Genomic DNA, 144,179 nt, shown 5'->3' with positions numbered 1-144,179 from the left:
GCAAATCCAGAAGAAAAATTTCTGTAAACTTAACTGTGTTTGGCCTCAGCACAAGTGTTAAATTTCCTTCCTCAGCTTTTCAGGAATTGTGAAAATAGTTTCCCCAATTCCCAAAGAAGTTATTCAAAACATCATAAGGTTGATTGTTCAACACATTCTCATGTTGAGGATTTATCACTATTTAAACAATAAGGAAACATCAAGAACAGTGATAAAATGTTTCCCTGGTGTCCTCTCCTCCCAGAGAGAAACAAAAATGGAAGATTTCCAAAGTAAATTAGTATATGAAGAATACCTGATAAGCTCTTCGTGACGTATTCAATATGCCAAACACAGTAACAAGTCTCACAACGGAGACGTTACTGGACCCGCTGGAGCAAAACGATGAACAACGGGGAGGACAGTGCTACAGTGCTTATATATATATGCAATGTAGCACTGTCCTCCCCGCTGTTCATCGATTTGCTCCAGTGGGCCCAGTAACGTCTCCGTGAGGCATTTGCCACATGCAAGGCAAACGCCCTACCACGGTGCTATTGCTCCAGCCCGCTCATTTATACATATGTATAAATGAGGAAAAAAATGTAAACCCACCACTTTGTCTTATTTGCATGAGTACAAATCGCTTTCAACTTAATGCTAGAGAAAAAGGCAACAGTCCTTGTGATGACTTGCTGAAAAGCTTACAGTATTTGTTTGATAATGGATTTTAGTTCATTGTCATGTACTTCACTCTTCATCAGCAGGAGCACTTCAGGGTAAAGAAACAGGCTTTTACCACACTGGAACAAAAGCTATATAAGAAAAAAAATCCTGAGCAGATGGAATATTATTTGCATTTGCACAAATAATGCTTTTTAGCACAATTCATATTACTCTATTGTGAGCTAAAGTAAGACAGATGTGTCTACAGCATGCTGCAGACGCGAATTGGCTTTTTGTTTGCTAGACTCAGAGGTCCCAACCTTAAGATATCTCTGTACTTGTATATCCATTAGTTTTATTTCAGTTACTTATCAGGAGGGAAAGAAAGAAAATGGCAGTAAATATATGAGGACCATTGCATAGAGGGCCAAATGAACTATTTTTTATTTTTGTGAATGAGGTTCAAATAGACTTCAGTTGGCATAATGTCCATCTAGAGGACTAGGTGATGATGTAAAATTAAAAAGCAAAAAGTACGGGTAATAACATTCAGTGTGCTGTGATTGCATTATATAATCACTTGCATTTTGTTTAAGTAACTCATGATCAACAAATTACTTGATATAATTAAAATAGAATTTTAGCTCCAAAAGGAATCCTTGACACCGGTCCAACTTCCTTGTTTTACAAATCAGGAAAGAAAGCTCCCAGAAAGAACGCGATTAATAGGTTGTTGTCCAGATGGGATGGGATCCTGGTTTTCTGATTTTGAATCCAATCCTCTTTCCATATATTAGCATTTTCTAAAATGCCTTACTTGAACTTCAGGCCTCCAGAGGTTTGATCATTCAGGCCTTAGCTAAGCTACCAAGTTTTTCTCATCTGTGTTGTACACCTTTCTAGGAAACAGAAAGAGTAAGCAGTATTTTCCAATTATTTTACTCAGGCTACTCTTACCCATGATTAGCAGTGTTATAGTGATCTCCAGTTCTTATCCCCCAGCGGTCAAAAGTGGAAGCAAGGAACCAGTGATAAAATGACCAAATTCAAAAGAGATTTTATTTAAGAATAGAAAAAGGTGTAGGAAAGCTCTCCATAGTATGAGAGAGTTCTATTCAGGGTTCTAGAGAAAAAGTGGTACTCATCTCCTTTTTATCTAAAAAGAATCAAAAGGTACTTTTAAATTTTTTTAAATTTTTTAAAATTAAATAACTGATTTACAAAGTTGAGTTTCAAGAATATAATAATTCAACATCAATCCACCACCAGTGTATACTTCCCTCCACCCATGTTCCCATATTCCCTCACCAATTCCTGCCCCATCCCTACCTATCAACTCGACAGGCACATTACAAGGATTCAGTGGTTTCCTCTTAGATCTCATATTTTCAGTATTGAGTCTGTGTTTTGAATATATGGCTATACCACTCACCCATATCATCAGTATGACTGAAGCCCTGGTGCCTATTCACTCATTACTTCTCATTCTCTTCTTACATGCTTGATTTCTTTCCTTCTTTGTCCTTCTCTAAACACTGGAGTCTAGGGTGATCTAGGTATATCTCCATTATTACAATACATTTCCTCATTCAGTATTCCATAGACCATTCCTAAGTGAGATCATCCTGTGTTTGTCTTTATTTTTCTGGCTTACTTCACTCAAAATATCTTCCAGTTCCAACTGTGTTGCAGCAAATTGCATGACTGAATCATTTCTCGCAGCTGCATAGTATTTCATTGTGTATACACATCTTCATAATCCATTCCTCTGTCATTGGACACTTATGTTAATCCCATCTCTTAGCTATTGTGTTGAGTGCAGCAATGAATAACAGTGTGTGTATGTCCAAAGAACACATTTCAGTGAATTTACAGTAGGCAGGCTGGTGATACAGGAACAGAATGTTTGAGGCGATGACAATCACTTCAGGTTATTTATTTGAGGCGATGACAATCACTTCAGGTTTTTTTTTTTTATGACATCTTATTGTCTTATTCATACTTTGGACAAACTTGCAGGCTATTAAATGTAGCCTGCCCACAGGGCAGAGTCTGGCAAACTCCCCGTGGCATACCAAATATGCCAAATACCAGTAACAATGATGGGTCTCATTCTCCTAAATAGCCTTGAATATAATCTCATGGCTAGGATGAAAGAGACGTTACTGGGGCCTGCTCGAGGCAATCGAATTTTATCTGTATGTACTGGTAATTCTTTTCTTTAGGGTCTTTCTTGTTTCCACTCTGCCTGTCCTGCTTTGTTCCTATGTTAATGACCAGTGCACTTGTTTTGCGGAATGCCTTTTAGGGATGCCAGCAATAGAGAACTACATCTCTACCATGAAAAGATAATGGACAGATTTAAATACATCACAGGAGGAAAGCAGATGAGTTCAACTTCTTCTAGAGATAAAGGTGTTCAGTTGAATTAAAACCAGTGTGTGAGTTTTTTTCAATAGCTGGAAACTATCATTTACTTATTCAAAAATTAGGAAAAGCGAAAACTGCTTTTGATAATTTTTGTTATGCTTTATGTAAAGGTATGTTCATTCACATTCTTTGTTTCCATTGTCTTTGGGTATTCATTATCCCGCTAGTACATTTCTTTACATCCCACATAGGAGAGAAATCATTCTTTGTCAGTCTCTCTTCTGGACTAACTTTCACTCAGCATGATACTCTCTAGGTCTCTCCATGTAACAGCAAATTGCATGAATGTATCTTTTCTCATGGTCAAGTAATATTCCATTGTGTTATATGTACCACAGTTTCTTTATCCAGTCATCTATTCTTGGATGCTTGGGTTGTTTTCAGGTTTTGGCTATGTTCCTTTAGCCTCCAGGAACGTAGGGCTGCAAATGTCTTTTTTGCATTTTTATTTTTATGCGCTTGGGGTATATTTCAAGAAGTGGAATTGCTGGATCAAATGGTAGCTCAATTCCTACAGTAAAACTGATACTCAGTAGGAAACAAGTAAAATATGCTAATCTATAACAAATACACCTCTACAGAGAATACTTATATATGTTGATGCTGGGGCAGTGTGAGCTCTCCACTTATGCTAACCCAAATTCTGGGGGTAAAATAAAATCCATTTTTATTTGAAAATGTGTTTGGCTCTGTCTATTTCATCATTTCATTATATCACTGGGCCCTACTATACACATATGAGTTACTATGCAAGGTTGTGAAACTATATAAGAGTAAACTTCCTCCAGGAGTTTAATTAAGAAGAGCAAAATAATAAATATAAATAAGCATGCAACAAAAAAGCAACGAATTATAAAAAATACTATATGCCTTACCATATCTTACTGTAGCATATATTATGATACTATAATATAAATGTCTCATTTCAGTTCCAATGTCTCTGAGGAGCAGCCTTCTTCCAGTTCCACCTGTCTTGCTGTGGTAAGCAGCTAATCAGTAACTTCCTTAAGGAAGTCTGCCCCGGTTTCATTACTGTCAGTTGCCCATCTCCCTTTGAACTTCAAAAAACAGAAGAGAAGGAATTGCCAAAAGGAACCAACTGGCACCTACTTCCTAGAAGTAAACTGGCCAAACATAGCGTAGCTGGAAACAAAAGGTTGTGAAAATATGTCCAGCCAGAAAAAAACATCTCAGGCATCCAGTTAGATTATTATTATCTTATTATCTCATTCCTACTTTGAACAAACTGGCAGGCTACCGAATGTAGCCTGCCCACACGGCGGAGTCTGGCAAACTCCCCGTGGCGTACCCAATATGCCAAATACCAGTAACAATGATGGGTCTCATTCTCCTAAAGAGCCTTGAATATAATCTCAGGGCTAGGATGAAGGAGACATTATTGGGGCCTGCTCGAGGCAATCGATGATTAACAGGATGATTTGTGATTTGTGATAATATAAATACTATTAATAAGATAGGAGTGGGCTGGAGCAATAGCACAGCGGGTAGGGTGTTTGCCTTGCATGCAGCCGGCCAGCCGAGCTGGGTTCTATTCCTCTGCCCCTTTTGGAGAGCTCGGCAAGCTACCGAGAGTATCTCGCCCACACGGCAAAGCCTGGCAAGCTACCCGTGACGTATTCAATATGCCAAACACAGTAACAAGTCTCACAATGTTACTGGGCCCGCTTGAGCAAAATCGATGAACAACAGGAGGACAGTGACAGTGAAGATAGGAGCAAGTGGCAAGGTATGTGATACAAATCCAGAGGAAAAGTAAGGCTTTCTGAAGGAAGAGCTGTGCAATTTAATACCTTGTACAAGAATAAGACTAGCTATTATTAGGCATAATGGGAAAGGGAAAAAGAATAAAACATCCTCTATGTTTTTGTTTTGGCAGGGGGGCACTACCTGTGGTGCTCGGGGTTTACTTCTAGCTGGGTGAGGGGAACATTATGTGGTGCTGGAAATTGAACCATCATTAGCAGTGTGCAGGTACCCTTTCCACTGTACTATCTCTTCAGCTTTAAAAGAAGAAGCATTCTAGGTATAAGAATAGAATAGACAAAGACCAAGCATGAGAATATAGTAACTAGAGAGATAGGACAATGGGTAGGGCTCTTGCCTTGCATGCAGCCAATCCCTGTGTTCAATCCCTGGAACCCCATATATTCCCCTAAACCCTGCAAGGAGTGATTACTGAGTGCAGAGCCAAGAGTAAGCCCTGAGCACCACTGAGTGTGGCCCTCCTCCCCCAAAATTATATTGTGACATAGAACAAATGTATATAACATAATGGCTGGAGCGATAGCACAGCGGTAGGGCGTTTGCCTTGCACGTAGCCAATGCTAATATGAAAAATTATTATCATAAAACATGAGGCAAGTTTTTAAATACACAAAAAGTTTGGAAAGAAATCCAAATACTTCATGCTATCGAAATTAAACTCAAAACCCTAAATTTAGATAATTAACATTTGTATGGGTAGCAATACCTGAGCGTGAAAATGTAAGAGTAGCTATTCTGAGTGGTTTAATGATAGATTCTTTTTTATTTCTACTGTCAGGTTGTGTCAGCTTGCTAAATTTAAATGCTTCTTTCATAATCAAAATGTCAGTAAAATAAGGCTGGAGAGGTAAAGCACTGGTATTGAATATGGCTGAACCTGGTTTGAACCACCACCAACAAATACATGCCCTCAAGCACCTTCAGGGTTAATTACTGAGCACAGAGAGAGGAATAACCCCTGAGCACAACCAGTGCATCCAAACCCCCCTTTCCCAAAGTTGATAAGCTATAGTATATTTATTTTTACAATAATAAAATATAAAAATATTTTTAATATAAAAATATTTTAATGTCAGTCCAAGGGAGTAAACAAGTATTCCTCTCTTTTTTTTAAGTGTTCCTCTTTATTCTTGTGACTTTATCTTTTTTTGCTGCCAGATGTTTAGGGAACAAATAATAATAACCTGATCCAAATACAACAAAGTGGTTATAGTAAACTACTAATGTTGTTAAATGTCTCTTCTTTCTTCTTCCCCACAAGTCATCCATCACTAAAAATTGTGTGTTGTATTCTTTTGTTATATTCTTTGATTTGTTATCTGTTCATTACCACCACTTCTATTCTTATGAATTCTTAGTCAACCCCATAACATGGTTCCACTTGTATCTCAAGTCTTGAACTTTTACCTGTTACGTGAGTTGGCCTGATGTCAGGAAAGGACTCTACCTGATGTGCTATCACTTTGGCCCCTATTTTTTAAAATCAAATACTTGATTCATTTTTCAATTCATTTTTCCTTTAGTTAAACACCATGGTTTATAAAATTGTCCACAGACAGTTATTTTGAGAATTCAATGTCCCAGCACCAATTCTACACCAGTGTAAACTTCTCTCCACCATTGTTCTCAATTTCTCACCCACCCACCAAACCTGCTCCATTAACAGAAACAAAATAAGTTTTAATATTGATGATTTATAACAAAATGGCTAATGGAATTATTAGAAAATACTTCAGTACAAGAAAATCTGTGAAAGTTGTTATATCTCACCATGGGATCATTAAAGTCATTGTCTGAGGTTTTACTAAGCTGTTTACTGCTACTTGAGCCTTCTGTGTAATTGTTTTTGTTTATTGAGCTTAGTTGGTTTCTAAGTAATTTTGAAATTAAAGATTTCTCCTTTAAGAAGTTACAGAAATTTCTGGCTGGAGCGATAGTAAAGTAGATAGGATGTTTGCCTTGCACCAGACATCCCCTGAGCACTGGCAGGAGTAATTTCTGAGTACAGAGACAGTAGTAGCCCTTGAGTATCACTGGGTGTGACCCAAAAAGAAAAAAGAAACCTAAACAAAACAGTAACAACAAAAATAAAAAGTACACATACATGAAAAAACTTGAAAGTCCTATTTCATCCAAAAAGAACTCTGAATCACTGTTTTGGCCCACTTCCAAATCTTTTTAAAATTTTTATTTTTATTAAAAACATTTTGATTTACAAAGTTGTTCATTATACAGTTATTTCTGGCATTTGGTGTTCCAATGGTACCAGTGTGACCTTCCCTCCACTAATGTCCCCATTTTCCCTTCCATCCCCAACCTGTCCCCTTAAGCATAAAATAAGTTTCCAAAATCTTGGGTGTTTCCAAATCTTGGGTGTTTTTCCTGACACAATCATGGTATTCTTTTTGGCTATAATCATTATAATTTTTTCCTGCTATAAAATAATTTTCTTTTTCTATTTCACTTTTAAATTACCATCATATTCCTTTTCTTCATTTTTCCAGTAAAAATCTTACAAAATTTGTTTAGATTTTCTAACTCCAAGTCCTCCCATCTTATCTATGCAACAATCACTGTACTTGTTGTTTGTAGGATAACACTATGTTGTCCTTCCTCAGGTAGCTTAAGGGGAGAAGATCAAGAGCGAGATCCAGAACCAGAGCCAGGAGAGGGGGGTTCCAGATCGAGCCTGAGAGAAAAGGAGACAGAGACAGGAGTAAATGGGGATGAGAATGGAATAAACCGTATCTGATCAATCCACCGCCTTGGCCCTCGTCTCCTCCGCCATCTGCCCCAGGGTCCGGGCCTCCCTGGCTGGGGGGCAGCCTGGGTCACCCAGAACCTGGGCGGCCAGGGGAAGAGCCGTTGGGGCCACCCCCTGGCTGCCCTTGGAGTTTTTTACAGCTGGCATCCCTGGAGCGAACATGAACTACCAACTAAAGGTAAGAATAGCATTTGGTTCACCCCCCCCCCCCCCCACTCTAGAAAGTGAGTGGGAGAATAGGATTTCTTAGTGTGCTGGGAGTTAGAATCCTAACAGCAATCCCCCACTAAGATGGAGCAGACTCTGGGCCTTCCCAAGATTTTTCATAGTTTCTCGAGCCAGACTGAACAGGCCAAGGCATTTATGGATTTGATTCAGTGTCTCTCCCGCAAGACAGGGAACCCAGAACTCTGCATTTCCAGAGACCAGTTCCGGTCCTGCTTTAAAGCAGTTTATGAGGTAAACACATGGTTCCCGGATGAAGGGACTCTAGAAACCAAGATTTGGAAAAAAGTCAAGAAAAATGTCTATAAGGCATCTAAGGAAGGGACAAAGATCCCCATGGAATTCTGAATTACATGGGAGATTGTTGATTCTGTTCTCCTGTTTTGGAAAAGCACATTTGAGGAGGAGGAGGATATTAGGGATAGTATGGCCTCAGCTCCTCCCTAAGTCTCAAAATGGTTTCCATAGTAAAAATATTTCTGAGGCTGGTGAATATAGCTCCACTTCCAGTGCATCAGATGAAAGTGATGCGGATTATGAGTCTGCTGGCACTCCCTCGAATTCTGAGTCCAAGAGTAGCTCAGCAAAGCGACCTCCAGACCACTCGGGACATGCTCCCAATTGCCCAGTTCAAGCAGAGAAGAAGCAGCCTCCATCTTATCGCAGGTTAAGAATGGATTCTCTCTCTCTCTCTCTTTTTTTTAAACTTTTATTAGTGAAACGCCATGAGGTACAGTTGTAGACTTACAAATTTTTGTGCTTGGGTTTCAATTGTAAAATGATCAAGTACCCATCCCTCCACCAGTGCCCATTTCCCACCACCACCACCATCCCAGTATCCCTCCCATCCCCCATCCCCCCCATCCCACCCTGCCTCTGTGGCAGGGCATTCCCCCTTGTTCTCTCCTTTTGGGTGCTGTGGTTTTCAAAAGAGGCACTGAGTGGCAACCATGTTCGGTCTATAGTCTAGTTTCAGCATGCTTCTCCCATCCTGGGAGAATCCTCCCAACACCCTTTATTTGGTGCTCCCTTCTCTGTCTGAGCTGCCTTTCCCCCTAGCATGTGTGGCAAAAAAAAAAAAAAGAATGGATTCTCTCAGTCGTTTCAAAAATGCCTGTGCCTCATATGGGCCTACATCTCCTACTGTAAGATACTGTAGGGAGTATATTACAGACTGACGTAAAAAGACTTACTGGGGACCTCAAGATTTTCACGTTTGCTAAGACGTGCTTAAGCAGTTCTCAGTACATGCAGTGGAGGATGTGGTTCAGTGATGAGGCCAAGGCAAAGCTTCAGGGCCTAGGCCGTGCTGGGTGAAAATTTTCAGGGATTAAATTGATTTATGAGATGTTAATAGGTGAAGGGAAATGGTGCGACCCCAAAAGGCAAGTCACCTTGCTTCATGCTGTTTTTGCTCTTGTTGGTGATGCAGCCCTTAGTGCGTGTGCATGGGAGAGGATTGAAGCAGATGCAGAATTTAAGGGAACTTTTACTAAGATTGTACAGAAGACCTCAGAACCTTATGCAGACTTCATAGGAAGGTTGATGGAACCCATTGAAATGCAGGCTAAGGTAAGGAACCTCAGGAGCTGTTGACTAAACAATTGGCCTTTGAAAATGCTAATGAGGGCTGCTAGGCCCTTCTGCAGGCTATCAAAGGGAAGGAAGATATAATGGGGTATTTGAAAGCATGCAGGAATGTTGATTCTGTTAAACTTAAGGGGCAGATGAAGGCTTTTGAGCCCTATACTGTACAGAGACAAGTTCAGAAAAGATGTTTTAATTGTGGAAATCCAGGCCACTTTCCTAAGGACTGCAGGGAACCTCCCAAACGTACTACTGTGAGAGCACCTCCTGGGCCCTGTCCCAGGTAAGAAGGGAAACCAATGGGCCAGAAACTGCAGAGTCAGACTTGCGCCTCCTGGGCCCTGTCCCAGGTGTAAGAGGGGAAATCATTGGGCCAGAGATTGTCGCTTCCATTTTGATGCAGCTGTTGACCCCAATTCGGGAAACCTGCAAGGGCACCAGCCCCAGGTCCTGCAATATCAGGGGATGTTTCAAGCTGCAGTCCTTCTCCCCGGTGTAGAGTTTCAGAGCTCCAATCGATATAATCGCTGCAGCCAGAGATGGCAGGAAGTGCAGCCTTGGATATTTCTTGCCCTGATATGGTTACTATAACCCCTGCCCAGTGTTGCTACAAATTAAATTCTGGTATAAAGGATCAATCCTACAAGGCACTGTAGGCGCTACTCTTAGGGAGAAGCAGTTTGGCTGTTCAGAGAACACCGCGGCTTTAAGCCTAGCACCTCTCCATATTCGGTGGATATATGACATGGTAAATCAAAAACAAAAAAGGAGGTATTTTCCCACTTGAATGTAGCAGGGAAACTCCTCATTTGAGAAAAAGGCTATGCTTTTGTTTCAACAGATGAAAACCCCAATGAGAAACTTTGGATCCCGTTAAGTCTCATCATGAATAGAATTCATCCACCTGAGTTTTTTACAGTTGTTTATTTTTGGGTTTGGAGGCCACAATTGGCTGTGCTCAGGGCTTACCTCCTGCTCTGCTCAGGGAATCAGGCTCAAGGCCAGAGCTCAAACGTGGGTCAGGCAAGGCAAGCAACTTACTCCTTTTACCAGATCTATTAAAATATTAGTAGCAAACACTGTAATATCCTTTGAGAATCAAGATTTCATAGATTGCTATTGCAAAAAATCCTCACGGTCCTATTTGCCCAAGCTCCTGCCATTCTGTAGACCATGTTTACTACATCGATCTCTTTAAAGCTTTCGGTCACAGTCACAGTCACGGTCCTCCTGTTGTTCATTGATTTGCTAAAGCGGGCCCAGTAACGTCTCCATCGTGAGACTTGTTGTTACTGTGTTTGGCATATTATGCACTATTAATTACGTCACCTAATTTGTTGAAATACTGTTCTCCTTTTTCCATATCTTTCTTTTCTGAGTATCCTCTTACATTTCTAACTTCTTATCTACTCATGATTTCAACAGCACACATTTCCTGAATGGGGGGGCAGATACTTTTTTGGGTGACGTAGTCCAAAGATGCATAAGACTCAAAGAAGGCTGGGAAATAGAAACAGATTTATAAACAAATGACATGTAATATTTGTTTAATGTTTTTTGTGGGTTACCATCATACTAAGAACTTTACATATATATATTTTAATTTTCAAAGTAATCGTGTGAGGGAAATATTTCACTTCCTTTTTTACATATGAGAAAATTATGATTCTAAAGGATGATAAAAATTTTCCATAAGTCACAAAAATAATTATATAGTGGAGATTTATATAGTGGAAATTTCACTAGGTTATCTAAAGTTCGAATACTGTGCTGTTGTTCCCAGTAATAATGTTGTTGTTACCATTAATAAAAACAATAATAAGACTATCACTGCATAAAGTACAAAGGGGCTAGCACAAAGGTTGAAGCAGTCAGTTCTACTAGAGAATGATAGAAATATCTAGTAAAATCTCAAAAGATGTAGTATGACTGCAGCATGGATGAATATACATGTACAAGGATGACAAAAAAGAGTGCCCTAAGTGTTGGGGTAGGAACATAAAGTCTTATTTTTTCAATGCTGATGATATTTTGAAATCTAGAGAGTTCATTTACCATTTTTTATATTGGAATGTATTGGCTTTGTGTGAATATGTTCATTCATTTTTTTGAGACTGAAAATACTGGTTATTTAAACATTTATAATAAATTTATAATACATGTGTCTCAAATATATATGCATGTATATATATATATATGTAATATATACTCCTTGACTACTAGATAACTTCTCAACTCACCAGATAATTCCAGTTGGGTGTTGAGCAAATACTTTCAATGAAGCAGGAATTTTTCTCATTCAACAAGATTTTCCTTACACATATTAATTAGTCTGATTTCAAAATCTTAGATTTCTTACTGTTCTCAGCATTTGAAGTTCTTTGATAAAACAGAACTAGGAGAATGGTGGGAGAGGGAGATGTTTCAAGTTACAGAACACATACCTAGCATGTTCAATGCCCTGAGTTTTAACTCTGGTCCCTCATGACCTAACCAGCATGCTGGGTGGACCTTAGTGGTCTCTGAGCATCCCGGGATGCTCCATTGTTTGTGGGTCTAGGTTTTTTTTTTTTGTGGGCCACACCCTGCAGTGTTCAGGGCTTACTCCCGGGTCTGTGCTCAGGGACTACTTCTGGTGATCATCAGGGGTCCATGTGGGGTACCAGTAATAGAACCCAGGTTGACCATGTGCAAGGCAAATGCCCAACCCCCTGTTCCAGCCTATCTCCAATATTGCTCTTCTTTCTTAACTATCTCATGAATTTGTCTTTTCCTCCTAATCTCACTGCTATACCTTTAAAAAAAATTCACTAGGTTTTTATTATTTTTTCCATCCAATGAATTGTTTTCTAATGTGCTTACCATACTTGTGGAAAAGTGGAAAAAGTAGGTTTACTAGTTGAATATAATTTCTAACTCTCAATGACTAGCTAAAGCTGTGGAAGTTACCTGAGTCATCTTTTTCCCTCGGTAAGGTAAAGGTAAAGGCCCTCCCGTTGATCGTCGATTTGCTCGAGCGGGCCCAGTAACGTCTCCATTGGAGACTTTGTTGTTACTGTGTCTGGCATATCGAATACTCTCAGTAGCTTGCCAGGCTCTCCGAGAGGGGCGGAGGAATCGAACTCGGGTCGGCCATGTTGGCCGCTTGTAAGGCGAACGCCCTACCCGCTGTGCTATCGCTCCAGCCCGGTAAAGTGGGAAATCATAATACCCACTTCCTAGGATTGTTGTAAAGGTTTGATAAAATAATGTGTATAAAATACTCAACACCCATGCTTGGCATGTAATAGGTGTTTGATAAACTACAGCTACCTTTTTATTCAGTTCTTAAGTTAAATAAATGGAATTGAGATGAGCTTGAATGAAAGAATAATGATAGGACATATGTAAGTCGGAATTTCAAAACTCTGTCAACCCAGAGCAGACACTATACCCACATTCCTCTCCTTCATGTAAAATAAAAGACTTGGAAATTCTGACAGATTTTTAATAGAGACTGACAATAGAACATATTTCAACTGATACTTAAAATTAAATACAATCTAAAATTTAAAAAAGCTTATAGAGCTTAATTGTATTTGATAAAATTATGCAATAATTATCTCAAAACTCAAATAATTTTTGGAAGGTTGGAACTATACCCAGTGGTGCTCAGGGGCTAGTCCAGGCTTGGTGCATGGGAATTGCAGTTGGATGCATGCAAAACAAGTACCTTCATCTTTGTACTACCTCTCTGGATCCACAAAAGTGAAATAAACTTAAGAGTACTAAAGGTCAGTTTAAATAATTTTTAATCCTTGAATGTTATGCCAGTCACTGTAGTGTTCTGACTTTGTCTACATTACTCAGGCCAGACAAATCATGCTTTAGGGTCAAAATGATTCAAGGATGAACAAGTCATCCAAACTGGGCCAATTTATTTTCCAGTTAACTCCCAACCACCAGCCACCACCCCAACACACACACATTGATCAGCATAGAATTGGGAGTAGGCACTAAGCATCCCAGGGAGTGGCCTCCAAAGTAAATCAACCACCATGATCAACAGCAACAAAAAAAGTCACCTACAAACAAATTGAACCAATTAGAGTCCCTTATAGATGGGGGGTAGGCAAGAATCTGTCTTTCTTTCTGAGTCATTAATTTGAAATGGTATTTATATATTTGTTTGCTTGCTTTTATCAAATCACTGTGAGATGCAGTGTTGCAAAGTTGTTCACAATTGGATTTCAGTCATACAATGTTCCAACACCTATTTCATCACAGTGTATGTTTCCAGTCACCAGTGTTCCTAGTTTCTCTCCCTTCAACTTCCATCCTCCTCTGCTTCTATGGCCCGCACTTTTCCTCTCTGTCTCTGTCTCTGTCTCTCTGTCTCTGTCTGTCTCTCTTCCTCTTTTGCTCACTCGTTCTCACTCTTGCTCTCACTCTCTCTCCTTGAAGAATATTTAGTTCAACGCTGCCAACCACTATGTTTCCTAATACATGGAGTAATACCATGTGCAATGGGAGACATGAGACCATCTTGCAGAGACTTAGGTAAGAGGAAGTAAACAAAGAAACCCCTGTTACAATCCTTGTTTAATAATTTCCAATATAAACCTCCAACTTTTCCCCTAAATTGCTTTGAATTTAGTCTCTATCACTTAAACAAAATAGTTTTACAGAGCTAGATTTAATATTTATTTTTATTTGGTGGGTTGTTTTTATTTTTTTTTTTTTTGATTTTTGGGTCACACCCAGCAATGCACAGGGGTTACTCCTGGCTCATGCACTCAGGAATTACTCCTGGCAGTGCTCAGGGGGACCATATGGGATGCTGGGAATCAAACCCGGGTCGGCTGCATGCAAGGCAAACGCCCTACCCGCTGTGCTATTGCTCCAGCCTCTAATGTTTATTTTTAACATTTCTTTTTTCTGGTAGTCATTTAAGATTTTGATTACAGCCTGTTCTTTTTTTTGATGATATACTTAAATATTTCCATATTTCATAATGTTAATTTTTTCAGTAACGTTGACCAGGTATTACTGTCCAGATGGGGAACTTGACAACTATCCCACTTAGTATAGAACCTGATATACAACACTGTTTCCAAAATGTTCATAAACTTTAGTCAGCAAAGATCATTGAAAGAAGGGATTTCTTCTCATTGTGTCTGATAACATGTAACTCTCTCCATTTAAAGTTCTGTACTGAAAATAGAAACACAAATATTCTAGATATTTCACTAAATATGTAATTTTTTATAAATACGTGAGCAGCTGAAGAATATTGAGCTATATTCAAAGCAGAAAAACGTTATGTTTTCAAATAATGAGCTCAAGCCATTTTAATGTCTTACCTCTAAATAGCAGGTACAAATTGGTTTATTTGCATTTTCTTGGTTAATTACACATTTTGGAATGATCTTTCCATGTGGAAGTCATTGATAACAGGATCTAATTCCAGAGACCAAAGTGCCATTAGTTTCATTGAATTGAAGCATTTTCAGAGGTTGGAGTCAAAGCCTGGGAATTAGAAATTGTGGGTCTTAATTACATCTTGGTCACAGATTGGTTGTTTTCCTGGAAGCATGCACCTCAAAAAATTTAAGTGCCCATAAAATGAACATGAGAATCTATGCCTCTTTAATACCAGACTTTTATGTGATTTAATAAAAATAACCTATAAATACCTTTGAATTTTTATGATGGTGAGCATTTCTTTCCTGAGTCCTGAAATAGAGTGACTACTTAGCATCATTGATAAATAGGTGAATTAGGTATCTGGTCCAATGGAAAGCAAAATGTAGTTGTTTGTATAGCAAGTACAGAAATGAGAACTAGGAAAAAAGCTGATTTAAATTGAGTGTGTTCTGTTGTTCTGTACACCAACTGGACACTGGGTAAGGTCTTCACTTACTGTTAATGTTGAAAAATTTTTAGAGAAATAATATAGATTTTATCCATAATGAAATTTAACCTCAGATGCCTTAAATAATTTTCTTCAAAGCTACAAACAGCAAATGGCTAATAGTTTGTATGCTAATTTTTTATAGAATTAATTATAATGTTAAAAGTTTATACATTTGCTTCTGACAAACTAAACTGGAGACTTACGATATATAATAAAATCTAGATAACCCATTATGGCTATATTTTTAAAAGCCAACTTGTACATTTTATTATTAACTGTTGTCAGAAATAAGGGGAAAACTGAATTTCAGGGTATTTTCCCCCTATAGAACAACTTATAAAATAAAAAATGTTAGCTCTTGAGTTCTGTAGTTGGGATTATATAGAAAGCTAAAGGCAGTCACTCTTCTCTCTAATCTCCCAACTCATGTTTACTTATTTTCCTTTATTTATTTTTAACTAAATTTTTTTAATTTGGGCTGAATCGATAGCACAGTAGGTGGGGCATTTGCCTTGCATGTGGCCAACCTGGCCAACCCAAGTTCAATTCCTCCTCCCCTCTCGGAGATCCCGGCAAGCTACCAAGAGTATCTCGCCCACATGGCAAAGGATGGCAAGCTACCTGTGATGTATTCGATACATTTATCAATGATGCTAAGTAGTCACTCTATTTCAGGACTCAGGAAAGAAATGCTCACCATCATAAAAATTCAAAGGTATTTATAGGTTATTTTTATTAAATCACATAAAAGTCTGGTATTAAAGGAGGCATAGATTCTCATATTCATTTCATGGGCACTTAAACACAGTAACAATAAGTCTCACAATCGAGACGTTACTGGGCCTGCTTGAGCAAATCGATGAACAATGGTAGGACAGTGCTACCGTGCTTTTTAATTTAGGCACTATTATTTACAGTATTTGGTTCTTGGGCCACAACTGGAAATGATAAGAAGTTACTCCTGGGTTTGGGGGACCATATGGGATGCTGGTGATCAAACTGGGTTGGCTGTGTGCAAGGCAAGAACCTTACTTGCTGTACCATCTCTCCAGCCCCAAGTTACAACACAGTTAATAGTAATATTTCAAGCATACAGTGTACCAATACCATACCCACCAACAGAGTGTCAGCATCTACTACTGACTCTAATTTCTCCCCCTCTCCATCCCCGCTTACAAATTCACTTCTGTAGGTTGACTTTCAATGACACAATATCATTGGTCATTTTCCTAGTCTCTTACTTTCTTTATACTTCACAAATGAAAGATGATTCCGTATTTGTTCTTCTCTCTTTGACTCCCTTTACTCAGTATGATACTCTCAAGTTCTATCTCTGTAGCAGAGAGCAGTAAGATTTCATCTTTTCTCTTAGTTAAGTAGCATTCCGCTCTGTATATAAAGCACAATTTCCTTAGCCACACCTATTTTGGTTTGTTCTGGGGCCATTCTGCCATGCTGAAGGGCTGACACCTGGCTCTGTGCTCCTGATAGACTCGGGGGATCATCTGTAGTGCCAGTAATTCAACTGGGGTTGCCTATGGCCAAGTCAAAAAACCTACCCACTGTACTGAAAGCTCAAATTTTGATTTTTGAAAAGTTTCCATAATGTTTTCTATAGATGCTAAACCAGATGACATTCTCACAAACTGTGAATGAAGGTTCCTTTTATGTTGTATCGGACCTAGCATTGGTTGTTTCTACTCATCTTTTTTTGGACTTGAATTTTTGTTGTTGTTGTTTTGGGCTGGAGCAATAGCACAGCAGTAGGGCGTTTGCCTTGTGGGCAGCCAGGCCGGCCGAACTGGGTTCGATTCCTCCGCCCCTCTCAGAAAGCCTGGCAAGCTACCGAGAGTATCTTGCCCACACAGCAAAGCTTGGCATTCTACCCATGACGTATTCGATAGGCCAAACACAGTAACAAGTCTCAAAATGGAGACGTTACTGGGTCCGCTTGAGAAAATAGATGAATAACGGGAGGACAATGTTTGTTTGTTTTTGTTGTTTTGTGATTACTTGATAAATGTTGGACATTAGCCTTTTGTCAGATGTGTGGTGAATGAATATCTTCTCCCGCTAATTGAGGTGTCTTTGTATTTCAGTCATTGTCTCTTTCACAGTGCAGAAACTTCTTGATTTGATGTAGTCACATTTATTCATTTTTGCTTATGTTTTGTGGGCTAATGGCATCTCGTTATTGAAGATGCTTCTAGAGTTAATATCACAGAGAATTCTTGCAAATGCATTTTTTCAAAAAATTTTTTATTGAATCACAGTGAGATACACAATTACAAAGTTGTTCATGATTGGGTTTCAGTTATATAATGTTTCCAACACCCATCCCTGCACCAGTGTACATTTCTCATTACCAACTCCCCATTGTCCCCCCACCCTCATACCGGCCTCTGTGGCAGCAGTTTTCCTTTTTCTTTCTCTCATTTCCTTTTAGGTGGACATGCATTCTTTTCTTTCTTTCTTTCTTTCTTTCTTTCTTTCTTTCTTTCTTTCTTTCTTTCTTTCTTGCGTTTTTTGGTCACATCCCGTGATACTCAGGGGTTACTCCTGGCTTTGCACTCAGGAATCACTCCTGGCACTATATGGAATGCTGGGAATCAAACTCAATGCAAGGCAAACACCCTACCCGCTTTGCTCTGGTTCCAGCCCCTGGACATGCAATCTTAAGCTACAGACTTGGCATTAGATTAACATTGTGAAATTTGTTAAAAACAAAACAAAAACCACTAAAGCCTTGATTCAGATTCACTTCATGTGAACACTGACTCTGGCCCACGCACATGCGCTCTTCTGTTTCCACTTTACTCTCTGAGAAGGGAAGACAACAGTCTAAAGACAGATTCCCTACACCAAAACTCAAGTTCACCCTGAGGACATGCTTAATGCGGGGAACCCCTGTGAAGTCTAGGCTCCCTTTAAGGTAACCCAGTGTCTGGGACTAATTGCTCTGTTCTTCCTATAACCGTTTGACAGAGATGTTACCTGCTCTGACAAGTCTTCTTCCCTCATTCTGGAGCAGTTTGGAGTCAAAACAGCTAGGCTAAGTAAGAGGAGACAGCACTCTGGGTGAACATGAGAAGCAATTAAACTGAGAATTCCTTTGACAACAAGTCAGAATGCTTATTATGAAGGAGGCGACACCCTTTCAAGCACCAGATAAGTCGGGATAATACTTTCCATGTTTTACTTGGCCAGTTCCTAATGTGCCCCTGGGAAGGATGCACGTCTGTGTCTGAGTTTGTGTCTGCATTATCTGATCACGCTCACAGTGCCTCTGCTGTCCCCCATTGTATCAGAAGTGCATGACTTGCTGGAGCAGCGAGGCTCAACCAGTGTCGAGTGTGGGACTGGGAGGATTCTGGGGAAGAGCAGTGAGGCTCAACTGATGTGTTGAGGGCAGGGAGCTGGATGACAGACAGCACAGCCCTGCTTCCACTCGCACAACCAAAGCCAGCTGAGAAATCACTTAAGGTTTGGGTGTCGCGACTCTACAGGCGGAAGAGAACAATATTTTTCCAAAGCTGTGTTGTGTTAAGAGGAAACCATGTTAAGTAGAAGTGTACAACATCTACTTAATTTTTTTCTTTACTTGAATTAGGGTTGAGTTTCTCTTTCTGTGGATATATATACACATTTATTCATTCATCTCCACACTAGCATGGACATATGGAAGAAGTCTCTCTTGAAAATTGTCATCGGTGGGGAGATTGGTGGAGGAAAATATGTACTGGTGGAGGGATGGGTGTTTGAACATTGTGTTATTGAACCCAAACATGAAACTATCTCACGGTGATTCAATAAAATTTTTTAAAAAAGAAAGAAAGAAAGAAAGAAAGAAAGAAAGAAAGAAAGAAAGAAGAAAGAAAATTGTCACTGGGGCTATGGGATAAAAATAAAAGATGCTTTTCATGTCCATAGGAGAGAATTTCAGATGCCATTTATTTCTCATGGAGACCTGGCACTGGTTAAATAAAAAGCATAAATATCTAATGAAGATTAGGGTTCATATCTTGATTTGAAACTGTTTCTATATGCAAAAACTATTTGTGCCATAGTTAGAATAGCCTATATGGACTTACTATAAATTCTACATAGTTTATACATGTCATTATTAACTAATGTAGGTGTTGAAATCCTGATTATCAAAAATATTTTTAGATTGAGTATTTTGGCTCTTGGGGTGAAAGTGGAGAAGCAGAATTGCTGGGTCATAAGGAAGCTCAATTACTGATATTTGAAAAGTTTCCATAATGTTTTCCATAGATACTTTGGGATACCACTGGAATCATTTTAAACATTGACAATTTAATGTTTAAATAGATTAATCATAGTTGAGGACATGATTTTTCTTCTAAAGAAAATTGAAATTCTTGAGATTTTTCCTACTTAGAAAGGGAACAGTAACTTTTAATGGAAACCCTCATATGTACTTTTAAAACAGTAGATATTAACAATAAAACTGACAACCATTTACTGGATATCACTATGTACTTAATATAGTTATTTAATGCACATTATTTCAGCTAAGTTTCAACAATCCAGTACTGGGGGCTGGAGCGATAGCACAGCAGGTAGGGCGTTTGCCTTGGATGCTGCTCACTCGGTTTCGATTCCCAGCATCCCATATGGTCCCTTGAGCACCGCCAGGGGTAATTCCTGAGTGCAGAGCCAGGAGTAACCCCATGTGCATCGCCGGGTGTGACCCAAAAAGCAAAAAAAAAAAAATCCAATACTTTTAGCCTTATTGTCTTTCTGTTATTAGTTAACCCCATTTTACTAATGAGAAAAATTAATTCTAGAGAGTTCAAGGGGATTGAGCTAATGTAGCTCCTATAAAATCTTCATTGTAACAAATCGAATACTCATTCTTGCTTACTGGCCCAATATCAATAAAGGGTGGACAAGGGAGATTGCACATTAAAAATTTTTCAGACACACTTATATAGTAAACACCACCCCACTATAAAAGAGACCTCAAGGACACTCTAGAACAATTTTATTAGATTAATTTTAATTAAAGAATTGCTCTTTAGGGGCTGGAGTGGTAGTACAGCAGATAGAGTGTTTGTCTTGCATGAACCTGACCTGGGTTTGATTCCTGGCATCCCATATGGTCCCACAAGCACCGCCAGGAGCAATTCCTTAGTGTAAAGCCAGCAGTAACCCCTGAGCATTGCTGGTATGGCCCAAAACTCCTATTTAGAAGAGAAATACATATTGGTTATTTATTTTTACTTTCCTATTAAGTCACCACAATTTACAACATTATTCATTGTTGAGTTTTTTTAATTTAAAATTTTTTATTAGTGAATCACCGTGAGGTACAGTTACAGACTTACAAACTTTCGTGCTTGCATTTCAGTGGTCGAGTACCTATCCCTCCACCAGTGCCCGTGCAGATCATTGTTGAGTTTTAGATATACGATGTTCCAGCACCAATCTCACCACCAGTGTCAACTTCCCTTCACCAATGTTCCCAGGTTCTTTCTCATCCTCATTCTGCCTCCTTGATGGAAATATTTTAAAGTTTAACTATTAAATTTTTTAGTTTTTGATTTTTATTTTTGGCTCTTTGGGTCACGCCCAGTGATGCTCAGGGGCTACGCATGACTCTGCACTCAAGAATTACTCCTAGTGGTTCTGGAGGTATGGGATGTTGGGGATTGAACCCGGCTTGGATGCATCCAAGGCAAATGTCCTTACCCACTGTACTATTACTCCACCCCTGAGTGATGAATTTTTGAATCTCATGCTTAAAGTGTTGTTGGCTCTGTCTCTACATATATCTTAGTAATTCTTCTAAAGGAAAATGGAAGTATATTGAAGAAAAATCATAAATATATAATTTTAACACTGTAGCACTGTCCTATTGTTCATCGATTTGCTCGAGTGGGCACCAGTAAAGTCTACATTGTGAGACTTGTTGTTACTGTTTTTGGCATAGTGAATATACCACGGGTGCTTGCCAGGCTCTGCTGTGTGGGCAGGATACTCTCGGTAGCTTGCCGGGCTCTCCGAGAGGGACGGAGGAATCGAACCCGGGTCGACCGTGTGCAAGGCAAATGCCCTACCTGCTGTGCTATCACTCCAGCCCATATATAATTGTATCATATAATAAATATATCAAGTATATTAAAGAAAAATCACATATGCAATCATATCTATCTATCTATCTATATACTTTAATCAACTGTTTTCTTTTTGTTGTTCTTATAGTCTCCTCATATATTTTTTGGAGGGGATTACACCCAGCAATGCTTAGAGGTTACTCCTGGTTCTACACTCAGGAACTACTTCTGCTGTGCTCAGGGCACCATATGGGATGCCAGCCAAATCCAGGTTGGCTGCATGCAAGACACATGCCCTACCCGCTGTACTATTGCTCCGGCCTCCATCTCCTGCTATTTTTGCACACACACACATACTCTTATTTTTAAATAAAAATTATATATACCATAATATTTTATTCACTGTTTTTTCTTATCAATATTTTAGTATATGACTCTGCAGCAACAAAAAATCCACAGCTCATAAAGGTTTATGAGCTGTGAAATTTTTGAAAAATTACTTGGTTTTTAAGTTTGCTTCATTTTACAAAACAGAGGTATTAATGCTTTACTCAGAGATATGCCTGGCATAGATGTTTGTTAAATGAAAAAAACAAACACTGGAGCAAAGGATATGAAAGAACACTGAAGGAAAGAATTCTGATATAACACCAAGAAAAGATTCTATGAATCTACACTTTTTCTAATAGCATAGAAGCAGTATACCCAGTTTCCTGTTGCCATGGCATTGTGATTAAGAGTATGGGAAGCCGGACCACCGCATTTCAAAATACAAACTATTGGCCATATTATTTTGTGCCTGGCTGGCCTACATGAACATCTTTTCAAAAATAATTCCAAAATGCCTTCCTGTTGTGTAGTGACCAGAAACTGAGCTGGTATTTGCATCAAGCCTACCACTGTAAGGACTTGTGTGAGTAGACTTCATCTTTAAAGAAAGAATTGAAGAATTATGATTTTGTAAGGAAAACTGACATTTGTGTACTTGATAATCAGTTGCCCAAGGAGGGGAATACATGATTTTTCTCTAAAGAGCATCAAAGTTTGCTTTAGCATGTCTGTCTCCTTAAACACACACACACACACACACACACACACACACACACACACATGCTAACTTACTATGAGTGACTCTACAAATTAAATTAATTTAGGAAAAGAGGAGATAGACTGAATACAGGACAGGGGGTGACCCACATATTTCATGCAGTCAATCTTCAGTATATCTTTTGAGTTAGCACCACATCATCAGGCTCACTAATTAGAGATAGTCTTGCTACGTGGAGGAATCACTAAAGGAGATCAAGAATACAAATAGCTGGAACGATGAAAGAAACTCGCATTATTCACTTTGAGGAATCCAATACAGACAGTTTTCTTTCCCACTACAGGTAAGAGAGGAAATATGTATGGTTGTTTATTTCCACTGAGAGTAGAACTATTGGAAATGAGTTTCAAACTGCAGAAAAAAAATTTAAGTTAGAATTATTGAAAAAATATCATTAAGGTTAGCTGTAAAACATTGCAAATATGGTATGTAATCTATTCAAAATTATTTAAAATAGGACTTTTTTGTGTGGGTTTAAAATTGTTTTAGTGGGTCTTAACTAGAGGTAAGAGAATGAACTGGCTTGATTATCAAGTTTTCTTTCTATGACTTGGTGATTAAAAAAAAATTGATCTCATAGAGATTCCTTTAGCATCTTTCCTCTTGCAGAGACCCAAGGAATAGCTGTTGCCTTGACAACAAAGGACATTCTTAGGTTCCTTATATTATAAGGGAAAATGACCAGTTTATTCATAAAAGAAAACTGTTGGCTAATGTGTGCGTCCCTTCCCTTTCTCTTGCTCTCTTTTCCCTTCCCTTCTTTCCTTCTCTCTCCTACTCTTATTAGCCACCCATAATGAACCTTAGTGAGGTTAGTATTCAGAGGAGATAGGAAAAAGAGTGTAGAATTCCTTGTGTCTTCAGAAATTCTCACTGAAACTTCAACTTACAAAGGAGTTTGGAGTAACATGATATGGAAATAGCAAGGGAAAAATCTGCATTCGATATGTAGAGAAAACAAAAATTAATAGCACAAAATTTATGACTCACAGTGTAATATGGGCAGATACACTGAACAGATTCTAAGAGGAAAGAGCCAATATAGATGTTTCAGCATGGCACAGCATCTGTAAGACAGTTTTTCAACCAGCCAATTCCAATGATCAAGGTTCATGTATGCAGACATGATTCAATTTTAACTAAACTTATTTTATATCAATCTAATCATACATAGGAGTTATGTAAGCATAATGGATAGACAGCAATTTCTTCACAAATCCCACTAACTGGGCAAACACTAGTTCCACTGGACAAAAACCATGGCATAATCTTGGCTTTTTCCTTTGCTAGCTGACAGAGCCAAATATGGGCAAGATACAGATTGACAGTTGATTAAAAAAATGTTGTGAGTTCACTCACACATGTGCAGAGATTATTTAATAAAAGCAGGGTTCCTTTCTGCAGTATGCCCTTCAAAATATAAAATATAATGAAACTATTTCTTTGCTTAGCAGGATGGTACCTTTCCCAAATAGCAGCGTAGAAGTTTGAAGTTGTAGCCTCTTACTAGCATAGTTTATTTATTTATTCATTTGTTTGTTTTTGCTGTGCAAAATGATGTTCTATGTGATATCATGATAAATACAATATTTCATTGTGTTTTGATCCTACATTTGTGCGTATATAAGCATATATATGTATATATACATCATGGTCCACGGTCCTCCTGTTATTTATCGATTTGCTCTAGCGGGCCATCGTGAGACTTGTTGTTACTGTGTTTGGCATATTGAATACTTCACGGGTAGCTTGCCAGGCTTTGCCAGTATATATATACATATATATATGTGTGTGTGTGTGTGTGTGTGTGTGTGTGTGTGTGTGTGTGTGTAGTGGGTATGACTCCTTTGTTTGCTATACTTTTATTCCAGATTACCTCTTAAGGATATTAAGGTGGGTAAAATTGTTCATTTAAAAAAAGTATTTTTCTCTTGTCAGTAGAAAATATTTCACACTCAGTGAAAAAATTCTTTAACAAACACAAAGGAGGAAATAAAGAAATTTGCATTATTTTAAAAGGAAATATAGATGGCCATTTCAAATATGTTCATTCTAGCTCAGGACGGTATGTGACATCAAATCTATTCTTGCTTCACATTTTTTTTCTCTAGTTTTTGTGTCTGTCACAAAGCTTGGAGAATCAGAATACTCTGGTAGCTTATGTAAACAACACAGCTACCCATAAGTGTTATTCTCTGATGATTTAAAAAGATCAGGATTGTGAAGCTGATGAGTTGGAAAGGCTAGTTAAGATGCATTTACACGTAGTGTTTTTGTTGATTGTTTTATTTTAGGGCCACTCCCGGTATTGATCAGGGATTGCTCCTGGCTCTGTGCTCCGTCATCATATCTAACAGTGCTCAGAGGCCCATATGTGGTGTTGGTGATGGACCCAGGCCTTGCACAGGGCAAGGGCCTTGACTTCTATCATACATCTGTGGTCCCTGATAAGAAAAACCTTAAAAGTTGAAAACATTTTAATTTATGGCACAATATTGCTGAGGTATTTGGGGATTTGCTTTTCTTCCTTTCTTACCCCAAATGTCCTGGTCCCCATTATTTCCCACAGAATAAAATCATACTCTGGCTGTTCCCATTTAAAAATTAAGCCTTACCTGTTGCCTCTTTTTTTTTTTCTTCCTGGGGTACATTTTATCTTTCTCTGGCCCATATCAGGTAGTAGTCAGTCAATGCTGCCCTATAAAGGTTCCCCCATTCCTTGCAGTATTGAACTACATGTAATTTCCCTACCGCCCCTCCCCCCGTCCCTCAGTCCCGTCGTACTGTTTCTTCCATATTCTTCACTTTGGTATTGAGGTACTAACTTTAGCTTTTCACTACAATCTTCTGTATCCTGGCCTTTTAGGCAAAAGCCCATTCAGTGACTCCTGCCACCCACATTCTCTCTGCCTTAGAGACAGATAAACCTTCTTCGAGGTGCTTTACTAGTTTTGCTGTAGCACGTAGGCTTAGACTGTTTTGTTAACTTAATGGAAGTTTTTGAAGGCAGCGTCCTGATTTGTTTTTTTTTTTCCACTGATACATGTCGTATTACCTGCCATAGAATACATGGCAGATTAGGTGCTACGTTACTATTCATAGAACGAAATAATAAATAAATCAATGTTTCTTGTTCACAAAGCATTGGATGGCCAGTGTTAAATAAGCTAGACCCGACTAGGTTGCTTACAATAGAATGGGGGCTTCAGAGAAGTTAAAGTGTCACAATAATGAAAATATACTAGGGGAACTCATGCAGATCAAGGCTGTGGGGGAGATCAAGATTAGCTGAGCAGATAGAGAAGGGAGCACAAAATAAAGGGTATTGGGAGGAACCTCCCTGGATGGGAGATGCATGCTGAAAGTAGACTATAGACCGAACATGATTGCCACTCAATGCCTCTTTTGCAAAGCACTGTACCCAAAAGGAGAGAGAAAACAAAAGGGAGTGCCCTGCCACAGAGGCAGGGTGGGATGGGTGGATGGGGGTTGGAGGGATACTGGGACCCGTGGTAGTGGAGAGTGGGCATGGGTGGAGGGATGGGTACTCAATCACTCTATAACTGAAACCCAAGCACAAACATTTGTAAGTCTGCAACTGTACCTCAAGGTGTTTCACTAATAAAAATTTAAAAAAAAGACTAGCTGAGCAAGTATGCAAAGAAAGTCCAGCATCTACCCCTTCCTCCCACCGCCCCTCCCAAACCAAAGAAAAACAAGCAAACATACAAAACCCTTAAGCAGATTTTGGGGTGTAGTGGTGGAGACCGTAATGAAAGGGCTAGAATTTCCAGTAAAGGTGAAGTAGAGTGAGAGGGGAAATTGGGTACTGGGGACAAAGAAGAACTAGTTTAAGATCTTATCAGACACATCTGGGAGGCCATGGAAAACCATGGAGGGGTTTCCTGGGAAGGGATGGTTGGCTGAGACTGAAGTTGACAATCATTTTGGTAGCAAAGAGATCAGGCAAAGAAGTAGTTATGTTACTAGGTATTTCTGCTGTCAGTTTCTCTGCTTGATGATAAACTCTTTAAAGGAAAGAATAGTTATTTCTAGGGCTGGAGCAATAGCACAGCGGTAGGGCGTTTGTCTTGCACGCAGCTGACCTAGGTTCGATTCCTAGCATCCCATATGGTCCCCCGAGCACCGCCAAGAGTAATTCCTGAGTGCATGAACCAGGTATAACTCCTGTGCATCACCGGGTATGACCCAAAAACCAAATAAATAAATAATAGTTATTTCTATAGTATTTCGTACCTCAAAGATTTTACTCAATGTTCAAACAAGTGCAGTGGGGATTTTTAGGATCAAAGAAATCTACAGATGACATTTATTATACCTTATGAAAAAGAAAAGTGCTACATTTTAAAAAAGTTGTATTTATTGTTGCTCATCTAGTGGTTGGGTCAGTGTGCAACCTCCAGGGAATTAAGTTAGTAGTGAGTACTCTACTCTGATATTACTCCCATTTTCATAGGGTTATTTGTAGTTCTGTATCTTGCCTTCATTATAATTTAGCATGTGATTTTCTTTTGTAATTTTATACCAAGATGTCATTCTTCAATGAATGCCACCACTCTTCCTGTTGCATAACCTACATAGGCATAACCTTTCAATTCCTCACCCTTAAATTTGTTCAAGGAGTGACAGAAGAGTGAATGAAGAAAAGAATAAATGAAAAAATAGTCCCCTGAACGGTGACTTCAATCCCTTGTATTTATACTAAATTTACCGATGAAAGTGATACATTTCATTTTCAATTGAATAAAACAGTTTTATTAAGTCTATAGTTAGCAGATGATTAATACCTATATTGTGTATAGATATCACCTAGAATTAGTGTCTATAGCTCATTTTTCCTTTGATACAATGAAAAAAGTAAAATAGTTTTCAAAAACTGTGAATTTTATGGAATGTCATAATAATTAACTAAGTAAAAACAATACAAAAATAATATAGCAATAAAAATGTTCTAATTTTTTATTAGTAGTTGAGGTCTCCTTATTTTTGATTTATAGTATAATAATACTTCCAAAGTACTTTTTATTAGTGAGCTACAAACAGATAAAGACCTGCAGTGAACAAAGGACACAAAAATCAATTTCTGGAATCTTATACTAAGCTCCTCCACACTTGGGGAGCTCCTTTTCTTATTTCTTCTACTTTGAATAAACTTTTCTACTTTCCTCACAAAAATAAATTTCTGATGCATCTTACATATTCATTTTTTGTGTGTTTATAATAAACATGTGACATAAACTTATTTTAACTACTGGGTAAAATGAATAATTAGTTCTAATGTCTAATATCTACTTTTTTAATGCTTTCTGCCTGATGAATCACAAAGAAAAATTAATTTTTATAGTTAATCATTGATTCAACAACTATGTTTATAAAATTTTATTATCTAAGTCTTTCAGTGTATGTTTTCTTCATAAATAATTGATTTGCATGTTTGCTGCATATTATAATCCTAAACTTAAACTTCATTGTTAATTATTATATCACTATGATTGCTTCACAATAATAGCAACTAGCAGCATTTATAAGAGAGAAACACTATGATTTTGCATCTGAGTACTTTCAATGGTACTATACAGATTTCTGTGTGAAATTGAAGATTTTGTCATTTTGGAGTGAGAATGAGCTAAGGGAAAAAAAAACTGTTAATAGATTGTTAGGTTGGTATTTGGTCCACAATTATTTTCTGAGGGGTTTGCTCCTAAGTACATCTTTAATGCTGCACCCAGAGATTTGGCTCAGATGTCTGGAATAATGAGCTTCATTATAATAGTAGACCTTGAGAGTTCTGGCTAAAAAAGAAAAAAGATAAAGAAAAAAAGGGGGGGGGAGGGCATTTGAGTTATTTTACTTATACAGACATGTAGCACCATCTACTGGATTAAAGTAAATTAATAAAATATATAAAATAGGTATTTTCACAAGCATATCACCAACAAAGCTTTCAGTTATATTGAATTAGCCAGTTGTTTTGACTTTCAGAACTACTGCTTGTAGATTAAAATACTTTTATATAAGGAGCCTTTCTTTTTTCTTTGTCTTTGCATCTAGGAAATAGTCCCAGAAAAAAACTGTTAGCTGCTATTTAAAGTTGTCCACCTAGAGCAATTTATTAAACAAGCACGTGCGCACGCACACACATACACACACACACACACACACATACACACACACACTGAGAGTCATGTAAATATAATTTCCTAATAATTTTATTATTATTATTTTTTTCTCTAATAATTTCTCTAAGAATTATTTATTCTTAGAGAAATAAAAAAAGCACTATTTATTCTTAGAGAAATGGCTTGTTTTCAGGCTGGGTCAGTGAAAATGCAAGATGAGCTTGGAGTAAAAACAAAAGGAGGAAGGCATGTGAGACAGACACAAGAGCCATTTGCCAAAGCTGGAGTGAACACAGCAACAAAATAAGTGTATTTTGCATTATAAGCAAAAGTATAAAATATGTAAGTCCATTCTGATATGAAGAAATGATTATATCAATAAATAAATGTAGCTGAGACCATCTTAGAGAAAAAAATGAAACTTTTTATTATTCTACTGTATAATACAATACTTTCCTTTAGGAAGAAGACTGTAAATGCCCTCCCTGCAAACATCATTTGGTGAATTATTTCCAAAGAATAAAGTATGACAAGGGAAATACAGTTGTTACACAGTGGAGAAAACTGGAAAGGAAAATATTGACAATATGATCAAGGTTAGAAACCACCAGTGATGAGAATATCACATGCCCTCTAGATGAGAAAGGTACTTTAAGTCAATGGTTTCTTCCCTAACTTATAATTTCATCCTAATTATGAAATAATCATCAGAAAAAAGAGACATCCTACAAAACACCTAACCTTAATACTGTCCAGGTCATAAAACAAAACAAGAAAAATAAGAAAATCAGTATTTGTCACAAGCAAGGGGAAAGTAAGGAGATACGACAATGAATGTAAAGAGACATGACAATAAAATGCATGCTAGATTAGATCCAGAAAAGAAAAGAGAGCATTTACAGAAGGACCAATGCCTAAGGATGCACAATGTTGGTACCCGTGTTTAGTCAAATGGACTCTGATTATGTATAATGATAAAAATAGGGGCACCTAAAACTGAGTGATGGGGTATACAGAAACTCTGTTATATCTGCAACTATTTTTTTGAAAATCCAAACAAAATTATTCTAAAATAAGCAGTGCATTAAAAAGAGTTGTACAGGGACCAGAGCCATAGTACAGCAGGTAGGGACTTTGCCTTGCATGTGATCTGGGTCTGACAGTGCCCAATGTGATCCCTCCAGCCCTCCAGGAGTTATCCCTGGGCAGAAGTAATCCCTGAGTACCACCAGTGTGGCCCCCAAAACAAAATGAAATACAAAATAAGGGAGACAAGGGGCAACCATGGGCTGAGTATATGCTTTGAATCTGGGAGTCTGAGCACCTTTAGGATCAATCTTGAGAATCAAGCATAGTGGCCCCTGGCAACTGCCAGATATGGCCCCCAAATGTGGCCAACAAATAAAAAGCTACCTTGTACAAGAATGCTAATCGTAGTTTTATTCACAAATACCTCAAATTAAACAAATCCTCAGGCTAATCATTTTAAAGAAATGGATAAAGTATGAAGTCCTCATATGAGAATACTTCTCAGGAAAATAAATTAAAACAAATATGGTATTGATACATATTCTATGTGGATGAATATAAAAATCACAATGTTTAGAGAAGAAGCTTATATCAAAAGCACATACTTATAACAGCTTGGGCACAATTAAAAAATAAGCAATAATTTACTAGGGAATGTTTAATATAAAGTTGTTAACTATAATAGAATATTGAGGTAACAAGAGATTAGCTGTTAAGCAAAGAAATATCTAAAGAATCTAGAAACAATAGATAAAAAGAGCGATCGCTTTCCTTAACGCAGAGTTAGCGTGTGCACGCAGAAACTGCTGTAGGGCTCACTAAATGACTAGGAAGCCCCTATGCTACCAGCTGAATATTTTGTTCTCTGTTATGCAGAGAAATCTATAAAGGGAGAGATGTCTCCCTAAACGGAGTTTACTGCAAAACTCTTTAAGCAAGGCTGGGGTGTGTGTGTGTGTGTGTGTGTGTGTGTGTGTGTGTGTGTGTGTGTTTTGGGGGGGGGTATGGGGAAGGAGGTGTGCGCACTAATGGGAGTAATTGTCTGCTGTGCACTACAGGAACTGGGGGCTAGGGAGGCCACAAGAACCTGATATATTTGAGCTGGGGGAGTCTAATTGCCTCCTCGTGATGCAGAAACCAGATGCTGGAGAAGCTGAAGGCAGGCCTAGAAAACTGAACACACTGCAGCACCTGCCAAGTGAGTCCACTCGAACCAGAAGGAAAAGACACTCCTGCAATGTCTTCCCCCTGCTGTCTGTTGATAAAGCTTGATGTTGTGCCAACTGTCAAGGAGAAGTATACAACGTCCCTCCCACTGTCGGTTTTCACAGAACAAGTGAAATGGGTGGGATCAGAACTGAAAGGCAGTAAATTGTAAAGTGGTACAATATTATGCCTTGTCCTTAATTTCAAGTTTTTTTGTTTTATTGTCATTATTATTATTAATATTATTATTATTATTATTTTGGTTTGGGGCTGACTGTGCTTAGGATTTACTTATGACTCTGCACTCACACATCGCTCCTGGTGGTTCTCAGGGAACCGTATGTGGTGGTGGGGTTCGAACCCAGATAAACTACATGGGTCAACTTCATTTGAAGTTTTGCTCGAGCGGGCCCAGTAACGTCTCCATTGGAGACTTTTGTTGTTACTGTGTCTGGCGTATCGAATACTCTCGGTAGCTTGCCGGGCTCTCCGAGAGGGGCGGAGGAATCTGCCTTACACGCGGCCAACATGACTGACCCGAGTTCGATTCCTCCGCCCCTCTCGGAGAGCCCGGCAAGCTACCGAGAGTATTCGATACGCCAGACACAGTAACAACAAAAGTCTCCAATGGAGACGTTACTGGGCCCGCTCGAGCAAATTTGAAGTTTTAAGAGAGAAATATAATTAAATATGGAGAAAATATACAAACAGAGGACTGTGAGATTGAGGACTGGCAGGAAAGTGGGAATGAGGAACTTTTTGGAGAAGTGGTATGTTTCGCATCTTAAGAACTTTTAGGTTATCCAGACGAACACATTTGTTAAAACTCAAGATTTGTGTATTTCCTTGTAAGCAAGTTTTTGTTTTTGTTTTGCACCCACACCTGGCAGTGCTCAGGGCTTACTCCTGACTCTGATCTCAGGTCGACTGAGTGCAATGCACACACTCTACTTGCTGTACCATTGCTCTAGACCCTTTAAGCAAAGTTCACCTATAAAAGAAAAATACTTTTAAAAATAAAGACACGGTGAAGTATTTAGGAGAGAAGTGCACTAATTCTTGCAATTTACTTTAAAATGTCCTAGTAAATAATAGAGACTGATTAATGCAAGAATAGACAGATTTATCAGATATCACACAGATATCACAAGACTAGTCACAGTACGATCTCACATGTGGTAAACAGAATAATTGGATGAGGAGATGCAATGTATTAAAGAAGAACTGCCTAGGTCATCCTTGACATTAGGATACAGAGAGAAGGACAGTGAAATAAAGAAACCAAGGGGAGAAGTGAAAAGAGACAGATGGGAAGCAAAAGGGGGCAGAGGTCAAGGATATTCTGGTATACTGGTGGTGCAGAGGAGTTGTATAGCTATATATCCAAACCACAGAGACAACAACACTGAAATAATGAGTTTATTATTTTCAAGTTTCAACAGCCAAACTTTAAAATAGACCTCTTAAGGTGGCAGACTGGTTGGGGTGGGATACAAAATGGGTACCATGGTAGAGGGAAGTTGACACGGGTGGTAGAATTGGCCCTGGACCATTGTATGTCTAAAACTCAACTATGAATAACTTAATAAATTGCACTGTCCTCCCATTGTTCATCAATTTGCTGGAGCAGGAACCAGTAACATCTCCAGCGTGAGACTTATTGTTACTGTTTTTGGCATATTGAATACGACACAGGGAGCTTGTTGGGCTGTGCCGTGTGGGTGGGATACTCTTGGTTTCTTGTCAGGCTCTCCGAGAGGGACAGAGGAATCAAACCTGGGTCAGCCACATACAAGGCAAATATTCTTCTTGCTGTGCTATTACTCCAGCCAACTTACCATTCTTTAATTAAAAAATAATCAAATGTTAATGATAGTATCTGAGAACCACAAATCAAGGGAATATTGGTACTCATTGTAAAGTTTTCATCTTTTGTGAGAAATATTTGAAAAGTAGATATTGGAAATAAAAGATAATCTTAGTTGGAGATTATTGAAGAAGGGGATTGCAATGTGTCATTAAGAGATGACAATCCAAACTGGAGTGACCTTAGGGAAGAATAAGTAAAAGTAGAATCAATATAGATTAGGGGAGAAATGGGATGTAATAGCGATACATTGGAAGTGAGAGAGAGTAAAAGGAAGGAAGCAGCAATGAAACCAGAATTTGACTTTGCACAACTATATATATGGTTATGGTAGTGGTTTCTTTTACAGTAGGGAAAACAAATAAAAAGGGTTGGAATATATGTAGAATAAAATCAAGGATTCTACTTTAGACTTGTGTATCACATTTGAAATATATAACATATATATGTATTCCAATAAGAAAAACCTTATTGTAACTGTCATGTAGACAATTGCATATGTACTGAAGTTTAAAAAAGAGATTTGGGCTGGAGATATATTAATGGGAGCCATCGAAAAATGCACAAAAGAGGCTTTTATCTCTTAGAAAGAAAGTGTAAGAAGAGCAGGATATCAGGTGAATCTTAAGGAATACCAATAGGGGAGGGCCAAACAGGACAAGATAATGAAACAAAGGAGATTAAAAAAAAATTAACAAGCAACAGAGAGAGGAAGAGAGATACAGAGAGACAGAAGATAATGTTCTAGTAGGGAAGAAATAGCTAAGCTGAATGCTGATATAGATTTTCTTCAGTTGATAATTATCATTATTGGATGATGAAGCCTTCTAATGACAAAAGCAATAAGCTATGGCAAGATACACTAAAGACAAAGTTAAAAAACAAAGTTAAAAGCTTTTGGAAGAAAAATATTACTTACACAACCCAAATATATAAAGACTATGCTATAACATATAAAACACCTCTAAAATTCAACAAGATAGATTAATGGAATAAGTGTGAAAAAGAAATGATACATTCTCCACAAAAGAAATACAATACTCAACATTACTCACAGTCATAGAATTGTCAATAAACAAAAGTTTTAAAATAATTAATAACCCATAATTTCTAGATAATAAAAGCAAGCATATTATCATACTCTACTGGTATGTTAAATCATTTTGAAATATTATTTAGTGACAAAAGCAAAAACTTACTTTTACTTTTTTTCCATTAACTTCACTCTAAGAATATCTTACACAGAAATTTTATTCACCAAATCTAAGACTTCATGGAATAAAGGATAGATTCCAGTTTCAGAGATATAAAAATGTGGAAATAAGTGAACTTTAGGATTTATAAAATGTAGTATAATAAATATGTTCATTGCTGTATTGTTTGAAAAATTATAATTGATTGACAATATACATTTTATTTTCTTTTTAAAGACCAAAGATCTACTACACTGACATGAAAACATAGCCACACATATTAGATGAAAAAGTAAATTTACAGAATATTTATAAATGATTTTATTTCTATATAAAGTATATATAGTGCTTATATAACGTATAGCTTCATTAAAATGATTGCAGAATAGCGCTGTAGCACTGTCCTCCTATTGTTCATCAATTTGTTTGAGCAGGCCCGTAATGCCCCCATCATGAGACTTGTTGTTACTGTTTTTGGTGTATTGAATACCTCACGGGTAGCTTGCCAGGCTTTGCAGTGCAGGCGAGATACTTTTGGTAGTTTGCCAGGCTGTCCGAGAGGGGCGGAGAAATCAAATTCCGGGTCGGCCGCGTGGGCTGTATGCAAGGCAAACTCCCTACCCGCTGTGCTATCACTCCAGCCCGATTGCAAAATAAATCATCTAATAACAATCTCTTGAGACTAGCATGGAGCCGGAAGATATCTTCTTGTTTATTTATCTATTTATTTTTGGTGTTTTTGGTTCACACACGGCCATAGGCAGGGGTTCCTCCTGGCTCATGCACTCAGGAATTACTCCTGGTGGTGCTTGGGGGACCATACGGGATGCTGGGAATTGATCACAGGTTGGCCAAGCAAGGCAACCGCCCTATCTGCTGTGCTATCCCTCCAGCCCCTATCTTCTTGTTTTCATATGTATATATTTTAATTTATTTTTGTAAAGGTCATGTTGTTATTACTATCATCATCATCATCATTATTTAATAAGGCCAGTCCTGGTCATGTGCATCTGACGGTTTGGTGCTTGGGCGTCGCTAGGGCTACTGCCACTAGCTGGAGTGTTAGGCAAGGAGAGGGAGGCAAAGCAGTGTCAGGAGCTGGAGTCAGTATACATATGGTAGGCATATACTATTGCCACTTAAGCATCTCCTTTGCTCCACATTTTGGCAAAACAAAAAAGTCTCTTTGCATTTTTTTCGGGGGGGGGGTGAAGTTTGGGTCACACCTGGCAATGCTCAGGTGTTTCTCCTGGCTCTACACTCCTAGTGGTGCTCAGGGGATGCTGGGTATCAAATCCAGGTCAGTCCGCATGCAAGGCAAGTGCCCGGACCCACCCTACTATCACTCGGCCTCCCACCCCAAACATCTCTTTTTATATTTTTCCTGAGCAACCAGGTTTAGATGCAGTTGTCTACTTGGAAATGAGATAGTAAAAGGATATCATCTATCTTAGCATTTTTAGATTAAATCGAGTATTTCAAGTCTTGTTAGATTAGGGATTTTCTTTCAAAATCTAGACTTGAACAAATTGGCATGGAGTTATTAACTAGAAGTTGAAGAATAATAGAAGTGGAAATTGTGTCAATGGGGGAGGTGCTTAAAATGAAGCACGGCTATCATTTTAAGGCAGAAACAAAGACTTTGGAGAAAGCATGGCTATTTTGTCCAAAATTCAACATTCTTCACCCTAAAATTCAGTGAACGGAATCCTTGCAATATGGATATGGGTCTTTTCAGAGCTTTGCCTTCCAAACTTCTCACATCTCTGCACTAATCATTTGGCAGCTGCAGCTGATGCAGAGAGTAGCAGAAAATAGATGGGCCAAGGTTGCTGCCTCAGTCTTCACATTAGGAACTGGGAGGGTGGGGTGTGGAAAACAGAAAGGAAATATTTCAGTCATGTAGACAGCAATAACACTAATAGCTTTAAAAGCAGCATTTCCACACACATGAAATACACAATACAAATAACTACATGCTATTTTAATGTAAACTGGTACTAACATTTTTATAGTAGCACTGTACTGTAGCACTGCCGTCCCATTGTTCACCAGTTTGCTTGAGCGGGCACCAGTAACGTCTCCATTGTGAGACTTCTTGTTACTGTTTTTGGCATATCGAATATGCCACTGGGAGCCTGCCAGGCTCTGCCGTGCGGGCGGGATACTCTCAGCAGCTTGCTGGGCTCTCCGAGAGGGACGGAGGAATTGAACCCGGGTGGGCTGCGTAAGGAGGACATTAATTAAAAGATGATTTTCCCCCATAAGGTTTTTGAACTCTAAAATTCCATTTTCCCATCCAGGCAAAAATTCCCTCTATCAGTTTAATCTTTCTCTTCTACAGCCATGGAAACTGAGGCATTGCGGGAGTGGGGCAGAGAAGGAATGAAATCGAGGGAGGAAGTAAGAAGATGAGGAAGGGAAATACTGGAGAAAGCAGGGGTCAAAAGCTTTGGTACAACAGTGATTTGGGAATAGGATAGCTCTGTAGTTCAGAGCCAACAAGATTGGAAATGTGATATTCAAACTACAAGTACCAAAATTTATCATGTGACTGTCAAGGTGACAGGCTGAGGGAAAGAGGAGGACTGGGCTGGGAGGTAACTTGGGAATGCTTGGTGGAGGGAAACTGACACTTGTCATGGGATTGGTGATAGAACATTAGTGGCTAAAACTCAATGATCAATAACTTTGCAAAGCACAGTCCTTTAATAAAATAATAAAAAAAAACTTTAAAAAGAAGTGGAAAATAGAATGTGTTGCTAATTCTAGTTATGGAAACACTATTTCTAAGTCCATAAGGTTAAATATATATGCAAACCCCAGATAAATGCAAAAGAGACAATGCCACATTGAGTGAGAATGTCAAAAGTATTCAAGTCATTTACATGGAGAAAATAGCCCAATTTGTCTGAAGGAAAAGCTTTATGCCTTTTGTGCATTTAAGTAATACATTGGAACTTTTTAGTAGTTCTCATTTAAAAAAATTTGCTCCAAATGTGTAGTAAAATTCTGTTTCAAGAAGGAAATCTGCTTCCTGCTACAGTTTATGCCTTGTTTCTGTTTAGTTAGAAATTACCCTGGGTGGGTGGGGACTGCAGTGATGTCACATTGGGTAAGGGGCTTGCCTTTCACACAATGCCTACCAGCATTCCATATGGTCATCCAAGACCCCCAGTGTAAAAAACTATGCACGCAGAAGGTTGTGTGTTCGCGGGGTCTCTGGACGGCTCTATCTCACCGCCTGCGTTCGGTGCCCTAGAGCCGCTGTGTGTGGCCTGCATCGGGACGGCTATTGGCCAAGGGCAGATGAAGGAAGAGACGAGGGCCAGGCCGGTTGATCTTAGTGGCAGTTTATTACAAGTTTGGGCTCTCGGTGACGAGACACGAGGGGCCTCATGGGATGGGGGTGGAGTCGGCCCTTTCCTCCCAGTCTCAACAAGACCCTGAGTCGCCGCCCGTGAACGGCCTTTCTGGCTCCTGATCAAGCTGCTTAACAGCCATGATCCCAGAGACTCAGGAGCAAATCTCAGAACCCAGCAGGTTTTGGTAGAAATCCCTCCAGATTTAATTGTTAAAATTTCGGAATTTCAAAATCGCGTGGCCACTACTGCAGTCATGCGGCGTCATATGTTATTCATAGCCAGCAATAGAAAATAAATTGTCTACCATTGCCTTTTCAGTAGATCTGAGTGTTGGGGAAAAATCCCAAATAATAATGTTGGGTCTGGTGTCAAAATAATGAATGTAATCAAAGTAGAGAGAGAGTAATGTGGAAATCATCTGCTCCACAGGTAGGGGGAGGGTGTGGGTTGGGGGTATACTAGGGTTTTTGGTGGTGGAGAATGGGCGCTGGTGAAGGTACCGGTGTTTCTTTGTACGACGGAGATTTAAACCCGAAGACTTTGTAACTGTTCTCACGTTGATTCAATAAATAAAATTGTAAAGAATGAAAAAAAGGTAAGGTGGAGTTCATGCCCAATTCAATCAGCTAATCAGTGGCTGAATAAATAGCAGTACTCCTACATTAAAAAAAAGTTTCAATATAAAAAAAGTATTCAAGTCAGAACCATTGAGAAATATATAATAAATGCATATTCACTGTATCACTGTATCACTGTCCTCCCATTGTTCATCGATTTGCTCGAGCGGGCCCAGTAACGTCTCCATTGGAGATTTTGTTGTTACTGTGTTTGGCATATTGAATACATCACGGGTAGATTGCCAATGCATATTAGACAATGAATTATTAATTTTGTTAGGTGTGATAATATTAGGTTACAAAACATTAAATGTTAAAACAGTAATGTGTATTTAGGTAAGTCGCAATGAAATACGTTTGTGATTTTCTTTAAAATGCTTTCGGGTCTGGAGAGATAGAACGGCAGGCAGGGCCCTTGCCTTGCACCCACAGTACTCCCTGTGATTACCCAGAACTGCTAGGTATGATTACTGAACAGAGCCAGGAATAAGTGTGAGCACCAATGGGTGTAGCACTCCAAACCCTTTCGTCTAATCACACTAAAAACCAAAAAACCTTCAGCAGAAGATGTAAATAAAGCTAAGAAAAAGAAGAATGGCAAGTCAAGGTGGTGAACAGGAGATTCTTACTCTCAGAGGGTGGGGGGCAGAGAAAGGCTATTGACGACTTGCCTACTTTATTCATTTGACCTCAGCTAGCGTCAGTTTATCTGGAAAATGAAAGGATTAAACTAGTTGTTTTGTCCTTTCCAGTTCTGACATGATGTACAACAAAAAGTTATAACCTCAAATGACTACCATACCCAAGCAGGTCATTCAAATGAATAAATTTTCTGTTTAAAGGGGGAGAATTGAAGAGATAGTACATCGGACAGTGGGAAAGGCACTTGGTTATTTGTTCCCCAGCACTTTTTGTTTGTTTTTGTTTTTGGGTCACACCCGGTGATGCACCGGGGTTACTCCTGGCTCATATACTCAGGAATTACTCCTGGCGGTGCTCTGGGAACCATATGGGATGCTGGGAATTGAACCCAGGTTGGCTGCGTGCAAGGCAAACGCCCTAGCTGTTGTGCTATGGCTCCAGCCCTCCCCAGCACTCTTATGGTACCCAGCGTCCTCCAGGAGTGATGCCTGAGCTCAGAGCCAAGAGTAAGTCTCATCACCACATCTATCTATCTATCTATGCATCTATCAATGCATCTATCTGTCTATGCATCTATCTTTCTATCTATAGAGAGAATCTTTATTTTTTTTTCCCCTTTATTTTATTTTATTTTTTTTTAAAGTTGTAGATTTACAATTTTTTGTGCTTTGGTTTCAATTATACAATGATCAGATACCCATCCCTCCACCAGTGCCCATTTTCCACCACCATGGATAATATCCCTCCCACCCCCATCCCCCCATCCCCCCGTCTCTGTGGCAGGGCAATCCCCTGTGTTCTCTCTCTCCTTTTGAGTGTTGTGGTCTGCAAAAGAGGCATTGAGTGGCAAACATGTTCAGTCCATAGTCTACTTTCGACATGCATCTCCCCTCCTGGGAGGATCCTCCAAACATCCTTTATTTGGTGCTCCCTTCTCTATCTGAATAGCCCTTTCCTCTAGGATACCCGGCTGGCCTCTAAGTTATGGAGTAATCCTCCTGGTGCTGATCTCAGCTATTCTTGGGTATTAATCTCATACTTTGTTACTTTATATCCCCCAGATGAATGCAATCTTTCTATGTCTATCCCTCTCTTTCTGACTCATTTCGCTTAGCATGATACTTTCCATATTGTACCACTTGTATGTAAATTTCATGACTTCATCTTTTCTAAGAGCTACATAGTACTCCATTGTGTAGATGTACCAAAGTTTCTTTAACCAGTCATCTGTTCTTGGGCATTCAGGTTTCTTCCAGTTTCTGGCTATTGTAAAGAGGGCTGCAATCAACAAACAAGTGCAGATGTCACTTCGACTATACATTTTTGCCTCTCTGGGATATATTCCCAGGAGTGGTATTGCTGGGTCAAATGGGAGCTCAATTTCTAATTTTTTGAGAATCGTCCATACTGTTTTCCAGAAGGGCTGAACCAGTGGACATTCCCACCAACAGTGAAGGAGTGTCCCTTTCTCGCCACATCCACGCCAGCATCGGTTGCTTTTGTTCTTTTGAATGTGGGCCAGTCTCTGAGGTGTGAGATGGTATCTCATTGTGGTTTTGATCTGCATCTCCCTGATGATTAATGATGTAGAGCATTTTCTCATGTGCTTTTTTGCCATTCGGATTTCTTCTTTGAGAAAGTTTCTGTTCATTTCATTGCCCCATTTTTGGATGGGGTTGGATGTTTTCTTCTTGTGGAGTTTAACCAGTATTTTGTATATCCTGGATATCAACCCCTTGTCAGATGTGTATTCGGTGAATATCCTTTCCCATTCTGTAGACTGTCTTTGTACTTTGGTCACTGTTTCTTTGGAGGTGCAGAAGCTTCTTAGTTTAAGATAGTCCCATTTATCTATCTCTGTTTTCACTTGCTCGGCCAGTGGCGTGGCATCTTTGAAGATACCATTAGCTTCAATGTCATGGAGGGTTTTGCCAACTTTATCTTCAATGTACCTTATGGTTTCTGGTCTGATGTTGAGGTCTTTAATCCATTTTGATCTTACTTTTGTACATGGTGTTAGGCAGAGTTCTGAGCCTATTTTTTTGCATGTAGCCGTCCAGTGATGCCAACACAATTTATTAAAGAGGCTTTCCTTACTCCACTTCACATTACTTGCACCTTTATCAAAGATTAGATGAGCATATGATTGAGGAGAGATGTCAGTGTATTCAACCCTGTTCCATTGGTCTGCAGTTCTGCCTTTGTTCCAGTACCATGCTGTTTTAATTATTACTGCTTTGTAGTACAGTTTGAAGTTCGGGAGGTTGATTCCTCCCATTTTCTTTTTCCCAAGAATTGCTTTAGCTATTCGTGGGGGCTTATTGTTCCATATAAATTTCAAGAGTGTTTGCTCCATTTCTTTGAAGAATGTCATGGGTATCCTTATAGGGATTGCATTGAATTTATACAATGCTTTCGGTAGTATTGCCATTTTGACAATGTTAAGTCTCCCGACCCATGAGCAGGGGATATCTTTCCATTTCCTCATGTCCTCTTTTATTTCCTGAAGTAGCGTTTTGTAGTTTTCTTTGTACAGGTCCTTTACTTCCTTAGTTAAGCTGATTCCTAGGTACTTGATTTTCTGGGGCACAATTATGAATGGGATTGTTTTTTTCATGTTGCTTTAGAGAGAATCTTTAGCCCAAGAATGCCATTTGATTTGGACTCAGCATTTCCGAGCTTTATATTTAGTTTGTAGATTAGGAAGAAATAGAGCTCCCCATGACATATTTGATGTGCCAAACACAGTAACAACAAGTCTCAAAATGGAGACGTTACTGGACCCGCTGGGGCAAATTGATGAACAATGGGAGGACAGTGTTTGTTTGTTTTCATAGTAAAATAAAATAAATTAAGTGTAGCACTGTTCTCCCGTTGTTCATCGATTAGGTCTAGAGAGCCCAGTAACGTTTCCATTGTGAAACTTATTTTGTTACTATGTTTGGCATATTGAATACACCACAGGGAGCTTGCCAGGCTTTGCCATACAGGCGAAATACTCTCAGTAGCTTGCCAGGGTCTCGGAGAGGGGCAGAGGAATTAACCCCGTATGGTCTGCAGGGTTGGGTTGGCCGCGTGCAAGGCAAACACCCTACCCGCTGTGCTATCGCTCCAGCCAGCAAATTGTTAATGAATAAAAATGCAAAGAAAACTTTTTTTTTTAAACAAACAAAAAGACATTTCTTGACTTAAGGACCAGGAGGGCCCACTAAACGGCGCGCTGCAGTTCAGGAGCACTGGGCATGGATCCTGCTTCAAAATAGCGTCTGTTTCATCTGGAGAGTCCGTCTTCACAACTCCACAAACACCACTTGGAGAAGAAAAAAAAAAGATTTGTTTTCTTGGTCCGCTCTCCCCTGCCGCGGGCGCTCAGGAGGTGGCGGCCACCTGGACACGGTCGCATCCCGCGGCCACCAGCAGGCACGACCGACTCCACCCCCCCCACACACCCCCCCCCCTTGCAGAGCCCGACGAGCAGCTAGGCGGGTGCAGTCTCAAGGAAGCCCGGGAAGTGGGGGGGCGGGGTGGTGGTGGCTAAAACTATTAGCTTTCCCAACTGCTTGCGAGGGCCAAGCATTCCCCGCAAATCCGGCATTCCAGGCAGGAAGCCTGGGCCCGGGCGCTGCGCTTCCGGCTTGGTAACTAAGGACGCGGACGGTTGCTAGGGCCGCGGTGGAGCCTGCTGCGCGGCTTTTCCCCGGGGCTCCGCTGCTCTATTCCGGCGCGAGGTGAAAGCGGATTTTTTTTTTTAAAGATTTTCCCTTCTTTGTTTTGTCTGCCTGTCTGGACTTTGCGAGCATTTTGCCAGCATGACCAGCAGGTTCTTGGAGGAGCTGAAGTGGGAGGATGGGCTCTCCATCCCGGTGGCGAACGAGGAAAACAAGGAACTGGAAGACCAGGTAAAGAGCGCGGGGGAGAGGAGGGAGGCTTTGGGGGGCGCTTTCTAGTTTGCCGCGATCCTCCCACCCCTTTGCCTCGTTTCCCCCCTTAATCCCATCTGTGTCCGGAGCGCCCCACTCCTCCCTCTCTCCCCACTCCAGTGCCTGCGCTTATAAAAGATACTGAAACGGAAACTGTGAAATGTGCGGAAACGGATGATCCTGACACTCAGGGTCCTGAAGGCAGAATCTTTAGAAAGACTCTCATTTCACTTCTCTTTTCCACCTGCTGGTTTTCAGCCCCCTGGGCAGGACACAAGGACCATGCTTCCAGAGCCCACTTGGTAGGCGCGAGGCAGCGTTTTGCTAAGGGACCTGGAGGTAGCAAGCGATTTGCGGAAGCAAACAGGCTTTGGTTAACTTTTAACTTTTCTTTGAGTGTCTGCACACAGTTTAAGGTTGAAAGCGATTTTAAAAGTTTGAAGGCCGATGTTTTGTTAATAATGTAAAAATGTACTTTCACAACTTCTCCAAGTAAGCATTAAATTGTCCTGGGGTATTTTCACATTGTAAGGCATTGTAAAGACTCCTGCTAACCTACTTGCGACCAATTCACAGTAGTTCTGAAAAATTCAATTATAAACATCTCAGCAGACTTTTGAAAATCTTAACAGGTCAGTTTAAAGTTCCAACGCATAGCAATTTGTTGTGTAGAAGAGGGTGCAAGAACAGATAATGTTTGTGCTATAGGATAGAGTGTACTGTTTCCCTTCTAAAATGAAAAGAAACTTTTTTTCCCCTTCTTCTTGGTTCATACCCAGCTATGCATAGGGATTACTCCTGACTCTGCACTCAGGAATTACTCCTGGTGGTGCTCGGGGTACCATATGGGATGCTGGGAATCTATCCCGGGTCAGTCTCCTGTAAGACAAACGCTTTACCCACTGTACTATAGCTCCAGCTCCATGAAAAAACTTTTTTTTTTTAAATGTAAACTACTGTAAAGTTTTCTAAAGTATTTGCTCCTGTCTACTTAGTTCTGCCTTATTTACTCAAGGCTGTAGTTTCTTTTTTTTTTTTTCAGTCTTTATTTTGGGGCTACACCTGGCGATGCTCAGGGGTTGCTCCTGGATCTTCACTCAAGTATTTCTCCTGGTGCGTGGAATCCTACCTGGGTGGGTCACATGCAGGGCAAGTGCCCTCAGGTCAGGTCAGCACTGTCTCTCTAGCCTGAAGGCTGTAGTTTCTGTTTTGTGTTTTCAATGGTGTAACATTAGGAAGTACAGGACATTTAGCACCGAGTACTGAGGAATGAAGTGAAGAACTATCCAGCCCTGGGTTCAGATTCTACTTAGGAGTACCGAGCCTGTTTCTTTTCCTGTAATGGACATATAATGACTATCCCACTGTGTTGTAATTAGAACACTAAGTTGACATTCTACTCACACAATGGATTTTAGTCCAAAACAAACACTGTCCTCCCGTTGTTCATTGATTTGCTTGAGCGGGCCCAGTAATGTCTCCATTTTGAGACTTCTTGTTACTGTGTTTGGCATATCAAATACGTCATGGGTAGCTTGCCAGGCTTTGCTGTGCGGGCAAGATACTCTCGGTAGCTTGCTGGACTCTCTGAGAGGGGCGGAGGAATCGGCCCGGCTCAGCCGGGCTGGCTGCACACAAGGCAGTAGACCTACCGCTGTGCTATCGCTCCAGCCTAACTATTTTAAGACATTACAGAATATTAAAAGGAATAATGAGGTCCATTATCACTTGACCTGATTAAGTGCAAATCATTAAAATCTTGAAAGTTTAAGATATTCAAACCTAAAAAAGGGGATAAAAATATTAGATATTATCCTCTCCCCCCCAAAGGTGCCCTTTGAGAGAAATGACAATAACTAAAAAGTTATTGGTAGAAAGGACTGTAGCTATAAAGACACCAAATCCAAAGAGAATTACTATAACAATGAAAATCTGCTGTCTGCTGATTTTGACAAAAATCTAATTTACTTAAAGGAGAATAAAAAAAATGCTGTCTTTCAGGTGTTCCTTGATCACAAGAGTTTTGAAAAATTTGAGTTTTTGTTTGTTGGGGGTCATACCTGGCAAATCTCAGGGCTTACTCCTGGCCCTGCACTCAGGAATCACTCCATGCCATGCTTCGCCTGCCATATGAGATGCCAGGGATCGAACCTGGGTTGACTGCAAGCAAAGCAAATGCCTTACCCACTGTACTATGGCTCTAGACCTGATCACAAGAGATATTGACTACTAAAATTGTCTAACATTAAAAACCTGTACATAAAAGATAAAAAAGAAAGGTTTATACTACTGTTTTAAAAGTTATTTGTGTCTAATATCTTCTGTATCAGTGCATTCTCTGCTCTTTTATCTTTCAAAGAAAAAAAGAGAAAAGGTCACTTCCACCTTCTTTTATCTCATTAGAAATTAATTTTATAATTTTCATACTTTGAATGTTTGCTTTCATTTTCATTCTATTGAGTACCCTTACTTTTTAAAAAAATTTTTATTAGTGAAACACCATGAGGTACAGTTGTAGACTTACAAATTTTTGTGCTTGGGTTTAAACTATACAATGATTGAGTACCCATCCCTCCACCAGTGCCCATTCTCCACCACCACTAGTCCCAGGATCCCTCCCACCCCTCACCCCCCCATCCCACCCTGCCTCTGGTAGGGCAGTCCCTTTTGTTCTCTCTCTCCTCTTGAGTGCTGTGGTTTGCAAAAGAGGCAGTGAGTGGGTATCGTGTTTGGTCTATAGTCTACTTTCAGCATGCATCTCCCATCCTGGGGGGATCTTCCCAACACCCTTTATTTGGTGCTCCCTTCTCTATCTGAGCTGCCTTTACCCCTAGAGTGTGCGGCTGGCCTCCGAACCATGGAGCAAACCTCCTGGTACTTATCTCGGCTATTCTTGGTTGTTAGTCTCCTATTTTGTTACTTTATGTTCCCCAGATGGATGCAATCTTTCTATGTCTGTCCCTCTCTTTCTGACTCATCTCACTTAGCATGGTACTTTCCATGTAGTACCCTTGTATGTAAATTTCATGAGTTCAACCTTTCTAACAGCTACATAGTACTCCATTGTGTAGATGTACCAAAGTTTCTTTAACCAGTCATCTGTTCTCGGGCACTCAGGTTTTTTCCAGATTCTAGCTATTGTAAACAGTGCTGCAATGAACAAAAAAGTGCAGATGTCACTTCGACTATACTTTTTTGCCTCTCTGGGATATATTCCCAGGAGTGGTATTGCCAGGTCAAATGGGAGCTCAATTTCTAATTTTTTGAGAATCGTCCATACTGTTTTCCAAAAGGGCTGAACCAGTCGACATTCCCACCAGCAGTGAAGGAGGGTCCCTTTCTCGCCACATCTGCACCAACACTGGTTGCTTTTGTTCTTTTGGATGTGGGCCAGTCTCTGTGGTATGAAATGATATCTCATTGTGGTTTTGATCTGCATCTCCCTGATGATTAATGATGTGGAGAATTTTCTCATGTGCCTTTTAGCCATTCGGATTTCTTCTTTGAGAAAGTTTCTGCTCATTTCGTCGCCCCATTTTTTGATGGGGTTGGATGTTTTCTTCTTGTGGAGTTCAACCAGTTTAAGCATGTGATCATCTAATCTTTGATAAGGGGGAAAGAAAAGTGAAGTGGAGCAAGGAAAGCCACTTTAACAAACTATGCTGGCAAAACTGGACGGCTATATGAAAAAAAGTGGGCTCAGATCTCTGCCTAACATATACTTGTATTTCCTTGATATCAAACCCTTGTCAGATGTGTATTCGGCGAATATCCTTTCCCATTCTGTAGACTGTCTTTGTATTTTGGTCACTGTTTCTTTAGAGGTACAGAAGTTTTGTAGTTTAAGATAGTCCTATTTGTCTATTTCTGTTTTCACTTGCTTGGCCAGTGGCGTGACATCTTTGAAGATACCATTAGCTTCAATGTCATGGAGGGTTTTGCCAACTTTGTCTTCAATGTACCTTATGGATTCCTGTCTGATGTTGAGGTCTTTAATCCATTTTGATATTACTTTTGTACATGGTGTTAGGCAGAGATCTGAGCCCACTTTTTTTCATGTAGCCGTCCAGTTTTGCCAGCACAATTTGTTAAAGAGGCTTTCCTTGGTCCACTTCACTTTTCTTGCCCCCTTATCAAAGATTAGATGATCATATGCTTGGGGGAGATGTCAGTATATTCAACCCTGTTCCATTGTCAGTACTCTTGCTTTTTATTAATTTTTAAATATTTAATATTTTGATTGTTCTTAAATGTAGGCAGTTCAGGTTGTTGGGTTCTTTCCTCAAATGTCTGTGTTATTACAGGTTCACATAATTGTGTTTTTAACTCCTTTTATCCGAGGTTGTCTGATTCCTCGATTTGCCTGACCTGAGAGGGAGGGAGGGAGTGAGAGAGGAAGAGAGGGAGAGAGGGAGAGGAGAGAGGAATGGAGGGAGAGAAAGAAGAGAGCAAGAGAGAGAGAGAGAGAGAGAGAGAGAGAGAGAGGAGAACTCTTGTCTTTTTCTCTTCCTCTACTGGCGTGAACTAATTCCAGTAGGAGATTTCCACCCTCATATCCACCTAATTTAAGCCTAATTTACCTCCAAGAGATGCCCCCCCCCCTCATTTAATTGGGGCATTAGGGGATCCAGCATTTCGGGCTACATAAATATTTAGTTTAAAACAACTAGTCAAAAAAATAAAGAGCTCCGAGTAGTGCTTAGAAGGCTCAGGGCTTCACGCGCTAGTCTCAGCCAACCTGGCCATGGTTTAATATGAGGCCCTGAGGATTCAATGTTGCTCTGACCTTGCAATGCCAGGGGATTACTCATGCCACCCAGTAGTGCTAAGGGCCTTCAGGGCTATCCACAGGATTGCTTGGGAGACTTTGTGTTGCCAGGGATCAAACTTGGGAGGGCATTTGCCAACTATGCATTTTGCATCAGAATTTACTCTCTATTGTCTCCTATTCTGCTAACAATTAACATCTCCTTCCAAACTCCCAATAAATTATGAGCTGGAGAGACAGCTCAAAAGGTTGAAATATATGTTTTGCATGCAGGAAACCTGGGTTGTTCCCTGGTGGTGCCTCATGGGTCCCTGAATGTCACCAGGAGTGAATCCAGCATATATTTGGGAATGGAGCCCCCAATCCCCCAACAAATTAAAAAAACCTGAAATTAGCAAAAATTAATAATGCACACTAGATATAAAATCAATGTAAGGATATATGTATTATTATTATTAACTTTAGAATATAGGATATGACAAATAAGCTATTTCCTTTCTTCCTTAGCTGAAAATTTGCATTTTTGTTTTCTTTCTTTGCACGTAATTGAACTGTGCTGTGCAAATTCTTCGTTGTAGCCCCACCGAGGGCGTCAGCTCAAGAATTCAGGGAGACACTGTTCAGTTATGTTGGGCTTTCACATTGTTTTGAAAGTTGATTTATTCTGATGGTCCCAAGAATTTATAACTTCCTACAATGTTGTGCTTTATATTTATGTAATTTGGCCTTGATTTCAGATTCTAGTCAAATAGCTCAGGCTTTATGTTTTTGTTATACCTTTTGTATGTTTTTCTTTGCCTTAGAGATTTTCTGATTTAGTTATGAAATACACTCATTTTTCCTTTCATAACATAGTTTTACTGTATAAAAATACACTTTCATAGTTTATTCTATTAATGCTGCAAGTGTCAAAGTTTTATTGATTTATTCTATAATTTTGTGCTAATTTATGTTATGCTCTTTGGAGGACATCCCTGGCAGTGCTCAAGGGTACTACTGAGTCAGTGCTTGGGGATTCCTTAAGGTGGTGTTTAAGGGACCATGTATACCAGGAATCAAACCCAGGCCATCTGCATACAAAATGTGTGCTCCAGCTACTGAATTATCTCTCAACCCTATGATGCTAATTTTCTCACAGTAATCTGATATTAATTTTAGCACTCTTTAACAATACTTTAAAAATCAGCCACTTTTAGAATCTCCCATGGATAAAGATGCAGAGTAATTGCGGACTTAATTTTGGATTGGCTTATGATCTATTAACATGACAAATACTTAGCAGGACCTTAATCTTAGCATTTATGTTTTATCATTTATAAATAAGTGTGAAGATAAACCCTTAACACTCCAGAATATTGTAAATCTCTAAAATATACTAAAAATAAATTAAAATAATTCTTACTTTTTTTATAAAAGTAAATGCATTTTAAAAATTAGTTTGATATAAAGTTTGTAAAATCTTCATAACTGATTGGTGAAGCTTAATAAATAATTTATTAAATTAATAATTTTATCAATAAATTTAGCATGTATTATTTATTTATTTACAGTTATCCAAGCTGCAAAATGAAAAATCACGCCTTCAACATCAGTTACAAGACTATGAAGATCGAATTAATGCAATGTCTTCTCACTTCAAAAATGTTAAGCAAGAATTCAGCTTTACTCAGGTATGTAAATATTGAAATTTATGTTTATTATATCAAGTGTGACCATGGAACATTTCACATTACATTTTTCTCTGTGAATTTTAGATATATAAATTTTTAGCATTCATAAAATGAATCATTGTGAACATAGACTTGAGCCAGAAAATAGGTAGAATGAAAGACTGAGAAACTTACTGCTGCTTCAAAGTACAAATAGTAATTCATTTGAAAAAATGTTTATTACCATTCAATTAAGTATAACTTTAAACAGATAATATGAGACAAAAATAATGATGGTTCTGAGAACGATGGCATTAAGTAGAAAGTATATAATATATATTAGAATTTTTGTTATACTTTTTAATTTTTATTAGTGAAACAGTATGAGGTACAGTTGTAGACTTACAAAGTTTTGTGCTTGGGTTTCAGTTATACAATGATCGAGTACCCATCCCTCCACCAGTGCCCATTTCCAACCATTACGGATCCCAGTATCCCTCCCAGCCCCCATTCACCCCTCCCACCCTGCCTCTGTGGCAGGGCATTCCCCTTTGTTCTCTCTCTCCTTTTGGGTGCTGTGGTTTGCAAAGGAGGCATTGAGTGGCAATCATGTTCAGTCTATAGTCTACTTTCAGCATGCATCTCCCATCCTGGGAGGATCCTCCCAACTCCCTTTATTTGGTGCTCCCTTCTCTATCTGAGCTGCCTTTTCCCCTAGCATGTGTAGCTGGCCTCCAAGCTATGGAGCAAAATTCCTGGTACTAATCTCGGCCATTCTTAGGTGTTAGTCTCCTATTTTGTTACTTTAGCATATGGCCTATTTTGGAAAATGTTCCGTGTGCACTGGAGAAGAATGTGTATTCTTTCCTTTTGGGGCGTAAAGCCCTGTATAGGTCCATAAGCCCTCTCTCTTTTATTTCTTCTTTCAAAGCCAATGTTTCCTTGCTGAGTTTTGTTCTTGTTGATCTATCTAATGGTGATAAGGCGATGTTGAAGTCTCCAGCTACTATTGTGTTGCTAGCAATGGCCTCCTTAAATTTTGTTAGCAATTGTTTAAAATATTTAGCTGTTCCCTCATTAGGTGCATATACATTTATGAGTGTGATTTCTTCCTGCTCTATGTATCCCTTGATGAATAGAAAATTGTCTTTACTGTCCCTTCTAATTATTTTCAACCTGAAATTGATATTGCCAGATACTAGTATGGCCATCCCCGCTTTTTTGAGGGAGCTGTTTGCTTGCAGGATTGTTTTCCATCCTTTAACTTTGAGTCTGTGTTTACTCTGACTGTTGAGATGAGTTACTTGTAGGTAGCAGAATGTTGGGTTCTGTCTCTGAATCCATTTTGCCACTCTGTGTGTCTTAATTGAATTTAGACTGTTTACGTTGACAGAGATTATTGTTATGGGGTTTTGTGTCATCTTTATGTAAGGATCTGTTGTGCTTGTAGGGTTTGTCTTATCTTATAGTAGCCCCTTTAGCCCTTCTTTTAGGTTTGGTTTTGAGTCTATGAAGTTCTTGAGCTGCTGTTTATCCAGAAAATAGTGTACTGTTCCTTCGAGTTTGAGTGAGAGTTTAACCGGATAGAGAATTCTTGGTGCATCGTTCATTTCAGTGAGTTTTTTCACTATATCCCACCATTGTCTTCGGACTTGGAGGGTTTCCTCTGATTGGTCTGCTGTGAATCTAAGGAGTGCTCCTTTGTATGTGATTTCCTTCTTTGCCCTTGCTGCATGCAGTATTGTGTCTCTATCCGCGGCATCCATCATTCTAACTATGGTATGTCTTGGAGTGTTTTTGTTAGGGTCTCTTTTAGCTGGCACCCTTCAGGCTCCTTGAATCTGAATGGCTGCAATGTCCAGTTCTGGGAATTTTTCAACAATGATTTGATTAATAGCGCAGTGGTAAGGCGTTTGCCTTGCGTGCAGCCGGCTCGGCCTAGCCGGGTTCGATTCCTCTGCCCCTTTCAGAGAGCCCGGCAAGCTACCGAGAGTATCTCGCCTGCACAGCAAAGCCTGGAAAGCTACTCATGATGTATTCAATATGCCAAACACAGAACAACAAGTCTCACGATGGAGACATTACTGGGCCCACTCGAGCAAACTGATGAACAACGGGAGGACGGGACCATGACCGATTTGTTTAACCGTGGCTTTTTCATTGGGATTGTTTTTCTGACCTTCTGATACTCCAATGATTATAATGCTGTTCCTCTTGGAATCATCTACCACGATTCTGATTCACTCTAGAGCTATTTTGAGGTCTGTTGCCATTGTTTGTTGTTGCCTGTAGGCTTTGTGCAGCTCATCTTCCAGTTCATTGATTCTGTCTTCCCCTCTGGTCATTCTACTGTTGATGCCACACTCGTCCCCCCCCCCCCCCCACGTGATGGGGATTTGCGTTGTTTCTTTATGTTGGTGTGGAGGTATGGGGACTGAGATGTTACACTAGATTGCTTGGTATGACTAAACTCCTGTGGCTGCCTGAGTGTTGGCCGCCAGCCCCAAATTAGGCCACGCCCACTTCTACAGAAGCCACGCCCACTTCTGAAGAGGCCACGCCTTCATGGGTACCTGGTATGTGGGCAGGGTATCAGCTGGGAGGTGAAGAAGACCAGCACAGCCCTTGGGATCGAAGAGGAAGAGACTCAGGGTTGCTGGGCATTCCAGAGTCCTAGAGGATGCTTGGGGCGTGTGCATGGAGAAAGCCAAGTCCTGGTTTCAAATATTGGTGGGTTAACTGACCTGGGGAGGGGGGGCAGAGGGAAGAAGCCTACTTTTTGGTATGTCTATTTTTAATTTTTAAATAAACAATCCACTAAGTCAATTTTGAATGGAGGAAAATTTTCCATATATTTAACTGGCTCTTTGAGGTACATGGTATTTTAATCTTTAAGAAATGAAATGTTTGTCTCTTATGTGGCCAACTGGGTTCAATCCCTGGCACCATATATGGTGTCCCAAGCAACACCACCAGTGATTCTTATCACAGTGCCAGAAGTAAGCCCTGAGCACTGCTGGGTGTGACCAAGAAAAAAAAGAGAATTGAAATATACAAAGAAAATTATGCTAAATAGTATTCAGAATTCTTTTATCAATATGTAGGATATGTTAGAATAGTAACATAGTAATTAAAATTTTAAAAGCTACGGTGACGAAGGAAGCATCCATTTTTATAGAAAATCTATTTGTGTGTGGATCCTCATTCATGATGATGCTCAGAAAGCTTCCCCAATCAGAATGGAGATTTTACAAACTTTATATAAAAATTTTAAAATGTATTTACTTTTATGAATAAAGCAACAAGTATGTGACTAATTTTCTTTTTAACAGATTTTATTGATTTACAATCTTCTGGGGTTTTAAGGGTTTATCTTCACACTTTTTGTATATGTGATCATACTTATCCAGAGTTCCAATGTCTATTATGAATAGCACTGTAGCACTGTCCTCCCGTTGTTCATCAATTTGCTCGAGCGGGCCCAGTAATGTCTCCATCGTGAGACTTGTTGTTACTGTGTTTGGCATATTGAATACGTCATGGGTAGCTTGCCAGGCTATTTGCTGTGCGGGTGAGATACTCTCAGTAGTTTGCTGGGCTCTCCAAAAGGGGCGGAGGAATCAAACCTGAACCAACTGGGTTGGCCCCGTGCAAGGCAAAATGCTTCTATAAATGTATATAGTGCAAATAGCCTTTCTAAGTAGTATTTTCTTATCCTTGTATACTGCCTTAGAATGGTACTGCTGACTCAGTTATGAATTTTCATATCATTTTGCATAGAAGTTGCACAAAGGGGCTGGAGCAATACTACAGCAGATAGGGCATTTGTCTTGCATGTGACTGACCCAGATTTGATCCCTGGTTCAATATGGTTCCCTGAGCCTGTCAGAAGTAATTCCTGAGTGCAGAGCCAGGAGTCAACCTTGAGCACTGCCAGATGTGACCCAAAACACAAACAAGAAACACACACAAAAAGAAGTTGCACCAATTTACAGTCCCAACACTTGTGTCTTTTGTATATATGCTATTTTCTTTGGTGATTAATGAGGTTATATCTTTTCTTTTTCTGTTTGTTTTGTTCAGCAAAGCCTGGCAAGCTACCTGTGGCATATTCAATATGCCAAACACAGTGACGATGAGTCTCGAAATGGAGACATTACTGGGCCCGCTCAAGCAAATCGATGAACAAAGGGAGGACAGTGTGTGTTTTTGTTTTGTTTGTTTGTTTGTTTTGGGGTCAAACCTGTGATGCTCAGGGCTTACTCCTATCTTTGCCCTCAGAGATCATACCTGTGGAGAGTGGGGAACTATATTGGGTGCTGGGAATCAAATCTGGGTAGGTTACATGCAAGGTAAGCACCTTCCTTGCTATACTATCTCTCTACTATTCCCTCACTCCCCATCTCATTTATATATTTTTGGTTTGATTCCCTTGCCACTGGGGTTGAGTTTCCAAATGCATCTAGGTTTTGAGGTCCTGGGGAATATAATGTTTTCTTCAATATATCTTATAGTTTGGAGTTCAATATCTAAGTCCATTTTGCATTACTTTTTCATGTAAGATTGTTACATAGTGATTTAATTTTATTTATTTCTATGTGGTTGTTGAGTTCTCTCAATATTTGTTGAAGAGATTATCTTACTGGTCTTGTCTCTTTGTTCTAAATTACAAATTTGTATACATGTGGGTTCATTTTTGGACCTTAATTTAAGTCTATTGGTCTGTAAGCCTGATTTTGTTCCAGTACCATATCGTTTGAGCACTATTTCTTTGTAGTATACTTTGAAATCAGCGCTTATGATGTTTACAGTTTTCTTTATTTTGTTTAATTATTTTGACTATTCTGGCCTTCAGTGGTTGCATACAAATTTTAAAGCTGGTGGTTTATTTCCTTTAAGAATGTTATTAGTTTATTGATAGAATTGCTTTGAATATGTGATTGATTTAGGTAAGATTGATTTTTAATTTTTTTCCAGTTTATAACCATAGAATTTTTTTGTTTCTTTTTCTATTTTGTTTAATAATACCACATAGTTTTCAATGCATAGTTCTTTCACCTACACTTTTAGGTTTTCTTTCCAGTGTTTTATGATATTTTATGTTTTTATTTATAAGGTTTTTGATATAATCATGACTAGTAATATTTTCTTTATTTCCTGTTTTTCCATATAGTTTTTATATAGAAACGTAGCAGATTTATGTGAATTGGTTTTGTAGCTTGCGACTTTACTAGACTTGTTAATTATTTCTATAGTTTTTTTGTGTAGTATTTAGAGTTTTATATGTGTATTCTGTCATTTGAAAGTAGTGATGGTTTTACTCTTTTAATCTGTATTCCATTTATGTTTTCCCTGTTTAATTATGCTGACAGGACATCCGTAACTAAGTTGAAAGGCAGTGGCAAAAGTGAACATTGCCTTTTTCCAGATCATTTTTTTGTTTTGGCCACACCTGGTGATGCACAGGGTTTACTCCTGGCTTTGCACTTAGGAATTACTCCTGGCGGTGCTCAGGGGACCATATGGGATGTTGGGAATCGAACCCGAGTCGGCCACGTGCAAGGCAAACACCCTACCCGCTATACTATCGCTTCAGCCCTGTCTTGTTTCGATCTTAAGTAAAAGTTTTAATTTTTCAATTTAGTTGTGCTTGCCATTATGTTGCAGTATATTCTTTTTTGTCTGTTTTTGAGCCACACCTAGTGAGTGCTTACGGCTTATTCTTGGCTCTGCACTCTGGCCGTATTCAGAGACCATAAACAACCATCTGCAAGTTGTCTGCAAGCCCTGCTAGCTATATTTGCTCTTCAGTCCCAACATATGTAAGAACATATGTAAGAAAGATCTATCTTAACTTTCAATTTACTATTGTGTAAGGTGTAAGATATGACTCCAGCTTCATTTTTTTTCTTGTGATAATTACGTTTTCCCGATGCCATTTGTTGAAGAAGCTGTCTTTACTTACTCAGCTCCTTTGTTGAAAATTAGTTTTCCTTAGATCTGGGGGTTGTCTTTAGGATTTCAAATCTAATCCATTGGTCAGAATCTCTCCTTCTGCTAGTTCTATGTTGTTTTGAATACTATAGTTTATAGTATAGTTTCAAGTAAGGTAGCGTGATATCTCCCCATTTATTAATTTATTAGTAAGACTTTGACTCTTTGAGGTGTTTCATGATTCCAGAACAAGCTTTGTGTCCATTTGAAGTTCTTGAAAAATCTCATCAGAATTTTGATGGTTGACCATGTGCAAGGCAAGTGCCCTACCCATTGTAATATCTCTCCAGTCCTACCATTACTATCTTGAAGAATTCTTTTATCTCTATTTTGTTTTTTTTAATCATGCATGGATTTTGGATTTTGTCAACAGCTTTCTCTGTGTTGATTTATTCATTATGATTTTATCTTTCCTTTTTACTAATATGGTATGTTACATTAATTTATTTGCATATGTTGACCCATCTTTGAATCCTGGGGTAAATCACACTTGATTATAATCTTTTTGATATATTCTTGGAATTGGCTCCCTAAGATATTGTTAAGGATTTTTTGCATCAGTGTTTACAAAGGAAATTGGTCTAAAGTTTCTTTTTTTTTTTTAGTATATTTGCTTTGAGTATTCTTGTAATGTTGGTTTCATAGAAGCTATTAGGAAGGATTCTTATTTCTTGTATATGTTGGAAGTGCTTGAGAGTAGAGTAGTATATCTTTAGAATTTTGATAGACCTTATCAATGAACCCATCTAGACCAGGGCTTTTGTTCTTGGGGAGAGTTTTGATTACTGTTTCAATTTCCTAGCTTTGTGGTTGACCTCTTCAGACTTTCTATTTCCCTCTTGTTCAGTTTTAAAGTTTACTCGTTCTAAGAATCTGTCCATTTTTTCTCATTTCTCCAGTTTAACAGCATAAAGTTGTTTATTGTAACCTCTCATAAAATTTTGAATTTCTGAGGGATCTATTGTAATTTCTCTTCTTTCATCTCTGATCTCATTTATTTGGACAGTTAAAATTGTTATTCTTGTGAGTATCACCAAGAAGGAGTTTGTCTATCTTATTCACGTGAAGAATCAGCTCTGATTTTATTGACTCTATTGTTTGTTGTTTTCTTGATTTCTTTTTCATTGACTTCTACTCTAGGTTTTTTTAAATTTTTCATTTTATTTTTTTATTTTTTCCATCTCCTAATTTTGGAATTCATTTGTTGATCCTTTCTAGGTACTTAAGGTGTGTGTTTAGGTTGTTGATTTGAGCTTTTTCTTCTTTCCTGCTGTATGCCTATTTTGCTATCAAAGTCTTTTAGTGCTGTTTTTGCTGTGACCTGTAGATTGTTTCTTCATTTTCCTTTGTTTTGAGAAATCCTTTTACTTTTTCTTGAGGCCTTTTTTAAATTCAGTTACTTTAATCTATGTACCTTCTTCAGATTGATTATTATTTGGTATGGAATGAGTATAGCTGTCTCATGCTTTTTTTCCCCCTATTTGGTCCATTATTATCTTACATGATTGTTTTCATCCTTTCACCCTGAACATTTTCATGGGAGAATTTAGTCATGAGTGTTCAGAAAAAATATTGACACAAATTAATTTAGCCTCATTTTCCTATGGAGACTTTTGGTTATTTTTCCCTGAGACGTTAATTTTTTGTGTGTGGGAAAATTTAGTTTGTAGTTTTAATCATTGTCGGATGGATTAGATGAGTTCTTGTTAGTCTGAGAATGTTTTTATCCCTTCTTCAGATCTGAATGATAGCCGTTCAGGGCAGAGGATCCGAGGGTCATGATTTTTCTCATTCTGTGTTCTGAGTAAAGAGTCCTAGGTTTAATTAAGATCTTTCTTAAGCTGTGTTGTAAATATAACATTCCATTCTTTTATTGCTAGTGTGATTTCAGATGAGAAATCTGTAGTGAGCTTTTTGTTGTTTCCCTTATATTTTAGATTTTGGTTTCGTCTTGCTGTTTTATGTAAACTCTCTCTCTCTCTCTCTCTCTTTCTGGTTCTTGCCATTTTGATTTTACTGTGTCTTAGTGTCACTCTATTTGAATATATATATATATATATTTTTATTTTTTTTAATTTTTATTAGTGAAACATCATGAGGTACAGTTGTAGACTTGCAAATTTTTGTGCTTGGGTTTCAATTATACAATTATCAAATACCCATCCCTCCACCAGTGCCCATTTCCCATCACTATGGATTCCAGTATCCCTCCACCCCCAATCCCCCCCCCATCCCACCCTGCCTCTGTGGCAGGGCATTCCCTTTTGTTCTCACTCTCTTATTGGGTGTTGTGGTTTTCAAAAGAGGCATTGAATTTGAATATATTTTTAAGGTGCTCTTTGCACCTATTGGATCTGTTCATAAGACTCCCTCGAATGATTGGGGAGGGGGGCATTTTTGAGCTATAGTCTTTCTTCTGTTTCTTTCATTTCTCTCTCTTTCACATATTCACATAATTCAGAGATTATTCCTCCTTCAGTTATCCATTAAATAGTTTATATTTTCTTCTGTTTTTAAAAGTTACTTTTCTAAATTCCTCCTTCTGAGTCTGGCTTGTGTTTTGTCTTTCTCTGATACAAGTTTTGACATCCTGAGTTCTGTTGATATGACTTTACTGCTGTAAAATACCTCTTTCAATTCCATAGCAATGAAAATGCTTTAACATTTCACATAAACTTTTCTTTGTTGATTGAATTTCCTTCTAGAGCTTCTCTCATTTCCTCTCCTGTGGTGTTCTGAGCTTCTTCTTGAATGACATCAAGGTTCTTGGTGAGCATGAGCACTCCCTGATACTTCTGGCCCCTGTGTTTCAGAAACTCGTTTCCATGGATTTTTTTAATTATTATTTTTGCATTCTGTGGATGGTGAGAATAGAATTTGAGATGTAAGATGATGTCTGTGGACTATTTTGCCTTTTCTTGCCTTCAGTCATTTCTAGTCAGTGACTGCAGCACCAGAAGGGTAGAATGAGGCTGAGTAAGGAGTTAAACTGCTCATGTGGCTGTACAGTCTGGATTGGCATGGGGGTTGGCAGTGGACTGAGAACGCTTGTCAGCAATCTTACGGGCCTGTGGGGGTGAGGGTTTGAGGGTTGCTGAGTCCCAGGGCCCATGGCTGAAGCTTCCTGCAAGCATCAAAGGCAATTTGACACTTCTGATGTAAACAATTCGGTGCAACTGCTCTATGTCTTCTTTGATGATGTGTCTATTTCCAATTTATTTCCAATTTATTTATTATTTCCAATTTATTTCCAATGTTTGTTTTTTGGGGGGGGGGGCATTAGGAAGGCTTTTCTATTTTCTGTAATTTTTCCAGACCAACATGAGTAGCTGACAACAATATTCTTTGCCTTGTATACTTGTGGACTAACTCTCAGCAACATGAAATACTCTGAATCATAGTCTAATGTGGTGCAATTCTCAGAGTGGTGGAATGAGTGGTAGTCAATATAAGTATTTGGTGGAACACTGTTGCTTTTCTGTGCAATGCCTTCTTTAAAGTATTTTATAACAAGTAAGATTTTAAAAGTATTTCTATTTTGTATCCTGTAGTGTCTTTGTAAAGCCAGGGAGAATGAGATTAAAAGTGAAGAACATTTTAAGGCCATTGCTGAGAGAGAACTGGGACGAGTGAAAGAGGAAATCCAACGCCTGGAAAATGAGACTGCTTCAGTCAGGGAAAAGAAAATTGATAAGGAGGTATGTGTTGGAATGTTGCTTAGACTTTTGTGCCATTGGTCTTCTTCTCTCACCAAATATGCATTGTTATTTTCTAAATTGGAAAGGTATTTATTCGTTTCCTAAAATTTGCTTATATTGTTTTTTTGACAGTAAAAGGCACATTAGATTGTGACTAGAATAAAATTAGGATTGAATCTTACTTTTATTTTCCTAGTATTCATTTAGTAATCAAATACTCATTCAACTACCTGTTCTGAAGTACCTGTCATAATTCATTTATAAGTGCTAAATTTTAATACATATTAATTTCACTTTTAATTTTGAAAATCATTTATAAGTGGTAGCACAGTGGTAGGACGTTTTCCTTGCGCACAGCCAGCCCGGCCCAGCCGGGTTTGATTCCTCCGCCCCTCTCGGAGAGCCCAGCAAGCTACCGAGAGTATCTCGCCCGCACGGCAAAGCCTGGCAAGCTACCCGTGATGTATTCGATATGCCAAACACAGTAACAACAAGTCTCAAAATGGAGACGTTACTGGGCCTGCTCGAGCAAATCGATGAACAATGGGAGGACAGTGATAGTGACAGATCTTTCATATTTATCACATGTGATTCTAATGATTACTATACCTTATTTTTCTCTGCTTTAATTTTCAGTTATGTATTTGAAACTCTTTTCATAGTCTAATTCTTTTCTTTCCATATATATGAGGAAATCTCTCTATATGATGTCTACATCTAATTATATATTTTTCTATATAAATCTACATATCTAAATGTATAATATATACATATATAACATCCATTACATTAATCTGTTTTAGCATATTGATCTCTTTTCTGTTGTGAATCTATATTTGTTAAAGGGATAAATTTATTGGGGCTGGAAAATAGTAGACAGATTAAGACACTTGTCTTTCATGTGGCCAACTCCAGTTTGATCTCTGGCACCACATGTGACCCCCAGAACATCACTAGAAATAATCTCTGAGCACAGGGCCCGAAATAAGGCCTGAGCACAGCAAGATGTGGCATGAAATCCAAAATGAAAAAAAAAATGCAATTACAAAAATATTTTATATCTTTAACTATTGTATTTAAAATGGAAGTATTTTTAAAATTTCTTTTTTCCCTCACTTCATTTAAACTCTGTGGTTTACCCAGTTGTTCATGATGATTTGTTAGGCATTCAGTATTCCAACACCAATCCCACCACCATGGTCACCTTCCCTCCACCACTGTCTCCGTTTTCTCAACTATCCCTCAAGTGTGGCCCTGTAGCAGGCCCACAATAATTTATTTTATATTGCGTGGTACCACTTAGTGGCTAATGGAATGATTAAAAAAATACTTCTATAAAGAAAGTTTGTGAAAATTGTTGGATCTTACCATAGGAACATTTAAGTCCTTGTTCGAAGATTTACCAGGATGTTGTTGCTAGTTGAGCCTTTCTGTGTTAATGTTTTTGTCTGTCGAGATTAGCTGACTTCTATGTTACATTCCCGTCCAATCTGCTGTGCTTGGCCTCCCCATCCACCTCTCGAGATTGTCTCAGTGGTCTCAGCCAGGGTCCCGTGTATCTGAGAACTGTTTGCAGCCAGTTTATCTCTTTTGAGATTTAATTATGAGTCTCTGAAACTGAACTGGTAAATGAGTTTACATGACCATGGTAGTGGGACATGAGTGTGGCTGCTGGGTCTTTCAGAAGTATGAGGAGATGGGTATTTCTTTATAAAAGGCAGCAGAATGATCAGAAGTGGGATTGAAAGAGACTTGTCTGCAAGAGAGCATAAAACGACACATGGCATAGCTGTGTCGTGGGCCCCGCACCAGGCTGTTTCATTTGGGGTATACCCCGGATAAGGGCAGGTGAGGCCCCTCCCCACCCCCAGGGACCCAGCCCGGGCAGCTGAAAACCTCCAGAACCTAACCACTGTCATGCTCACGGCCGCTCTCCACGTCCTCTGACCACTCTCCACATTCTCTGACCGAGTTCACCCACGAGTGAACTTTCTCTTGGATCGCACGACATCTCATACCTTGCATCACTAATATTCCAAGATATTTGGTGGGGTTTAAAATAGAAGGCAATCAATCTAGGAGGGAAATATATATATATATATATATATATATATATATATATATATATATACACACACACACACACACACACACACACACACACACACAAGGCTCAATCTTCAACAACATCTTAGTAATCTCTTATAGAAGGACTTAATGGCCCCTGTGTGAAATACAACCATGTTTACATACTTTCCTCTAAGGAAACTTTTTTGGGTCACTTTCAGCAGTTGATTATTAACAAACAATACAAAATGAATTTTTGTTCTGCTTTGGGGCTAGGGGTTGGGGATCAGGATGAAAAAATCCTAAATATGGTGGTGGAAAGGTGTAATGGTGGTGGAATTGGCCTTCAAATATTAAATCCACTGTCTTGTCCTCCCATTATTCATAGATTTGCTCTAGCGGGCACCAGTAACGTCTCCATTGTGAGACTTGTTGTTACTGTTTTGGCATATCGAATACGTCACAGGGAGCTTGCCAGGCTTTGCTGTGTGGACAGGATACTCTCGGTAGCTTGCCAGGCTCTCTGAGAGGGACAGAAGAATTGAACCCAGGTCGGCCGTGTGCAAGGCAAACATCCTACCCACTATGCTATGTTAACTACTTTATAAAAATAAAAATATTTTTAAAAAGTAAGAGACTTGTCTTTGTCTTAAGTTAGCATGTCAAGCACATTATTTTTGTTAAGTATGTTCTGGGTGGAGTGACTAAGGAGATTTCTCTGGGATAGCTACCCTTATAAAGGAAAGCTCTCTTTAAGCAAACTTGCTTTAACTGTGGTTCTCCACTTTATATAATTATATCCTTTCTATTTCACAACTCAAGTATTTAAATGCTTTAAATATGATAATTATGCAATTAAATATATTATATACAGCAGGAGGGTAAGGCCAGGAACAGAAGCCCTTGTTTATTTTTTATATAGTGTGTTGCATATTTGATTATAGTGTGTCATAAATGCTGTTTTGTGATCTCTTCTTTCCCTTTCTCTTGGGAAATTAGAATGCAATATTTAAAGCTACTCAAAAATTGGATAACTTGAAGTGTCAAATGAATTGGAACCAACAAGCATTGGATGCTTGGTTAGAAGAATCAGCTCATAAAGATAGTGATGCTTTTACTATTCAGAAGTATGCTCAACAGGATGACAACAAAATTAGGGTAAGAGATTATAATATGAGTTTTTTCACTACTCTGGTAGTATGTCAAACTTTTTACAAAAATTGGACTCAGAATCTTAAATGGTATTTCATAAACAATTCTGAGTCAGGAACTTATTTTAGAGTCCAATAAAGTATCCTTTCACTAGAAAAATGACTTTACTGAAATACAAACAGAATTTTCTTGAAAGCCTAAAAGTTCTTGTCTCTCAAAAAACAAGTTTTGTTCTAGTACTACGTATAAGTATTTTAATTTGGGGGGGTCCAGTAATACTTTTAGTGTTATAATATGTGTTTGTTTCCTGATTTGAGACTATAATGTTATTGATTATTTAATATATCATTTTAAATTTAAAAAACATTATTTAAAATATATCCATAATTAAATCTGGTAACACTATGTTATGAACATATATTATGAGTATGCTATTTTCTTGTATATGTAATATAAAAATGCATTAAATAATTCTAAATAGTAGTTACTACTTAACCTCTTTCCGACATTAAAATGTTTTTTTCAGTAAAAAGTGGTGTTTAATGTGGACTCAGGGTAGACTCAATAGATTAATCTTTTGGTGTTTAAAGATAATGAAAATTGACATTATCAAATACATGTATTTTTATAGTGCAACAATACTATGAGATATGCTACACTAAGTATTAATAAAATAATTATTAATTTTTATGTGATTATATCACAGGCGCTGACACTGCAGTTAGAAAGACTGAATTCAGAATTTAGTCACAAAAGAAAGTTACTCAATGATGAACTTACAGAGACTCTAAGTGCACAGGTTGGTTTAGAGATTTTCAATTCTTCGTTGTCAGGTGATGTTTACAAAAGCACTTAAATTCACAGAAATGCTATTTGTTCTTTATTTTACAGTTAGAATTGGATAAAGCAGCACAAGATTTTCGTAAAATTCATGATGAAAGACAAGAACTCATTAAACAGTGGGAGAACACAATAGAACAGATGCAGAAGAGAGATCGGGACATAGATCAGTGTGCCTTGGTAAAGTTGTCCTTGTAGTGTTCAGCTTGATCTGCCTGCCGCTTTTCTAGTTAACAAATCTGTTTCCAAGTGTTAATCACACTGTTATTTGAAAATTACTTTTGGTAGTAGAATTCAATATGTTTGGAAGTGCTATTCAAAGATGCCTCTATCTCCATTTAGAAATTTGATTTTATAAAGAACAGTTTTTTTATGTCAGAATCTGGATTTGTTTTCATATTCATATTTGAAATATTTCATATTCATTTCAGAAATATGTCATTTCTGAAAGGTGGAACAAGAGAGAAAGTCAAAAGATAATGTTATTATTACCGAACCCAAGTTCACTTGAAAGCCAACTACTCAAAAAACAGGGGTTGATGTGGGAAAAAAATGTTTTATTTGGGTGCTAGCAACCTGAAAACATGGCAGATTTTTTTGTCCTCAAAGGTCCAGCTGTGGGAACTTGAGAGATAGTGCTGTGGATAGGACACTTGTGTATCATTTGATGAACTCAGGTTTAATCTCTGGAACTGCGTATGAATCCCCTGAACAACGGCAGGAGTGATCCTTGAGCAGAGACCTAGGAGAAAATCCTGAGCACTGCTGGATGTGGTCTCATCCTCAGTCTTCATCCCCACCTCCACCCTTACTTTCTACTCTCCCCCCCAAAAAAGAAAGAAAAGAAAGAAATTGGCAAGCAGCTCAGGTCCCTGGGAATTTGGAATTCTGATGTCTAAATGTGGCTTACTTATGATTTTTTTTCTTTTTGGGTCACACCCAGCGATGTACAGGGGTTACTCCTGGCTCATGCACTCAGGAATTACTCCTGGCAGTGCTCAGGGGACCTTATGGAATGCTGGGGATCGAACCCATGCAAGGCAAACACGCAACCTTTGTACTATTGCTCCAGCCCCACTTATGATTCTTTTATTTTAAAGATCTATAACTAGACATCTTAATCCTTAAATCTTATGTTAGTTTCTCTCTCTTTAATACTTTCACGCATCAAGTCCTGACTACCTCTTCTGTGCTAATCAAATGTGTCAGATCTAGGATTGCAGATCCATAATACGTTGTCATCCACTCCTGTTGCTAAATTGGCTTGACCTGCTGATTTGGCAGAAAGTACTCCTAGCAGCAGCTTGGTCATACTCATAATGGCTCCATATTTCCAAGTCATATTGTAAGAGGCTAGGGAGGGTTGTTTCATTGGGTAATGACTTCAAAGTGTTTAACAATCAAGTCTCTGAGAACAAAACAAAACTGAACAATTACACCCTCTCCCCTTCCCCTTCTCTAGATTTATAGCATTTCTGATTTCTCTGGTGAAACTACTTCTCTTCAAACATGATTCACTGAACACAGAGTTGAGATGTGTAAGTAGAGAGAGTTTGGTGAGCCGTAAGAGCCAGCTCATGCCATTAAAGAATTTAGTCTGAGATTTGTCTCTAGCAAATCAATGAGCAACGGGAGGAGAGTGACAGTGACAGTGACTTTTAACTGTCACCCATATAAAAATTTAAATGTGAATTGATAGTACTTAAAATGTGTTTGTATGATTAAAACCCAATCATAAACAGCTTTGTAACTGTATCTCATGGTGATTCAATTAAAATTAGTTAAAATTAGTTAGTGAAACTCTATTTTGAAGAACTGGAAAAATATTTAACTGTAGGGCCAGATAGTACAGGGTGTTAAGATGCTTGCCTGGAATACATCCGATCCTTTTCTGTCCCCAGCACTATATGTGATCCCTTAAGCACCTCCAGAGATCACTCTCAAGCTCAGAGCCAAGTAACCCCCAGTTCCCCACCAGCATCTGCTGTGGCCCCCAATCCCCTCAGCACCCTCCCAACCGAAACTATTTTCTTTCTCCAATTTATTTAACTTATTGTTGCCAGAACCATTTGCTCACTCCACGCATGATCTTTTTATTCTCTAGCTTCAAAATCCTATGTCACCTTATTTGAGTTGAGTCTCTTATCAAGTCCCGCCCTTTAATATTAATCTCCATTCCATTCCTACCTCCCCACCCAGCACTTTGACACTGAGTATTTTGTATCTGCACATTTTTCAGGCTTGATTCACAGACTCTTGGTTAATGATTTCAATGTCTCTTTTTGGTTATATTGAATAATGTCTTTGTTCCCATAGTGCTTTGTCCATATCTGTTAATAGTTTATATATTCCATTTATTTTGTATTCTCCTAAACAGCAAAGGGAACTGCCTGTGAAGTATTAGAAAAATATTATTGAAATGCAATATGAAATGTGATATTTGACACATTTTTCAGCTATCACCTTTTGTTTATAAAAAATGGGTACTTTTATCACTAGCAGTGTATAGATAGATGGAAGAAAATATTGAGATCTTTAAAAATATGAGCTTACAGATGTTGATATGTACTATACTGATATTTTTTTCCATGTAAATACAGTCTTTAAATATTCTCTTAGAACCTTGGTAATTTTTGGAGGATACTGGCACTGCTCATGCACTTGGAATATTGACTCCCTAAAACTCTGTTATGATAGACCTTGTAAATCACGATGCCTAAATAAAATTTAAAAACAAAAAGTGAAAAAATATTCTTATTTAGTGAAATTAATTCTGAATCTATAACTAAAATCTAAACATCTCTTTGAGTTTTGGGTTTCTTTTTCTTTTATTGATCATCTAACCATATTTAATTGTTCTTTCAATTCCAGGAATTGTCAAATATAAAGCAGGAATTAAGAGAAAAAGAAATTTTGGTTAAAGAGAAGATCAAATTTCTGGAAAACGAGATTGGGAATAACACAGAGTTTGAGAGAAAAATTGCTGCTGCGGATCGTAAAGTTTCAAAATGTAGAATGGAATATCAGAGTCATGAAAATAGTCGAGTTCAGCTGAAGGATGAGGTATGTCAACTAAAAAGATTAGTTTGTATGTTTAAAACAATTTTTTAACAAAATTGTAAACAAAATTGCTATAAAATAAACATGAAGGCTTTCCTTTTATTAAGGAACTGCTTGCTAGGTCCTTTTGTTACATCCCTTCATTTTGTGGAACTTCAGGATCTTGCAGCTGAGACTGTGATTCCTGAAAGCAGCAGGTGGGTACCATTCGCATCTCAAGGAATGGGAAGGTTTCCTTCTGGAGCTGTGCAATGCCCAGCCTGCCAGTGTCTCAGAGGCCAGACTTCTGGAGGGTAGAAATCAAACTGGAAATCATAATTATGGAATAACCAGCAGACAGCAAACATGAAGATGCTATTAGTGATTATGCAAAGAATATTTTTAATAGCTGCAGGTGCCGGGTGGTTTTAACTCTCAAATTCTAGATGGTAGTGCTTGCGTGAGTTCAGTTCCTTTCCTTGCAAGGGAGTAATATTTCAGTCTGGTAATGAGATAAGTTAGTGAAGTTAAAATACCTGGAAACAGACTCAGAAAGAACACGATTTTTGCTTTTTTTCCCACTTCTTTTGTAGTGTTCATGCGAATGACTTATTTTGTAAGAGAGTAAATCTCCTTAGCAGTAAAGAGATCTTTATGAAGTCATAGCACCTGAAGTAACCAGGAGATTAGAATGTTTTTGAGCATTTTAATCTATAAATTACCATATATTTTAATTCTGATAAAGATAGAATGATTTTTTGGTCCAAAACAATTACGTAAGAACCTAAAAAAAGTAAACTCGGTGATTTTTTTGTTGAGATATTGTGTTTTACTATACAGTTAAAATCAGTATTTTTTTCCTGATAAAATGTCATTGCTAAGTAATGTGAAGTGTGGTAAGGAAAGCCTCTTTAATAAATTGTGTTGGCATCACTGGACGGCTACATGCAAAAAAATAGGCTCAGAACTCTGCCTAACACCATGTACAAAAGTAAGATCAAAATGGATTAAAGACCTCAACATCAGACCAGAAACCATAAGGTACATTGAAGATAAAGTTGGCAAAACCCTCCATGACATTGAAGCTAATGGTATCTTCAAAGATGCCACGCCACTGGCCAAGCAAGTGAAAACAGAGATAGATAAATGGGACTATCTTAAACTAAGAAGCTTCTGCACCTCCAAAGAAACAGTGACCAAAATACAAAGACAGTCTACAGAATGGGAAAGGATATTCACTGAATACACATCTGACAAGGGGTTGATATCCAGGATATACAAAATACTGGTTAAACTCCACAAGAAGAAAACAACCAACCCCATCCAAAAATGGAGCAATGAAATGAACAGAAACTTTCTCAAAGAAGAAATCCGAATGGCAAAAAAGCACATGAGAAAATGCTCTACATCATTAATCATCAGGGAGATGCAGATCAAAACCACAATGAGATACCATCTCACACCTCAGAGACTGGCCCACATTCAAAAGAGCAAAAGCAACCGATGCTGGCGTGGATGTGGCGAGAAAGGGACACTCCTTCACTGTTGGTGGGAATGTCGACTGGTTCAGCCCTTCTGGAAAACAGTATGGATGATTCTCAAAAAATTAGAAATTGAGCTCCCATTTGACTCAGCAATACCACTCCTGGGAATATATCCCAGAGAGGCAAAAATGTATAGTCGAAGTGACATCTGCACTTGTTTGTTCATTGCAGCACTCTTTACAATAGCCTGAAACTGGAAGAAACCTGAATGCCCAAGAACAGATGACTGGTTAAAGAAACTTTGGTACATCTACACAATGGAGTACTACGTAGCTGTTAGAAAAGATGAAGTCATGAAATTTACATACAAGTGGTACAACATGGAAAGTATCATGCTAAGCGAAATGAGTCAGAAAGAGAGGGATAGACATAGAAAGATTGCATTCATCTGGGGGATATAAAGTAACAAAATATGAGATTAATACCCAAGAATAGCTGAGATCAGCACCAGGAGGATTACTCCATAGCTTAGTGGCCAGTCGGGCATTCTAGAGGAAAGGGCAGCTCAGATAGAGAAGGGAGCACCAAATAAAGGGTGTTTGGAGGATCCTCCCAGGAGGGGAGATGCATGTCGAAAGTGGACTATGGACTGAACATGTTTGCCACTCAATGCCTCTTTTGCAGACCACAACACCCAAAAGGAGAGAGAGAACACAGGGGCAGCCCTGCCACAGAGGCAGGGGGGGATGGGGGGATGGGGGTGGGGGGGATATTATCCATGGTGGTGGAAAATGGGCACTGGTGGAGGGATGGGTATCTGATCATTGTATAATCAAACCCAAGCACAAAAAATTGTAAATCTACAACTGTACCTCATGGTGTTTCACTAATAAAAAAAATTTTTTTTAAAATGTCATTGCTAGTAGTTTTTTCTTATAAATGTTTGTTTGGGGCTGGACAGAGAGTACAGTGGGTTAAGCACTTTCCTTGCATATGACAGACCTTCATTAGGTTTCTGCCACCTCATATGGTCCCCCGAATGCAGAGGTAAGTCCTGAGCACCCCAGGTATGGCTCCCAAACAAGTTTAAAACAATTGCAGGAAAAATTTTTTTTTTTGCTTATCAAGATACAATTCACATACCACAATTCATCCTCTTACAGTATATTCACAGAATTGTGCAGCTACTAATATACAAATTTTAGCCAGTGTTATCCCTACTTGATTTTAGAGTATTTTTGTCACTCCAAAAAGAAATCCTATACTCAGAAATCATTTCTTTCCCCTTCATATAAGTTTACTAATTTTTGTATCTATAAACTTGCCTATTTTGAACATTTTATATAAATTAAATGATAAAATATGGGACTTTTTGCAGCTGGATTCTTATATTTATAAAGTGTTTTAAAAGTTCATTCATATTGTAACGTATAAGGGGCTATAGAGATAGTATAGCGGGTAGGTCTCTTGCCTTACATATTGGAACAAATCAATATTTCAGTCTTATTTTTTAAAATTTTTTTTTATTAGTGAGACACCATGAGGTACAGTTGTAGACTTACAAATTTTTGTGCTTGGGTTTCAATTATACAATGATCAAATACCCATCCCTCCACCAGTGCCCTAAATAGTCTTATTAAGGCTGAAACAACTCCATTGCATACCACTATACCATGTTTTAGCTTGTCCATTTATTTGCCAATGGACATGGATTGTTTCCATGTTTTAGCTATTACTAATGCTTCCATGAACGTGGGTGTGCAGTTAACTCAGAACTACTCTCTTGTGGCAGTTTGGTCCTTAATTTTTCAAGGAGTTCTCATACTGTTTTCCATAGTAACTACAGCATACCTGTGTGCAAGGATTCCAATGTCTCTACATTTTCACTAATACTCGTTCTTCTGTTTTATTTTGATAGTAACCATTGTTAATGGATAGGAGGTATTATTTCATTACAAATTTGATTCCCCTTTAATTAGTAATAAATAAGGAATATCACTAAACATTTTTTTCGTGTGCTTCTTAACCATTTGTATATCTTTTTTTTGAAAGTTCCAGGGATTGAACTCAGGGCCTCACCTATATAAGACATAGGCTCTACACTGGGTCGTTTTCCCCATCCCTATATATTTTCTTTGAAAAATGTCTTTTCAAGCTTCCCCCTCCCCTGTTTTTGAGTCAGATACTGTGGCTGAGTTTTTAATTTTTAAAAACAGCTTGAAAAGCTGTGTTCTCCCTTGAATACATAGCTCACTTGCTCATGTCTTTGCTCTGCTTTTTGTTCTCTGGAGAAGCCTGTCTTTTCCCTTGAACATGTGATTCCTCTCTCTCTCTCTCTCTCTCTCTCTCTCTCTCTCTCCTCTCACATATTTCTAAGTAAGTTTCAATAAAAACTATTTTGTCTTACCAAAAAAAGTTTTATAATATTATATATTTTATATATGATAGCACAGCAGATAGGGTGTTTACCTTGCACACGGCCGACCCGGGTTCGATTCCTCCGCCCCTTTTGGAGAGCCCAGCAAGTTACCAAGATTATCCTGCCCACATGGCAGAGCCTGGAAGCTCCCTGTGGCATATTCGATAAGCCAAAAACAATAACAACAAGTCTCACAATGGAGACGTTACTGGTGCCCACTCAAGCAAATCGATGAACAATGGAAGGACAGTGCTACAGTGCTATATATATATATATATATATATATGCATTTATGTATATATTAAAAATGCTTCCATTAACATGGGTGTACAATTAACTCAGTACTACTGTCTTGTGGCAATTTGAGTCTTCATATATATATGTATTATACTATAATATACATATTATGGTATATATTTATATATATTATATGTACTTACATAGATATTCCAGATATTAATTCCTATCAGGAATTCACAAATAATTTCTCCTCATGTCTGGATTATTTTGTTCTCTTTCGATAAAGTCTTTGAGGTATAAAAGTTTTAAATCCTGAAGAAGTTCAACTTGACTGCTTTTTTCTTTTGCCTCTATCTTGGGTCCAATCAAGAAATCATTGTTGTGAAACCCCAAATTCAAGGAATTTAATGTTGTGAAGCTTTTTCTCTACTTATTTTTAGTACATTATTTATTTATTTTTAGTATTTTATTTATTTTTAGTACCTGTATGTTTAATATCAGATCACAAAGCAAAACTGTTAATATATATGATAGCAACATTGTTTTTATATTTCTGAATGATTTAGGTTAAAAATGTTCAAAATAGAACTTCTCAGAAATGAAATCATAAGATGCAGAGTAAATATATAATTTCTGTCTGTTAACTAATAGCTGGATTGTTTAAAAGCCACTGTGAATAGAAGTTCCAGTGATTTGGAAGCTCTGAGGAGAAACATTTCCAGAATTAAGCATGCCACTGAAGAAGAAGAAGCAAAGTAAGAAAAAAACATTTAAATATGTGTTTCATGATATATATGTAGGTAATAAAATGACTCATTATAATAAAAAAATCCTTGATGTTTTACTAACAAATTTTAGGTTAAACTGTTTCTTGGTTTAAATATGTTTTGGACAGGTTCTTTTTTTTTCTTGTAAACCTTTCTAGGTTACAAAATATTAAACGTCATAATGAAGTTATAAAGAAAAAGTTACATGAGATAACTGAGAGAACTATGTCTGTAGAGGAGAAAGCAACCAACTTGGAAGATATGGTAAAGCAGGATGAGAAGATAGTCAAGGTAAATTGAGTTTTAATTTATAAGAAATCATAAATAAAATTTTAGCAATAGTGAATTAAAGGCAAACACCCTACCCGCTGTGCTATCGCTCCACCCCAGCAAATGAGCCCGGCAAGCTACCGGGAGTATCTCGCCCGCACGGCAGAGCCTGGCAAGCTCCCCATGACGTATTCGATATGCCAGACACAGTAACAACAAAGTCTCCAATGAAGACGTTACTGGGCCCGCTCGAGCAAATCGATGATCAACGGGAGGGCCTTTACTTTACTTTACTTAGTGAATTAAACTCTTAATATCAGAGGATGAGGGTTGGAAAGATAGGCTGTGGGAAGGGTACTTGCATTTTATGCAGCTCACTCGAGTTCCACCCCTCTGACACCCAACATCATCTCCCTAATCTGCCAGAAGAGAGCTCTGAGCACAGAGCCAGGAGTAAGTCCTGAGTACAGCTGGGTGTGGCCCCAGAGAAACAAAAGTTACAAATATAAGAGGAGAAACAGTTCTTTCCAGAGGTTCTGCTGTTTGACCAGAAAGATAGCTCTATAAATTAGCTTATGCTTGCATGAAGGAAGTTCAGATTTGATCTCTGACACCATATAGTCCCCAGAAAAATGCAGGAAACATCTATGATTGTGGCTCAACAATTAAAAATAATTTATTAGGGCCAAGGATGTACCTCAGTGTTACAGAACTTTCCTTGAATGTGTAAGACTCTGAGTTTTATCCCTGGAACTGAAAAAAATAGCAGTTTTGCTTCCTGTAATCCACTTATTTTGTTTTCAAAATGTTATTTTATTAAGCATCATAAATTACAAAACTATTTGAGTTGGGTTTTTGACATACCAATATTCCATCACCAATACACCACCAGTGTCATCTTGTTTCCAGATTCCTTCTCAACCCCCCACCCCAGCCCCAGCCTTCCATCTCGACTGGCATCTATTTTTTTTAATGTTAATATTTCTGTTTTAATTAATTAATTTTTATTACTGACTCACCATGTCACCGTGAGATAGTTACAAAGCTTTCATAATTGAGTTTCAATCATACAGTGTTCCAACACTCATCCCTCTACCAGTGTACATTTCCCACCACCATATCCCCCATATCCCTCCTGCCACCTCGCCAGCCTGCCTCTATTGCAGGCAATTCTCTCTCTCTCTCTCTCTCTCTCTCTCTCTCTCTCTCTCTCTTCTCTCTATCTCTCTTTCTCCCTCCCACTCCCCCTCAACCCCGCCCCCTTTTTGGGCATTATTGTTTGCAATGCAGATACTGAGAGACCATCATGTTTGGTTATTTGCCCACTTTCAGTACGCATCTCCAATCCAGAGCAATCCCTTGCAACCATTATTGCATAATGGCATAATGGTCCCTTCTCTGTTCCAACTGCCTTTTCCCCCAACCTCTGAGGCAGGCTTCCAACAATGGACCATTTGTCCTTAACCCTTCTTTCTACTGTAATGGGGTGTTAGTCTCTTACTATGTTTGTTTCTTTTTCTTTTTGACTGACTGGCACCTTTTAAGATTGGTTATTAAAGTTGGGTCTCGCAACTCCAGTGTTGTTGACTCTGTGGTTTGGAGACCTAGCTCTTTCATTCCTTGATACCACCAGTGTACCTGGGTCCTCTTGACCTCTGTCCTGTTACTTCTCATCTATCTCTTTTCCCTTCCCTTTTACTCTATTACTTATTTACTTTGAAGTTCCTGCTGTCCTGTATTTTGTTCTTCACTTTAGACACTATGTTGTACAAAGTTGTTTGTCTTGATTTGTTTCAGGCATTTAATATTCCAACAACAATCTCACTACCTCTGTCACCTTCCCTCCTCCATTGCTCCCATTTTTCCAAACCACCCCTCAAGCCTGTCCTGTGGCAGGCCTACAATAACTGTATTTTATGTTGCTTGTTACCACTAACTGACTAATGGAATGATCAAAAAATATTTCAGCAAAAGAAAATTTGTGAAAATCATTGTTTACTCAGTTTTTGTTGCCAGTGAAGCCTTTTGTGTTCATTTCCTTGTTGGTTGAGATCAGTTGGCTTTTAGGTTACATTCCAGTCCAAGCTGGTGTGCTCCTGCTGGGATGCCAGGATGGTAGAGTTTGCAGATGTCGTGTGGTCGTGAATGCAGCCACAGGCTCCAGAAATCCAGAATATTAACTGGAAAGTCTGGCTGGAGGCAAGGTGACAGTTCTTGGGATGTGGGTGCAGCTGCCTCGGCTTTGGTAGGGCAGGAAACTGGCCCACCTCCCAAGATTGCCCCAGACATCTCAGCCAGGATCAGGCATTGAGAACTTTTTGCAGCTAGATGATCTCTTTCGAGAGTGATTTGTGAGTCTCTGGAACAGGGCCAGTAGTTGAGCTTATGTGGAAACAGTGGTGAGACATGAGAGTGGCTGCTGGGGCTTCCAGAAGTATGGAGGGAGGTGAGGGGAGATCGTCCATCCAGACTCTGAGAAGGTCCAGAGATTTTTCTAAAAAAATAAAACACCCATGTGCCTGAAATTTTCAGCAGGTTAGAATCACTGTGGAGCTCAGTTGTGAGGTGGTGGAATCCAGCCAGAGGTGTGGTGGCAGATGTTGGAATGTGAGTTTGGCTCCTGGGGCTATAGTAAGGCAGGAAATTGGCCTGCTTCTCTCCTCAGCCAAAAACAGGCATCTGATTGTTCTATTTCTTTTATTCTCCTCCCAATATTTGGGGGCCAAGAGTGATCTAAGCATCCCCGGCTTAGTCCCCCACCTCCTCTTAAGCCACTGCATAACATTTATTATTATATTTGTTGCCCAGAAATTTGGAGACCATCTCAAAAATTCAGTAAAAATGGTCCACTGTAATAAAAGATAATACATTTTTAAAATTATAGGTCTTGATATGTGAAATTTTAAATGTGCTATGTAATATTAGTCCCTGGTTTCATCTGTGGTTCATTGGTTATCAAGAAAAAAATGTGTATCTCAGTGAGGAGAGTATAGGGAAATTATTTTAACGTTTTTAGATGACTGTGAAACAGAACTACTATTAAAAATTAAGCTATAAATATTACAAATACATTAAAAGCAAATTTAATAGAGAGTATTCACCTTTATAAGATCATAGTTATATTTTATAATATTTCTAGTACACTGATGCTCTCAAATTTCCTTAAGATTGCCTGTATCTATTATACCTGTACAGAGAAAATACTGCATAATGCTGTTGCTGAGATTCTTTTCCTCGCTTTGTATTTAGTTCAGTCAAGTTAGTTTGCTTAAAGGGTTACTCTCACTATGGCCAATTTTAAGTTTTTCAAATGATTTTATCATGGGAAATGGCCTCTTTCCCCTAATCTCTCATTTACTAGAAATCTGGTGGTTATGCATTCACTTGATCACCACTGGATAGTGTCCCAAAGAGATTGGGAGTCTGGATGATGTGAACCCTCAAGACTTAAGTGAATGTGGGGCTGGAGTGATAGCACATTGGGTAGGGCGTTTGCCTTGCATGCAGTCAACATGGCCAACACAGGTTCGATTCCAGCATCCCATATGGTTCCCCAAGCACCGCCAGGAGCAATTCCTGAGTGCATGAGCCAAAAAAGACTTAAGTGGATACAAATTTGTAAGTTCTGTGTCTTTGGTATATTTTATTTTCCAAGTAAATCAGTGTAGTGGTCAAATTCTCAGGGTTGGGCCACATGGTATCGAGTTGAGATGACAGAGCAAGATGATAGCATAAGAATAGAAAACTACTGTTCTACTCTACTAGAATAGAATACCCAAAATGTTGGCGATTTGTTGGAATTGTGGGAACGGCATTTTGTTCTGAATGGTGAAAATGCTGGTATTCACTTAAGAACTTTAAAATTATGTTTAAATAATATAACTTCTCAATGTGTTGTAATTTCATTAATCACTGTTATTCTTGTCATCAGGAAGTGCAAATTCAATTGAACATATTGAAAGATGTGCTATATAAGAAATCTCAGGAATTACAGACTGAGAAAATGAAAGAAAAAGCTACTGTCTCAGAAATTAAAGGAACACGGTCTGTTCTTAGGAACTTAAATAATCAGTTACGTAAACTGGATTTTGACACCTTGATGCAGCAAGAAATTATGTACAATCAAGTAGGTGCTTCTCTGAATAGTCTTCATGTTGATTGGTTATAGTTGCTATAGTTAAAATACTGTGTTCTTTGTCCTGTGTATCTTAAGAAAACATTTAATTCTTAGTTATATAAACAAATACTCTTTTACTCCTACTCCTTCCTCATTTGTTAGTCTATAGTTTCTCAAAATCACTAGATGCTAAATATAATTTTAGAAATATTGGGATCAGAGCGATAGTACAGTGGGTAGGGTGCTTGCTTTCCAAATGGCCTCCTCAGGTTTGATCTCAAGCATCGCCAGTGGTCCTTCAAGCCCTGCCAGGAATGATCCCTGAGGATAGAGCCAGGAGTAAGTCCTGAGCACTGCTGGCTGTGACCGAAAATTAAAGTAACAGAATATAACAAAATATTCACTAGAAGGTCATCATATTTGAATTCTTCCTGACAATTTGAGACTTCTAAAATTTTTACATCTCTTAGAAAGTTTACACTAAGAAATTATTTTCATGAAAATCCATGGATTTACTGAGATTTCATCATCGTAGTATCATAAGTACCTTCTCTAGTTGACTTTGTTTTATGTACATATTTAGAATCAGATAAGATGCTATCTATAAAATATATACATATATACATATACACACATATATACATATACACTACACACACACACACACACACACACACACACACACACACACACACATACTGTCACTGTCACTGTCCTCCCGTTGTTCATTGATTTGCTCGAGAGAGCCCAGTAACGACTCCACTGTGAGACTTGTTACTGTGTTTGGCATATGGAATACGTCACAGGTGGCTTGCCAGGCTTTGGCGTGCGGGCGAGATACTCTCAGTAGCTTGCCAGGCTCTCCGAAAGGGGCGGAGGAATTGAACCCGGGTTGGTCGGGTGCACCGCGTGCAAGGCAAACGCCCTACCACTGTGCTATTGCTCCAACACACACACACACACACACACACACACACACACACATAAACCGAAACTACTCAGACCTCTCTGTCTCCTCCTCATTGTTTCGGGTGCTCTACACGTTCAGAGAAACTTCTTTAGTAACGAACAATAGAAATGATCCCTGGAGTGTCACTGCGATCTCTATCACTGTCCTGTACTTCTGTGTCACTTTGTTGTGACATCATCTGTCACTGTCATCTCCACTGGTGGTTGAAGAAAGTTCTGGTTTGTGTTTTCTCCCCTTTGAGTAGAATTGTATGCTACAAATTGCTGAAGGATTAAAGTGACGTTAATAAATTAGGATAAGCCTTACTAATTATTTATTGTGTTTTTAAATTATAGAAATGGTTTTGATTCTTCTTGCTAATAAAAAAAAAACTTCTCACAGGATTTTTACATTCAACAACTGGAACGTAGAATGTCACGGTTAAAGGGAGAAATAAATTCTGAAGAAAAACTTGCCCTTGAAACAAAGATTGTTGAACTCAAAAAAGTGTTGGAGGAGAAAAAATCCACGTATGACCTTTTGGAAACCCAGATCGGGAAGCTTCGTGTAACTTGCCAGACTACTTTATGCTACAAATACTCCAGTCATTTGTTGTTTTCTGTTTTCTGTTTACATTTCCCTAAGGTTTTATTTTGAATAGGCTAATTTCCAAGCTATGTGTATAACAAATACATATTCCTATTCATTTCTATGAGAATATAACTTCATTATTTATTATATACTTGCCATTATGTACTACATGCTTTTAGTATTTCTTTTCACTTATTCCTTATTAATGTCTTCAGATGCTGTTATTTTGGGATGATGGTAAGAGTAATTTTCCCACAATTACACAGCTAATACAGAGAGAATTAGGATCCCTGGTTCATGTGATTTAAAAATACTCCTATATGGTACATGACTTAAAAATCAGATAATTTTAATTTTTCCACTATGTATCTACCATAATTTGATTGCCTTTATCACTGAAATTATTTCTAAAGGAAGCTGCTCTCTTAGAGCTTTCCCATTGTTATTTTAAATATTTAGTGACAATATTTAAAACAACTAAATTTTTAAAATTTTATAAAAATTTTATTTTTATAGTTGTTCACAGTAATTCATTACATTCAGTATTTCAAACCAATTCACCACCATTACAAAACAATGCCTTCCCACCATTATATTTAGGATTTTTCCACCAAACTCCCAAAGCCTGCCCGCAAAGCAGAACGTAAAAAATTTATTTTGTATTGTTTGTTATGAATAATCTGCTAAAAATAATCCCCAAAAGCTGCCTTAGTGTGTGAAGATTTTTGTATCTTGCCCTGGAGCCATTAATCCCTTGTATAAGAGATTACTAACAAGCTGTTACAGGTTGTTAAGGGGAACTGTTACTATAAAAATTTGTCTTTAGGTATATTATGCTTGTGGTAATATAAAAGCTATGCTGATGAAACAATCTAATATAAACATGTTAAAATTTAACTGAAAAGCAAAACTGAAGAAGTAAGCTCATGGCCTGAGGGAACTCTATGACTAAGGAGAACTTGAAAGGGTTGAATGGGAGCCATAAACGGTTTGATATTTGAAACCACTGATTAGTCTAGTGATGAGTGTCCTCTAGTGGTTTAAAGGAGAATTGCTCTGAATTCTTTATCTAGAGCTATGAAATTTGTTACTTGTGATTACTTGCTTATTGCTAATTTACTTTATAAAAAATTTACTCTTGGAATTGATAATTTTTATTATTCAAATGTTGAAAATTTTTAATATGACTTAATTTTAGTCTTGAAAAGTTTATAGCCCTGTGGAAAGATTTTTATTTTTTTAAAATTTTTATTAGTGAAACGCCATAAGGTACAGTTGTAGACTTACAAAGTTTTGTGCTTGGGTTTCAGTTATACAATGACCGAGTACCTATCTTTTCACCAGTGCCCAGTGCCCATTCTCCACCACCAATGATCCCAGTGTCCCTCCCACCCCCCCATCCCCCCATCCCACCCTGCCTCTGTGGCAGGGCACTCCCTTTTGTTCTCTCTCTCCTTTTGGGTACAGTGCTTTGCAAAAGAGGCATTGAGTGGCAATCATGTTTGGTCTATAGTCTACTTTCAGCATCCTGGGCGGATCCCCCCACCCTTTATCTGGTGCTCCCTTCTCTATCTGAGCTGCTTTACCCCTAGAGTGTGCGGCTGGCCTCCGAACCATGGAGCAAACCTCCCGGTACTTATCTCGGCTATTCTTGGTTGTTAGTCTCCTATTTTGTTACTTTATGTTCCCCAGATGGATGCAATCTTTCTATGTCTGTCCCTCTCTTTCTGACTCATTTCACTTAGCATGGTACTTTCCATGTAGTACACTTGTATGTAAATTTCATGAGTTCAACCTTTCTAACAGCTACATAGTACTCCATTGTGTAGATGTACCAAAGTTTCTTTAACCAGTCATCTGTTCTTGAGTACTCAGTTATTTTCCAGATTCTGGCTATTGTAAAGAGTGCTGCAATGAATAAACAAGTGCAGATGTCACTTCGACTATACTTTTTTGCCTCTCTGGGATAAATTCCCAGGAGTGGTATTGCTGGGTCTAATGGGAGCTCAATTTCTAGTTTTTTGAGAATCGTCCAAACTGTTTTCCAAAAGGGCTGAACCAGTTGGCATTCTCACCAGCAATGAAGGAGGGTACTTTTCTCGCCACATCTGCGCCAGCACCGGTTGCTTTTGTTCTTTTGGATGTGGGCCAGTCTCTGTGGTGTGAAATGATATCTCACTGTTGTTTTGATCTGCATCTCCCTGATGATTAATGATGTGGAGAATTTTCTCATGTGCCTTTTAGCCATTCGGATTTCTTCTTTGAGAAAGTTTCTGCTCATTTCGTTGCTCCATTTTTTGATGGGGTTGGATGTTTTTTCCTGTGGAGTTCAACCAGTACTTTGTATATCCTTGATATCAACCTCTTGTTGAATGTGTATTCGGCGAATATACTTTCCCATTCTGTGGACTTGTCTTTGTATTTTGGTCACTGTTTCTTTTGAGGTGCAGAAGCTTCTTAGTTTAAGATAGTCCCATTTGTCTATCTCTGTTTTCATTTGCTTGGCCAGTGGCATGACATCTTTGAAGAAACCATTAGCTTCAGTGTCGTGGAGGGTTTTGTCAACTTTGTCTTCAATATACCTTATGGATTCCAGTCTGATGTTGAGGTCTTTAATCCATTTTGGTCTTACTTTTGTACATGGTGTTAGGCAGAGATCTGAGCCCATTTTTTTTGCATGTAGCTGTTCAGTTTTGCCAGCACAATTTGTTAAAGAGGCTTTCCTTACTCCACTTCACATTTCTTTCTCCCTTATCAAACATTAGATGATCATATGTTTGAGGGGGGATATCCATATATTCAACCCTGTTCCATTAGTCTGCAGCTCTGCCTTTGTTCCAGTACCATGCTGTTTTAATTATTACTGCTTTGTAGTAGAGTTTGAAGTTAGGGAGGTTGATTCCTCTCATTTTCTTTTTCCCAAGAATTGCTTTAGCTATTCGTGGGGGCTTATTGTTCCATATGAATTTCAGGAGTGTTTGCTCCATTTCTTTGAAGAATGTCGTGGGTATTGTTATAGGAATCACATTGAATTTATACAATGCTTTGGGGAGTATTGCCATTTTGACGATGTTAATTCTCCCGATCCATGAGCAGGGGATATCTTTCCATTTCCTCATGTCCTTTTTTATTTCCTGAAGTAGCGTTTTGTATTTTTCTTTGTACACATCCTTTACTTCCTTAGTTAAGCCGATTCCTAGGTACTTGATTTTTTGGAACAACACATTTTTGAATCAGAAAGACCAGTTCTTATTATACCCTACCACTATTTTAACTTTTCTGACTCCTAGTTTTCTTATATGTTAAATATAAAAGGACTTGAAGATTTATTTAATTTATTTATTTATTGGGTTTTTGGTTTTTGGGCCACACCCTGCAGTGTTCAGGGGTTACCCCTGGCTTGGCACTCAAGAATTATTCCTGGCAGTGCTTGGGGGACCATATATGGTGTCCAGGTTGGCCACGTAACAAGGCAAGTGCCTTACCCACAGTATTACCTTTCCAGTCCTTAACATTATTTTATTCCTTGCCCCCCATCAGGGCTGGGTGTACCCCTTGGCCCTGTGCCACCCCGCCCTCCTTCACATTATTTTAGAGCAAAGGGAAAATTAGGAATATATCTTAGCACAGTGTTTAAATGGGTATTGCTTTCAGTTATGTAGAACGTGAGATTATTAGTACAACAGGAGTATAACTTTTATTTCTCCATGTGCCTCTTGATCCTGAGCTGATTTTTGTCAGTTTTTGCTGTTTGGGGATGATTCTAGTAACCCCTTTTAACTACTCTAGGGTTCTCTCTGTTAAATGTTGTTGTTTAATATGCATACTTATCTCAACTCTGGTTTTAATAGAAGAATATACAATGGAAATGAGTAAAAATGTAAAGATATTAAAGATACTAAAGTATTTAGTTAACTTTTGGGGTGGTAGTGGTTGGTCATACTCAGCTGTGCTCAAGGCTTACTCTGGCTCTGTGCTCAGGCATAACTGCTGGTGGTTCTTGGGGAACCATATACGGTACTTGGGTCTTGGTCAACTTGCATGCAAGGCAAGCCCCTATTTTGGTAACCTTTTAAAGAACCTCCTTAGAGCATCAGATTGTTAAATCATTATATATTCCTTTTCCCAAATGACTTCATACTTTGCATACTGGGAACTAGTCTTTCTTTCTTTCTTTCTTTCTTTCTTTCTTTCTTTCTTTCTTTCTTTTTCTTTTTTTCTTGCTTGCTAGCTTGCTTGCTTTTTAGGTCACACCCGGTGATGCTCAGGGGTTACTCCTGGCTCTGCAATCAGGAATTACTCCTGGCAGTGCTCGGGGGACCATATGGGATGCCGGGGATCAAACCCAGGTCGGCCACATGCAAGCAAACACCCTACCCGCTGTACTATCACTCTGACCCCCAAGAGAACTATTTTTTTCTGGTTAAGTATCATAATTTTTTGTTGTTATTGCTCAAAAATGTCATTTTCAGGGCCCAAGAGATAGTACCATTGATAGGGTGCTTTCCTTGCACACAGTGGGCCAAGGTTCACCCCTCTCCCCCACAGCACTGCATAGGTTCCTGAGTACTCCCAGGAATGACTCCTGAGCACAAAGCCAGGAGTAAGCCCTAAGCACTGTTGGGTGTGGCCCAAAACAAAACAAAGTTCATTTTCAGAAATCACAGTCTTCTTGCTCTTGCTGCCATACTGATACTGAAAAGAAATTTAAGGCAGTTAGAAAAGCAAAGGAGGCACACAGAGAGAATGACAGGGAAAGGGGGTAGGGAAAGAGATCTTGGACTTGGAATACTTTTGCTTTAGGTACCCGGAGGGGACTAAGCATAAATCTTATTCTGGGTTCTGGGAAGGAAAAGGGATACAAAGTAGTATAAAAACTAGGAAACTGGTATGCAAGTATGACCCTCTTATACATGTAATGGAACTAACTACTTCCTAACATATTCATCTCTAGCAATTTGTGATTGCGTACACAATCATAACAATAACAGTAATACATAAGCATGTGTAATGCCTAACTAAAACTTGTTAGTACTCCGATTAAAACTTCGTTAAATTTCCCCACAAACAAGGAAGGTAGTGCCTGCTACCATTTCAGTTTTAGAAATGAGAAAACAGGATGAGTAGGTGCCCACTGTGATTGGCTGACATCTAATTAAAGCTATCTGATTCCAGAGCTTGTACTGTTAATGAGGACTTTAAGCTTTCTCAGATCGATGATGCTTTTACTCTCCTGGAACTTGAGTTGAATAAAAAAATGAACCTCCAGAATGATGAACAGTGAATTGGACTCCCTCTTCCTATTTCTTCCCATAAATAATAATCGCCTAGTATTTCAGGTTGATCTATAAACTATACATAATATTTCCTATTAGACTCAGATTAAATTAAAAAATATCATTAGTAGGTAAAAGTGAAGTTTAACTGTGAGTATTCATGTATATGAGAAATGTTATAGCATTAAGAGTGAGATTTAAAAATTTTATTATAAATATGTAATGAGTATTAATTTCTATAAAATATACTTAGTCACATGCATTTAATATTTTTATGTGTTTATATACTCTTCCTATATTTACAGAATGATCTTTACTTTATCAAGAAGTCAAATGCTAAAAATTTTGATGAAAAACAGGCCCTTCTGACCAAAATAAATGAACTAAACCTTTTCAATGACACATCAGAGAAGGAACTTAAAAAAGTAAAGACTTTGAAACAGGTAGGATGAAATCATACACATACATATTTTTTTTGGATTTCTGGTTTCTCTTTGGCCCATTCTTCCATTGAAAACATTATATATATGTATATATGTATAAGTACATGTGTTATTATTTTATGTAAACACATATGGCGGCCACACCCCGCTCTTTTGATAACTGCAGAAAATAGAAAAAACAGGGAATTTTTGGGGAGTTGTCAGGGTATGGGGCACACCTGGTGGTGCTTAATCTTTACTCCTGGCTCTGCAATCAGGAGTCACTCCTGAAGGTGCTTAGGGGACCCAATGGGATGCCCGGGATCAAACCCAGGTTGGCCGTATGCAAGGCAAGTGCCCTCCCTGCTGTGTGATAGCTCCAGTCCCTCAAAATAGGGAATTATTGAGAAGAAAGTAAGTCACTGTCATCTCTGCATGTAAGAGAAAGTATTAGTATCCATTATTTCCTTCTAGTCTTTCAAAGAAAATTGACAGATGTATTTAAATTTATTTTATGAGCTGGAGAGGTAGTGCAGTAAGTGAAGGTGCTTTCCTCACTTGCAACCAACCTGTGGACTGACCCTAGCACCTCATATGGTTTCCCGAGCCTGCCCTGAGCACAAATCCAGGAGTAAGCCCAGAGCACCATTGTGTGTACCTGAAAAAAAGTGCTGAAATTATTAAATCTTAAAATTATTTTAATATATTTTATGTTCTCAAAAATTCAGTATCCCTTAAACTGTTGTTTTTAGAGATGGGGATGTGCTCAGTGGTACAGCACTTGCCTGCATGTGTGAGGCCCTGGGTTTGATTCCTGGCACAAGGTGTTCCTCCAAATCCCTAATTGGCAGCAGCTCCTGAATACCACAGGGTGGTCCTAAAAAGATAAAACCACATGTGTGTGTCCATGTGAATACATATTAAAGGTCTTCTGGGGTTCACTTCATGAAATTACAATTTAAACATGGCTTGCTTTTGGCTATATGCTTCTCTCCAGTGTTTTTTCGTTTGTTTGTTCCTTTTTGGTTTTGGTCTACACCAGAGGTGCTCAGGGCTTACTCCTGGTCTCTGCTCAGGAGTGACCCCAGTGCTTAGAGGACCACAGGATGAACTGTGGCGTGCCACAGGCACTGCAAGTACCTGAACCTCTGCTCTCTTTGAAGCAGTGTTGTCATATGCAGTGCATGGATGTTATAATACAACAATTCAGTTCATTCCTAGAATAAATTTCTAGCTGTAAAATTTATAGTCCAGAGAGAATGAAGAGTCCGGAGAGCTAGCGTGTGCAGACATGCTATGCATGCAGGAGGTCCAGGTTTGGTTCCAGGCACTGCATGGAACAGCGGAACCAGGAGTAGCCTCTCAGCACTTCTGGGTATGGCCGCCTCCACCAAAAAACCCCAAAGATGGAATATTTTCAGCTTCTTAAAATTCTTTTTAAAATAGGTTGCCCTCTACAGGATTTAATAAATAACCCCACCAGCCAGATGTAAACATTCTCTCTATTTTACTGCCAATGATAAATATTATAATTTTAAAATGTTGCCAATTTAGTGGGCAAACATAGGCTCCCATTGTTTTCATTTGAATGCCTAAAATTGGGGATATTTGAAAACATATTTAAACATAAAATTTAAATATATCTGAATTAAAACATACAAAACATTTTTCCTATTATATTATGTTCCATAATTTTTCTTTTTTTTATTTCTGATATCCCTTTGAATACCATACATATCTTCCATTGGAGACAATATATACATGTGTATATGATATATGTATATAGGTATGAATATATGTTATTATGTATACATACATATTTGGGGCCACACCCAGCTGTGATTAGGGCTTACTCCTGGATCTAGGTTCAAGGAAACTCCTGCTGGAATTTGAGGGACCATGTGGGGTGCCAGGAATTGAATACAGGTCAACCACGTACAACGCAAAAACTCTTCCCGTTGTACTATTTCTCCAGCACTTATATTTTTAAGTTGCTTTTAAATGGAAAAAGATCTCCGTATGTAAAAGTACTAGATGTCACATATATTGTCAGTATTTTTCATGTTATTAAATTTTAATTCAGTTTTGATATAAAATCTTTTTTAACAGAAATGTTTGTCTCCAACCCCATGTCTTTTTATATGTACAAACTTCTTGGTCATCTTGAAAATCAGACAAACGTGTACGGTTTCTAGTAGCCTTACTGGTTTAATTTCTTACACTGCTTACTTCTTTCACCTGGAATATATATTTTGCTACATACAAGGTTAGGTATATAATCCTTTTTGGGGGGGGGGCACATCCAGCTGTGCTTAGGGCTTACTTTTAGTTCTGTGATCAGGGATCACTCCTGGTGGGCTCAGGGGACCATATGAGGTGCAAGGGGTTAAGCCTGTGTCTGGCATGCACAAGGCAAGCACCCTACCTGCTATACTGTCTCTGATCCCCAAGAAAATATCTTACAAAGATAAAATTTTATCTGACTACAAAGGTATTTTCTGAAATAGTAAAACTGAAATAGTACGTTGTGTTCTGGAGTGTTTATTTTTAAGCTTTCTATTCGGCACACTGATCTATTTTGTACTCTGTCAAGTAGGCTTATGTTGGCACTGAGTGGTCATCCATCAGACTTGATGTACTTTCTGGATCTAGTAAATTTCAATTATGTCAATAACCTTTTAAAATAGAATTTTTACTGTGAAACTTTAAAACTGACTTATAATAAAAGACTTGGAATAGCCATAGACACATTTCTTAAAATGAAAGTAAAAAACCAGGGTCACGGCTAATATCAAGCTAAGTGTTAAATGGTATTGTCTTGGCAGGATAGAAAAAGTTGTATTTTCATATTTGACTTTTGTTTTTTGTTTTTGGGCCATGCCTGGTGGTGCTGGGAATTACTTCTGACTCTATTCAAGGATCATCTTGGCAGTTCTCTGGGAATACCATATGTAGTGGGGTATTGATGCTTGCAAGGCAAACTCTAGGCTGTTATAGTCTCTCCAGGGCCAAGTTTGACTTTTGTAGCAATACAAAATTAACTTTCAGGTTTTGCTTTAAAGATAATTATTTCAGTACTTGTTGGCATTGTTACTTTGATAGGATTTGATGATAGAGGACAATCTTTTAAAACTTGAAGTTAAACGCACTCGAGAGATGCTTCACAGTAAGGCAGAGGAAATTCTTTCGCTGGAAAAAAGAAAACAGCAGTTAAGAACAGCTATGGAAGAACGACTCGAAGAAATTAAGGTTCACAAAGCAATGCTGTTATCGCAAATACGATTAGTTGATCAAGAGCGGCAAAACATAAGGTGATAATTAGAATCTTAAAATATTTCTAAATCTGCATTGCAAACTGTAATATCTAAAATGAGAGAGAAAAAGAGAGAGAAGAGAGGGCCTGCAATAGAGGCAGGTGGGGGGTCAGGGGTGTCTTGGAGGGGTGGGAGGGCAACTGGGGACACCAGTACTGGGAAATTACCTGTTGGAGGGATGGGTGTTTGAACATTGCATGACCCAGTAATGAATAGCTTTGTAATGCTCCATCTCACTGTGGTCTATCTATCTATCTATCTATCTATCTATGGAATATATATGGGCTGGAGCGATAGCATAGCAGGTAGGACGTGTGCCTTAAATGCTGCTGATTGGATGTGTCAACCTGGGTTCGATTCCTCCACCCCTCCTGGAGAGCCCGGCAAGCTACCGAGAGTATCTTGCCCACATGGCAAAAGCCTGGCAAGCTCCCTGTGATATATTCGATATGCCAAACACAGTAACAACAAGTACAATGGAGACATTACTGTCTATATATAGAGACAGGTTATGTAAAGGAAAATTCACAAGTCATAAACATGTGAAAAACTATTAGTGTCATAAAACTTTGAGTAAAAATAAGTAGAATGTAAAAACATAAAATATTGAAAACTTGTAAGGTTGAAGTTAGAAAAACTGTTTCCCCATCACCTTGATTATCTGAAAACAAATTTGATGTGTAAGACATTTTGTAGGCAAATGTCTAGTTTCCCTCTTCGCCTCCTCATTCTCTCTGTTCTCTCTCTTATGTTAGATTATTAATTTCCTTGGACTTTATTTTTGTGTATGGTTTTGGATAAGGGTCAAATAATACATTTTAAATACTTAACAGTATCCAAATAAGTAGTATCTTATAAATAAGATAAATAGCTACATTTTTGTAACACCCCCTCGCCTTCTCACACAGACACACACACACTTTATTTAAATACTATGGTTTACAAAGTTGTTCACAATGATTTGTTACAGGCATTTAATATTCCATTACCAATCCCTCCACCTCTATCAATTTCTCCACCATTGTCTCCAATTTCTCTAATCACCTCTCAAACCTGCCCCCAAAGTTGGCCCTCAAATAGCTGCATTTTTGGAAGCAAGTTTCCCCTAGAGGTTTTGCATATCATTTATAAGATTTATTCCTGGCCAAAGTTTATTTATTTATTTATTCATCTATTTGTTCTTGGGCCACTCCACTGGAGTTCATGGACTACTCCTGATTCTGTTCTCCTAGGTGACTCCCAGTGGAGTTTTGGGGAACCGTATGAGTGCTGGGAATTGAACTGAGGTCAGTGGCTTGCTAGGAAGTACCTTACCCCTAAACTATATCTCTTATTTTTAAAATGTAATTGACCTTTGCTCTTTATTAGAGTTGTCAAATTCCATTGTATGCATTTATCTTAGTTTGTTTATATGTTACCTGATGAATATTTCTTTACAGTTTTGGAGTACTACAGATTTAGCTTCTATAACATATGCTTTCTTGATATGGATATGCACTTTCTTTTCTCTTGGGTAAATATATCTAGAAGCAGAACAGTGGACTTACGTGATGGGATCAAATGACTGCCCATTTTTAATTGGGTTTGCTTTTTTAATTGGGTTTGTTTTTCCCTTCTCTGTTCGGAAGCTATGCAATCTAATTTTAACTTTATTTTTAAATTCAAAAGAAACATTGATCTTCCTCTTTATAGTAATATTATAGTAATATAGTAAGTAATGGGCTGAAGCGATAGCACAGCAAGTAGGGTATTTGCCTTGCACGCAGCCAACCTGGGTTCAATTTCTCCACCCCTCTCGGAGAGCCCAGCAAGCTACCGAGAGTATCCCGCCCGCATGGCAGAGCCTGGCAAGCTCCCCATAGCATATTAAATATGCCAAAAACAGTAACAAGTCTCAAAATGGAGATGTTACTAGTACCCACTCAAGCAAATCGATGAACAATGGGAGTACAGTATAGTAATATAGTAATATGCTATATATTACTAGTATAGTAAGTAATATAGTAATATACTATATATTACTAATATATAGTGATTATAGTAATAATATAGTAAGATTAGTTTCTATAATTATTTCTTTACTAAAAGGGATAGAATTTTACTTTAGCATTTTCTCTCCACTGCTTTTATATTATGGAGAAATCTCCAATTAATATTTTTAAGTTGGGGCCGGGAAGATAGTTTAAAGGACTACTGCAAATGCCCAGAAAAGGGCTTTTGCAGGCAAGAGGCCTGGGTTTGATCAATGCATAATTCACTGAACGAGGTATTTGAACACCATTGGGTATAGCACAAAAGCCAATTCCCTTCCCCAAATAGTTTTGTTATTATTTCTAATATTACATCTCTATATTTGAAAACCTAAAACTTACTTTTATTAAAGTGTATAGCCAACTGCCAGAAATTATTTCACCCTAGCTGTTTTAATTGATTCATTGTTGGTTTTATCATCTTGTGTATCCTTTGTCCTTCTGTTCTCTTGGAATCCTATTTCATTTCTGTGGAATATGGTTTAATATTTTTTCAGGAGATGATGTTTTCTGAAAGTTTTTAGACTTTGAGTATTTAAAATGTTTTCTTCTCACCTCTGTTTGAATTACACTTGAATTTTGAGAGCACTGTTTGATATTATTCTAGGTCACAGAATTGAAATTTTTGAGCCCAGTCTCATTTATTTTATTTTGTAGGTACTTTTTGTGTTTCCTTTATGGAAGTTTTGGGACAGTGTTTTAATCTTTTGGGTTTCATAATTTCTACGTATGTATCTGGGAGTGATGTTTATTTTTTAGAATTTCTTCATGTTTGGCCCTTGACAAACTCTTTCAGTTATTTCATTCTTTCTTCAGGTCAGGGACATGTTTTCCTATTCTAGTTTTCTCACACCAGCCTTTAATCTTATTTATTGTTCAGTTTTTTCAGGGAAATTAGCCCTTTAGATTTATCTTTCAGATTTCTTAGCTATCATATTATTTTAAAATTTTATACTTTTTCCTTTTGAAAATATTTATTTTCTCTTCATCATCCTTCTGTCTGTTGTCTTCCCTGTTCCCCGATTCTCTCTCTCTCTCCATTTTTAGATATCACCACCTGAAGTCTTCTTTGCTGTTATCAAGTTGAAAAGGATGCAATATACTCTCATAAATCTTTACGAGAAGATGAGTTAGAATACTTTGTTTTGGGACCATACCTGGTAGTGCTCAGGGACTCTATGCTTGAGAGACTATGTGGTGCCAGGGATCTAACCCAGGACTCCTGCATGCAAAGCATGCACTTAGCCCGTTGATCAATCTCTCTTGTCCTAATTAGACTGTGTTAAGTAGTTGAAGTTTATTTTCTATGGCAAGCATTATATTTGTTTCTCCTAGAGTCTAACGTGCAGTTGCTTGTTTTGTTGTTTTTATTCATATTACTAGCTTTCTAATTTTTGTTATATTATTAAATAATTCACAATCTGTAATTACTAGTGTACCAATTGATATGCATTTCTTTTGAACTGACTTTTTTGGGTGGGGAGCTTTAGGGATCATCCCCAAAGGTGCTTGAGGTCTGTTCCTGGATTTGAGTTGAAGGGTCACTCCTGGAGGTGCTTGGGAGGGTATATGATGTGGGGGGCAGGACAGGGGGTTGAACCTAGCATCCAAACATACCTTCAACCCATTGTGATAACTCTGCAATTTCAATTAGGCCCAGTTTTCTCAATACAATTGGAAGGCCTGATTGTGGCCTGTGAGCTAATCCCATAAGGGATGTAAGAGTTTTATTATGTGCAATGAAAGTTTTATTTTTATATGAAGCTGCCTTTCTTCTTCTTTTTCGCTGTGAAGAATTGGAATTCTTTGTTTACTTTGAACAGTTGAGGTATGCAACTCTAAAGTTCTGTGGACATTCCTATTATTTATTATCTTGCTTATTTATTATCTTGTTTTTACTTCTTATTCCTAAGGCTGGATTTTCTACTGATTTCTTTGATGGAAAATGGACTGTTTTTGCAGTAATTTTCTGTGTGTATTTTCATCCCTGCACTTCCCATTCCATACTCTGGTGAAAAATATGGATGCAGAGACTTAAATACATGCTTTTTTGCATGGATGAGGATTCATTTAGCATATCTGACAAAATAGATATTACTACATAAAGATCCAAGGTCAATAAACCAAGAAGATGCAATGTCAACAATATTTGCACACCATCACAGGTACACCTAATTATACAAAGCAATTATTAACCTCAAGGGATACACCGACAAAACCCACAGTGATTATAAGGTTACTAAATACATAACTTCTGACACTGAGAAAGATCATTTAAATCTAAAAATGTAAAACAAAAACTAAGGAAAGAATGCCATTAAATGGAATAATTAATGAGGTAGACTTTATAGATATAGATATTTTTATACCTCAAATAAATAAATACATTCTTCTCAGGTGCACATGGACCTTTATCGGGATAGAAATGTTGGGATATAAAAGTAGTCTTAAATATTAAAAGATTATAATATCAAGCATCTTTTATGAGTAATGATATCTTGCTAGGAATTAGAAACAGAAAATGGAAAAAACTCAAATACATGGAAAATAAACTTTTGAAAAATTCTTGGGTCACAGTGAAGAAATTAAAAGATAAATAAAAGGTAAAGGCCCTCCCGTTGATCGTCGATTTGCTTGAGCGGGCCCAGTAACGTCTCCATTGGAGACTTTGTTGTTACTGTGTCTGGCATATCGAATACTCTCGGAAGCTTGCCGGGCTCTCCGAGAGGGGCGGAGGAATCGAACTCAGGTCGGCCATGTTGGCCGCTTGTAAGGCGAACGCCTACCCGCTGTGCTATCCTAGAGAAAAACAAAAATAAGAAGAATGGATTCTCAGGCCCTATATTCTGGGTGTTACAAAAATAGGATTAAGAGGGAAAAGTCTAACCTTTCACCTCAAGGAACCAGAAAAAAGAGAAACCAACATAACCAGAAACAGAAACAAAGATGATACAAACAATGAAACTGAAGAGTTGGTCCTTTGAAAGGATTAATAGAATTGATAACACCCCAAGAAAAAGATAAAAGAATTATAAATGAAAGAGGGATGCTGCAGAAATACGGTCACTGTCACTGTCCTCCTGTTGTTCATCGATTTGCTCGAGCGGGCCCAGTAAATGTCTCCATTGTGAGACTTTGTTGTTACTGTGTTTGGCTGAATACTGAATACATCATGGGTAGCTTGCCAGGCTTTGCCCTGCGGGCGATATACTCTCAGTAGCTTGCCGGGCTCTCCAAGAGGGGCGGGAGGGGGGGGGGGGAATCGAACTTGGGTCGGCCATGTTAGCTGTTTGCAAGGCGAACGCCTTACCCGCTGTGCTATCGCTCCAGCTATCCAGCTATCACTGGGGCGATAGCACAGTGGGTAGGGCGTTTGCCCTGCAAGTGGCCAACCCAGGTTCGATTCCCAGCATCCCATATGGTCACCTGAGCACCGCCAGAAGTAATTCCTGAGGGGTTATTCCTGGTTTTGAGGGGTTATTCCAAAACCAGGAATAACCCCTCTGCATCGCCAGGTGTGACTCAAAAAGCAAAGATAAAAGCTGCAGAAATACAAAGAAAATAATTAGAGACAACTAGAAATGTTTATAATTATCTGAGTAATTCTGAAAGAAATAAAATTTTCGGGCTGCAAAACTTTCCAATATTGAACCATGAAGTAAAAATGAACAAATCACAAGTATGATTGAAACCAAAAGACTTAGAAATTTAAAGACTTTTCAGGGGGTGAAGAGTGGGGGGGGGGGGTGATAAGTGGGACACTGGTGCTGGGAAATGTACACTGGTAGAGGGATAGGTGTTGGAATACTGTATGATTGAAATCCAAACATGAACAGCTTTGCAATAAATAAATAAATAAAAATAAGTTAAATAATATTTGCCTGATCTCACTAGTGGATTCTACCATTCTTAGAAAGAAAGATCCACGATCTACTTGAAATTTTCCAAAAAACAATTAAATAGTGGCGAGATCTTCAGATACATTCTATGAGGCCAATATTAATTACTTTGACCACCAAAACAGAAAATAAGCAGCATTAAAAAAGAAAACCATAGACAAAATTCTATAAACCCACAAGTTGATAGCGTACTCAGAAGTGAACAACTGAAAGCTGTTTCTTTAAAAACAGAAGGAAGACAAGACTGTTCACAGTCACTGTATCAATTTATGTTCATATTAGAAATCTTAGCCAGAGCAATTAGACAACAAGAACTTAAAGGAATGAAGACTGGAAAAAAATAAATGGAACTAGCATAAATTTATGGGTAACATATATCAAAAACCATCACTCATTAAAAAGGATAATAGAGTACATCAGTGTTACTAGTTGCAAAATCAATATATAAAAATCTGTTGCATCCTATATGTAAATTGCAAGAAGAACTCAAGACAGAAATCTCATTTACAATGGTAAATTGTACTGAATGAGTTCATCTTTGTGTGAAATGTAGGGGATATACAATTGATGATCAGACAAAATAAAAAAGACAAATCAGTGGACATTGGCAATATAAGATTACCTGAAGAGAAGCAAGTTGAAAAGATTGATTTCCAATTTGAGATGGAGGACGATAATTGCTGTATTTTATCGCATTGTTCCAAAGATTAGTGGGATAGTTATATGTATAATATTAATGCAGAATAAGTGCTAAGTTATTAAAAATGTTTCGTTCTTGACCATGCTGAAGTGTACAGTTCAGCTAATTTATGTCAGTTCACATTGTTGTGCAACAGAGCTCCAGGACATTTTCACCTTGTAAAACTGTTCTCAAGGCTCAATCATGAAGTATGTGACAGGAAGCCATTCTATTAAAAAAAAAAGAACAATATACTATTGTTTATATGTACCATATATATTTACTTTCTCACATTTCCCAATTTTTATTTTTACTAAGACACCATGATTTACAAAGTTATTTGTAATTGACTTTTAGGGATACTATGTTTCATCACCAGCCCCACTCCCAGTACTATATGTGTGTGTGTGTGTGTGTGTGTGTGTGTGTGTGTGTGTGTGTGTATCACTGTCATCCCGTTGTTCATCGATTTACTCGAGTGGGCACCAGTATCATCTCCATTCATCCCAGCCCTGAGATTTTAGCAGCCTCTCTTTACTCATCTTGGTATTGGAGGCTCTTTCAGGGTCAGGGGAATGAGACCTGTTATTTACTGGTTTTGGCATATTGAATATGCCATGGTAGCTTGCCAGGCTCTGCTGGTATATATGTATATATATATATATATATATATACACACACACATACATACACATATATACACATATACACATATATACACATATATACATATTAATCTATTCATGTCAATAAACATTGGTAAGCAGTTCAAGAACCTTCTTTCAATTCTTTTGGTTATATAGTTATAAGTGAGACTGAGAAATCATTATGGTTCTATTTTCAGTTTATTTGTTTTTCTTTATGATCTGCTCTACTGTTTCCCATAGAAGCTGCACTATTTATTGTTTTACTAACATTGCACAGTGGTTCCAGTTTTCCATATCCTTGTTAATACCTTTGTGTTGTTTTTTTAAATAGTAGACATCCTAATGGATGGGAAGTAAAATACAACTGTCATTTCCCTCATTTACACTGAAATTAAAGATAGTTCTCCATGAACAAAGAAAAAATGTTTATTGAACAGTCTGAAAAAACGAGCTATGTAATCGCCCCTCGTGCAAACATTGGGAATCTTTGCTTATTTCCATTTGAACGGTTAAGTTTGGGGTCCCTCCGCTGTGATGTAAATCCCCTACGTGTGCCACATTCTCTTGAGCCCTTTCTCACCTTTGTGGAACTTTGTTTGCCTGCTGAGGACCCTGGGCAAGCAAGAAGCCCGATGCTGCTTGGTAAGCCATGAAAGATCAGGTCCTTCTCTCTGACTTCGACTCTTCTCGTCTTTTACCAGCATCCACAGAACTGTTAGCTTTCAAAGAGAGTGAAATAGGAGATCCAAATTCACGCTGCGGGGGCTGGAGCGATAGTACAACGGGGTCAGGCGTTTGCCTTGCACGAGGCCAACCCAGGTTCGATTCCAAGCATCCCATATGGGCTCCAGAGCACAGCCAGGAGTAATCTCTGAGCATCGCCTGGTGTGACCCCTCCCAAAAACAGAAAAAAAAAATTCACCCTGAGTTATAAGACTGAAAAAAAAAAGAACACTTTTTAATCTGTCTCAAATTCAGTAATAACACAATACAAATGTCTTCTAGAATCGTAGTTATTTTTTTTAAGTGTATTGTTTGTCAGCTTAATGTTTCTTTTTATTTTCATATTAGTTCTGAATTTCACGACCGACTAAGTAAAATTGATAAGCTGAAGAACAGATATGAAATTATTACTGTTGTTATGTTGCCTCCTGAAGGAGAAGAGGAGAAAACCCAGGCCTATTATGTAATAAAGGTAACAATATTGGCTCTTATCTGGCTCAGTGGTGGAGCATGGCCTCACGTGAGTGAAGACCAGGGTTTGACCCCCAATACCACAAAATAAATGTTGTGTATTTATTTGTAGTGCACCTGGGCCGAACTGGGTTTGATTACTGAATTCCTCCGCCCCTCTCGGAGAGCCCGGCAAGCTACCGAGAGTATTGCACCCACACGGCAAAGCCTGGCAAGCTACCTGTGACATACTCAATATGCCAAAAACAGTAACAAGTCTCACAATGGAGATGTTACTGGTGCCCACTTGAGCAAATCAATGAACAACAGGACAGTGCTAACAGTTCTAATTTATTTGTAAACCTCAATTTGCAGCTGGAATGGAATAAAGTATTCTCTCTTTTAGCTACTTAGCAGCCAAGCTGGCGAATATTGTTTGGACGTAAAATTTCAGATTTCATAGCTTTCTAGTAACGATTGGCTTTAATTAGGCTCACAAAACTGTTGCTAGAGGAGGATGCTAAAATACTAGACTTACTCTTCCTTACATCTTGACACTCCTCAAAGGGGACTTTCCTTATCAGGCACAGGTATGGATGTGGATAGCTGAGGGGAAGGGGAATTTGGTGACAGTATTAACCACTTTCTATGTTTACGTATGAGCAAATATGGCTCTAGGCTAAATGCTATGCACCACTGTTTTTGTAAACAAGCCACAGGCACTCATGTAGGCATTGTCTATGGTTGCTTTCATGATACAACAGCAATGGCATTAAGAAGGAGTCATTTTGAGAGACTGAGTGGTTCATAATGATCACTTCTTCCTGTTTTGCCTATTGCATAAGAAGTTTGCTCACCCCAAATTTGTTAGGACTGCCTTAAAATACCACAAGCGAGGTGACTTAAATTGCAGATTTTTTCTTTTAACTTAGTGATGGAGACAAGGATTTTGAGATGCCAGTATTAGCAGGGTTGGTTATTTCTGAGAATTGTGTGAGAGAATCAGTCTCTCGTAATTTCTGGCGATTTTGTGTCAGATTTTTTTTTCTTTTTGGGTCACACCTGGCTTTGCACAGGGGTTACTCCTGGCTCATGCACTCAGGAATTATCCCTGGCAGTGCTCAGGGGACCACATGGAATGCTGGGAATTGAACCCGGGTTGACCACGTGCAAGGCAAATGCCCTACCTGCTGTGCTATCACTCTAGTCCATGTCAGTTTTTAATGTTCCTAGGTTTATGGAAGCATCACCATGTCTGTCTTATCACAGGGCATGTGTCTTCCCCTATGGATGTCTGTGACAGCACCCAATTTCTCATGCTTACTAGGACACCAGCTAAATTGGTTTCAAAGGCCAACATTGATGACCTTTTGTAGCCTGATGGCATCTATTTCCAAACAGGTTAAATTCATGTTGTGCAACCAACAATACCTACCATTTTCAAACTTCTATCCCAAACTGAAACTGCTTATTAAACAGTAACACGTTTCTGTTTCCCTCAACACTTGGCAGATATCATTCTATTTTTTCTCTGTGAATTTAATTACTGTGGGTACTTCAGAGTAGAGTCATGTAGTATTGTTTCTACTAAACAATACGGGATGCTTTACAAATTTAAAATTTGAACGTCTTGAGATTTTGACCTCCTAAAGTAAGTGCAAAAAATAAACAGTTGGTATTGCATGTATGTTCTAAGAGAAATTGCTATTGTTAAATATTTCTTGCCTGGAAAACATATATTTTCCCCCCATGAAAAATAGCTGCATTTAATTAGTTCTATTCTCTATTTCATAGGCTGCTCAAGAAAAAGAAGAGCTCCAAAGGGAAGGTGACAATTTGGATGCTAAGATAAACAAAGCTGAAAAAGAAATCAGAGCTCTAGAAAACACCTTGCAAGTGCTGAACAGCTGCAACTATAACTACAAAAAATCTTTTGCAAAAGTGACTCCAGCTAGTGAGTAGGAAATTGAAGTTGTCTTTATGAAAGTACACAAAGAAATCTGTGAGACATGGCAAATAAAAACATGCCATGTTTTACAGGGCCCGAACAGTTAATCAGCACCTCCTTTTGAAAGAAGGCTATGTTATTACCATTATTAATTCTAGGGACAAGCCTAATCACTTCTCTAGAGAATTGGCTTAAAATCTCAAGGAAAGAGGCTCATACCGGCTACTTTGTTAATAGAACAAGAATGGCCAATGCATGCCCAAACTTTTTCAACAAGTTGAAATACCTTTTGGCTAAGATCAAGTGTAGTAGGAAATTTAACATTTTGTAATAAAATTGTTTGAGCTTTAATAAATGAAGACCTAATATTGCTTTATACAGAGTATGTTAAAAACTAACAATTTTCCTAAAATTTCAGGTGAGGAGTATGAAGTAAAAATCCAACTAGAAGAACAAAAAAGAGCTGCTGATGAGAAGTACAGATATCAGCAAAGACAAATCAGAGAACACCAGGAAGATATCCAGGTAGTAATAAGCCCTTAGTAAGAGACTGCTATCATTGTTATTTCCATTTTCTTGTTATCTTTTTGTTGTTGTTGTTTGCTTTTTGGATCACACCTGGTAGTGTTCAGGGGTTACTCCTGGCTTTGCATTCAGGATTTACTTCTGGCAGTGCTTGGGGGACCATATGAAATGCCGGAGATCACACTCGGGTCTGCTGCGTGCAAGGCTAACGCCCTACCCGCTATACTGTCACTCCAGCTCCTTTCTTGTTATTATGTATGAAGAAACTTTCTTAGAGAAGTGGACAGTAAGAGAACTTTTATCTCATTTAAATTTTTAAAAAAATGGTGAAAATAAAGGGTGCTGAGATCTGCCCAGGATGGGAGATGCCTGCTGAAAGTAGTCTATGGACCGAACATGATTGCCACCCAATGTCTCTTCTGCAGACCACAGCACCCAAAACCAGAGACAGAACAAAAGGGAGTGCCCTGCCACTGAGGCAGGGTGGGATGGGGGGTGGGGGGGTGGGAGGGATACTGGTAATGGTGGGGGTGGAGAATGGGCATTGGTGGTGGGATGGGTACTCGATCATTGTATAACTGAAACCCAAGCACAACAACTTGTAAGCCTACAACTGTACCTCATGGTGTTTCACTAATAAAAAAAAAAAATGATGAAGATTCCAGTGCCGATGAGCACAGGATGGACCTCTGACAATTTCTTAAGTGATGAATCATAGCCACTTATTATCTATTCACTAACTTTATTTTATGAAGTTTTATTTCAGTTAATGAATCATAGATAATTATGATCTATTCATTAGTCTTTATGAACTTTTAATTTCAGTTAATTCAAGAAATGTTTGAAAGATAATTTTTTAAGTTGCTACTAAAGCACATAACTAAAGGAGAAAACTGTGTGCTTAGCAAAGGAGGCCCTATATAAATATTTAGATTTTCTTTGATAATGTTGAAGTGTCAGATGATATGAATTGTGAATCTTGAAAATTTCATGTATTTTTAATTGCATGTTTTCTAGAGTTACTAGTTAAATTATTTCGCCCTAAATACTGTAAAATACTTTCCAGTGGGATTATATATAAAACATAATACCATTATAATCAATAGAATTCTATATTATAGTTGACCCATGAACGACATGGGTTTGAGCTACATGGATCCACTTAAATGTGGACTATAGTTATTTTTTCCATCTGTGGGCTCAGCATTCATAGATTCGACCTACTGTGGAGATTAGTACTGTAGAACCCACAGAGAAAGGACTTGACTGTAAGTTATATCTTACATAGGGATATTCAGCTGAATAGGGTTGGTGCCTTTCTGGAGTCAACTCTATAACAAAATTAGATTATTTAAGAGATGGCGAGTTACACTGATACTTTGCTGTTCGAATACTTCCTTTTCTGCAGAGCATGGAAAACACTCTAGATGTTTTAGAACATTTAACAGGAAAAGCCAAAGCAACATTAACAGAAAAGCAGGATTCTTCATTTCAACTAAATAAAGAAACTGAGGAGCAGAAGCCAAAGTTAGAGAGAGCAGCTAAACAGGTAAATGGTCTCTTTTTAAAAAGTGACCTGTCATTTTTTTTGTTTTTGTTTTTTTGGGTCACACCTGGCGATGCACAAGGGTTACTCCTGGCTCATGCACTTAGGAATTACTCCTGGCGGTGCTCAGGGGACCATATGGGATGCTGGGAATCGAACCCAGATCGGTGGCGTACAAGGCAAACACCCCACCCACTATGCTATCGCTCCAGCCCCGACCTGTCATACTTTTGAGTTCCAAGTTGTACACCAGAATCTTCCTTAATCCGTTAAAAATATTAAATAGCAGTTGTTATTGACAACAGTGTGCAAAACTCATCAAGGAAATCCGTATTATGAAAGATACAAAAGATGAAACACTGGAAGAACAAGACATCCAGCTCCGTGAATTAAAAGAGTTCCACAGGAACATTGATGACATGTTAATTGATGTCACCGAAAATGCTGAGATCCGTGCTATCCTTCAAACCCTCTTTCAACAGGTACCTTTTAGTTAAAAACATTTTATCTTTGGGAATCAAACTTGGAGCCTCACAATACAAAGCAAATAAATGCTCTTCCGCTGGGCCACACATTCAACACTTAAGTTAAATACTCATTTTTGGTTTTGTACCACACCCAGGAGCATTCAGGACTTACTCCTGGCTCTGTGCTCAGAAATCATTCCTGGTGGGGCTCGGGGACCGTATGGAATATCGGAGATTGAAGCCAGTTGGCCACATGCCAGGCAAGCACCCTACCTGCTGTACTATTGGTCCAGCCTCATAAATGAAAAATTTCAGAAATTTGTGAAAATTAACTTATTAATGATAAAGCCAAATCTAACACAAACTCATCTAAAATGCAGCAGTACTAACAATTGCTTTTTTTTCTTTTTCAGAATGACTTAGAACTACCTGTTAGCTCTAAACGTAACCGAACAAGTTCTACATCTCCCTCACAGACCTCCCTGTTATCAGGAAGGTAAGTTGGTTGAAAAATTATCTCTGTCACATATGCTACTTTCCAAGGAGCTTCCATATCACAAAGCTTCTGGATCTGAGTATACGCCCTCCTTGTCTACACCTTGTATTTTTGGTGTTATTGTGTTCCCTTGTGACAGAATGCTTTGTAACTACCAGTTATTGGGTGCAGTTTTGGAGGTTACTTCTAGCATAACCAATTCTGATGAAGGGCACATTTTTGGAGGACACAGGGGTCTGTTGGGTTAGATCACATGTGTAAGTGCTTGGTGGGTTACATGTGGTGCTAGGTATTGAACTGTGGATAGCTGAGTGGAAGTCAAGCACCTTAACCTCACTTTACCCCTTGTACTGTCCTAAAGGGAAAAGTTTAAATCATAAAAGGGCAATTTAGATGTATAGACATATGGAATACTGGGGGGGGGGAGGGGGATGAGTTGCCACCAGTGATTTTATCAAAAGATTTAAAAATTTTAGGCATCATGATTGCGACAGTACAAATGGTGCAATTGTTAATAGTTTCATGCTTACAATATGCTAATACCACACCCTCCCCTACTACCTCCTCACCATGGAATGTTTTTTATGAATAAAATGACATCATAGAAAGTCAGGATTTTATTTATGCTAATTTTTTAAAAAGCCGTACTTTTGTTCTTCTTGGGTTTGGGGCCACACCCAGCGGTGCTCAGGGTTTACTCCTAGCTCTGTGGTAGGGATCACCCTTGGCAGTGCTCAGGGACCATAGAAGTTGCTGGGGATTGAACCTGCATTGGCCACATGCAAGGCAAATGCCCTGCCTGCTGTACTGTCTGGTCCCAAAGAAAGTTTGAATTTCATCTAGAATTCTATCATTAATTATGTTGAACCAACGTTCATGCTTTGCTGACAAAACTGAAAATTCCCAGTCTCTTACATTAGCAGCCACTTAATTACTTTTCATTAGTCTAAAGTAGAAAAATCAAAGGGGGACATCTTAAAAGTGCTAAGGGGGGAAAAAAAGTGTTCCAGATATGAACATGGGCTGGAGCGATAGCACAGCGGTAGGGCATTTGCCTTGTGCACAGCCAGCCCAGCCCAGCCAGGTTCGAGTCTGTCCCTCTTGGAGAGCCAGGTAACAGTCGAGAGTACCTGCCCCGCAAGGCCAAGCCTGGCAAGCTACCCGTGCCCTATTCCATGTATTCCATATGCCAAACACAGTAACAACAAGTCTCAAAAAAATGGAGACGTTACTGGGCCCGCTCGAGCAAATCGATGAACAACGGGAGGACAGCATGTTACAGCATGTTATGTGAACATAAGGAGCAGCCTTTTCAACATCTTTGTACTTTTTTTGGTGTGTGCAGGGAGGAGGAGAAAGGATGGATGGGGGTTGGGCCACACCCAGTTGTCAGGGGTTACTACTAGTGGTGCTGGAGTGCTTTTTTTCCTTCCGGGGATCTGGTTTGGGGCCACACCTGGTGGAACTCAGGGATCGCTATTGGCAGGGCTTGGGTGACTATATGTGAATCCGCAATGAACCCCGGGCCAGCCAAGTGTCCTAACTGCTGTATGATTACTCCAGCCCCTGTGCTGGGTCTTGAGGCAAGGTCAGCCGGATATAAGGCAAGTACCTTACCCACGTATCTGTTATGTCATTAAAAAAAAAAAAGACAAAACATCTCTGGGGCTGGAGAGAATACAGCAGATAGGGCACTTGCCTTGCACATGGTCAATCTGGGTTTGATCTCTGGCATCCCCTAGGGTTCAGGGTGTGGCCCCCAAAGTAAAAAAAAAAAATAAAACATTTCAGAATTACATGTCTATGTTTTTGGTTTGTGATTAACTCCACTGTTTTAAATCTATTAACAGGCCTCTCCCTTTCTTCTCATCTTAAATTATCTTTCAATGGTCACTTTTGCCAGTATCCAAATTCTCATGCTTCATTTAAAAAAAAAAAACTTAGTTTCAATGGTTATGCAAATGTTTAATGATTCCACCTCTAAATTGTGACTAAAAACATTTTTCTTATAAACACATTTGTTGAACTTTCCTACTGAAATTGTTCCTTTCTCTTCCTTTTCAAACATGAATTTCTGTACATTTTAAAATTGTTTTTATTAGAACTACTAAGAGTATGTAGTTCTGGGTCTCATATTTACTTGTGAAATTATGTTTCTCTTGTCATCAATGATAGAATCTCTACTAAAATAGAAATTTAAAATTAATTTTACATTGTTTCTCTTCTAGATCATCTAGGAGCCCAAACACTGCTAATTCTCAGGTGTCGGTGAAGACGTTAGAGCTGAACTTCCCAGCCTCCCATTCCCAGTCAAGTGGCTCTAGGTCCGCCAGTGCCCTCAGTACCTCCAGTTCCGTGAAAGGCAAAAGGAAGAGCAAATAGGTATTTTAAAGTCTTTTGAACCAGCTGTAACCACAAACCCCAAAATCTCAATGTTAAAATAGGGAATCCTGCTTTTAGTCTTTTGATATAGTATTGAAATTGTGCCAGAAACATCAGGTGACTAGACGGAAGTTTTATACGGTGGAAAATGTTAAAACTCAGTCAAAAAATTGCAATTCACTTCTACTGTGACAATCTTTCTGGGAAAAAATTTGTAAAGATTCACTGTGCTATCAAGAATTTGCAACACTACTAGAATTCTTATTTACCCACAAAATTTTGAAATTAGGTTTTCTTTATTCCAAGAAAAAAAATTTACTAGACTTTTGGTGGAAAAATCTGCTAGAGGTAGTTTCTTCTCTGGCATATTTTTTTTACCCAACCCCTCCCCTCCTTTCCTCTGAAAAAACGTTAGTTCCTCATTATTCCCCTGAAAACTGATAGGAAAGAGAACACTGGATAAATACAACTAAAGCTTCCGTTTCTAGAAATTGCTCCATTCTTTTCTTGAAAGAAATTAAGCTATTGCTCAAGATTTGCACACATAAATGTTTCTTCAGGAATTTGGCATAAAACATGATTTAAATAAAGCTCAGTACAATTTTATTTATAATAGTAATCTTATACATTTATAGTGGAGGTAGATTAGCTATCTTAGAATGTATTTTCCTAGGTTTTAAAACATGCTCAACTCTGAACTCTTGGAAGAGCGTGGAGTGTAACTGCTATAAAGCTGGTTTTCAAAATGGTGTGGTATGTACTTGAGTATAATAAACCTTGGGAAAATATTCCTCTCACAACTCTGCTTGTTTACAGCTGTCATTTTGCATTTCCCTTTGAAAGGCAGAAAAGTGGAAGTAAACATATTTCTCCTAAAATCATTTGAATATTTTACTATCTTTAGTAACAGACAGCAAAAGGCAACCTTTTGGGTCAATGAATAAATGGGTGAAAGAGCTGAAAAAGATCATTTTATTTATTTTGGCTAAAACGTTTTATTGCATGAGATATACAAGATCTAAAAATTGATTAATCTTACAGCCTGTGAATATTCACCAGATTTCTTATTCTCTATCATTTCTTGTAAATTACCCAGAACCATCATAAACGGAGACAAACCTTGTGCCTCACAATGTGAAGCATGTAAGAGATGCAACATGGCATTATATAAATGAATGGAATTTGAAAAAAATAGAATAAAATTTCAATATTTTTTATTGAAAAAATAAAAATTGGCTCACTAGTCCTGTAACCGTGGGCAAGTTCTCTTTTGGGGAGGGGTCTCCCACAGTGCTCAAGGGGACTGGGCAGCACTCTGAGCAATACCTAGCCACAGACCTGAAAGTTCAGTGCTGGTGCTGGGATGTGCTCAGACACAGCAATGCTGGGGGCCACATCTTAAAGATCTTGGTGGAGCAATGTGCTACCGGGGATCCAACTTGGGGCCTTAAGCATGCAAGGCACGTGCTTCAGCCCTTTGATCTCCCTGACCTTGAACGTTAATTCTTTCATGCTTTTTACCATTTGTCACACACAGTAAAAGTGAACCACAAGTTTTGAAATCATTAAACATTGACAAAATGTACAAGGTTTAAGGGGTAGAGAGATAGTAATGTGTAGGGTGCTTGTTTCGTATGCAGCCAACTGGGTTCAATCGCCAGCATCCATCTCGTCACCTGAGCACCCGCAGGCATAATTCTGGAGTACAGAGCCAAGAGTAATCCTGGAGCAGTGCAGAGTGGCTCAAAAGCCAACCAGTCAATCACCCAACCAAAAAAACCAAGACACAGAAACTACAAAGTAACTTTTCCAGGCATTAGAAACCTTACAGCAAAATAGTATTTTGTATAGTGATTAGATTCTCAGGCAAGTATAAGTTTTTAATTCTTAAAAGTTTCTTCTTTGGTGTAATTATGCAAAATATTGAGATAAGAGATATACCCTATTAACTTCTAAATCTAGAATTAGCTTAACATCCACCACAGCATTAGAAAATTTCCATATACAAATGGAAACCAAGGCACACAATCTTAGTAGATACAAACTGTAGTTATGTTAAGGAAAAAAACTGCTGACCCTTTATTGGAAACAATGGTAGATTTACTGAAGACATCCTTAGTTAACTGGCCTATATATTCGAAAGTATCACATATCCCAGGAAAGCATTTCTTGATAAAGAACTTTGGAAGTTGATGAGATCTGTGATTTGAATCAGGCTGCTGCTTACGTTTTCGTACTAATCACCTTAAATCTAGGTGTAACATTAAGCCAAAGATTCTGCAACATTAGTGTCGACAATGTTCTAAAGATGCTGTATGATTCTGACCTTATTAGGAGTCCTTAAAAGGTCAAGGGCTAAGAGATTGCTTTTACACTTTAAAACTACAACTTTGTTGAACTAAGTCGGGATGGTATTAGGAATCCCTTATAGTAAGTTTCTTGATGCAAAGAAAAATCCCGGAGTGGGAGGCCTATTTCTACCATTACCTAATTGTTTTTGACTAGATTTCTTTTGGTCTGTTGCAAAGTAAAGTTTAGCTTTTTCATTAAGCTCCTATCATTGGAGTCCAGAGTTTTGATATTTTACAGTTAGAGGAGCTGTAGAACGAAGAATAAAGCTTCTTAATCATTCACTCTCATTTATACTTTGTAGATGGATAATCAGATGTGTGCTTCCCACTCCCAACTCTATTGTTACCGCGATGATATTATGGGCCTTTGTCATTTATTATGTCTAGAATCTTAGTGTGGAAAAATTCTACGAGATCATTTTAAATTCACATTCATGACTCATTTCTGTATTTTAATTAGGAAGGAGACTTCTGACCCAAGTACTATCCTTCAGTCCTGGTTGCCAGGCTGCTGGCTTAGCCACACAGGAGAAAGGTAACATCAAGAGAGAGATGGTAATAAAGTAGCAAAACACAGTAGCAAAACCCCAAATAACCCAATTAAAAATAGGCAAGCGATCTGAACATGTTTTTCCATAAAGTAGTAGTTAGTAATACAAATAGCAAACGGGAAAAGATATCAGTGTCATTTAATCATACGGGAAATGCAAATTAAACCACAATGACTAAGCAAATCATGGCTGCAAGAATGGTTGGTATCAAGAAGCCATGCAATAAGTGCTGGTGAGGATGTGGAAACAGTGTGATGGGGACTGTCAGTTGGCACAACACTGTGGAGAGCAGTTATGGAAGACTTTAGATCAGATCCTGTCACATGGTTCAGCAATTCCTCTTCTGGTACATTACTAAATGCACTGAAACAGTAAGCTCAAGAGCGATCTGCACTTCCCCATGGCTTACAGCATGAATTGTGGCATGTGTCTGCATGTACACTCTGGGCCATTACTCAGGCACAGGGAAACCTGCTATTTGTGACAATATAAAAGTATGAGTTTTCAGGTGTCATGCAACCTGAAACAAAACCAGACTCAGAATCTGTGGTCAGCAGGGAGAAGTGAGAAGAGAAACGGGAGAAAGGTCTAACTTCTAATTGTGTAGTAGAGGTAATATACAACATAATAACCATAGTTGTGTGGTAACACTTGAAATTTCAGGGTAATTTCTAAAAATTTATATTGCAAGGTAGCTTTTACAAAGCATATTATCCTAATTATTTCATTATATATGGCAAATTATATTTTATATGTTAATCTTATACATTGTGTTATATGTCGAAAGTTACCTCAAAACTGGTTAAAGGGGGAAAGAAAAGTTCTAAAATATACATATATGAGGTATAACGCTCTAGACAACACTAGGCTATTTGAAGGCCTATCTAGTACTTTCCCAACTGGAGATTTCCAATACCTGAGCAATTATCTAAGTTTCCTCCTCTGTGGAGAACAAGATTTTAGTATGCTTCTCTTTGCATTGCCAGTTTTGTTCATAGGATTCTATTTTATTCTGCTCTATTGCAGAAATGTCTCCAAGGGTCTTGTCAATAGTTAAAGTTAAAATATATTAATTTTTTCATCTTGGACCACACCCAGTGGTGCTGAGAGTTGACTCCTGGCCCTGCACTCAGGGACCACTTCTGGTGAAACTTGGGGGACAACATGGGGTGCCAAGGATGCAACTTAGGTCAGCTGCATGCAAGGCAAATGCCCAGCTCACTATATTATCGCTCTGGTCTCCAAGTTAAAATATACTTAGGCCACTAGCATTATATTAAGCTTAAAGATACAGAGAAAAAACCCAGTTTTATGACTTTAATCCTAATAGTTGTTAAGCTATGTAGAAGCCTTAATTTCTGTACACAGATTATATTGAATTAAATCAGGCTTATTAAGAAGCCAAATAGACATGTAATCTACCATTTTGAAAGAAGTTCTACCCAAAAAACCTCAAATTAAGCAAATTATGAATAAATTTAAAGAGCACTTTAATTTTAAGCACATAAGGAACACTCAATTTAAGTATTCTTTTGTAGACCATGGACTTTTAACAGAAAAGAAAATGAAATGATTTTTTACGATAAACAGTACAAGTGTTCAAAGCACAAATTTAAATTTTTTATCCAACAAGGTAATAAGGGCTGATGAACATGGGTATTCTCACGTACAGTTAAATACTTTGAGAAGTATCTTTATGTGAAAAAAAAAAATCAAATTGTCAAAATAAGGAATTCTACACATATTCATACATGAAACAATACTAAAAATCAAGTTTTGGGAAGGTTCTATAACAGCAATAAACTCACTAAAAGAAGTTAAAAAGCCTTAGCTTTCTGCAACATCTACAAATAACTTCAAGTAGGTAAGTCTGCTTAGGCTGTTAAGCCTAAAAATTCAAAACCTTTATTAGCGGTCCAGTGATGCTAATTCACTTGACATCAGTTTTTAGGTTTATTTCCCTTCTCTCTCTCAAATGCAGCTATTTGGTTAAATATATTGAGTAAATTTTGAGGCAAATTTTTTTTAGTTCCACTTTCTGACTGCTCTTTGCTACTTGCTTCTTCTGGCAGTTCTGTTTTAACATCCTCCTCATAATTATCCTCTTTTTCATACTCTCCTTGATTTCTACTTAATTGGTATCTCTGCTCCTGTCTACTAAAATCACGTGATCCAGGGTAATTACATTTTTTGTGTTTTTCAACTGACTTCCATGAGTAGTCTGAGTGTGCGGGGGAAGGGGGGCACCTCGTGGACCCTGGCTCCCACCTCCTATAATGCTCTTTGCGTCCCTCCGTATCTTTCTCAAACCTTTTATAACCCTGTATTTTCGCCTTTTCCTCTGAATTCCTATAGCAGGAGTCTGAGGAATCTCTTCTGTAAGAAAAAGGTCTTTCTGATTTATACGACTTTTCAGATTTGCTACTACTTGCCTGATTTTTATAACTATTATAAAAATCTCTTGGATCTTCAGACCTACCTCCAATATCCTCCGGAATTTCTACTGAAGATGAAGACAGAGAACATCTATCTTTCTCTTTTACCTGTTTCTTTTGATATGGCAACCTATCCTGTTTTTCCAGTAGTTTTTCCACTTCATGTTTTTGGGTAAGAAAAGACGCTGAAGTATTGGGTGGAACTGGGAAGGAATCATCTTTCCTATTCTGATCTACCTGATTTGAGAGTGCTTTAGCCGAATGCTTCTTGGAGCTTCGAGAAGACTCCGAGCGATTCTTCTTATGTTTCTTATGCCGTTTGTGATCAGAAGAGGAAGTAGATGATGAGGAAGAAACGGACTCATCCCCAGAAGAAGAACCACTGGAAGAAGATGATTTTCTCCTTTTCTTCTTTAGCCTAAAAATTGTAGTGAACTCATCAGCTATGTTAGATTTTACTCTTTGTTCTCTTTAAAGACTTCATAAAAGCTACGGCAAGTCAGAGCTTTGTAAAATTCTTTTTCTCCCATTTCTTAGTCCCGCTTTTCCTCCTAACGATGCAGAATGGGTGAGTGCTGCCAGAAACACCTTGGATTCTTTTTGTGTTTGAATCTGAATTAATTTTTGCTCACTCTAAGTTCAGTGATCTTATACTGTTGCAGCATGTGTGTGTGTGATTCCCACATTTAATTGTGATCCTAATCTTAGATAAACAACCACCATCCTAGTTTTGAGCTTCAATTTTACCACTAGGCAAATCCATCGGTCTGAACAAAATGGCACTTAAACATTATTTTCAAAACTAAAGAACTCTGAACACAAAAAGAATTAAAATCTCCTATCTTATTATCTCTAATTTCTCTACCTCAGCACTATTGACATTAGGAGGTAGTAATTTTTGTTGGGGGAAAGGAGAGTGGTGGTGGTATTCTCAATACCATAAACTATCCGGCATCTCGCATATTCTATGCATTAAGACACCAGTACCAAGCCCCAAGTTGCCAATGCTCTAATTCTTTCTAAAATAAAAATATAGCATTTTAATTTTTAATTCTAAGGTAAATTCTCTTTATTCTGAAAAATCCTAGACTTAAGTTTAGCTTTGCTTATTCTCAAACAATTATTTGTGGAATACAAATTATTACACATTCTTATATATCCTTAACATATATGTTAAGGATTCTTACCAGTCACAACTTATGATTTAAATTTTTATTTTTTACTTACTTTACTTCCATATGGTAACTTTGGTTCAACTTCATAGTTGTTTTAAGTTAAAAAATACTGAACATTATAGTTTACCTTTTCTCCTCTTTTAAGAGCTTACGCAACTTTTCTGCACTTGTTTCTATTTTCTTTGTTTTCTGTTTTTCTTCCTTTTCAGCTTGTTTCTCTCTTAATTCCAAAGATTTCTTTTAGAACCCAGATATCAGAAAAAACCACACGTTAAAAATAGCAGAACACATAAACCCAGTTTTCAAAAGCCACCCACAACCAGGAAGCAAAGGTAGTATACCCAAATCACCATGTTTCCAAGTATTAAGTATTTTTAACATATAAAAATTAATTGTATAGTGTTCGGCATTAATCATTGGAATACCCAGAACAGTATTGAGGACCATATTGCAGTTGGTATTCCATTAAAAAAAGGAGACGTCATTGCATTGGTACCCATGACCCACAGCGCAGGAAAGGGAAAAATTAAAATTCACCAAAAATTATTTTTTGAAATGGAAAAATTAAAGCAGCACCGAATTTTATAAGTAAAATTCAAATACGGAAATCCCAGCAAGGTGATTTTGGGGAGGAAATCACCGTGTTCAAATACAAACCGAGAGAGAAATTCCAGTATGGTGAATTGGGGGTGGGGCGGGAGGTGGGGAGGGGGAATCATCATGTTCAAATACAAACCATTCAAAAAAATAGCACAGCCCAGTTGGATGCACGATTATACAAGAAATCATTTTCCAGTTTGAGGATGGGGAAGAGCAGCACCAGATGTCAGAGACACAGCAGCAACGGTCCAATTCATAAGAAGATACATGAAAAAACATCATCATCAGTATTACAGGAAAAGACAGTGTAAAAGGCTTCTCAAAACGATTTCACAATTAGCTCAAATACAGTAACAAAACTGAATCTTGTAACTAACAGGAGAATTTATTTCTGATATAGTTTTTAAGGCAGTAGAAATCTGATCACAGGACTATTTTAAAATTATTAACATAAAATAAGCATTATGAAGCCATGTCAAAACCAATTAGGAAAAACTATTTTTTTTTCCCTACAATGCCCTGAGTGATTAGTTTTTCCTTGGTAAGTTCTGGCATTCATTTCAAGTGTGAACAAATGTCTAAGAGGAAATAAAGAATCACCTGCATATATTTATGAAGCTTCTGCAAAGCATCGTCTGCTTCTTTAAAAGTCTCATCCAATGCCAAAGCTTTCTTATAGTAACTTTCAGCATTTAAAAATTTTTCTTCTTCTTCTAACCTAAATTTGAAAGGAAAATTCAGCATTTTTGAAAATTAAAAAAGTTCTCAAATGAGTATACAGGTCAAAGGCTTCTAGGAGAAAATCTAACTGGAAAAAATTATGTTTGTTGAACAATACCTAAATCACAAGCTTTTGGAGGTTGGAAAAAAAAAAGATGACATAGAGAACAAACAAAAAAACTCCACCAAACTCATAGATGGCAAAGAACAGACTGGTGGCTGCCAGTGGAGGGAGGTGGGTGAGTCCAGAGCCAGGAGTAAGCCCTGGACATAGTCCAGGTGTGCCCCCAAACAAAATAAAAGACATTGATTCATGAACCAGCAGATGTACATCTTTCTAGGTATAGGTATTCACTTGATAAAAAGGTAAAGTTTCTCTAATCAATGGGGGTCCTTGTAGAAGTGCTAGAGTTTAAAACAAACACTGCAGGTCCAGAGTGATAGCACAGTGGATAAGGTGCTTGCCTGTGTGTGGTCAACCTGGGGCAATCCCTGGCATCCAATATAGGTCCCCTGAGCCTTGCCAGGAGTGATGCCTGAGCACAGAGCCAGGATTAAGTCCTGAGCACCACCAGGTATGGCCCCAAAATAAAACCACCCAAACAGAAATAAAACAAACACTGCAAAAACTTGGAATTCTGGAATTATCACACAAATTGGAACCATCAGGCAAATTCATGATGAGGAAGAGATAACAACATAAAAAATAAATAGCAGAAGATACCATTAATTAAAAAGTGGTCTTACCAAATAGTTCATAACCGAAGCACTATTTTTATTTTTTAGCTTTAAGGTGTTTTTTTAAAATATTTTTTAAGGGGGCTGGAGAGATAGCACAGTAAATTAGGGCATTTGCCTTGCACGTGGCCGACCTGGGTTCGACTCCTAGCATCCCATATGGTCCCCTGAGCACCGCCAGGAGCAATTCCTAAGTGCATGAGCCAGGAGTAACCCCTGTGCATCGCCAGGTGTGACCCAAAAAGCAAAAAAAAAAAAAAAAATCTTTTTAAAGAAAGATAATTTATCTAAAAAACCCAAGACAAATCTGTCATAAATTAGAGTCACTACTATTCTATGGCTTATGTGAGGCTTATGTGAGTACTTTGGATAGTGATGTCAGTTATGTTCTCAATAATTTGCTCTGTCATTTAATTTGAATTTGTGGATTTTACTGGACAGTACAATGAATGATAGAGTATTACTCAAAAAATACTCAACAGATATTAATGGCACCAGAATGACAACATCAATTAGAAAATTAGATTCTCCATTAATGCAAAAACTTCTATTACATGTCCAGGAAAAGAATACTCACCTACTATCTTGTATCATTAAATTTATATTTTTATGTACTGAGAATGGATATGCAAACATATGAACTTGCAATATCTCTAATGAGAAAAGTATCGGTAATAAGCAGAAAAAGAAGACTAGAAATTCTTAACATTTATTCATCTATTTATTTTTTTGGCTACGCTTGGTGGGGCTTAAGAGACCACTCTCGGCTTGGTACTTGGAGAATCATTTTTGGTAATGGTCAGGGGACCAAATGCAGTGCTGAGATAGAAGCTGGGTGGGTCATACTACAATATGCCCAGTTTTTAAAGAGGACTGTATTTCTCAACCGAAACCGAAATGGAATGTTCAGAAATAAAAACATATTAAAAGTTTTACAGCAGCTAGTTGAATACTGAGAACTTAACTATTATACAGCAAAATCAAACACTTACTGCCCTCCTCTTTCTACAAGTGTCTGGCAGAGGTATTTTCTTGCATTCCTGTGAGTTGGACAGGTTTCTAGTGCAAGCTCAAAATCCTCTATTGCTTTGTTCAGACTTCCTTTTGTTGCATATCTAAAGATATGGAAATCGAAGTATTTATTTTGAGTTATTAATACATCTTCCAGATTTACTTTGTAAAAATTCCTCAAAACACATAACTCACAATGCTCCACGAGCTACTAAAGCTTCCACATTTTGCTTGTCTATTTCCAGAGCCTTATTGTATTCATTCATGGCATCCACGTGGCGTCCCACCTTAAAATAATCAACTCCAATTTTCACGCTGAAAAGATATTTTTTAGTGTTACAAATATTTTACAGTATATGAAAAATATAAGCATAATTTAAAAAAGAAAATTTGACTGTTTTGTTTATAATACTTTCAACATAAGCATAAGCTTCATAATATTTATAAAATCCACATTGCAATTATTAAATGCTTTTGAAGATAAAGACCAAAATTTAAACTTATGAAATTTAAACTTGCAAGTAACACCATTAAACCTACTAAAAAACTAATACCAAAAATGCACATTAATTCATTTTACAGAAAACTGGTCTTAACACGTACGAATGCTTTTAATCTTTTAAACTAAATGTGATTATTAAACAAAATCTTCATACCATTTCAAAGCCCAAGATGCAGACTGTTTCTTCCTTAATGCAGAAGCAAAATCATCTTCAGAGAAATTTTTGCTATTAAGAAAAACTCAAAATGTAAATACCTTTTGTGTAGCATTTCACTGACAAAAACTTAAAACTGAGTATACTGCAGTCAAGAAACTGTGTTCTGTTTCTAATTTTCCTTAAGTACACACACAAAATTCTTTTATATATATATTTTTTGCATGTTTCTCATAAGTTTTTTGGGCCATACCCAGTGGTGCTCAGGGTTTACTCCTTGCTCTGCGTGTAGGGATCACTCTTGGTAGTACTTGTGGAATTATTTGGGGTCCCAAGGATCAAACCCAAGTCTGCTTTGTGCAGGATTAAGCATCCTACCTACTGTGCTATCTCACCGGACCCCTGAACCTTTGTCTACATAGTAACACACTTCACATCCAATTTGAGTCACTAACATGAGACACCACATCCCAGAACATAAGGCCATTTCATATTTAATTTTTGGCACATGGTTGTCTCAAAAGCAGGACGGCCAAATAAGTCCCTCAGTGATGCAGTGTTTGAACCCAATACTATTTATGCAATTACCTGATAGAATAATATTGACTATACCTTTGCAGACCTCTCATTAAAGATGGTGGATTAGATTCATCTATTCCTAGTTTTTCCAGAAGGAATTCTACTACTCCTGGATTAACAAATCCCAAGGAACTCTCCATCATGTTTTCATAAGATTCCAAAGAATTGCTATTCAATTCCACACTCCTCCTTAAAAACAAAGCAGTACATAAAAATGATTACCACAATTGAAATTTTTTTCATTACTTGTACTGAAGCAAAATTATTATTGCGCATTTAAACATGTATACATTACTTTGTACACAAAGGTGTGGCACCATTAAGATTGTTGCCTTTACCAAATCTGAAGAAACTTAGGAATAATTAAGAAAAAAGTTTTGAAATAATATAAACAAAAATTCCACTTTGCTGCAAGAAGTTGAGCAAAATCAATTATTAAGATTTCCTTTTGAGTGCTAAGCATGCAAGACTGTGGAAAAATTACCTGTAGTGCAGAGGAAGTTCTTCAGAACTAATCACACCTAGTTTAGTAGAGGACAGATGTGGTGGAAGAGATGAATTATACAGAGAGACTGCAAGCTTTTCATGGTATCTGTCAATATCCTTGATTCCAGCTTAAAGAAAAACAAGAGAAACTAATTGACAAGACAATGCAAGTAGGCCTTCCAAACACTATGTAACAGATGACACTTTCAAAATTAATTTTTAAAACGACAGCTATTACTTCTACACAGTAATGTATTATGAAGTTGATCACCTCGAATGATGTCGCCAGTCTGGTAATACGACAAAGGATCCCCATGCTTACTGTGAGAAGGCACGTCTCTTAATGGGCAAAGAGCCTAAAACGAGAAGCACTTTAAGACACAAGAAACTGGGATGGGACAGTACGGGGGTTATGGTGTTTGCTTGCGTGTAGCCAAACCCCAACTGGATCCCAGGCACGGCACATGGTTTCCTGAGCAGTTCAGGAGAGCACAGCTGGGTGTGACCTCAAAACTCAATAAATGTAACAAGACATTCCAACCTAGGGTGAGAATTGCTTTTATCCTAGTTGCTTAGTGTCAACTTCTAATAGTTAACAGTCATCAAAAATACAACTAGTCAGTTGGGATAGCAAAGGGGTTATGGTGCTAGCCGTGTGTGGGGCAGGGGCAGGCAGACCCCATTAGATTCCTGCATCCAGTTCAGAAGCGCAGGGAGGAATGCGCCCTAAGCACAGAGTCAGAAGTAAGCCCTGAACACCTCAGGGGATGGCCCCCAAACCAACCAAACAAAGAACCAAAACTATCACTGGGAAGTGTAAATATAAGGATTTAAATGATCATTTCTGGGCCCAAAGTTCAATGAACCAAGTCTTCTGATTCGGTTCAAAAACTGCACTCTCAGGAAATATGCAACTAGTTTGAGGAACCAAATGAAACTACAGGATTTGAAACAAAAAGATGTTTTGCACTTGTTAAAAAACTGAATTTGTTCAGAGTATGAACAACAATAAAAATGAAATGTGAATTTTCCAAAACATGTTACCCAGTATATATATGTATATGTTTATATTTATATATATGTATGTATGTATGTATCTTTTAGTTTTCCTTCCATCTATCTTCCTTTAAATCTATCAGATCTTTTAAGGTGATACATTGTATTTCAGAACTATATGTCTTGGGCAAGATATTTTATTATAATGTACAAATCACAATAATGTACATGATGTACATAAATAGGACTAATTTGTTTCTAAATTATTCAATCAAATATTTTAGCAACGAATACGAAACAGTCCAAGAACACATTTAATATACAAAATAAGCCGAGAATATCAATTTCTCTGTATCCGCTGATTTCTCTTTTGAGCATTTAAAGAAGGACACCCATGCCCTTGGACACACAAAACCAAGAAATATAGGAGGAGACTATGTAACTCTCTTACTTTCAAGAAGTCTTTTAAACCATACTTTTATATTTCATTTCTATCTAATTATATGTCTGAATGCATATTTAAACACAACTGGATGCAGACAACTCTTGCATTGAGATACCAGAGCAATTAAGAAACTTACTGTGATTTCTAAGTGGGATATGTCTCTCATGATGCCACTGCCTAAGCAAATCAACACCATGAAAAACCCAAATTCCCGAATAGAAGTAATCCTTCCAATGACTATATCACCACGCTCAATATCTCGGAAAAACAGCTCTCTCCGATCCATACTTGGAATCTCCATGAACTGCTCCAAAGGTGGCATGACTGCATAGTGATCTGAAGAAAAGCAAAAGGAATAAATGTACTGCTTCCACCGAAACATTAACCAGATGGCTTTACGATGACTTAAAGACTAAACTCACCTTCACTGTCCTCGCTGATTTCAGAGGCTGCAGGTGCATCTGATTTCCAGGAAAGGGCAAAGAGGAGGTCTGCTTTCTTGGAAATGAATGTCTGTATCTCGGTATTGTCCATTCTCTTCTCCTTCCTTCAAAACAGAAACAAAGCGGGTGAAATCTGTCCGAGAGAGTCAGGTCAAGACTCTTCTTCCTGCAGGGCTGGGGGGAAGCACACCCGGCGATGCTCAGGGCATCGGGCCAAGGTTCTTCTGGCCGGTTTTCAATGCTCCAAGGGGTCCTAGTCAGGAGTTTCAGCGCCCCCTGAGAGTGCAATATAAACTTTTCTTTTTGGGGGTTCCACCCGGCGATACACAGGGGTTCTTCCTGGCTCATGCACTCAGGAATCACTCCTGGTGGTGCTTGGAGGGACCCTAATAGGATGATGGGAATCGAACCCAGGTCGGCCGCGTGCAAGGCAAACATCCTTACCCGCTGTGCTATCGCTCCAGCCAATATTGGTTCTCATTGATAAAAAGGTTCATACTGTAAAGAGTGGGTTAGACACACATATATCATATAAATAAATGCTAAAATTTAAAGCCCTTTGTGTGTGTGTCTTGGGGTTCCTCCTGGCTCTGCACTCAGGAATCACTCCTGGCGGTGCTCCGGGGACCATATGGGATGCTGGGAATCCAACCCCAGTCGGCTGCGTGCAAGGCAAACGCCCTACCCGCTGTGCTATCGCTCTGCGCCCCCCTCCCCCAATATTGGTTCTTATTGATAAAAAGGTTCATACTGTAAAGAGTGGGCCCGACCCACATATACCCTATAAAGAAAAGCTAAAATTTCAAGCCCTTTCTTTGTGCGTGACTGTGTGTGTTTTGGGGTCCCACCCCCGGCAATGCACAGGGGTTCCTCCTGGCTTTGCACTCAGGAATTACTACTCCTGGTGGTGCTCGGAAGACCCTATGGGATGCTGGGAATCGAACCCGGCTCGACGCATGCAAAGCAAACGCCCTCCCCGCTGTGCTATCGCTCAGCCCGCGCAATCTTCCTTTTTTTTTTTTTTTTTAAGCGAGAGCTTGGATCTCCAAAGACTAATGTTTAAGGGATTAAAAAAAAAAAATCTGTATTTTTCCACTAAAACAAACAACGGTGATCTGCAAAGTCAACCCGAGCCTCCTGAGTCTCAGCCCCAGGGAGCTAAGCCAGGGCTGCCCGGGGCAGGCGGGGAGGGGGCAAGTCGAGGCCCGAGCCCGGCCCCCGGCAGCTGCGCGTCCCGGTACCTGGCGGGCAGCGGCTCCCCCCGGCCGGGCTCCACGGCGCCCAGGAGGCTCCGGAAGTGCGGGTTGTCCTGCTGCTCGCTGCGCAGCAGCGCAAGCAGCGGCGGCCCGTGGTGGTTCAGCGACTGGCGGAGCAGGTCTCGGTCCATGGCGCCAGCGCAGCGGGCCCGCAGGCCCGAGACCTGCCAGCCTTTGCCCTCCGGCTTCGCCCCTCGCCCTGCCCGGCGCGCTGCGGCGGCCCCGGGCCGAGGCGGCACCGCCGGAAGAAGCCGCGCTCGCGCTCCGGGACCCGAGACGTCCCCGGAAGTGCGCCCCGGCCGATCTCGCGAGGCTGCGTTCGCTCGCGAGACTACGGAAGCCCCGCGGGCGGACGGGGCCGGATGTGCTGAGCTGGCTTTGCCAGGTGTGGCTCTTCCCCAACCTGGGTCTTGAGTTTTGAGCTGCTTCAAAGCAGGTTGAGACTTTCAGGCCTCGACCCACTCTATGTGCGTGTGCATATAGACTTTCTCTGGTGTCTCAAAGCTTAGTGCCCATCAGTCTTTGTACCCTTAGGACAAGACGCCTTGGGTGCTCTTTTCTTCTCTTTTCTTCTTATTATTATCAGCACTCTAGCACTGTCCTCCCGTTTTTCATCGATTTGCTCGAGCGGGCCCAGTAACGGCTCCATTCTAACACTTGTTGTTATTGTGTTTGGCATATCAAAAAATCATGAGTAGCTTGCCCCCCAGGCTCTCTGGGAGGGGCAGAGGAATCGAACCTGGGCTGACCAGGTTGGCAGTGTGCAAGGCAAAAGCCCTACCCACTATGCTATTGCTCCAGCCCATGTATTACCATAAATATTCATAAAACAGAATGGCAAAGATAACAAGTAATAGCACTGTCCTCCCATTCATCAATTTGCTTGAGCGAGCCCAATAACGTCTCCATGGTGACACTTGTTGTTACTGTGTTTGGCATATCAAAAAATCATGAGTAGCTTGCCAGGCTCTCTGAGAGGAGCAGAGGAATCGAACCTGGGCTGACCAGGTAGGCAGTGTGCAAGGCAAAAGCCCTACCCACTGTGCTATCACTCCTGCCCATGTATTACCATAAATATTCCTAAAACAGAATGGCGAAGATCACAATTAATAGCACTGTCCTCCCGTTCATCAATTTGCTCGAGCAGGCCCAGTAACGTCTCCATCATGAGACTTGTGTCTGTGGTTGGCATATCGAATATGTCACGGGGAGCTTGCTAGGCTTTGCCATGCAGGCCAGATACTCTCGGTAGTTTGCCAGGCTCTCCAAGCTTCGCTGGGCAGGCGGCTTGCAAGGCAAATGCCCTACCACTGTGCTATCGCTCCAGCCCAGATATTGCTATTTAATATTATTATTATTATTATTCTTTTGTGCCTGGGCTGGAGTGATAGCATAGTGGGTAGGGCATTTGCGTTGCACGCAGCAGACCCGGGTTCGATTCCTCCGTCCCTCTGAGGAGAGCCTGGCAAGCTCCCCGGGAGGTATTCAATATGCCAAACACAGTAACTGGTGCCCACTCAAGCAGATCGATGAACAACGGGAGGACAGTGCTGCAGTGCTGTTGTGCCACACCTGGAGATGTTCAGGGGTTGCTCCTGGATCTGCACTTGAGTTCTTTCTGCCGAGGATGGAATCCAGGTTGACTGCATGCACTATAAGCACCCTACCTGCTGAATCATCTCTCTGGCCCTGGGCATGGGTACTGTTATTTTCAAGGGAATTGTGACCCGCTTTTTTCCCCCACCTTATTAACTTGAGACCGTAAGTGCAGTGTCTTATTATAGTCTCATTTTAGAGACCGAGTCTAATAAACCCTTAGGATCTCAGTAAATTGTTCCTTGTTGTCCCTTCTTACTCAGATGGTCAAAGAGCTGGTTTAGGTCTCAGTAGCCTCTTCTTCTTCTCCTTCTCCTTCTTCTTCTTCTTCTTCTTCTTCTTCTTCTTCTTCTTCTTCTTCTTCTTCTTCTTCTTCTTCCTCCTCCTCCTCCTCCTCCTCCTGCTCCTCCTGCTCCTCCTCCTCCTCCTCCTCCTTCTCCTTCTCCTTCTCCTTCTTCTTCTTCTTCTTCTTCTTCTTCTTCTTCTTCTTCTTCTTCTTCTTCTTCTTTTTGTTCAAATCCAGCGATGCTCAGGGCTTACTCATGGCTCTCCACTCAGGAATTACTCCTGGCGGTGTTCAGGGACCATATGAGTTGCAAGAGTGAAACCCTGGTGGGCCTGGAACAAGGCAAACACCCTACCTGCTTTCTATCACTCTGGCACTGGTCTTCATAGCTTTTCATAGGCAAAATTGTTGAGGAATATTATATTGAAAGTTCAGTTCTAAATTTTCAACCATGCAGATTTGTTTCAATATAAAAATTGAACTTAATTTTTATTTGTGATATTTGTGACCTTAAATATGGGCCATTTCGTTTGGATATCTTGAACCAAAAGTAATTGCTAGTAGGTTTTTGCCTCCTTCGTCACTGGCTTTCTTTGATATCAATTAGCCCTAGACTATGGCATTGTCTGGACCAAAAATCCAGCTAGAATATAGTGTCTGTCCCACACTATTTTGTGAAAAATCCATGAGAAACCAAGACTTGAGGAAAAGTGCAATTTGGGATGCAAGACAGATCCAGAAAAAGACTATTAGTTTAAAAGATTAATTTTCAAACCACTATGGACCCACTGAGAAGTCTAATCAATGATTTGACTGATCAGTGATTGATTTGTGTTAACCTTTAACTCTAGAGAACGGTTTTAATAGGAAAAAAGTTGCTGCTTCTATAAAGGAAAGCTGGTCCCTGAAAAAGCAAAGATAAAGATATCCTGGTAAATAAAATATGATATATTAGAGTTGCTTTGTTAAGAATCTTATTATCCCTGGAGGGCTTGAGAACCAGATGCCAGACGGGAGCCTTTGCTTGAAAAATTACACCTTACGAGGCATTTATGATTAGCATAAGCCTTCATCACTAGGGTATCTAACTAGTTTTTCTAATGTTTATTACTGGGCCCGCTCGAGCAAGAGCAAATCGATGAACAACGGGAGGACAGTGACAGTGACAGTGAATTTTTTTTTTGCCTATGTTGGGGTGTCAGGGCTTCCTTCTGGTTCTATGCTCAGGACTTATTCTTAATAGTGCCGGTGTGTAATTGTGCTGGCATCACTGGACAGCTACATGCAAAAAAGTGGGCTCAGAACTCTGCCTAACACCATGTACAAAAGTAAGATCAAAATGGATTAAAGATCTCAACATCAGACCAGAAACCATAAGGTACATTGAACACAAAGTTGGCAAAATGCTCCATGACATTGAAGCTAATGGTATCTTCAAAGATGCCACGCCACTGGCCGAGCAAGTGAAAACAGAGATAGATAAAAGGAACTATCTTAAACTAAGAAGCTTCTGCACCTCAAAAGAAACAGTGAACAAAATACAAAGACAGTCTACAGAATGGGAAAGGGTTTTCGCCGAACACACATCTGACAAGGGGTTGATATCAAGGATATACAAAATACTGGTTGAACTCCACAAGAAGAAAATATCCAACCGCATCAAAAAACGGAGCAATGAAATGAACAGAAACTTTCTCAAAGAAGAAATCCAAATGGCAAAAAAGCACACCAGAAAATGCTCTACATCATTAATTATCAGGGAGATGCAGATCAAAACCACAATGAGATACCATCTCACACCTCAGAGACTGGCCCACATCCAAAAGAACAAAAGCAACCGATGCTGGTGCGGATGTGGCAAGAAAGGGACACTCTTTCACTGTTGGTGGGAATGTCGACTGGTTCAGCCTTTCTGGAAAACAGTATGGACGATGCTCAAAAAATTAGAAATTGAGCTCCCATTTGACCCAGCAATACCACTCCTGGGAATATATCCCAGAGAGGCAAAAATGTATAGTCGAAGTGATATCTGCACTTGTTTGTTCATTGCAGCACTCTTTACAATAGCCTGAAACTGGAAGAAACCTGAATGCCCAAGAACAGAGGACTGGTTAAAGAAACTTTGGTACATCTAAACAATGGAGTACTATGTAGCTGTTAGAAAAGATGAAGTCATGAAATTTATATACAAGTGGTACAACATGGAAAGTATCATGCTAAGTGAAATGAGTCAGAAAGAGAGGGATTGACATAGAAAGATTGCATTCATCTGGGGAATATAAAGAAACAAATCACTTAATCACTTAACTTCCCGTTAGTCGTCAATTTGCTCAAACGGGTGCCAGTAATGTCTCCATTTGTCCCTGTCGCGTGCTAGTGTAGCCCAATGGCATCTCTTCGCTCTGGGAACACGAAGGGCCTCAAACCGATTGTTCATGATCTTGACGAAGAAGTCTGACCATCTGGTAGGTGGGCGGCCACGTGGTCTTTTGACATCCCGTGGAATCCAGTCAGTAACAGCTCTAGTCCAACAGTCGTCTTTAAATCTCATTATGTGACCAGCCCGTCTGATTTTCGACACCTTGACAAATGAGACAGCGTCCCTGATCCTTGATCGTCGACGGATGTCAAAACTCCGGATTCTTTCTCTCACTTGAGTGAAACGTGATATTCCAAGCATAGCTCTTTTTATTCTTCTTTGGGAGACCTGAATAGCGTTCTCATCTTGTTTGCGTAGGGCCCAGGTCTCTGAGGCATATGTTAATGCAGGAAGAACAGTGGAATCAAAGAGATGTGCCCGGAGCCGGAAGTTCTTCGTCCTCTTAGCTATTTCTTCGACGTTCTTGAAGGCGTTCCAAGCCACTCTCTTCCTCCTGCGCAGCTCGGGTGCCAGGTCATTTGTCATGTTGACCTCTCGACCTAGGTACACATAGCTGTTGCATTTGGAGATGGTCGTTCCATTGACAGTGAATGGGGCATCAGGAACAAGGCTGTTTCTCATAAACATTGTCTTCGTAAGATTCAGCTGTAGTCCGACCTTTCCACACTCACGGTCAAAGTCGGCCAGCATTTGTGCCGCTTGGCTGATGTTTGGTGTTATTAAAACAATGTCATCAGCAAAGCGGAGGTGGTGTAGTTGCCAACCATCTATCTTCACTCCCATTCCTTCCCATTCCAGTCGTCGCATGATGTTCTTGAGGGTGGCACTGAAGAGTTTCGGTGAAATGGTATCACCCTGCCGCACTCCTCTCTTGACATCAACAATCACTTCTTTGTAGAATGGTGAGATCCTGGTAGTGAATCCGCAATACAGCTCACGGAGGATCCTGATGTATTGGGCTTGAATGCCCTGATTGGCTAGGGCTTCAATGACCGCTTCCGTCTCAACAGAATCAAAGGCCTTCTTTAAATCAATGAACGTTAAACAGAGCGGCATCTTGAACTCCCGAGAAACCTCAATGAGCTTGGTTATCGTGTGGATATGGTCGATGGTGCTGAATCCTTTGCGGAACCCTGCTTGCTCGCATGGTTGTCCTTCATCTAGTGTTCTGCCAATCCTATTTAGGATGACTCGAGTGAACAACTTGTAGATGACAGACAATAGGCAGATCGGGCGATAGTTGCCAATGTCATGGATGTCTCCCTTCTTGAACAGTAGTACGGTCCTGCTGGTTTTCCATTGGGACGGAACCTTGCATTCAGACAGGTAGTGAGTGAAGAGCCGAGCCAGTGTATTGATGAGTACTGACGGCAGGTTCTTCAGGTGTTCAGGTCTGACCTTGTCTGGGCCGGGTGCTGTTTGTTTCTTTACCAATGAAATGGCGTGTCGGATTTCGGAAGGGAGAACCTTGGGAACGACGTATCCATCCTGTGGAATTTGGTATGTCGGCAAGTGGACATGGCTAGCGAAGAGATTTGAGTAGAAGTCATGGATAATCTTCTCCATTGCCGTTCTGGAGGGTGTGATGGATCCATCAGGACGTCGGAGGGCAGTCATCTTGGTCTTATAGTTGGCGAAGGACAGGCAGGCGTTACGAATACTTTTCCCGGCTTCTGCCACATCTACCAGTACTTCTGCTCTTCTCTCTTTGAGGGCTTCCTCGATCGCATCTCTGCACTGCTTTGCGAGCTCGGACGTTAGCTTGTGGTTGCCTGAGGCATGCGCCAAACCACGCTGGCGAATTAGCTCAAGAGTTTTCGAAGATAGGCGATTTTTTGTGGCTATCTCTCTCTTGGCGTTCCTCGCACATTCATGGAGGTGCTGAACCAGTTGATCGTATTCCTTGTCAATGTTGTCAACAATGGCATCTTCCCATGTTGCCGCAATAGTACCAAAGAGTTTCCGGTTGGTGGTCATTTTGGGAGTTCTCTTTTTGAACTTTGCAGCCCTTTCTCCCCGCTCTGTGAAGTAGAATTTTGCACGAAGGAGACGGTGGTCCGATCCCGTTCGAAATTTTGGGACAACAGCGACATCAGTCAGGCAAAACCGTCGACTGAATATGATGTGGTCTATTTCGTTGTGGAATCGTCCACTGGGAGACTCCCATGTCCATCGTTTAGATTCTGCCTTCTGGAACTGTGAGTTACCATGAATGGTCTTGGTCAACATGATGAACTCAGACAGTCTCTTACCCTGTTCGTTCCATTCTAGGCCATGGGACACTACTTCCACTACCCAGCCGTCGCCACACTCCAGGACGCTTTCCGGACCCGCGTGGCAGCTCCAGCCGAGACCCACGCACGACTGAAGACCCACAGAACAAGATAAGCGGAACTCTCTGAGACCTTGGACTCCAGGCTCGGCGGACCCAGGGACAGAGCTTCTCTGCTTGCTCCCACCAACCACAGGTGACAAAGGGATTCTAATCAGGAGGCCCACCCTACCCTGCCCTGTCTGCTTCCATCAACCACCCAGGGATCGAATTGTGCACAGGAGACCCACCCTACCCAGATAAGTACCGCACTGGCAGACTTCCACTATCGACACTACTTCCACTACCCAGCCATCGCCACACTCCAGGACGCTTTCTGGACCCGTGCGGCCGCTTCGCTTCGCGGCCATGCGACACATCATAAGACACTAAATACCCATCTTCCGGAATTGTTGTACCATATTTGATAGGGTTCAAATATGGTAACACCTACAAGGGTGATTAGAGGTCACCCCAAAAGCCTCTATCCCTCTCGGAAAGACTGGCAAGCTACCGAGAGTATTCCGCCCGCACGGAAGAGCCTGGCAAGCTATCCGCTGTGTATTCGATATGCCAAAACCAGTAACTACAACTGGTCTCATTCACCTGACCCTGACGGCTTCACCGACATGGCAGCACTGAGAAGGATGAGAAAGGAGAGGCCGACAAAATCTCAAGGTTGACCTAGGCTGCCACAATGAAGAAAGACAAAAATGATCGTCTGTACTTTCAATGCACGTACGCTAGCATCAGATGCATCCATCGAGGACCTGGTGGTACAAGCGCGAATGATCAAGTACGACATCATTGGTCTGACCGAGACAAGAAGGCACGAATCTCACCATGCCGTTTTTGACACTGGAGAAGAATTGTTCCTCGGAACATGCGATAAAAGAGGTGTTGGAGGCGTCGGTGTCCTTGTCAACACAAACTTGTCCATGAGCATTGATTCATTCGAATGCCTAACAACCCTAAAGAAACAAAATATGAGATTAATACCCAAGAATAGCTGAGATCAACACCAGGGGGATTACTCCATAGCTTAGAGGCCAGCTGGGCATTCTAGGGGAAAGGGCAGCTCAGATAGAGAAGGGAGCACCAAATAAAGGGTGTTTGGAGGATCCTCCCAGGAGGGGAGATGCATGTTGAAAGTAGACTATGGACTGAACATGTTTGCCACTGAAAGCCTCTTTTGCAGACCACAACACCCAAAAGGAGGGAGAGAACACAAGGGATTGCCCTGCCACAGAGCAGGGTGAGATGGGAGGGATGGGGGTGGGAGGGATATTATCCATGGTGGTGGGAAATGGGCACTGGTGGAGGGATGGGTATTTGATCATTGTATGACCGAAACCCAAGCACAAAAAATTGTAAATCTACAACTGTACCTCATGGGGTTTCACTAAAAATAATAAAAAAAGTATAGTGCCGGTGTGTGTGTGTGTGTGTGTGGGAGGGCGCAGTATGGAGTATGGAGATTGAACCTGGTTAGTTGCATACAAGGCAAGTGCCTTACTTGTGTACTCTCTCTGATCCCTTATTTTCTTAAATCTAACACCAAAATAACTACCAGTCTCCCATATCTTGAACATAATAAAAATTTTTGGGGGGAGAGGCCATTAAATTTTGATAAAATAGCTGCTTTTAAAGGCTATGAGGTGTTTATCAAAAGTGGCATTTATTATGTATAACTACTGTAGCACTGCCCTCCCGTTATTCATCGATTTGCATGAGCAGGCACCAGTAACATCTCCAACAACTTGTTTTTATTGTTTTTGGCATATCGAATACACCATGGGGAGCTTGCTAGGCTCTGCCGTGAGGGTGAGATACTCTCGGTACCTTGCTCGGCTCTCCAAGAGGGGTGGAGGAATCAACCCAGGTTGGCCACGTGCAAGGTAAACGTCCTACCCTCTGTGCTATCGTTCCAGCCCCCAGGAATTCTAAAATTTTAAATATGGTTATACAGCTGAGGGTAATTTATTTATTTATTTATTTATTTATTTATTTATTTATTTAACTGAACTGTGACTATGGGGTCCAGAGGCATCTCTGTGGCATATTGTTCTGTGTTGCTCTCTTTCAAGAGCTTTATTTGTGATTCTCTGGATCATGGCCATTTGCTTTGTGTGCGGCAGACCCGAGTTTGATTCCTGTATCCCTCCCGAAGTGAGAAGGTGTTAAGGGAACACATTTTGCTTTCATTTTGAGAAACCAATCATAAAGGGAGCTTATATCAAGTTGGACCCCAAAATAAATCACTTTTTTCCCCACTTAATTGCTCTTTAGAAAAACTGGTGTGAGCTTTAGAATAATGTAAACTATGTTTTAAATAGAGTTTAAAGGTTAATCAGTATGGTTGATTAAGTGAGTATTTGGGTGGAAAAAGAGAGCAGGTTATTCAAGACAAAGCTTAGGTATCTAGATCGCAGGTCTAGTTGTGTGTGTGTGTGTGTGTGTGTGTGTGTGTATGCATGTGTGTGTGTGGTTTCAAATTTAATTTCTAAATAAACACATTTTAACAAATACTCTCTAGGGCCTGGAGATACAAAGATGAGAAAAAAAGCTTGATTCTGGAGTGGTGGCAGGCACACTGTTCACTGGAAAACTAGATGAGACCGTTACAGCATGGCCATGAGAGGGACTGTTGTGGACACCAGCTTGCCGTCCCCCTGTTCCTCTTTGCCCCTCTGCAAAATGAGAAGTGAGAGGGGATTGTTGATGAGAGGGGAGAGGAAGAGGCATATGTGTTCTAGAAGGATAGAACAGTACAATCAAAGAAGTAGTGATGTAGGGAAAAAAGGAAGATAGTAAGGGGTGTTTTTAGTTATGGGCATTTTAGTGTGTAATTATGTCATTTTAGGTAAGCAATTTGTAAATTGGTTAGTAGGTCCCCCTCCTACCCCCTTACCCCTTACCCTGCTACATTTTCTGATTAGTGTGTGCACACATACCCCCAGAATAAATGTCCGATTTATTGAACAAAGAACACAAAAACATAGTCGAAACAAGGTAGCGACATAAAGCAGGGGCAGAAGTAGCAAATCTCGTAATAGTTTTCTTGGATTCCCAGGGTAACTTGAAAGGTTGCTAGTGGTATCACATGAAAGATAAAGGCTTTGGACTCAGAACTTTGCGGGGACAATTTGGGAAGAAATGTAACAAATATTCTGTGATATTCAGATATTTGGGTTGGAGTGATAGCACAGCGGGTAGGGCGTTTGCCTTCCATGCGATCAGTCTGGCCGACCCGAGTACGATTTCTCTGCCCCTCTAAGAGTCTGGCAAGCTACCGAGAGTATCTCTCCTGCACGGCAAAGCCTGGCAACCTCAGTAACACAGTAACAACAAGTCTCATGATGGAGACGTTACTGGGCCCGCTCGAACAAATCGATGAACAACGAGAGGACAGTGCTACAGTGCATTCAGATATTTAACAAATATTTCTGTATACCACAGAAATACTTGAAGCAGCTTTTTCAGACTTGACTTTGAGCAGTTTTAACAAAACTGTTGTCATCTGCGGTTAAAGATATGATACATGTATTATGAAATTGGGTAAAACTGAGCAAAATACTTGGGATATATTTATACTCTTTAATTTTTCAGTACTACAGTTTTTCTCTAAAAATTATCTATTGCTTAAGTCAGCATAAAAAAATAATTGTTTTGAGTCAAAAGACTCTTTACTAATACACTAAATCACCAACTTTTTTTATTTATTTATTTTTTAAGGTAATAACTGATTGCTTTATTTATCAGTATATAGTAAAGGGATATATAAAACATATCTGAAATAGAGCTTCACTGTGCCTATTCCCAGTAGGCCATTCTTTTTTTCCTTTTTTTTATTCTTTTTTTTTTCCCATCCCTCCACCAGTGCCCATTTTCCACCACCATGAATAATATCGCTCCCACCCCCACCCCCCCATCCCCCCTGTCTCTGTGGCAGGGCAATCCCCTGTGTTCTCTCTCTCCTTTTGGGTGTTGAATCACCAACTTTTAATACGCTTTTTAGTGTATTAAAAGGAAATAGTAGCTTCTATTCTTTATACTCTGACATTTAAAATACAAATAAACACATATGGAAAAGTTAATAATTTGCTCAAATATTAACTTGATAGCCCATGCTATCTGAGCCAGAGAGATTAGCTCAAATTTCTGAAAGCATGATTTTCATTTGGGGGACCTGGATTCAGTTCCTGGTACCATATGGTCCCCTGAGAGCTTCTGGGAGCAACTCCAAACTACAGAACTTGGAGTAGCCTTCAGTACCACCAGATGTGGGTAAAACAAACAAATACAAATTCATGCTCTCTTACTATTTGTATTCTTTCTACTACTCTATGTAATGTAAAAGGTTAACTGAAACCATACTCCTTAATGATATAGTTTGTGAACATTTAAATATGGCACTTAATTTGTTTTAGAAGTATCTATTATGTTGGAAACATCTGAAGGTACCCTTGAACTATTTGAACTATTTGAAGATGAACATGTGGCGCAAGAGATTTGTTTTGGTTATATCCTTGCTACTATTTAAGATAGTTAGCTTTGTTCTGGGCTGGAGCGATAGCACAGAGGGTAGGGCGTTTGCCTTGCACGTGGCCAACCTGGGTTCGATTCCTCCATCTCTCTCAGAGAGCCCAGCAAGCTACTGAGAGAGTATCCCCCCCAGCCCCCACCCCCCCACAGCAGAGCCTGGCAAGCTCTCTGTGGTGTGTTTGATATGCCAAAAACAGTAACAAGAAGTCTCACAATGGAGATGTTACTGGTGCCCACTCAAGCAAATCAATGAACAACGGGAGGACAGTGCTACAGTGCAGTGCAGTGCAGCTTTGTTCAATATAGAATTTTCTTCAAAGTCACCCTGAGTTGATTCAAGGAAGAATGAGGAATACTAAGTGGAAAACATGGTCTCATCAGCCCAAAGTGTATCTTCATTATCCAAGAACTAATTCAGACAGAAAATCTTCTACTAAGGATGATAGATTTTAATTTGCCAACTACCACTTGTTTGAAAAGATTCTATTTCATTTTCCATTTCATTCTCTTCCCCCCACCCCATGATAGACCAACACATCTCAAGAATATAAACATTGCCAGTCTATTATTTAACCACCTGAGGGTGCTATAAGATCATTGTGACTAAGTTTCTACTTAATGCTAGAAAACCTACTGCTAACTAAACAAGGGTTTTGGGTTGGGGAACTGTGACTTATCACAGACCCATTTAAAGGTATTTGTGTCCTAATTGCTCTTTTGCTTTTCTTAGTTTCTGATAAATAATTTTAGATATTATTTACATGTAAATCAGTTTGTCATTGCGTAGGATGATTAGCTTGGCCATTTTAAATTGTTTTTTTCCAAGAAAGGTCACTGTTTTCAGTTCCAATCTGGATCAGTTAGTTCTAAGCAGAACCTAAAGGTTTCACAGTTCCAGGGCAGAGCAGGTAGTGGCGTTGTTTTCATACTCAAATCTATATTATTATTTTCATGGCACTTCCAGAGACATACAGTGCTGCCCATTCTAAGTGACCATCTGTAAGTATTCGCAGTATTTTTTTTTCATAGCACACTTTGTTATAAAAGGGAGCTGATTATAATAATGATATTTCAGAACAAGTCTGTCATGATTATGGAAAAAACTGTTGAAATATATGTGTGATACTATCATGGAATAGGTCCATATGCTTTAGGTACTTTGTTGTGACTGCTTTTTAGGGACATACACTGACATACAGACACATCAATTTTCATTTTGTGGCAATTTATCAAAATTCTATACAAGAGAATAAGTTAGGATTATAACCAAACCAAACAACAGCAACAAAAAAAACCCTGACAATTTAACTGATGCTAAACAATTAAATTTTGGGGGTTGGAGATATAGTAGATATAATATAAAGCAAGTAGGGTGCTTTCTTTGCATGTAGGTGACCTGGGTTTGATTCCCAACACCACATAAGGTCCCTGAGCCAACCAGGAGTGATATTTGAGTGCAGAGCCAGGAGTAATGCCTGAGCACACCAGGGTGTGACTGTAAAAGAAACAAAGAAAAAAATTGTAAGTTCATTCTGAGTTGGTTGGATGCACAATTTCAGTGTAATCTGAATGTTTCTTTGAAGAAGAGTAACCATTGATTATGTTTCACTTATAAAACAGTGAATCACTTCCTAAGTTTTATTGATGGTTGCACCGAAGGAGAATTTCAGAGACTAGAAATGTATTATTGGCTTATTATATTGCTCTCCTAGTGATGTCACTGGAAGACCTTACATGATTTTCTATGGGTAAACCTTTACATTTGATCCTAGCCACTTTATTATTTTGTTGTTTGGGGGAGAGTGGGGTTTGGCCACATCTGACTCTGCTCAGGAGGGCTATTCGTGGTTCACTCAGGAGTGATCCCCTGATGGTGCTCAGGGGATCATATGTACTAGAGTTGCAACCACAAATTACATGCAAGGTATGTGCCTTATCTCCTTCAATACCTCTCTGGACCTGATCCTAGCTTCCTTAGAATTACCATGTGATTATTGGTAAATATAGAGTAGTTAAATTGCATAATGCAATGAATTAAATGAATGGATTGATTTATTCAGCAAATATTTGTTTCAGATATAGGCATGTTAAAGTGAAAAGGTGCATCAAGATTCTTGCATTCATTATATTTAAATTTTAGTGCAAAGAGACAAAATGAGAGATAAACACAATAAGCTAGTGATAAAGTTGATAACTTCTAGAGAATAAGTAAATTAGGATAAAGGGTATAGAAGCTTAATGCATCTATAAGCTTAATGCATCTCTTACTATGTCTATACAAAATAATTAATATTATGAATGCTTATAAGTTTGTTGGACAAGAAGAGGAGAAACAACACCCATGGGATTTTGTAGGATCACAATGTTCTGTCCTTCATGCATAGCCTCAGGTAGTTTAGGTTTATTGGGCTGCTCCCATTACAGTGCTCCCATTCCTCTGTGTTTATTTGTAACTTCTTTCTTGGTGCTCTGTTGACTTGTAAATATTGTTTTTCTCTTCTCCCTAAGTCCCTTGCATATTTTATTCAGAGCAATGTCCTTTTTGGATGGACACAAGAAGACCTGCCAGTACATATCATGAGTATATGAAGTTTTAGTGATTACAAGAAGACTAAGTGTATGAACAATTATTACTAAGAGGCAGGGAGTTGCACAGAAAGAAGGATTTAGGTCAGAGTTTTGGCTGCATTTGGGTATGGGCATATTACAAATCATCTAATATCTCAAGCCTCTGGTCATATTTAAGAAGAATGGACTGAGTGAAAATGACACATATCAAAGAAACTAGAAGCAATCTGTATTGGTGGGGTTGGGTGAAAACAGAACTCTCATTCACTGTTGGTGAATTGTTGGTTGTTTGATTCAATCCCTATAAAAAAACAGTATGGAGAGATTTGAGAAAAAAAATAGAGTGGCCATATGTTCCACCAATTTCATTTCTTGGTATCTGCTCTCTAGATAAAGAGAGTCATTCAAAAGGACACTTGCTTACAATTATAGATAGTAGCACTTAATATAATAAGTAGGATATGGAATCAGATGAGTAGATAATGAAGGTTCATGATGTCTTATATACACAATAGAATACTATGCAGCTGCAAAGAAGGATGAAATCCAATTTATTGCAATTTGGATTGAACTGGAGGATGTCATGAGTCAGAAGAACAAATAGTAGGGACAAATATTGGATAATCTCACTTATAAGTGTTATATAAAATTACAGTGCAAGGGAATGCAAAGTATTAGATTGGACATGCTTAGATTGCTCTTAACCGAAGGTTATAAAAATGAGGACAGAGACAGGAAAAAATCAAGGATGGGCATTAATAGGTGGACTGGAGATTACAGGGACTGGAGTTAGATGTCTCGGTCTCATTGGGGGTGTAGAAGTATGGTGTATGTATCTAAACTACAGAGCCATCAACGCTGTAGGCATGAGACCCAAATTACAATAACCAAACTTATAATTGTTCCTGTAAAGGAGGCAGCCCTGAGGGGTGGATTGTCAGAAAAAATCTGGTATTGGTAGACAAAAGATGATGGATGGTGGGATTTGTTTTGTAGCATTGTATGCCTGAAACTCTACTATGAAAAACATGGTTAAGTTACAGTAGTACCTTAACAAAATATAAAACTAGGAGCTATAGAGATAGTACAGTGGATAGGATGCTTTCCTTGCAAGGGGCTGACTCAGATTTGATCTCCTGCACACTATCTGACTCCCAGAGACAGCAGGGAGTATTCCCTGAATGCAAACCCAGGAAAGCCCTGAGTACCCCAGAGTGTGGCTCAAAAACATATTTATATAGTAAAAATAAAATGTAAAAATTTTAGTAAAAGCAAAATATTAAAAAGGATTGGACAGAATCAACTTTGAGATCTAACACATGGTTTCTCTGTTCTATGATACACCAGTTCAGGTGCTGTAACTGCATGTATCTCTGTAAGCCACTATGCTGCTTCTTTATGAAATCATTATAAAATTCTTTTCCTATGTTACTGTACTACTGGTAAGTGTAGATTCCTGCCATGAGTTCCTTTGAATGCAGTTCTTCTAGTTGGCTGTGGTTAGAAATGAGATGTGTCACAGAAATCAGAGAGAGAAAATTGCTTGGTTGCTTCTCAGAAAGTCTCAAAGTGGCAGCTCCATAACATAGTCATTGCAGTTGGGATTCTTAGTTTTTCAAAAGCAGAAATTCAGTGTAGGCTTGGCAGATTGATAACATTATCCAAACTAGCTAGGCACTAATATAGCAACTACCTTGAAAATATATTAATGCTGAAGTATTAGTAACATTGGACTTGAAACCCATATTGAGTATTGATGTATCTTCCATGATAAATAAAGCTTGTTTTATGTTTTTGAAGTTAAACAGATTTTATTTGGGAGTTTGAAGGAAAGGGGGCAGAAAGAGAGAAAAATGTGCTCAGGCAAGAACAAACTTCTCCAGAATGGAGAGTAGTAAGCTTCACTGCTGGATGTGGTTTCCAAACTCAGAAATTAAAAAGTAAAATTCCAATATCCTTCCCACCACAATTCCCAGATTTCTTCTTACCTGTGCCCTTTCTCACCTTGGTAAACTGTATGCTGCCAGCAGAGTCTTAAGTGTTTTCATAGACATTGTCTGCTCTTAACTTTGATTCTATATATTTCACGCAGGAGTGAAATCTAGTGTTTGTTTTTTTCCTGCTGACTTTATTTTGCTTAATATGATACATATAGTCCCACTCAAATTGTGATAAAATGCAGGATTTCATCTATTTATTATTTCATTTTTTTTAGCAAAGGGGGAGCTCCCCCGAGCAATGCTCAAGTGATCAGGCTCCACTCCTGTAATTCTTGGCCAGCCAGCTCAGTGCTAGAGCCCCAAGAATTCAGAGATGCTAAGGCCCTAGGGTGCTGGGGAACACAAGCGAAGTGTACATAAGGCCCCAGGGCCACACTCAGTGGTGCTTGAAGGGCCAGGTGGGAGGGGAGGGGAGTTGCCCATGTGCAAAGCATGTGGCTCTGACTTTTGAGTCATATCTCTGACCCTTCTTGTTAGGAGTGAATGGTATTCCATTGTGTATATAAATCACAGTCTCTTTATCAACTTACATACTATATTCACTTGGGTTCATAATGTTATTTTTAAATACATTTTTCTTCACTTGTATCACTTGTCATCCCATTGATCTTCGATTTGCTCAAGCAGGTGACAGTAATGTCTCTATTCATCCCTGCCATGTGCTAGTGTAGCCCAATGGCATCTGCTCGCTCCAGGAACACAAAGAGCCTCAAACTGTTCATTCAGGGTTTTGACAAAGAAGTCTGACCATCTCATAGGTGGGCGGCCACACATCCTTTTGACATCCCGTGGAAATCCAGTTGATAACAACTCTAGTCCAGCAGTCGTCTCTAAATGGCATTACGTGTCTGGCCCATCTGATTTTCGATGCCTTGGCAAATAAGACAGCATTACTGATTCTTGATCGTTGATGGAGGTTGGAACTCCGTATTCCTTCTCTCACTTGGGTGAAATGTGATATTCCAAGCATAGCTCTTTTGATTCCTCTTTGGGATACTCAAATAGTGTTCTCATCCTGTTTAAGTAGGGCCCACGTCTCTGAGCTGTATGTTAGTGCAAGAGCGGTGGAATCGAAAAGATGTGCCCAGAGCTGGAGGTTCTTTGTCTTCTTAACCACTTCTTCAATGCTCTCAAGGCGTTCCACGTGGCTCTCTTCCTCCTGCTCTGTTCAGGTGCCAGGTTGTTCGTCATGTTGAGTTCTCCACCTAGGTACACATAACTGCTGGATTCAGAGATGTTCATTTCATTGAGAGCAAATGGAATGTCAGGAACTAGTCTGTTACTCATGAACATTGTCTTTGTGAGATTCAGCTGTAGTCTGACCTTTCCACACTCACGGTCAAAGTTGGCCAGCATTTGTGCCACTTGGCTGATATTTGGTGTTATTAGAATGATGTCACCAGTGAAGCAGAGGTGGTGTAGTTGTTGATTATCTATCTTCACTTCCATTTCTTCCCATTCCAATCATTGCATGATGTTCTCGAGGGTGACATGAAATACTATTTCAAATACGTTTTTAGAGTCTAAAAAGTCTTTGTAAAATGGAAGCCTAATTATTATTATTTTTAATTAAATCGCCATGAGACATGCAGTTACAAAATTTTTATTTATTTATTTATTTATTGCTTTTTGGGTCACACCTGGTGATGCACAGGGGTTACTCTTGGCTCTGCACTCAGGAGTTACTCCTGGCAGTGCTCCTGGCGGGGACCATATGGGATGCTGGGAATCGAACCCGTGTTGCCCCTGCGCAAGGCAAATGCCCTACTCACTGTGCTATCTCTCCAGCCCCAGTTACAAAATTTTTCATGGCTATCTTTCAGTTACATAAAGTTCCAATAGCCATCCCATCACCAGTGCGCATTTCCCATCACCAATGTCCCCAGTTTCCCTACTGCCCACTCTCCACCTTTGCTCCCTCCCTTTACAGCCTGCCTTTATGGCAGACACTTTTGTTCTCTCCCTGTCTCCCCCCCCCCCCCTTTTTCCTTTTAGGCAGTGTGGTTTGCAATACTGTTACTGAAGGGTTTTCATGCATATCACTTAATTTTTAGATTTTTATTAAAATTTTTAAAAAATTGAATCACTGTGAGATAGACAGTTACAAAGCTGTTTGTGATTAGGTTTCAGTCAAACAGTGTTTCGACACCCATCCCTCTATCTTTGTACATTCCTCCTCCATATCTTTCTCCTTCTTCTTCTTCTTCTTCTTCTTCTTCTTCTTCTTCTTCTTCTTCTTCTTCTTCTTCTTCTTCTTCTTCTTCTCCTCCTCCTCCTCCTCCTCCTCCTCCTCCTCCTCCTCCTCCTCCTTCTTCTTCTTCTTCTTCTTCTTCTTCTTCTTCTTCTTCTTCTTCTTCTTCCCTCTTCCTCCTCCTCTTCCTCTTCCTCCTCCTCTTCCTCTCCCTCCTTTTCCTCTTCCTCCTCCTCCTTCTTTTCCTCCATCCCCACTGTGGTTTGCAATACAGAAACTGAATACTGAATACTGGAGCAGTATTTTAAAAGATTTTCTCAGCTTTGGTAATTGATTACTCTTTGGACAGGGTTACATATCATTAATAATGTTTTAGCTTAATTTATAATTATGCTCTAATCATTCTTCCCTATGGTTATACTGTAGTCACTCTGGAATTGTATATTTCTTAAACTCTCTGGGTACATACATACATTTTCTATTTACCGCCACTTTCACAGATAATAATTCTTGTTCGTTACTTTTTTTGGTTTCACTTTCTCAGAAGGAAATTGTAATTCCAAGTTCAGGAGCACTACATTCTTTATCTTAATAAATTCTCTATAAAATTCTTAAGATCAGCTATCTGCATATCTTTCCTACCTCATTTTCAACCATTCCACCATCAGGCTTCAGCCACATAGTTTTTCTGATATTTTATAAAAACTTCCTAGTTTCCCTTGCATTTGTACTTTGTATTTGCTATTTCCTGAGCTATTCGCTCACTTTATATTTTACTTTTATGTCCCAACTTAAATGTTACCTCTACCCTTTCATAACACTCCATTTATTCACATAATAGCAGTTATAATATACTTTTCACTGATTTTTATATAGGCATACATTTATATATTTATATAATTTTCTATATATGGTCTGTTGGTCTGTTATCTACTGTCTGAACCCCATCAGATATGGTGTAGTAATAGTGAAGAATGGGTAGGAAGTGTCTTATAATGTGTCAGAAAGCCTCCTAGAGCATGGCGGTGGTTGGGTAGTGGAGGTTGGCTGCTGGAGCTGGGTCCCTTGGGGTGGGGAGATCTCTCACTCACCCCACAGCTTGACACAGAGTCTGGTGGCATGATTCTGGAAGCCTCATTTCATATCCCTTTTGGGAGGAGCATCCTGAGTTCTGGAGGGGGGCTGATGAGATTATCTGATGCCAGCAGGGTGTGGCTTATGGGTGTGATCCCTGAGTCACCGGAGACTGGTGGATGCAGGCAGAGGATCCCTGTTCTGGGGTCTCATTGAGTCCAGAGTCCAAGGTCACGAAGTTCTGCATTATCTGGATTCAGAGGGACTTCACTCATGCGTGAGGCTTGGCTTGAGTGTCCGGAAAGTGGCTTGGAGTGTGGTGGTGATTGGGTAATGGAGGTCGGCTGCCGGAGCTGGGTCTCTTGGGCTGAGGAGGGCTCTCACCTGCCCCACAGCCTGGAGCGGAGTCCATATTTTTTGGTATGGACAGTAATTAAGGCAAACAAAACAAGTTTTTCAAAAATTATAGACAAAAGGCTATAAAACCCAGCTCCCGGAAGAGAACAGTGCAGTCTCCTGCCTCCACGCCTGGCTGTCCTCACAGGGGCCCCTTGGAGGAGGGTGGATTGAGTTTCCCTCCCCACCCCAAGCTGAGCCCTGGCAGCTGAAGACCTCCGATTCCAGCCACAGCCATGCTTAAGACCACTCTCCACATGCTCGGATGAGCCTCAGAATAAAGAAACCGGCAGAGGAACCCAGGTATGCGGGACCCGGGGCATAGATCCCCAAGCCTGCTTGGATTGGGACTGGGCCTTCTCCACCCAGATCCCCCATTTTCCAGTATGTGTTACACCCACCAACTGCCCTGGCACAGTGTAATCCCATCAATGGCCAAGACCCAGAGACTATAAAACCCAGCTCCTGGAAGCTAGACATCTTATTATCTAGTTCTTACTCTGGAGAACCTGGCAGGATACCAAAAGTATCCTGCCCACATGGCAGAGTCTGGCAAACTCCCCATGGCGTATTCACTTAATCACTTAATCACTTAACTTTGCTCGAGCGGGTGCCAGTAACGTCTCCATTTGTCTCTGTCGCGTGCTAGTGTAGCCCAATGGCATCTGTTCGCTCTGGGAACATGAAGGGCCTCAAACCGATCGTTCATGATCTTGAAGAAGTCTGACCATCTGGTAGGGGGGCGGCCACGCGGTCTCTTGACATCCCGTGGAATCCAATCAGTAACAGCTCTAGTCCAACGGTTGTCTTTAAATCTCATTACGTCACCAGCCCATCTGATTTTCGACACCTTGGCAAATGAGACAGCGTCCCTGATCCTTGATCATCGACGGATGTCAGAACTCCGGATTCTTTCTCTCACTTGAGTGAAACGTGATATTCCAAGCATAGCTCTTTCTATTCTTCTTTGGGAGACCTGAATAGCGTTCTCATCTTGTTTGCGTAGGGCCCAGGTCTCCGAGGCATATGTTAATGCAGGAAGAACAGTGGAATCAAAGAGATGTGCCCGGAGCCGGAGGTTCTTTGTCCTCTTAGCTATTTCTTCGAAGTTCTTGAAGGCGTTCCAAGCCGCTCTCTTCCTCCTGCACAGCTCGGGTGTCAGGTCATTTGTCATGTTGACCTCTCGACCTAGGTACACATAGCTGTTGCATTCGGAGATGGTCGTTCCATTGAGAGCGAATGGGGCGTCAGGAACAAGGCTGTTTCTCATAAACATTGTCTTCGTAAGATTCAGCTGTAGTCCGACCTTTCCACACTCACGGTCAAAGTTGGCTAGCATTTGTGCTGCTTGGCTGATGTTTGGTGTTATTAAAACAATGTCATCAGCAAAGCGGAGGTGGTGTAGTTGCCGACCATCTATCTTCACTCCCATTCCTTCCCATTCCAGCCGTCGCATGATGTTCTCGAGGGTGGCACTGAAGAGTTTCGGTGAAATGGTATCACCCTGCCGCACCCCTCTCTTGACATCAACGATCACTTCTTTGTAGAATGGTGAGATCCTGGTAGTGAATCCGCAATACAGCTCACGGAGGATCCTGATGTATTGGGCTTGAATGCCCTGATTGGCTAGGGCTTCAATGACCACTTCCATCTCAACAGAATCAAAGGCCTTCTTTAAATCAATGAACGTTAAACAGAGCGGCATCTTGAACTCCCGAGAAACCTCAATGAGCTTGGTTATCGTGTGGATATGGTCGATGGTGCTGAATCCTTTGCGGAACCCTGCTTACTCGCATGGTTGTCCTTCATCTAGTGTTCTGCCAATCCTATTCAGGATGACTCGAGTGAACAACTTGTAGATGACAGACAATAGGCAGATCGGGCAATAGTTGCCAATGTCATGGATGTCTCCCTTCTTGAACAGTAGTACAGTCCTGCTGGTTTTCCATTGGGACGGAACCTTGCATTCAGACAGGTAGCGAGTGAAGAGCCGAGCCAGTGTATTGATGAGTACTGACGGCAGGTTCTTCAGGTGTTCAGGTCTGACCTTGTCTGGGCCGGGTGCTGTTTATTTCTTTACCGACGAAATGGCGTGTCGGATTTTGGAAGGGAGAACGTTGGGAACGACATATCCATCCTGTGGAATTTGGTATGTCGGCAAGTGGACATGGACGCTTTCTGGACCCGCGCGGCCGCAAGCGGCCGCGCGACACATCATAAGACACTAAATATCCATCTTCCGGAATTGTCGTACCATATTTGATAGGGTTCAAATATGGTAACACCTACAAGGGTGATTAGAGGTCACCCCAAAAGCCTCTATCCCTTTCGGAAAGACTGGCAAGCTACCGAGAGTATTCCGCCTGCACGGAAGAGCCTGGCAAGCTATCCGCTGTGTATTCGATATGCCAAAACCAGTAACTACAACTAGTCTCATTCACCATAGCCATGGCGTATTCAATATGCCAAAAACCAGTAACAATGATGGGTCTCATTCTCCTGACGCTGAAAGAGCCTTGAATGTGGCTCTTTCTAAAATCTCAGGGCTAGGACAAAGGAGACGTTACAGGGGCCTGCTCAAGGAAATCAATGAACAACAGGATGACAGTGACACAGTGATACAGACAAAAGGCTGGTTAAAAAAAATTTGGCCACATCCAGGAGTGCTCAAGTGCCACTGAACTCAGGGATTCCTCCTGGCAGGGTGGTGCACCATGTAGAGTGCCAGTGCTGAAATCCGTGTAGAAAACTTGCATACAGGGCAAGCTCCCTGCTATTTCGCTGGTCCCACAAAAGGCTATTTGTGGGGCCAAAAATAATAGACCATAGTTTCAACTTGTAATAAAAATGTGTGTGTGACCCATGCGTGTGTGTGATCCATGCGTGTGTGTGTATGTGTGTGCTTGTGTGTGTGTGTGTGTGTGTGTTTCCTTAAGGAATTCGACCTTAAGGTTAATTGCATTATCTGAAAGGGTTTTTCTTTTTCTTTTTCTTTTTTTTTATTCAGAGTGCTTTTTGCCCCTTTTAAACTCAAATAAAAGTTAAGTGGTATAGTTAAAAAATGCAGTTTTCTTTATCATTTTTATTTCTCTTGGTTTATATATGCTTTCTGTTTTTATTTTGTACTAATTATTGTTCACTTCACTATACCTATGAATAAGGATGCTTTCTCTGGTGTGTGACTTCGATTCCTCTGTACATATAGGAGACATATCTGTACACTTGTCATATTGGTAAAGCTTCTCTAGAGTATGGCTTACCAAAGTGGGTGATTTTCTGTGTGGTCAAGAAGGCTGGAATGATCCAGGGGAACAGTTAGACTCAGGTACAATTGTTTATAAGTTTCACACAGTCACAGTCCTCCTGATGTTCATCGATTTGCTCGAGCGGGCCCAGTAATGTCTCCATCATGAGACTTGTTGTTACTGTGTTTGACATATTGAATACATCATGGGTAGCTTGCCAGGCTCTGCTGTGTGGGCGAAATACTCTCAGTAGCTTGCCGGGTTCTCCGAGAGGGGTAGAGGAATCGAACTCAGGTCGGCCATGTTGGCCACTTGTAAGGCAAACACCCTACCGCTGTGCTATTCCAGGAGGCACTAAGTACATTTTTTTCTGAAAGGGAAGATGATTGGTCAAATAAGTTTGAAAGTCTTTGATTCAGAAACACAGCACCAGTAGGATATGTGTGTTTGTGTGTATTTGTATATATGCAAGTATATTTATAAAGATATAAGAAAGAAATTGCAGTTCAAGTCTGAAAGCCATTAAGCTGGAGACCCAGGGAGAAGTGATCCTACCCTCCAATATGAAGACACTATACTAGCAGAATTTTCTTTTTCTCAGTAGAGGTTAGTCTTTTTTTTTCTATTGAGACCTTCAACTGATTGGACAAGGCCTACCCACATTATGGAGGGCATTCTGCTTTATTTAGTCTGTAGATTTTAACGTTAATGTCTTCCCAATATGCCCTAACAAAAACATTTAGAATAATTGTTTGGGGGCTGCCAGGGGGCACACTCAAGGTGCTTAGGAGTCATTCCTGGCACTGCTCAGGGTTTACTCCTGGGTCTGTGCTCAGGGGTCATTCTAGGCAGTGCTTAGGGCACCATATATGGTGTCAAGAATCAAACTCATGTCAGCCTCATATAAGGCGAACATTGTACAATCTCTCCAACCCTTAAAATAATGTTTGACCACATACCTCGGCTCTGTAGGGAAGCTATGCTAATATATAAAATTAACCATGGCAGTTATGTTTTACTTAAATACCATATTTTAAAACAACAAAGCCATTCTCAAATAGTACAAGGCCATTGGCAGTACAAAGCTGTTGGAAATGTGTTTAATTAAAATTAGTTAAAGGGAATGGAAATGTCTAGAAATTCCACATCATTCAATCTCCTGGGTTTTAGAGTTTTTTTATACTTGGTTTCTGAATTGAATGATTACATCTTATTTATATCAGAATTGTATATAATTGTGTGTACTTCATTATCTCTTGGTTTAAAATTACATTAATTCTAGGTAAGGACCTTTAGTAAAATATTATAATGCCTTTATTTGCTATTTGCAAGATTTAGAGATTTAGAACTTAAGGAGTTTCTTTATTCACCATGGTGATTTCTGAAAAAAAAATGACTTTTCTATTGAAACTCTGAATAAAACATTTAGTTATATTTTGCTTGAAACATTTACTCCAAGTGACTACCATTTTAAGCTATAAAACATCACTTCTAATTATAGCTGCACAGTGTTTTACTGTTAACCATCTCACATCAATTTCTATGGTCACATTTTACGTCTCTCCCAAAGTTTTCACTAATAAAAATGAAAACATTTGTTTAAAATAGCTCAGTGAGTCCTTTTATTCTTCAAGAAATCATATATAACACCTACCTTTTCCTCATCTAGTAAGTTCTCTTTTGTACTGTTTTGTGAATCAATCTTCTAGTCCTCTATATCATATATATGTATCATATACCACTGCATTATTGTAGTGATAAAAATTGACCATACAATCTAGTTTACATGAGAATTAGGGAAAGGTAACACAGTATTATTTGTGAATTTTTAATTGTATAATGTTATTTTTCTCAGTTGGGTACCTACCATAAGGATTTTCATTATTTTAGGGGTAAAATGGACAAAATAAAAATTCAACTTTCACTTGTATTTATAATTAACAGGTGCTATACTAACCCTGGTACAATAAACAATGAAAATAACTGGATAAAATATATTAAAAAGTTGAAAATATATGAAATAACTGTTTATAGAGATTGTGAAACAGGCAATACAGGACTGTACTATCAAAGGTGGAAATCATACTAGATATTCCTGTAATTGCTGAATTTTCTGGCTGGAGATACTTACCAGACAGTGATACATAGAAGTGTAACTTGGTCAGGGGATGGCAACTTCACTGAGCAGAGTAGACAGTTATCACTGTCCAGAGAGGCTTAGGAGCACTTAATTTATAGGCTAGAGAACCAAAGGAAAGTGAAAGAATTATTTTGAACAGGAAAAGTGAGTCATCCCCAGGTGAAAATTCCATAAAGAGAATTAGACAGAGAGATAACAGGTGATGAGGACTGTAGTGAAGTGAGTAGGGCTCTTGCCTTGCATGCAGTCAACCTGGGTTTCATCCCTAGCACCCCATAAGGTCCCTGGAGCGGGGGTGGGAGAAGTGCCTAAGAGCAGAGCCAGAGTTAAGCCCTGAGCATCACTGGGTGTGGCCTCAAAACAAAAACAAAATGACAGATGATGGAATTAACTACTGTTAAAGCTCTACTATAAATATGTGTAAATATTTGAAATGGATGGGGCTGGAGCTATAGCACAGCGGTAGGGCGTTTGCCTTGCACGCAGCCAACATGGCCGACCCGAGTTCGATTCCTCCGCCCCTCTCGGAGAGCCCGGCAAGCTACCGAGAGTATCTCGCCCGCACGGCAGAGCCTGGCAAGCTCCCCGTGATGTATTCGATGATATGCCAAACACAGTAACAACAAAGTCTCCAATGCAGATGTTACTGGGCCCGCTGGAGAAAATCGATGATCAACGGGAGGACCTTTACTTACTTACTTTATTTGAAATGGATATGGTGATAGAGGCAAGAAACAATTGCAAGGACTTTAAAGGTGGATTTCTTCCTTAGAATGAATTCTGGGGCAAGTATAGGGAAAGGAAAGAATAGTATATCCTTCTCTTCTTTCTTCCTCTTAGGGATTTATTCTCTGGGAATCTTTTTTTTTTTTCTCTCTGGGACTCTGTTAAGCTTGCTAAAATTCACTATGCCACAGCACCTGAAAAGCAATGAAACAGACAATGCTGGAGGGGTGGTACAGTAAAATGAGGGCCTGCTGAGAATATTTTCGTTTTTGTGATCCACCACGTGTATAAATAAGCAGTGAACATTTCTGTGTGTCCATAATGAAGGTCCCAAAATATAAGTAGGAAAGTCAGTAGATTTGCAGGAGATTTATCAGTCTTAGTTTGGGTGATAAATCCCCAACGGAAAAGGCGGAAATAGCAGAAACGGATACTGCCACATCTCCATGGAATATCAACAGAGAGAAGAGACAATCTCTCAGGATGTCAACTTCCGAAAGTGGGACTAATTAAAGTCTAAAATGCACAACTTCTCTACCTGGATGTTGAATTTCTGTTTATATGAACCCCTCACTTTAATTATCCCTAGGGAATAGGAAAAGGACAAAGGGAAAACAATTTTAAATAGTACCAAGTTATCATTTTGGTACTGCTCAGTTTGTTTCTTGTAAATGAAAATGATTTTCTGCTCCCCAGTTTGCTTTTTTAAGCATCTAGTTTTAGATTCATTGCGTGCAATTTTAGAGATATCCCCACTTTTGGTTGAGGAATAAACATGAAGGCAGCCTGCAAACCCATGAGGAACTAACACACTTTGTGTATGTAAGCATTTGAAAAACTAATATGTATGCCATTATTGAGAGAAAGGTAAAAGGCACAGTAGACATCTAAAAATAGATGATCTTCTGTATCATTTTGGAGATGTGATGATTAAGTACTTGCATTCTTCACTTTGTATTCTCAGCAAGTATGCAGCTGTAACTTAAAAAAATAACCCCATCTACCTTTTGAGTAGAAAAGTGAGAGCTGAGAACTGAGAGAACTTATTCTTACATTTATTTGGTTAAAGTTTTTCTTCCCCATGGAATTATAAAAAAATTAATAACAGTCAATTTATGATTATTGATTGCTATATGATTTTAATTCTGTAAATAAAGAAATTTAAATCATTGAATACAATATAATACAATACTTATTCTTGGACTGGAGCGTTTGTGCAGTGGGTAGGGCATTTGCCTTACACAAGGCTGACCTGGGTTCGATTTCTCCATCCCTCTCAGAGAGCCCAGCAAGCTACCGAGAGTATCCCGCCCGCAAGGCAGAGCCTCATAAGCTCCCCATGGCGTATTCGATATGCCAAAAACAGTAACAAGTCTCACAATAGAGACGTTACTGGTGCCTGCTTAAGTAAAATGATAACAACAGGAGGACAGTGCAGTGCTTATTCTCACTTGCATAAATATGTTTTCAACTATGTCATCTACAATGTATTAAATTAAATTTTATTTTACACTCAAATCTCATTATATTTTCCCTGTCATTAATAAGACTAAGTAAACTTCTTTGCTAATATATTTTGGAGTTTACATGGATTAGGTAAAGCATACAAATGTAGAATTTAGTATAGGAGTGAAGAGAACTCAAAAATTTAAAGGGCAAAATTTGAATTCGCCAATAAAGTGTACAGTGTTTTATTCTAAGAAAGAAAATATTGTTATTATATTAGAAAATATTCTATTTTAGACACTGCTTTAGACACTACATATATAAGTAAAAGATTCCAATAAAAAAATCTGTGGATATAAAAACACTGATAAGACATACAACATTCAATATAAATGAGACATTAATTCATTGTTTACAGTGTATAAAATCCCTTAGCAAGTTAGAGGTAAATATACCTTTTAATATAATGAAGGGTGAGTGATCATATGTACTGTGAGTGAATACTGAGAAATTTGTCTTGTCTTCACATATTTTTTGAATTATTTTAGTCACTGTAAATTAGTTGTTCATGATTGTGTTTCAGGCATACCGTGTTTCAACATCAATCATTTCAACAGTGTCCATTTCCCTCCATAAATGTGTCCCAGTACCCCAACCCCCAAATGTACCGACTTCTATGACCGGCACTTTTTAAAATGTTTAAAATAACTTTTGCCACTGTGGTTTGCAGTCCTGTTGCTATATAGGGTTTTGTGCATAGCATTACATTTCATCTCCCCTTCCTCCTTGTGGTTGAACACTTCCCTCCACTTCTTTTGTAGTTCCGTCCCTATCCCAGCCCCTCTCTTCCCCAAGTGGTATGTTTCCTACTGAGGACCAGTTCCCATATTCTTTGTTTCAACAAGTGCTTCTGGGCATTTGTCATTTCCACCATTTTGTTTCTTTATACCTTCTGTTGGTCTCTCTCCCTCTAACTTCACACAGCATGATATTCTCCAGATCCATCCATGTAATACCCAAATGCTTGATTTTATTTTTTCTTGTGGCTGAGTGATATTCTGTTGTGTATTTGTACCATAGTTTCTTTATCCTGTCATTTGTTATTGGACACTTGGATTGGGTTGTTTCCAGGTTTTGGCTTTTGTGAACAGTGCTGCAAGGAACATAAGGGAACAAATGTCTTTTTGTCATTGTGTTTTTGGGTTATTGTGGAGTATATACCAAGAAGTGGAATTGCTGGGTCAAATGGCATCTTATTTCCTAGTTTTTTTAGGAATGTGCATATTGTTTTCCAAAAAGGCTGGAGCAGTGACATTCCAGTCAGCAGTGAATGAGGGTCCCTTTTTACCTTGCATCCATACCAAGACTGGTTGTTCTTGTTCTTTTTGATGTGTGTCAGTCTCTGTGGTGTGGGATTATATTTCATTGTTGTTCTGATTTGCATTTTTCCTGAACAGAAATGGTGCAGAGCAATTTTTACAGAAGC

General features: G+C 39.1%; 2 protein-coding genes and 1 pseudogene across 2 annotated transcripts; 1 reads left to right on the top strand and 2 right to left on the bottom strand.

Annotated features, from left to right (window-relative positions):
- The first annotated feature begins 42,388 nt into the window (after positions 1–42,388).
- Positions 42,389–101,347, top strand: CCDC39 (coiled-coil domain containing 39). Its single transcript, XM_056121910.1, has 20 exons — positions 42,389–42,478; positions 48,818–48,937; positions 58,462–58,608; positions 61,675–61,833; positions 62,534–62,626; positions 62,719–62,847; positions 65,539–65,730; positions 70,501–70,604; positions 70,775–70,907; positions 74,818–75,012; positions 76,355–76,519; positions 82,125–82,262; positions 85,344–85,552; positions 93,882–94,005; positions 95,778–95,937; positions 96,350–96,456; positions 97,865–98,005; positions 98,308–98,484; positions 98,883–98,965; positions 101,194–101,347. The coding sequence occupies exons 1-20, from the start codon at positions 42,389–42,391 to the stop codon at positions 101,345–101,347; spliced, it is 2,820 nt and encodes a 939-aa protein (XP_055977885.1).
- Positions 75,997–76,104, bottom strand: LOC130030933 (uncharacterized; annotated as a pseudogene).
- Positions 101,348–105,487: 4,140 nt separating the features above from the next.
- On the bottom strand, positions 105,488–116,031 carry TTC14 (tetratricopeptide repeat domain 14). The gene is made up of 12 exons (XM_056121773.1): positions 115,775–116,031; positions 114,513–114,637; positions 114,227–114,426; positions 112,921–113,005; positions 112,648–112,777; positions 112,197–112,352; positions 111,585–111,656; positions 111,124–111,243; positions 110,910–111,032; positions 109,060–109,177; positions 107,987–108,096; positions 105,488–107,102 (listed from the first exon to the last, which is right to left on the bottom strand). The coding sequence occupies exons 1-12, from the start codon at positions 115,918–115,920 to the stop codon at positions 106,190–106,192; spliced, it is 2,298 nt and encodes a 765-aa protein (XP_055977748.1). The 5' UTR covers positions 115,921–116,031; the 3' UTR covers positions 105,488–106,189.
- Between the last annotated feature and the right edge of the window lie 28,148 nt (positions 116,032–144,179).

This window comes from Sorex fumeus, unplaced genomic scaffold, assembly GCF_029834395.1.
Source record: "Sorex fumeus unplaced genomic scaffold, SorFum_2.1 ptg000044l, whole genome shotgun sequence".
In the NCBI taxonomy this organism is placed as follows: domain Eukaryota; kingdom Metazoa; phylum Chordata; class Mammalia; order Eulipotyphla; family Soricidae; genus Sorex; species Sorex fumeus.
The sequence above is the reverse complement of the archived record's forward strand: the minus strand, read 5'-3'. Positions and strand labels throughout refer to the sequence as shown.

Bases quoted from the DNA above. Each gene is read 5' to 3' on its own strand.
- CCDC39 (XM_056121910.1), top strand. From the start codon at position 42,389: ATGACCAGCAGGTTCTTGGAGGAGCTGAAGTGGGAGGATGGGCTCTCC. The intron at 42,479-48,817 runs GTAAAGAGCGCG...ATTTATTTACAG, and splicing joins ACAAGGAACTGGAAGACCAG to TTATCCAAGCTGCAAAATGA. The intron at 70,908-74,817 runs GTAAATTGAGTT...TCTTGTCATCAG, and splicing joins AGGATGAGAAGATAGTCAAG to GAAGTGCAAATTCAATTGAA.
- TTC14 (XM_056121773.1), bottom strand. From the start codon at position 115,920: ATGGACCGAGACCTGCTCCGCCAGTCGCTGAACCACCACGGGCCGCCG. The intron at 114,427-114,512 runs GTGAGTTTAGTC...GCTTTTCTTCAG, and splicing joins AATCAGCGAGGACAGTGAAG to ATCACTATGCAGTCATGCCA. The intron at 109,178-110,909 runs GTAAGTGTTTGA...TTTCAAATTTAG, and splicing joins CTTGTAGAAAGAGGAGGGCA to GTTAGAAGAAGAAGAAAAAT.